This window comes from Lethenteron reissneri, chromosome 33, assembly GCF_015708825.2.
Source record: "Lethenteron reissneri isolate LAM-NWPU_2019-01 chromosome 33, ASM1570882v1, whole genome shotgun sequence".
Taxonomy (NCBI): Eukaryota; Metazoa; Chordata; class Hyperoartia; order Petromyzontiformes; family Petromyzontidae; genus Lethenteron; species Lethenteron reissneri.
The window spans coordinates 3005089-3137128 of NC_083811.1; the positions used below are offsets into that span (position 1 = coordinate 3005089).

General features: G+C 49.7%; 2 protein-coding genes and 2 long non-coding RNA genes across 4 annotated transcripts; 2 read left to right on the top strand and 2 right to left on the bottom strand.

Moving 5' to 3' along the window:
• The first annotated feature begins 5917 nt into the window (after positions 1-5917).
• PTN (pleiotrophin) lies at positions 5918-93204 on the top strand. The gene is made up of 5 exons (XM_061564300.1): positions 5918-6081; positions 70784-70867; positions 83277-83459; positions 84473-84634; positions 92323-93204. The coding sequence occupies exons 2-5, from the start codon at positions 70789-70791 to the stop codon at positions 92370-92372; spliced, it is 474 nt and encodes a 157-aa protein (XP_061420284.1). The 5' UTR covers positions 5918-6081; positions 70784-70788; the 3' UTR covers positions 92373-93204.
• On the bottom strand, positions 24639-28705 carry LOC133350401 (uncharacterized). Its single transcript, XR_009756059.1, has 3 exons — positions 28581-28705; positions 27428-27509; positions 24639-24778 (listed from the first exon to the last, which is right to left on the bottom strand). It is a non-coding gene; the product is annotated as an uncharacterized LOC133350401 (long non-coding RNA).
• Positions 93205-105524: 12320 nt separating the features above from the next.
• On the top strand, positions 105525-107925 carry LOC133350203 (uncharacterized). The gene is made up of 3 exons (XR_009756028.1): positions 105525-105872; positions 105974-106088; positions 107711-107925. It is a non-coding gene; the product is annotated as an uncharacterized LOC133350203 (long non-coding RNA).
• Positions 107926-107929: 4 nt separating this feature from the next.
• LOC133350202 (muscarinic acetylcholine receptor M4-like) lies at positions 107930-121215 on the bottom strand. Its single transcript, XM_061564301.1, is given in 3 exon segments — positions 107930-117065; positions 117067-117422; positions 120526-121215. Coding segments are annotated over 2 exon segments (1683 nt in total). The 5' UTR covers positions 117355-117422; positions 120526-121215; the 3' UTR covers positions 107930-115670.
• Positions 121216-132040: the final 10825 nt, after the last annotated feature.

Genomic DNA, 132040 nt, shown 5'->3' on the forward strand with positions numbered 1-132040 from the left:
CCCTTGTACGAGTGGTGGGTTTTCGTCAGGTACGCCAGTGTCCTCCCATCTGAAGCCAAACACTCGTTGATGACACTGGACATGAATCCCAATAGATGTAACTACACACAAACGTCTGCTGTGTTGCTTGTAGATATTTATTTTTAAAAAGTGCTCAGCGTTATCCAGACCGGTAGATCAGTAGAGTAGAGTCATCAATGTTCCCTGCTACCGTATGCCTCTGGGAGGCAGGACCCTCCTGAAAAAAAAAGTCTTGAAACTCGGTGACTTTATCATGGATAAATGCCACGAGTGCCATACAATTAGCAAAGCCTCACTGAACACTTCTTTGTTTAAATTAAATTGGTTACAGATCACAAGGTAGAACTCGAAAACCAGTCTCAGTTCTCCGTGCAGCGTTCTCTGGTAAATTATTGGGAATATCAAATATATTTTGCCTGAAGTCCATTGAGTGTTCCATCAATCATCACGGCTTCTCTGCTTCGCATTAATAAACGAAACTATTTTATTTTACCAGGTAAGGCCCACTGAGCTATTTGACTCTTTTTTCAGAAGTCACCTGCCCACAAATGATAGCTCAACGAAGTGGCTTATCATCACGTGGACATTTATAGCAGGCGAATACTCAAAACGCACGTTGATTCTACACGTGGAGGGGGAAACCGGAGGAATCGGAGAAAATCCACGAAGAGAAGACATGCAAACTCCAAATATACAGCAGCAGGCGTATGTGCCATTCACACCTGAGGTCAGATTCTGCGATGCGCAATGCGCTCACGTTTCATTATATCACGAGGGCACAGCGGTGCACGGGGTGGAGAGAGGGGAGGGGGGGTCGGGTGATGGTGGCAGAGGAGTGGAGAACGGTCCGCCAGCCTTTTTGAGAAACGCCACCTCCAAGCATCCGCTTAGGGATAATCCTCTGGGCGAGGGAGCGCCAAGACCTGTCCTTGACTGCAGATTTGACGCAAAGCTTGTGCCTGTCTCACTTCAGGTGACGGCTACTCCCTGCTCGAACTCCTTCTGTCACAACGTGGAATGGGGGGACCCCTCTGAGACATTTTCAAAATAGCCACATTTGTGACGCCTGCCTACCCTGCCTGTCAATATCAACCACCGTTCACTTCATTGAACAGTCATTAGCACCAACCCTGCATACGTATGTTGAACTTATTTCGTATCCTACGTAGCCAACCGCGTTAATCGGAGGTGTGGGGGAAGGACAACAAACGAAGCACAAAAGGTAGTTCTGAAAAAAATATTTTAAAAATTTCGATTTAAAAGTGCATAGCTCCAGTGGCTTCGTAATATCGGAAGAAAGAACATTCCAGACAGCCACAGAAGTAGATCTGAAAGCGCGCGATGCAGTGGCCGTCTTTGTTCGATGGCTGAGCAAAAAGTCGCTGCGAGGATGACATTATCCCTCCAGCTGTCGCTAATCTCAACCAACGACCATCATCCTCTCTTCTATACGTCACGCGTCTTGCTCAAGCCAACTCACTTGGGTGTCACGGTGGCGAGACGTTAACTACCTCGACTGGTATGCAGGAGGACGTGGGTTCGACCCCGACCCTGACGCCTGCTGTATATTTCTAACCACCAATTGATGAAGGACTCCACCACGCTGTTTTGGTCATGGAAATTGTTTGACTATACTTCACCACGCTGGTCAGTGCATGCTGGTTCAGGGAAGGGACGTTTATGTATTACTCGCCACTGATGTTAGGGAATCGAACTCGGCTTACCGGGCTGAGAGCACGACGCGCCAAACCACCGCGCCACCGTTCTGCGTTCCGCTGTTGTAGCTTTGTTACAAATCGGGGAACGCATCACTCAATGAAATGTAAATGACATTCCCTCGAGAAATTGATGCCGGAGGAATTGACCGGCGATCGCTCGAACCGCGTTAGGAATCGATCCCTGGTGAAACTGAACTTGCCGTGGCTTTCACGGGTCACGGTGGAAGTGGACGGGGATCGATGTTATGCACTGGAGAGAGAAGGAGGGGGGGGGGGGAGTTTCCACTGGACTCGCGAATAGTCCATCTCCCTGACAAGCTAAAAATCCGTGGTGGTGGTGGTGGCGGCAGGGAGCGGTAGTGTAACGGTTAGCGCGCTGCGCTACGAACCTCGGCCACCCGAATTAGACTCCTGCTCACGGCACAACACCAGTGACGATTATTTGAACTGGTCGTGCCCCCCCCTAGGTCGACTCAGCCTCAAATGAGTACCTGTGTAAACATCGCCACTGGGGGAGGCAAAGGCGTCCGGGCGTGGTGTTGGCCACCCACTCCCTCGTGTACCGTGCCGGCCTTCATAGGTGCTCGCTAACAGCACTTGCCCCAACAGTCTGTTAAGGCTACACGGGGGATCTTTGTCTTTGGTGGCAGGGACGGTCCTGGGTTTATCGAGGTGAGGCTTTCTGGGGGCCGATTAGCGCGCCCGACTTACGCATTCCGCTGCCCTCTAATTGTGGAAACGAGATAGGGGGGCCAGGGACTCTTCATCAAAGCCGATGGACACGTCGCGACAATGAACTGCGGCCTCGTGGGGAGAGAGAGAGGTTGGAGGCGGCGTGCGGGATTGACAGACTTGAGGTGCAAATGTCTTCTTCATTTGGTACGAACTTGAATTTGAATGCACGTTAAGGGAGCCATTCATTGCCTTGCGTGTCGCCGTTGGAAGACGCAAAACAGTGTTTTCGCGAAGGCTCCGTAACATCTTGATTTAAAGCTTTCGTGACTGCAGGGATTCATATTCTTGGTTCTTTCGGTAAAGTCACGTGGAAGGGAAATAATAAAATAATATTAATATCAAACAATAAAAATTCTCACGACGTTTCGACTGCAACACAAGCAATCATCATCAGGTGTGAAATCCACAGAAAGAAAACACTTTTTTCAAATTTTCTTTCTGTGGATTTCACACCTGATGATGATTGCTTGTGTTGCAGTCGAAACGTCGTGAGAATTTTTATTGTTCTATATTAATATTATTTTATTATTTCCCTTCTACGTGGCTCCGTAACATGTGTGTGTCAAGTGTTGGAGATTTTGTTTGTTCTTACATTTATTAGACAACTCGCTGGGGTTTCTATTACGATGTAGGAGAGCCAAACTCGTATAATTAATATCTAATGTATTATTACAAATCGAGTAACTTACAGAATCGTTATTCTGTAATGGTCAATAAAGACGTTTGTGGTCTGTGATCTCTGCGTTGTTAAAACAATAGCAACCTTATTGTGATTGGGTGAAATCCATCACATTGAGCTGATTTATTTTTAAGATCTATCACCGATTTTATGAAATATGTCAGGTGTGGCGTATTTCAACTTAAGACTCATTAACGGCTTCCTAAATGCATTTAATCAAACTATCATCCTGTGTGCAAGTTGGATACTGTGTTTTTTTAAGAATGTACACATTTTTATCCGTCAACACAATTATTTGTAGGGCATTTGGCATTGAATACACGACACTTACTCGAAATAAAAATAAAAACGTGAGTTGGAAGCCCAGTAATCATTCTAGTCCATGGGCCTGATCAGCCACCTTGGGTAGGACAACTTTATCGTAGTGGCTATTGGTGTTTATTTTGCTGTCGTAACTTGCAACTTGCTATCCGCCCACATTTGACATCTGTGAAAAAGAGCTTCATAGCTCACAGGATTCCTCCTCCTGCAGTCTAAATAAAGATCCCGATTTACATGGCAAATCGGAGTCAATTATGTGATAACCCATTCGTAACACGCGGTTATCACAGTTCACTATTAGTGGCCACGTGCAGACATTGGAACGGCTTAAAAGCTCTGCCGAATTTTGGCTGGCACCGACGAGTGAAAAATCCGCTCTGCACGGGCTCATGGACTGCAGTCGAATGTGCCACAATGTGCCACAGTGTGTCCGTGTGCACATTGTGCCTTGACAAACCCCGGGGGTCCCCAAAGCCCGATTCGGAAATCGCGGCTTCATATTTGATGCCGCCAACTCGACGTTCACGACGTGTAAAGCAGATTGCGCTGCATGCCGCAGCCTCAGGCTCCCCCGGCTCGTGTCGCCTCTGAACTTGTGGAACACGGAGGCAGAGGAGGAGGAGCGGAAGAGGCGAGGCAGGCACGAGGGATTTGAGTGTGGATACTCAGCGGCGCAGATTAGCTGGGTAAATCTTCCGCTGACCCCACCCCCCCCACCACCACCAAATCCTCGCCCTCGTAAATACGCATTCTACGTCATCGAGACAAGTGACAACTGGCCACCGTTTTGGCAGTGGCGCACAATCACGTGGTATTTATGAGTGCGCAACCGTATCGTGTACTCGTATGTTTGTATGTATGTGGAACTTCTTTCGCACCGTACGCGGGAAACGAGTTAGGGCACAGCAGCCCTCCTTTATTGAACTCTCCTTGAGATGTTTTCACCTGATGCAAGGACATAATCTAAATCATAATGATTAGCAATCAAAAATGTCCCCACCATCACGGTGGACCAAGCGGCTGAGAGAGAAAATTAAAGTTTTCGACATCGCCTTCTTTGGGTCTTTCGGTAAAGTCACGTAAATACATTCAAAGAACATAACAAACAAAAAACTACGACGTTTCGATCGCAACACAAGCGGTAGTCTTCTTTGAACCTATCTACATGACTTTACCGAAAGGCCCAAATGATATGAATTATTGCAGTCACTAAAGCTTTAAGTCAAGATTATTAGACACCGTCGTCATAGTAACTGTGAAATGAAACTACTAAAACAACTATTTTTATTTCACGAGGTAAGGCCCACTAAGCTGTATAGATATTTTTCACAAGCGACCTGGCCCACGAATGATAGCTCAACGAAGTGTCCTATCGCGTGGAAATGTACAGCAGCCAAATACTCTAAACACGTGTTTCTAAATGTGGAGGGTAAACCCGGAGGACCCAGAGAAAAATCCACGCGACCACGGGGGAGAAATATACAGCAGCAGGCGTCAGGGTCGGGATCGAACCCACGTACTCCTGCATACCAGGCGAGGCAGTGAACATCTCCTAGCCACCGTGGCACCCAAGTGAGTGAGCTTGGGCCGGACGCGTGATGGATAGAATAGAGGATGATGGCCGGTGGATGAGATTAGCGATGAGGTGCCAGTCGTCACCTCGTCGATATTTAACCTCCCACGCCACAGTCCAGATCGCTCCTGCACATGGAGTTGATCTCATCGCTCCAAGTGCGTTCGTTCCCTTGACTCGCTGACTCACCAATATTGGACATATGTGGGCAAAAAGAGCTTCATTGCTCATCAGATTTCTCCAGTCTTCTGTATGGTGTCACCAGTCTCATGTCATCCTTTCCAGCGCAGTGGCGAAGTTCGATCAAACAACTTCCACGACCCGCACGGCGCGAGGAAGAGGTCTTCGTCATCATCCAGCAGTGGACAGAGCAAAGACCAACACATTTACAATATATTGCATATAGACACAAAGACAAAGATCATCCCATATAGCCTGTAACAGACTGTTGAGGAAAGTGCTATTAGCGAGTAGCACCTATGAAGTCCGGCACGGCACACGAGGGGGTGGGTGGGCCAGCACCACGCCCGGCCGCCTTTGTCTCCCAAGTGGCGATGTTTACGCACCGCACCAGGTAACTCGCGTGTGGCTGAGTCGAGTGCACACGCGCACACATTGAGCAGCACTATGAGCCGAAGCAGTGCGCTCGCGTCTTGCGGGATTAAGCGCGGCTTGGCACGGAGGAGGCGCGGAGCATCGAGCGAGGTATGGTGAGGAGAGGGTGAGGAGAGGAGGAGAGGGAGGGAGGGCACAGGGGGTAAACGGTGGAAGGGTGGGGGGTGCACAGAGAGAGAGAAAGGCTGGCTGGGGTAAGGGGGTAAGTGGTAGGCTGGCTGGTTGGGTGGGTGTGGGTGAGTGAGTGAGGGGGGGGTGTAGAGGCCTCGGTGACGCACCCACGAGCACACACACGCTCACACACTCACTCACTCTCGCACACTCACTCCGCTCTGCGCCGCACCCGAGGAGACGTCGAAAGAACGTGACACTCCCGCGTTGAGAGAGGGCTCATTCGACTCAATCACAAACATCAACAAGTGAGTGACCTTTGTTTAAAACCTCATGTTCGCTTCGCTCGGCGTCTTTCTCCTTCTGTTGCGTGTCCCTCCTTTGTTTGTATGTATGTATGTATGAGAACGACGGAGTTCGATGCCCCGGCCACGGCTCACATCAGTGGCTCGTGATATCTGAATTCTGAAGCAGTTCTGCACAAACTGTTTCCCTCCCACCCTCGCCACTTCTCCAACCCGCACTACTGACCAAAGTGGTGAAGTATGGTCGAGCAACTTCCCACAACCGACACGACGTGAGGTGGGGGGGCATCCATCCAGCAGTGGATTTAATAAAGGTCTGCTGTGATTTGTACGTGCCTCTCCCCCAGGCAGAGCAGAATGGGGGGGGGGGGAGTTTTCAGGTGACCACAAACTTTTTTTCTATGAGACAATGTGACTTTGGTTGTGTTCGTTATTTTTTTATGGGCACCCGCTTCCAATTTGGTGGGTAAAAAAAAACCAAAAAAACTTCGATAGCCATCTACCGTCGTGGATGCGTCCCCGCAAGGAGTACAAGGGTTTGAGGTGTCTTGAAGAAACGTCTCGCTCGGCACTTCAAAGTCGGAGAGAAAAGTCGACCCCTTCCTTTCACCGCAGGCGCAGCGCGTCGCGCGCAACAAGTTTCCCGACAACTTTCGTTGCTGGTCGCGTTGCTTCATTATCCGCGAGTTTCGCTGCTGGGATTCTTCTCGACTTTGCGCGCGCGCGTGCGTGCGTGTGTTTGTGTGTGCACACACCGAGTCGAGCACTAACAATGTCACGTGTACCGTTCGTATACTTTAGCAAAAAAATAGTTTTTGCTGTGACGAATTCTGTGGCCTCCTGATTTATAATTGTCGATTAAATGAGGGAGGCAGCGGGAAGCTATAGGTCACTGGTGTCTGGTGAGCTGGGAGTGTGCAAGATGACAATGGTGCTGCATTTGGGCGTGAGGTAATGCCGTCTTGAAAGTTTAGTTCAACTTTTTACGCATTTGCGTAAAGTGTATTGAGCGCGGCATGTCTTCTGGTTGTGCGTGCACGCGGCTTGCGAAGTTACTTCGACGATTGTGAAGATTATTGAGAGCGTATTTGTTGTTTTTTGTATCACTCCCCTTCATCGATCAGTGCTCGGCTCGTTGGACATAGGATCGGCGTGGTGAGGATCAATGATGCCCATCTATCATGCGAATCGATTCCTTTTATCGGCCGTGCGCTCCTGCTTGCCTATCTCAAGTTTCCTCTTCAGATAGTCCTCCCCGCTACCTCCCTCCCTCACTGAAACGGGGGAGCGGTTGGCGCAGTGGTTAGCGCAGCACTTGCGCTGTGATGTTCCAGCGCCCTGGGATCGATTTCCCAGCGTACGGTTAAGCATCGAAGGCGGTGATCGCCTCGATTTTTTTCCCCCCACTAAGACCCTGAGTTCGTTTTGTTTCGCGTGTTGTATAACTGTATAGTTTGTCCTCGATGTAACACGTGGGTGGTTCTACCGTGCCCTCCCCACCAACCCCGCATATAATAAGAGAGGGTATGTTGGGGTGAGGAGGGGCGGCGGGGGTAACCAAAATAAATTGCGAACTTCATTTAAATAAAAAAAGAAGATAACCGCGCATCGTGAACAGAAAAAATTCCGACCGCGTCTCCACGCCGCCCAGAAACGCCACGAGCCTGGCAGTGCCCCCCCCCCACCCCCGTCTCTTGCTGCCCTCCACCCCCCGTCTCTTGCTGCCCCCCCCCCCCCGTCTCTTGCTGCCCTCCCCCCCCCCGTCTCTTTCTGCCCTCCCCCCCCGTCTCTTTCTGCCCTCCCCCCCGTCTCTTGCTGCCCTCCACCCCCGTCTCTTTCTGCTTCCCCCCCCCCCGTCTCTTGCTGCCCTCCCCCCCGTCTCTTTCTGCCCTCCCCCCCCCGTCTCTTGCTGCCCTCCCCCCCGTCTCTTGCTGCCCTTCCCCCCCGTCTCCTTGCTGCCCTCCCACCCCCGTCCTCTTGCTGCCCTCCACCCCCGTCTCTTTTCTGCCCTCCCCCCCCATCTCTTGCTGCCCTCCCCCCGTCTCTTTCTGCCCCTCCCCCCCGTCTGCTTCTGCCCCCCCCCCACTTCCTTGCTGCCCTCCCCCCCCGTCTCTTTCTGCCCCTCGCCCCCCGTCTCTTGCTGCCCTCCCGCCCCGTCCTTGCTGTCGCCCTCCCACCCCCGTCTCTTGCTCTGCCCTCCCCCCCCTCTCTTGCTGCCCTCCCCCCCCGTCTCTTGCTGCCCTCCCCCCCCCCGTCTCTTGCTGCCCTCCCCCCCCCGTCTCTTGCTGCCCTCCCCCCCCCTCTCTTGCTGCCCTCCCCCCCCCCGTCTCTTGCTGCCCTCCCCCCCCGTCTCTTGCTGCCCTCCCCCCCCGTCTCTTGCTGCCCTCCCCCCCCCATCTCTTGCTGCCCTCCCCCCCCCCGTCTCTGTGCCCTCCCCCCCCGTCTCTTGCTGCCCTCCCCCCCCCTCTCTTGCTGCCCTCCACCCCCAGTGTCTTGCTGCCCTCCCCCCCGTCTCTTGCTGCCCTCCCCCCGTCTCTTGCTGCCCTCCCCCCCCCGTCTCTTGCTGCCCTCCACCCCCCCGTCTCTTGCTGCCCTCCACCCCCAGTGTCTTGCTGCCCTCCCCCCGTCTCTTGCTGCCCTCCCCCCGTCTCTTGCTGCCCTCCCCCCCCCCCCTCTTGCTGCCCTCCACCCCCCCGTCTCTTGCTGCCCTCCACCCCCAGTGTCTTGCTGCCCTCCCCCCCGTCTCTTGCTGCCCTCCCCCCCGTCTCTTGCTGCCCTCCCCCCCCCCCGTCTCTTGCTGCCCTCCACCCCCCCGTCTCTTGCTGCCCTCCACCCCCAGTGTCTTGCTGCCCTCCCCCCGTCTCTTGCTGCCCTCCACGGCGCCACCGCTCCCACGCGGACTCCGTTCCCTTTAGCGGTGCTTGCGTTCACGCCTCGCTGTGGTGTTCGCACTATTTGTGCCCCCGACGGGTTACTGATTGCCTGAGCGCACACAAAACAATGATAACGTAAGCTGTAGCGATTGGGCTTGACGCTCGGTCTTCATGGAGATGACGGGGTTTTGGGTACGAATACGACCATATATTGTGGGCACCCCCACCCACCACTCACCCACCCACCACTCCCCCCCTCCCCCCCACCACCCACCCCCCACCACTCACCCACCCCCCACCACTCACCCACCACTCACCCACCTTCACTGCACGAGCCCAGCCTGTCGAGGTCGCGATGTATAAATGTGTGACAGTCGGTAGATTTGCGCAGCTGGATTGACGATGTCATCTTGACTTGCAAAGCATGCTGGGGTGGGTGGTGGGGCGTTGCAATTACTTCAATAATTATATCTTGATTTGAAGCTTTCGTGACTGCAGGAATCCATACGCTTTGGTTATTTCGGTAAAGTCACGAAGGTAGAAAAATAATAGATCACGACGTTTCGATCGCAACACAACCACAGCAAGAAAAATACTTCTGAAGTAGCTACTTCAGCAGTTTTTTCTTGCTGTGGTTGTCCCACCTGGTGACGATTGCTTGTGTTGCGATCGAAACCTCGTGATCTATTATCTCATTAATTATAATCAACAGTTTCCAGCGTCTGCGCCGCGTGTTTACCGGAGGAACGATTTCCTCTTCAGCTGATGGGCGCGGGGGAGGGGGCGGTGCAAGTGTTTGAATTGTGTGCCCGTGTCTTGTTGTGGGTGGTCACTCGCGTCTCGCGATCCACCCGTCCGTGACCAAAACTCCCCCTTAATGAACGCGCAGGTGCCCCCCCCCCCCACAACCCCCCCCCCACAACCCCCCCCCCCCCGGCTGCCGAGGCAGTGGCGCGTTGGTTTACCAATTAACGTCCATTTTCAATTAACGTCTATTGTCAATTAACGTCTATTGTCAACGTCTATTGTCAACGTCCAATTACGTTGACCGACGATCTTCCCCGTGCGTGTGTGGGTGCCAAGCACGCCTGTTCGCTCTCCGCGACTTGTCACGAGGAATCTCTAAAGTGCTTCCCGAAGCCGGCGGGGAAGGGGGTGTAACAGCGAGGACGCGCCTGAGGTTACCGGTTCGGTTAATTGTTTACCGGTTCGGTTCATTCTACTCCCGGCACGCGGCGGCCAATTGGAACAATGACAATGGGGTACGTTTATCAACTCCCCGCTCCTCCCCCCAATTCTGCTCTCCCCCCCCCCCCCGCAACTCTCTCCACGGTGGCGAGATGTTAACTACGTCGCCCGGTATACAGGAAGTCGTGGGTTCCATCCTGACCCTGACGCCTGCTGTATATTTTGAGTTTGCATGTTCTCCCCGTGGTCGCGTGGATTTTTCTCTGGGTCCCTCCGGGTTTTCCCTCCCGCTATACATTTCCACACGGTAAGCCACTTCATTGAGCGATCATTTGTGGCCAGGTCGCTTCTGAAAAAGAGCTATATAGCTCAGTGGGACTTGCCTGATAAAAAAAATATATAAAAAAAAGATGGGTTCGGTAATATATATAAGCACACAACGGTAAGTGGATCGGCAGGTTGCGCGCGATGGGGTAAAGTGTGGGTACCCCCACCTCTTCCAAGAAGCGGCCCTCTAGGATGACTCTCTGGATTTTGCCCTCTCGCGGACGCCCTTCTGCCAGCAGTAACATGAGCAAGCAATTGCAGATCATCTACTTGTTGAGACTTTCGCCCATCAATAGGAATGTGGGATTTTCCCAAACCGGCTTAGTTAGGGCTGCGAACAGTCGATGAACGCCGCTAAGTTCTCTTGCCGTGAGACATCGGCTCCCCCGGTGGCAGGCCTTGGTCCCGCCATGAATTAATTCATTGATATTTGACGCTCGAGATTAATGGCAGATAACAAAGCCAAACGACTGCCTAATGCACAGGGGTCACAACAACAACAGGAGGAGCAGCGGCGGCGGCGGAGGCAGCAACGGCAGCGCTTGCCTGCGATGGGTTTCGCCCAGGGGGGGCCACTCAAGCCTCGCCCGCTCAAATTCGACCGTCGGCTCGTCTTTGCGATGATGCACCCTTCACAAAAATTCCCCCTTTTCAAAGCGGAGCTTTTGTTTTGCGGCATGCATCCTCGCCGCTGCTGCTGCTGCTGCAGTCGATTCACAAAGTGAAGTCCACAGTCACGTTAATAATGACTCCACTGCGAGGGGTTCCACCGCCGTGCTGGGAACAGCTTCAGCAGCTCAATGCACTGGGTCTCAAAACTATTTTTTGCATTCCGTTTCCTGCATTCAGAACGTTTGGCCAATTCTAATAATTAGCGATGGCCATATGGAAGGAAACTGCAGTTCCTGAAGAAGCTCCCAACACGTGGAGCAACAACGTCGGACAACATGCCGAACAATACGAGGTAGAAACCTAAAACACATTGGAAGGATAGTAATTGTTTTGTTGTTGATTTAGGCACGAAAGCATTGTTGAGTCTCAAGACTATTATTCTGGTGGTCCCTGCACTGGGATATTTGGGCAGTTGCAGTGATTTGCACGTGGTAGGAAACAGGAGTTCCCGGATAATCCCAATGCATAAGAGAGGTGTAAGACGTATAGCTCCACGCAGGTAGATACGATTCTACGGATGACGCATTCCTCTAAATCATCTGCGCATTAAAATGGATAACTACAGAGAATTCGATCTATCTAGGGATTTAGTCTGTACAATCATTATCCATATGCAGTGTATTTCACGGAGCAGTACAATGACATGAAGAATAGCCACGAAGTGATGCCAATTTTTTCTATGAAAAACATAATCCGGTGCACTTTTAAAATGACTAAATGCATTCAACAGTTACAATACGAGAGAATCTTATTTTTTTGGCAGTGCTGAATACGATTAATATATTTATCATCGTACGAGCATTTCCAGCTCAGCTGCAGCTTACCGATGAAAACGCGGACAGCACCACTCCATGTTTTGGCTATTTGCTCAACAAACATACAACGGGCAGAGCACATATGTTTCGTATCTTTCGACCCGCTGTAAGCCAAAATAATTTGTTTGGAGAACAAGCGAGACGCTTATTTTCTTGTTTTGTCAAGGAACCCAAACCACCCCCACCCACACATAACGTGGGTTTCGCCATCTGGCAAGAGATCTGTTCGGAGAATACGGATAAATATTCCGAACTGTTCCTCCACGCACTTACTAAGCAAAGAAAACATTTGCTTGCGAGGTAAGAAAGTTGTGTTGGGCGTGGGTGGGGGGGTGAGATTGCAAGCCGTGTGCTTGGGTGCCCACTCGCTCCCCACCAAGAGATGTGGCTCTTCTGAAAATTGTTTTGGAGTGCAGGCTTTCCCTAAGTGCATTTGCGACCATGGGCTATGCAACATGTGAACCGGGGGGCGGGACGATGACTGGTGCTGAGTGAGAGAGGTCGTTCCAGCCCGCCGAAATGAGGGGGGTGGGGTGCATACAATGTCTTGGTCTCGTCTGTCGAGAGATTAGAAAATTCGCGAAAATTGGTGACGTGCTTGTTCGCTCGCTACATCCCTGGCCAAAGCAGAACAGTGTGGGTCTCTGACATTGTCTCGGCCTGTGGAGCGATTGAGAATAAACTCGTAGCCTCCTGTTGCTGCTGCTGCTGCATTGCTGTGACGAACGCTGTGGCCTCTTGATTTATAATTGTCGATTAAATGAGGGAGGCACGGAGAGCTATAGGTCACTGGTGTCTGGTGAGCTGGGAGTGTGCAAGATGACAACGGTGCTGCATTTGGGCGAGAGGAAATGCCGTTTAAAGCATCTTATTTCATCTTCTTGGTTCTTTAGGTAAAGTCACGTAGAAGGGAAATAAGAAATTAATAATAAATATTTTTTATTCTTTTAATAATAAATATTTATTTTTATTATTTCCCTTCTACGTGACTTTACCGAAAGAACCAAGAAGATGAATCCCTGCAGTCACGAAAAGCTTTACATCGAAATCTTATTTCGTTTCAAGGACAACTGCGATATCTCTTTTAACACAACATTTTGCACATGCTCACAGGGACCCAACTCCAGCCTTTAGGTGCGAGTGATCGCAGCGACATCAGCGTCACTTGTGAAACATCTTATGCCGCACTCACTCTCCTCCGCGTTCGTTGCTTGTTCACCACGTGGAGTGTTTTTCTTTCTTGCCGGGTGCAAGAGATTCGTGCACCACGCGACTAACGCCATCGACCTGAGTTTGATCTCCAGCCGTGGCAAGTGGTATCCGAATCGGCCTTGGAAGCCCCCACATTCTCGAGCCCACGCCGACCAGCGTGTGGCAGAGGTCGCAAACGGGTTTTGATTCCTTACCCGTACCCGGCCGCACCAGGGTCGCAAACGGGTACCCGGGTACCTGTACGCTACCCGTACCCTACCCGAAATGAGTGACAAACGGTTACTCACCGGTGACTCACGGCCTACCCGTACCCGGCCGCACCAGGGTCGCAAACGGGTACCCGTACCCGGCCGGGTACGGGTAGCCGGGTATCGTGTAGGGTACGGGTATCGGGTACCCGGTTGCGACCTCTGGCGTGTGGTGAAGTATGGTAGGACAACGCCCATGACTGACGCGGTGTTGAGAGGCCTTCATCCGGCAGTGTATTGTCAAAGAGCTGTCCTGTCAATGTTTATTTGTATAATAATTAGGATTATTTTACTTGCGGAGGATTCAAATGTTTCGACATGGGGGCCGGATGTTAGGGCATCTCGAACGGAACAAAGCAAGCCTGGTGTCATGTCGTGTTATTCTGACTTGAGATTGGTCCATTATAGTGCAAGACCACAGGCCATTACAATGTAACGTAACTTATAATGATCATATAACTATACGTGTGATCAATAGCAGCCCATATGTAAATCTACTGCTCGATTAGGGGCTACTCAATGCCTCCGTCAGTCAGTAATGGGGGTTGTTTGAACATATTTCACGCGGGCAGTATCGTATCGCTCTGTTGCTACGTAGCTCCGTGATCTGTTTTAATAGACATACCGCGCGACTGCAAAAACCAATGCAGCCAATATGTCAATGTATTCTGCTGCTAAATTTAAGATAAGTAAATAACCGTTGCTTTACTGAAAAAAAGAAATCATTAAAATAATCTCTTTGAAAAAGACCTATACTGCAAAATAAATAAATTAAAAAGCAAAAATTGGAGGCTAAAACGCATCTTATTTTATCACCATATTTGGCCCTCGCTGTGAGAAAACTGCATTTTTAGAGACAAAAAAAATGCTGGTCTCCGTGCACGTGTCTGGCAGCAATCACTCTCCACAGACACAGCGAGCCCCAGCAGCCTACCTTGGGACAATTATGGCTGTGTTTTATTTTAGAAGCCAAGATTGAGGTCTCCTTTTTCAGAGATTATAGTTCGGGTCAATCGTCGCTGCACTGCAGACACACAGATTCCAGCCAGTTCTGTGGTAACCAATCGCAAACGCCCTTCGCGGGCGTGCGCGGAGCCCAGCGTGGCAGGGCCCAAACGGTTCCCTGTGTGATCGGCCTTCCGTGACCAAGACGTGATCGCAAATCAGTGGCTTCGCATGGGAATGATAACAAAGTGGTGAGTTTTTATCGAGATTATAGTTTAGAAATGTGCACCGTGTGATTTTCCGGCCAAGTGATTCCTCGCCCCATCTGAAATTCCAGATCCGTATCTGCGTTGCGAAATTCAAATTTCGAGCTGAAGTTTAAAAACACATTAAAGTTTATTATTTTGTTTTATATATATCTGCACAATTCCTATCGGAAGTGTGCCCACTCAATCATGTTGCTGCCAAATCTTGCAACTGTGGTGGAGTTGTTGGATACACCGTCTCCAAGTCATTCGATTTGGGTTTTTTCACCCTGAATTTATAAAAAGTGGATAAGTTATTGAGAGGCCGAAGTAAATCACCAATTTGGTTTCAATGGAATGGTTATCGTATTTTTGTGACGCATGTAACGATGCATTCCTCATCCACCCATCAAATAAAACTGATAGTCTGTAAGTGTCGATCATTTTCAAGCTGTGCATGTCTTGTGTAATTATTTCACCTTAACCCTGCAGCCATTGGAGGGGCTTCGTTTACTTTTCAACAGCAATAGGACAATAATGTTTTCATACAATCGTGACTGAATTGAAACAATTTATCAAATCGTGCAGCGAAGTCACGAATTACGGAGCTTCTATTTTTCTCTCTGCAATTTCTTTCCCATCTAGAATTTCTGTGACGTCTGAACCAATTCCCCCCACACCCCTCACTAACTCCCACTGACCAGCAAAAATATCATCGAACAACCCGTATGACTCGCTCGTTACGGCAAGACGTTCATCCAGCAGTGGATTGACAAAGGGGCTTTCCAAATCTGTCCTTTGCACACATCCTTTATTTGGGGGACGGCCTGAGCAAATCACGCATGACCGTGGGCAGCGGTGCTGTAAATGCGAAAAACCTTCACATCTTGTCAGATTACGATCTTCAAGGCTGCCCGGCGCGCACAGAAATATCCGTCGCGCGTCTTTCAGCCACTTTGTTATAATCTGCCCATTGCTATGAAATGGCTGTGACGGCGCTACGTGTCCGAGGAAATTCTTTCGCCGGGTTGCCGTGCAGGCCGCCCATCGTCCGCTATTAAAATAAGCCCCCCCGCCCCTACACCCTCTGGCCAGGAGATGGTCTCGAAGCACAGCCAGGACTGACATCGTTCATGTTCGGGCGCGGATTACAAGGCTGACGTTTACATAAAGGTGGAATCGGGCAGAATATAAACTGACAAATGATTGTTGCAGTGAAGTGCACGTTTGCAGACGTTGTGATAAAAAGGGCATTTCCGATTTAAATGTGTTTTTTTTTTAAGGTCTAAAATTTAGACTGAAAAGTTGATCATCTCTGTTGCCCATCGTGAGGCACTTGCAAATTCCACATTCCCATGGAAGGTACTAGTCTTTCTATATGACAGCCTCTGGTAACTTCATACCAAGTGATCCTCCTTATACTGACCCCGGGAGATGATGAGACCTGAGTTGACCTTGGCCGAGATGTGAACTCATGACTGATGATCGGGGGGGGGGGGGGTCCTGAGGCAAGTCCCGATGTATCGATTCATCGATTGTACGTGAAAGAATCGATCTTCACACAAATAATGAGAAAGAATACAATCGAGGAAATGGTAAAAAAAAATTATCATGGCCATCAATCGTCACAATTAATCCATTTACCAGAGAAGGATGAATTTAGAAATACCCAAGTATTTTGTATTTTACTCTGAGCTGTTCCAGGCTGGAGTCACACGCGGGGGCGCGTGCATTGACCTGCGCGTCATCGTCTGCCACGACGCTTTGGGATTCTAAAGGTGGGCCCGTGCTGTGCGCCGTTGGCTCGCTTTCTGGACAATGTCTGCGCCGTGAGCATTCAGCTACGGGCGGGGGCCACCCAGGGAAGTCGCCTCGGTGCCTTGTGGGACACAAGAATGGGGCGTCCAAGCGTATTAGGAGATGGGAGGGAGGGTGCCGGTGCTAATAGGTTCGTAGCTGCATCGTCCGCATTCTGTCCAATAGCCCAGTAGTAAAGTGCTTTATGCCGGCCCGCAGTAAAGAGCTGTTAAGAAGCCCTAATTAACCCTGTGGTTAACTTTGCCTTTTCACCCCAAACTCTGCTTATAATTGAGGTCATTACAGCAATAGAGTGGGGGGGGGGGGTTAGAATTCTATGTATAAGTCCAAACCTCCATTCCTTTTGTTGTTGCAAAGACTAAGGGATGCTGTCGCAGCGGTTGTAATGGTTAACACACCGGAGTGGCAATCCGGAGGTTTGCCGATTCCATTATTTCTCACGACGTGACACTTAAAAAAATGGGTTGCAAGTTTCTGAAATCCTTCCCGGCCACCCACCCGCCCGCTCCTCCACCGCCACCCCCACGCATCTGTCCACCCAGAAACATAAATGCGTAAACGGTCAATCGTCAGGTTCCCACGTGTGGCCCTGGCGTGGGAGAGTCGGTCAAGTACCCTCCGGAGCCGCCCTCGAGTGGCGGCCCTTCCACCCAAAGTGGTGCGGTGCAGAAGAAATTCCAGGGCTGCACCCTTTCCCCCTCGCCTTTTGGCAAACATCGGCAAGGGACGCGGCAAACTGCAGTCGCTTGAGACAACGGCGTTGCCGCAGTTCTTGCTCTCTCGTCGCAGCGACGACATCGGCAACGGGGCCCTCGGCTTTGTGCGCGGTCGCTTGTCCGTGTCGAGGAGACGGATCGTGCGTGGGTGTGGATGGCCCGATGGGAGCGGTGGTAATCTTGCGCGCTGAGATACGGTTACTCGGACGCATATGATCGTGGTGTTGTTTCAACGACAACTCGTGCATCGAGAGTAAAGGGTTGTTGTTTTTTGGGTTAGATCGCGTAAACATAAATGTGTCGGTAAACCCTCCACCACCCGCCACAGCCACGTAGGAAGATTTGTCACGTAAACAGAACGTGCCAATCGGTCGTTACTTCAGCACACCGGTGCTTTGGAGAGTAAACACACAGCATTACCAAGTCGAGTTCGACGTTTCGCTGGTAATTACACAATCAGCTTCATAGGGCGATGAGCCAAAATTGGCTTATAACTCGTGCATCTTGCACATTTCACGTTTATTATGATGGTTCCTGTCTGAAGCCTCTTCACGCAGTTGCTATGAATGTTTTATTACTGTGTTGCCCATAACGAACTCAAATCCTCTGTTGTGAACTTGAGAAAATATATATTTAGATTTTAAATCCAGCGTCTCGCTAAGTTAATCCTCATTTCCTGCTTAACGTCGTGCAGTAGTTCGGAAATGCCGGCTGATACAAGGGAATAGAATGGTGGTGCAGTGGTTAGCATGCCATGCTACAAACCCAACGACCCGAGCTTGCTTCCTGGCCACGGTTGCCACCAGTGGCAAGTGACATATGAACCGGTCCTGGGCTAACCCTCTCTCCCCCCACCCCCCCCGATCACTAACCCCGCATTGACCAGCATGGTGAAGTATGGTCAAACAGCCTTCATTCAGCAGTGGATTAGCTGTGCATTTTTTTTAATTACTCGTTATAGGTGGGCATTTTACATTTTGAGCAGAGAAAAAACGTTCAATTCATTCGCGTGCACATGTTGCGTCTGGATGTCATCGAGACCCACCCTGGAGCCTTCGCCCGTATGAGATATTATCAGTCTGGGTCACATTTATGCTGGCCAGTGTGACCCAAAGTATTATTTTTCAGGCCCTCGGATCAGCGATGACTTTTCCATCTGAGCGGTGTTCTCTACATTTAGAGGCAGCTGTGACCAGATCGCAGGGGATGCGCTCGCTGTCGTCAGATCTCTGACGCTAAGCAGGGTTAGAGTCTCCTTGACACTTGGGAAAGGAGATTTCACTGCGAATACACCAGATGTTGTGGGGCGTGTGCGATGGCCAGTATCTGGCAGGGCAACAATTGGTGTGGGGCAAGGGGCAAGACTGGTTTCCTTTGCGATATCACACGGCGCTAATGTTAGCCGTAAGCCACGGCTGATAATCAAACTTTGGCCGGCAGGTTCACAGTGTAAATAAACGACACATCATTACACCGCTTCATCCCTATTATGTCTTGCATGTTTTTTTTTTTAATTCTGGGTGCTCCAGCTTCCTCCCACACGAAACCAAGCACCAATTAACCGGAACTAACCAAACGTCCCAATGACGCAGGACCCTCCAGAGTGGTCCTGATAATCGGCAGGCCCTCCTGGATATCAAGGACGATTATGATTATTATGATATGAGTCACGACTTAGCTTCAGGGACCCGCGCCGTCGTTGTATGCACGCACACCGGACGTGTGGTCAAACGGGGAGGGGGACGACGACGGGGGATCATGGGGGATGTCCACCTCTTGATGTTAAGTGGGGGCGATGCACCTGGATGGCACGGAGGCAGACGTATAAACGGTTGGCGGCCGACGAGCTTCGGGAAACCGAAGTTGTCAAATCCGCTGGCAGCGGGGGGCAGTTGCGGGGGGGGGGGAGCAAGCCCGGCCGCCGTTCCGCTTTGCTGCAAGGGCCAAAAGTCCCCGGGGGGGGGGGGTGCCGGCGCTCGAGATTAATGCCAGGATGTGTGGGCATAATGGGGGGGGGGTTATACTTTACGTTTGGCAGCAGGAGATGGGATTTTGCCAACAAAGATGTCCTTTCTGTCTGCGTGTTGAGTAAAAGAAGAGCCTCGGGGAACGCTGGCATGCTGGCCAAAGCCACACATGGCCACAACAGTGGCACCTTTCAAGACGTGGGAAAACATTGATGCGCGCGCATGTGTGTGTGTATGTATCTATGAACATATATACTGTGTATATATATGACTGGCAGGCCAAAGCTGCTCTTGGAATTATTTAATTATTAATGGCTCACAAATAGTAAAATTAAATATTAATTGATACCATAATGGCTTCATGTACAATGTTGTATTATTCGTGCGGCCTTGCGAGCAGCGGTGTCTGCTAATATGCCGTCTCTCATGGATACGGCTCACGTGGACCGAAGGAGACCTTTGTTGTGTCGTTGTAATATATTGACATTATCCGTCTTTTGCGCAGAGTACACGATGCATTATTTATCGCGCGTTCTTTTAATGCCCACCAAAAAAAACCCATCTGGGAATTAAGCGGAGCGAATAAAAAGGGGGTGGATGGGTGGTTGGGGGGGGCAGCGATCCCGTATTTGGGGCCTTTTTTGCGTTGGGAAATCAGCAGCGTTCGTAAAGACGATGCAGTCTTCACGAACGCTGCCCTCTTTGTCCTGAGTGGTCACGCAACTTGATCAAATTCTGCAAGAGGCCTGAACTCGCGGCTGCCGCTTTTTCAAGTAGCAACACATACGGAAACGGGGAGACAAAGGCAAAGTCGACCCCCCCCCCCATAGCTTTGACGGACTGTTGGGAAAAGTTATGTTTGCGAGCACCTACTAAGCTTGGACGGGCACACGGGAGGATGGGTGGTTCGCTCCACGGCCGGCTGCCTTTATCTCCCCAATTCTGATGTTATCCGCACTGCGCCATGTATACATTTAAGGCTGAGTCGACCCACGGGAGGCCCAAGACTGATTCAGAGATTCATCACTGATGTCGGCCGTGCAAGGGAATCGAACTCGGGTCACCGGTTTCGTGGCGTAGTAGACTCACCAACTACGCCACAACCGCTCCCCAAAAATAGGATGTGGGAAGCCACGCAAACACACGCACGCGTGGACACGCAGGGACACGCACGCGTGGACACGCAGGGGGCACGTACGCGTGAACATGCACGCACGCACACGCGTGGACACAAAATGAGAGTAACAAACGGGAAAGAGGGGCGAGGCAGGAGATCTCTTTTAAGCCGACGGGGGGAATGGATCTGCGCTTTGTTGGGCTCGGAAATTCTCGGGGCCGACCTCCGGCTGTCAGACGAGGCGCTGCGCTCGGCGGCGGCGGCGGCGGAGGAGGAAGAGCCAGCGTGAGGCTCCCTTGGAGAAGCCTGACAAGCGTGATGGATTAAAGGGCCGAGCCAACAGCGCCCCCCCCCCCTCCTCCTCTCAGCGTAGATCCGCACTACCCCCCCTCCCCTCCTCTCCTCCTCACGCCCCATCAAAACCCCACGGCCACCACCTCGCCAACCCCACCACCTCACACGGCGATTCCCTTGCACAATGCAAACAAGGGATAAGAAAAGACAGCGGAGGGGGTCAGGAGAATGTGGGGGGGGGGAGGCGGGGTGGGGGGGGGGGCGGTGGTGACGGCAGGGACGGTGGGGCAAGTTGCGGAGGGGAAGAGCGGAGCGGATTTCAAGGGAGCTGTTTATTTCAGCCTCAGTGCATCACAATCGCGGAGGATCAAATGAAGAAAGAGGAGAGAGAGAGAGAGAGGGGATAAAAAAAACAGCTTCATTGAACTATGCTTGAATTTCAAATGCTCTCTGGTAAACTGTCAATGGATCAGGCTCAACCCTGATGGGTGCACAGTCGTGGCGAGATAATTGCAGTACATTTTTCTCTGCCTGAATTGGCACACCGCCGCACGAAACAAACTGTCATTGTCCCCTCTTGATTTCACAGTTATCACTTTCGGATCCGGGGTTGAGGGGGGGGGGCGGCTAGGTGTGACCTTGTATGCCACGGGGTCGGGCTGCGATCGCCGCACATCTTCAAAACTGAAGGCACATGGGTGACTCGCAGAGGGAGCACCACTGCCCCCCCCCCCCCCCCACGATGAAAGCGCTGCCCTCGACATTAACTGTGTAGCGATCGCCTCGCTTCGAGTTGGGATCTGCCCAGACCAGTGTTCTACACTCATTTCCAGAGGTGGGGAAGGGGGGGGGGAGGCACTTTTGCCGAAACGACATCATCGGTTTGAGGGTCCGCCACACCATTTGAAACTATTTTTTTTTGACAGCACGATGGTGATGGGGGTATTTTCACATGTTGTGTATTGTCGGGGGTCTGCAGGTCAGAGGTCGCACTCAAGGCCACCAGGGCCCGCCAGTGACACGTGGGGCTTGCAATGAAGAGCACTGGCCCAGATCATCATCCTTACAGATCGATCAAATGAGACGTGCTTACCCAGTGAGCATGGAACGTTGGGCCAACGTTCGTCCAATGGTTCCAACCACATGTCAACGATGGAGAAACGTTGCCTGTGGGCTGCCATCGGTAGTCGTCATACGAATCGACTGGCCTCTGTCACATGATTTGGAATTTCCACCACTGACAAAGGCCCTCCAGTCAAAGTGAGTGGCTCCTGCTGCATTACAAGTGTTGCGCACACTTTCACTTGAACATTCGAATAATTTAGCTTTTCATTCATTCAACTATTGACATTTACGTGTCAGCCAACATGGCAGTGCAGGAGGAGGTGGAGCAGTGATGCAACGGTTAGCACACTGTGCTGAAAACCTGGCAAAACCCAAGTTCGACGCCCCCTGCCACAGTTAACGACAACGGCGAGCGACATCTAAAACCCGCCCTGCCCACGGAACGCACATTGTCCAGCACGGCGAAGTATGACCCAACAAACCTCTTGACCGACGCGACGTGGGGAGGCCTTCATCCAGTAGCGGATTGACACTGCGAGCTGTAACTGATTTTCATCATCATTGTAACAGTGCAGTGGCGTATTGCAGCGTTGTTCAAGAGAGGGAGGCGAGAGTGGTTGGTCGTCAATGTGACAACAATGGTTTCCTGTCCCGTCCCCCCTTTTATTTTGTGCGAGTGCCCTTCCGTGACAACTTTGGCAGCGACCCTGGGAGCCATTTTTATCCAGAGCGTGCGCAATAAGGTACACCATTAGGCAACCACCGTCAATAATACCCAGTCCGCTCGCGCGAACAGCCAGGCTTCTTTATGAGTGTAAAACTCAACCAAGTCAATCCAATTTATTTTTCCTTAACACGTGGCACCCTTCTGGCACAAATCTGCCACCAAAAAGCTTTTTTCCCCCCATTGCACTCCTAGATGTTAAATTTCGATTTAAAGCGTTCGTGACTGCAGGGATTCATCTTCTTGGTTCTTTCGGTAAAGTCACGTAGAAGGGAAGTAATAAAATAATAAAAATAAAACATAATAAAATAATTCTCACGACATTTCGGCCACAACGCAAGCAGCCGTCCGTCTTCACCCGAGGACGGCTGCTTGCGTTGTGGCCGAAACGTCGTGAGAATTATTTTATTATGTTTTATTTTTATTATTTTATTACTTCCCTTCCACGTGACTTTACCGAAAGAACCAAGAAGATGAACTCCTAGATGTTATCATCCGCTCTTTTCTTAGCTTGGGGAGCTGCATGTATGCAAGCCAGTGTGGGTGCAAGCTCACGGTGATTTTTCTATTTCGTCGTTTTTTTTTTGTATAATATCACGCTTGTTTCGCTACTTCTCGGTAGTGGGGCAAAGTTGACGTGAACGGCTGATATTCTTAGTGACATGCCTGCCAGGATGGAAATGGAGATTATGATGGAAACCGCTTCTGTGTTTTTTTATGGGGATTTAAAATGTAAACAAGCCCCACACACAATACTAGGAAACCGACTTTCCCTGTGCCCCTTCAGTCTGAACTCGCGAAAACGCGGTCCTTGAATAACTTCTGTTCTAAACTCATCCAACTGCCAGGGAGTAAGTAATTGACCTTTCTCTTAATGGGTTTCTCTCATCCCGCGAAGCAATTTATGATCTGTTGCAAGTTTGCAGACCTTTGCGGCATGCAGATCAATTTAAATGTAGCCGCAGACAATGAGTTATGTCATTGCCCCGCTATAAACGGTCTTATTCCACTGCGCTTTGGTGATATCTCTTGACCATGATGTACGTCCGTTTAACTATCAGAAACGGAAGCGTGTGTTAGGCTCAATGAAAAATGTGAACGCTGCAATAAATACTACTTTTATTAGGAAGCCACTCTTACACCCAGATTGAAAACCCATTTCTTTTAGCGCTGCTTTTTGTGTTTAGTTTATTGTCCTTCTCCCGCACCTCCTGATGTGCACGGTTGTCTGCGTACGGTGCGAAAGAAGTTCAACGTAAGAAAACAAAACTTTACAGTCGAAACAAACGTAGGGGCAAGAAACCCGCAATCGGTGGCAAGACTTCAACCCAATTCTGCGCAGCCCTAAGCACAAAAAGGCAACCCAATTGGTCGTTGTTTACTCTTCAGCTTAATCTGCAAGTAATCTGTCACGAAACAACCCCAATGATGGGATTTATCAGGCGCCAAAGCTCTTGCAGAACCGCCTCCCGTGGAATCTCCACATCGGCCAGTCTCCTCGCACGCCCCTGTTCGCCGATGATGATCATGCCGCAGACGGTTCCGATTAAACTCGCAGATACATCTCTTGGGGCGGGCCTTGTTCATCGAGGACGATGCCTATTACGGCGTCGCAAGCTGTGCTGGATCTGCTGCGGAGGGCCGCACGACCGACGGTGTTCGTGCGCCAGCGGCGTCGGCCGCTCTGCCGGCCGGCCGGCTCCCTCTCTCTGGCCGCTCGTTCGATCACGTGCCTTTGGCGTGCCACAAACTTGACCTCTGAACCATTTCCCACGTTGAATATGTATTGTCTTCTTCTCCCCCCCCCACCAAATTCATCCTCCCCGCCCCCCACCAAATTCATCCCGATTGTGCTTTACGCCACGTGACTGACGAAGAAGCATCCAATCCCATGTCTGGCACCAATCTCTTATGTCGTCGTCGTCGTCATCGTCAAGCCATTGTCTCTTAAAGCCTTCCTACCTTTCCGGTTCATTCCATCGTTCCAAACAACGTACTCTTACTGTCCTTGTTCTTGTCCATCCTACTACATATGTGACCAAAATAGTTGGCAGTTTCCATACACGCGCACAGGTGTACAAAAGCACACACACACGTGCACAGCGGGGAGTAGCTTCGGATGGATTGACGTACGGACGTACGGACAAACGCACTGCAGATAGATACATATATATATCATTATTATACATACACACTCGTGTGTTCGGTCATCTCAACCGCACACTCGACTGAATCGCACTTCTGTCTGGACGAGGAACAGCTGCACCCGGGCCACCTCCAACAGGCAAGAAGCGTGAATGGGACAGTAATAGCATCTCACGTTTATTGATTGCGTCTGGATTTGACGGCTGGGGAAAGGGAAGGGACTCGGGCAGTGTTGGCGGTGGCAGAGGGAGGACGTGGAATCGGAAGCTGTGGGGAGTGCAGAGGGAAGTTCGCGTCCTCGTCTGCGTCCGACCCTGTCGTTCATCACCCTGCCGTGTGGAATTCACACGAACGGTTGATAATTCACGAACCATTGTTAGCAAAAAAAAAGAAAAACGAAACCGTCGTCTCAGCCACTCCTCCTCTCGCTCGTTCAGCTTTCATCCTGCCGTGTGTACAACAGGTGACATTAAAGTGCGAGTCTGGGATTCATTGTGCATGCATTACGCCTACATGTTCATGTCCTAGGTATGCATGTTGAACTTATTTCGCGCCGTACGCAGCCAACCGTGCTAATCGGAGGTGCGGGGAGAGGACAACGAACCTAAACACAAAAAAAACCAGTGCAAAATAAATTAGTTTCCCCGTCTAGATGGCAACGTGCAATGCTCGAGTGGCTTCCCAATTGGCTTAAACGAAGCCCCATGCCTCCGTCGCGCTGCCATCGGGTGGCGAGGAGCCAGCGGCGATCCTCGCTCGGGGGGGGGGGGGTTTTGTGAAATATTTCGATGCGCCTCCTTGCCACGAGCGGCGACGCCGACAAGCTGAAGTCGGAGGCAAAGGAAGTCACAATGAAGAGGGCCCCGAATGCCTGGGCGGGGGGGGGGGGTGTGGGGGGTTAAGGACATTAGGCTCCCTCGCCGTGCCGGCTCGCCCCGTGGATCATTGCCGGCCACCGCCGCCACCTGCAGGCGTTCGTTACGAGCTTGCAGGCTTCTGCACCGGCACAGATGATGAGCCGTGCGGAGGAACTCTAATCAATTAGTGCAGCAGCAGCAGCAGGAGCGATGCCTCTCGGTTCACCGCTGGTGGAAAAATCCTGGCGCCGACGTCCGGCTCTGGTCCATTTCCTTCCTTCGCCAAATAAAATGTTGGCCGCACTCAATCGGCCGCGTGGGCTCTGTGCGCGCGCGAGGGCCACGGGCATTGCGCGCTGCTCGCTGATCCCCCGCAATGCGTGCAGAGTGAACGTTAGCCACGCACCCGCACCGCCGTTCCTCGTCCTCTCCGCACCAGTGCCGTTCATGGTTCTGTCCTGAGGTGAATCTAAGCGCCGTGTGCTGTTGTTAGGAACTTGCCATCGGCGTGGTGCCTTGCTCTGCATTTCCTTTTGTTTCGTTTCGAAAGGCTGAAACGATTTGAAGAGCGACAACGTTTCGAATGGCTCGCCTGGTATGTACACTGAAAAAATTAAATTCTGCGTAATTTTTTTCGTTACGTGTAGAAAATCAAGAATTGCAAACACCCTGCATGTGGTCACTCCATCTCCATGGTAATGGATTCACAGCGCGGGGGACAACCTGATAATCACAGAATTCAGCACGAGCGTCACATGGGATTTTTTTTATAATTTCTAAATGGCCTTGCATAGCAGGCCACTGCGATACATAAAAGAGCCCATTTTGTCTCCGTATCCATTAGGAGCCTGTGTTGGTCTTATAATTCCATTACCGACGAATGGCACGATATTAATGTAAGGGGAGCTAAGTTAAATAATTAAATAGTCCCGCCTATGGCATGTAGCTGAAAAAGCTCCCATCACGTGGAGTGAAACGTCAGACATCACGCCGAGCAACGCGCCACGTGGCCTGATAATACACCGAGGGGCTCTTACGAAATGTAAGAGTGGTTGTTTGTTTGTTAGATGACTTCTCAACGACCCCCCTTTGCCGGGCTTGACTTTCCACAAATTAGAAGACGTAACACGGCGAGCCCCGGGCATCACTGCGACGTGCCACACGTGCGCCACATCAGGCAGCGCATTCTGTACACCTGACTCCACGGCGCCCTGCCTTGGGATGAAGCCAGCGCTTCGCCGCAGAAACGCCATCGAATATTGCCGTAGGTCACCCACTATTCCTATGGCCAACCCCCCCCCCCCCCCCCCCCACATTATCCCCCAATAACCAAGGCACCGCGTACCAGAGGTGTGGACTCGAGTCATGTGACTTGGACTCGAGTCAGACTCGAGTCATGAATTTGATGACTTCAGACTCGACTTGGACTTGCATAACAATGACTTTGTCCCACCTCTGAGGTGTGGACTCGAGTCATGTGACTTGGACTCGAGTCAGACTCGAGTCATGAATTTGATGACTTCAGACTCGACTTGGACTTGCATAACAATGACTTTGTCCCACCTCTGAGGTGTGGACTCGAGTCATGTGACTTGGACTTGAGTCAGACTCGAGTCATGAATTTGATGACTTCAGACTCGACTTGGACTTGCATAACAATGACTTTGTCCCACCTCTGAGGTGTGGACTCGAGTCATGTGACTTGGACTCGAGTCAGACTCGAGTCATGAATTTGATGACTTCAGACTCGACTTGGACTTGCATAACAATGACTTTGTCCCACCTCTGCCGCGTACTCACTGGGTATCGATTCTGCCCCCCAACGTCAATATCTGGCCATAATGAAACCCAGCACCGCCACCTCTGCAGCGTTAGGCCTCTCACTCTCTTTATGAACTTTTTCACGCCATTGATTTTTCTGCCACGGCTAAAACGCCAAAGCCATTTCCAGGGCCGTGTTATTAATACAGACTCTCGCGCAAAGAGGGGGGCGGGGGTGAGGCTGCATTGGCCGCACTGCGTTTAAAAACAAATGCGCAGCGAGGGGACACTCGGCGTTTCCGTGACACGCACTTGCGAGACTCGAACGCATCCCGTTTAAGTGAAAGGGTAAAATGGCACCTGAAAGAATCGCGCTGGCGCGGGAAGAGTGGCCCACGCGTGGCTCGTTGCTGTGATGTCTGAATCGACCGCGGCGATCGAGCTGCGGATAACGGGGAATCCCGAAGGTATTTACCAAACGCCAGCAACGGACGGGAGCAGTTCGCGAGGTCACGAGAATTGCCTCGGTTACTTCACGGATATTCGTTACGTTTGAGAATTCGGTTGAAATTGGCAACCTTCCTTGAAAGGGAGATATGTTCAGTTTACCGATGCTATGTAGCACACGTGAGATTTGAATAATCACAAACACTGTTTACTGGCCAGGGAAATCCTCAATGAGGCTCGTGATTCTATTTCTGCGTGTATAGCCCTCTGTCAACCCACTGCTGGATAATGGCCTTCCTAAGCCATGTTAGCCATGGCAGATGTTTGGCCATGCTTTACTGCGCTGCTCGGTGCAGGATGGTAAAGGGGGCTTCCTATGATTGGTTCAGATATCGCTCGCTGCTGATGTTAGCCGTGGCAGGCAATCAAACTCATGTCGCCCGTTCAGAGTGCAACGTGCTATTCTTTTTTATTTTGAAGAATTAATTAAATTCAAGATTTTCACTGCCATTTCACATGTCTACAATCTACCCACTCCACTATGAAGTACAGAATTATAGTCTAGTTCGTGGTGTGCCCACTGCACTATGAACCCGGTGACCTCGCGACCTCGGTTCAATTCCCAGCTATGGCGAATAATGCAGCGGGCCCCCGTCACCAAACTAAACTGCTCAGCACAGTGAAGTTTGGTCAAACAACTCCCACGACCCACGCAGATGAAGCGAGGCCTTCATCTGACAGTGGGTTGACAAAGAGCTGTGAATATTTTTATTTTTTGTAAATGTGTTTGTGCTTATACTGGCCCTGAGTTGAGATGATTTAAACAGAGCAGAGCCAAACGGCTTTGTGAACATTTCTCTGTGGCCCGTGGCACGAGCAGATACGGCCATCATCACATCCCTGTACAAGCCAAATCCACTGCTTAAAGCCACTAGGGACCTCAATAAGCTGTGAAGCCAATTTTGACCACAACAACAAAATCTACCAACGATCATGAACGACAACTTAAAGCGTAGGTTTTATACACTGTAGCGTAACGATAACGATGCATATATTTAACACGTACGGTTTCTCTGTCGCTTGTAATCCACGTGCGGTTTTCGAGTTGGGCTTCGTGTAGATGCCCGCAGGAGTGCGTGGTGGTAACAGCTTGAGAGAAGAAACGGCCACTCAAAATGGCAGTTAAAAACCTGGAGAACCGCACTGGAATATCGCAACGAATCCAAATCAAAATGAGAATCTGTATTTATACTGGAGGAATCCGATGAGCTATGATGCTCTTTTTCACAGATGTTTAGTGGGGGTATACGGTAAAAACGTTACAACAACAAACAGTACAAAAACACGACAGTAGTGTAAAGTACAAGAAAGGTAAACATATCACCCACACGCAAATAAACTTCAACCAGCCCCATCCTACCAGGCAAACTCCGCTGAGGTATTAACGTAGTTTTCCAAAGCGACCTGGCCACAATTGATAACTCAACAGAGTAGCCCATCATTTGGACATTTATAGCAGCAAAATAATTAAATGGTACTGCTGCTGCTACGTTGGCAGCGGTGCACGAGCACAATTAACACGAACAACTACTCAACGCCGTTCGTCCAATAACAAACTGTCTGCACAATGGTGTTGCAGTGCATGAAAAAGGGCCAATGCCACAAAATGTCGCCGATCTTATCTCTTTTTCTTAGCTTGTAGGGCCAGTGTTGTTGACGAACGGTGGTCGCGGTTTTATTTGTGGGACGATGCAAAAGTAGATTTGTAAGGAGTGCACTGCGGCAATGCTTTGAGGTAATGTGGTTGTATTTTTGCATGGCAAAATGATGACGAAGCCACAATAGCTGTTGGAAGAAACAGTTTGGCTGTGGAGATATGTATTTGTAAAATGATACACTGTGGATGGCAAAGAAAAAAAGGCAATCATTGACGATCGTTTTCATACAATTTATGGGGTCGTTAGAAAAATAAAACACGTTTTCATTAATGTCACGATTATTGGCCACTCTATGGCTTTTTCTGGCCCTGCACAAGACTTGGTTTGCATCGATCAACAGTGACCCCCAGATTGGGCTGAGCTAACCTAATCGAGACATTTAACATTCATCTCGTAATTCAGGGTGACCATCGATAAAAGTGAACGAAAAACTATGACAGCCAAAAAAGGGTTGTCAGCTATTATATCAAATGTGCCGGAGAATTAGTTGCGTTTAATAAAGCCCTAATCTCAAAGGTGATGTTACGATGAATAATATCAGATATAACAATGTCAATTACTGCCACGTGCTCGCCAGTGTTATCGCTGACAATCTCCGACGTCCGGAGATTGTGACCGATTTCGGATCTGCCGTGACAATTTGAAACTCGACCTCAGCTGACCGTTCGTGGAACCAAGGCGCCGGCGTGTTTTGGGCCCCATCTCCGATGCGTGGCTCCTGCGGGGAGCTTGGCACCTCTCCCACTTGCCATCATTCCCACCTCCTCCCCCCGCCACCCCGTCCAATGCCAGAGAGAAGCGAGATCACCATTTTGTGTTAAGTTGAACCAGGTTTTCTTGACGTTTTGCGTTAGCTTGTTAAAGCCCAAGTTTATATTTGCTGTCGTTATTCCATATTGTGTGTGGTTATATATAGTTGTGTGTGTACATATGTATGGGGAGCGGTAGTGCCGTGGTTAGTGCACTTCACTACGAACTCGAAGACCCGAGTTCGATTCCCGCTCACGGTCAACACCAGTGACAATTATCTGAACCAGTCCTGGGCCTCTCCTGGGTCGACTCAGCCTCAAATGAGGAGCTAGTGCGGTGTGTAAACGTCGCTACTAAGGAGAAAAAGGACGGTCGGGCATGTTGTTGGCCACCCACCCCCATCGTGTACCGTGCCGGCCATAAATATGTTGCTCGCTAACTGCACTTGCCCCATCAGTCTGTAAAGGCTATATGGGGGATCTTTGTCTTTTAATATATATGTAATCACGGCACTGAATGACCTCTGCGAGAGATGCCATCGACAGCGTGCATCACTTCTGCGTTGACCCCTGTGACATCAAATCTGTTAACGAGGACAGTTCGGCTGAGAGAGGGGATGAGCGTCTCTCTGGGAGCCCCCAGTAAAGAGTTGAGCCATGCAGGCCCCGGTAGCAAGCAGCTCGAAGACTGCTGTGGGTAACCAGCCTTGCCCAGTCGACGTACCGGGCAAGCGGTCGCTGGAAGGCAGCGTTAGATCGGAGCCGAGCGGTGGGGCTGTGGCCGACAAGACGGTTTGACCAGGGCCCGATTAAGATTGTGTAGGCCCCTGAGCTACAGGTACTGTGATGCCCCCAGTGATATTTTCAAAAGGAAAAAAAAGTTAAAGAAAAATAAAATGTTCTTTTTACAAGGGCAACAACAAATATAATGCAGCACTCACAAATAAAATAACTTTTCACTTAGTCTCTGGAGGCCTTCCAGCTGGCGGAGGCCCTTGGCCTGCAGCCCCTAAAGCCCCCGTGCCTCAATCCGGCCCTGCGTTTGACGCCTCTGCTCAAGGCGAGGCCCGGGCAGCCGGTGAAATTAATTCACGGCGGCGCACGTGCATCTGCACTCTTCCATCTCCAGGACTTAATTGCTGGGTGCTTAAGTGCTGTGTCACGATCAAAGAGCGGACCTTTGTAAACCACACAAATAGACGGCTTTCATTTTCTTGTTGTCAGTTAGGCTTGGTCGTGTTTGTACATTTTGCAGCTGTGTTCAATGTCGTTTGAATTGTTTTTAGTGTTGCCTTATTTGGGTCGTGTTTGAGATAAATAATAAACTTTTAAAATGTATGTCCTGTGATGGCTGGGAAATGTATTTGAGGCACCATCAGCATTGGTATTTTAAAAAATCTATGCGTATATGGATTGTCTTTGAAACAATGTGGCAAAACGTTTAGATCACATGAACAGACCTTTATTTTTAGGTCTCTTGCAAATAAGATCTTTTAGGGGCCACGTACCTGTAGCTTTACAAGTGGAAATTTTCAACCATTTGTACCAAGAAAACATACTTTTTTGGACGCGTAAAACTAATCGCGAATGTGAAATGTTACATATTTCACCGTAATCATGAGCGTGGGAATGTTACTTCTTTGATAGAACCATTCACTTTGCAGCAGCAGCAACAGCAGGATTAACGTCCAACGCGGCGTTTCCAGAGTGAATAGACGGATACTGTTCTTATTTTTGGACAACACCGCTGCTGCATATTTTATAGGATATATTACAGGGGATGACAGCGTGTTGGCAACCGTAGAAAACATTGTATTCACCGCGAGCAATTTTATCTTGAAACACGATCCAGTCGTCCTGCCACCATGCACCGACCTCTCCCAGCCACCCACCCACCCACCCCCATCTTTACTTCACCAGTACGAGCCCTGCAGGCCGAATCACCGGAGGCCAGGCGCCGTGTCCGTGGCCGTGCACACAGGGGCTGATTGTGCGCTTTGGGGAGAAAGACTCTACTCTCGCCGAGCGCGCGCATTCCAGGTGCGCGCGTTTAACGGCGGGGGGGGGGGGGCAGGGAGGGGGGCTGGTAAACGTATCCGCCGCCAGGTGACTCGCCGGAGCGCACACCGCGGATAGGTGGGAACGGCCGCGGTGGCCGCCACGGTGGTGGCTGTGATGACGACGACGGTGGCGAGAGAGGATGGGCCGTCAGGAATGCCCCCCCCCCCCCTCGGGCTGGACGCGGCGGTGCGCACGGCACGCCGGGCGCGGCGTGAGCACGCAGAGCAAAGAGCCGACGGGCACCAAAGCGTCCCGAGGTGCCCCTTTCTGGCTTCATGAAAACAATGGGAGCAATGGACATCAAGATAATTATCCTTGAAAAAAAAGATGAATTCTCTCTCATCCCTATCTCGTCTGGTCTCTCTTCTCTCATCTCACGACATCTGTCCTTTGTCTACATTTTCTCTCATCTCACTACACCTTTATCTCTCGTCTATATCTCTTCTGTCATCTCACTAGGCTTCTATAAATTGAAAGGGGTCCCCAATCAATTGTTTTTTTGCCGAGCGCCCCAATCGGCCAGCACCACCACTGCGCACGCACGTCCAAGTCACTCACGCCGGCGCTAACCAATCACTCCCAATTGCTTAATGATGCTTTCCACATTGCCCTTAAGTCTGAGATTTCTACATCAAGTTTTAATCGGCCACGAGATTGATTCATGGCGATGTGTCTGGATGTGTTTTTTTTTTTAACACGGTCTCTTTGATCGTGCTCCGCTGCCTATCCTCATCGCAGAGCGCGCTGGCTTGATGGAGCCACGATGGCCACGTGTGCAGGAAAACATGGTGGCGAGAGCGGGGGGGGGGGGACATTTTATTCTGCCAAACATGATGTCTTGATTGGCTTTGTGTAATGTTACAATGTTATGGCTATTGGGTGAGCAGAGACAACGGCTGATAATTCTTTAGCTCACGGGTTTTAACCCCCACCCCCAGTTTAGCCTTAGTAAAGAACTCTTAAACCTCTGAAATAAGGGCTTCGTTTATCGTGGAATATTTTTCTCGGGGCCCCCCACAACGGCCCGGACCGGTGGGAGAAATGTGGGTTGTGGAGGGGCAGGGTCAGGAGAAGGGCCAGCTCCAGGCAAGGCAGCTCCACGGCTCAAATTCATCCCCGCTCTCAACGGCAGCTTAGGGGTTGGTTTGCATTAACACTCTGACACACCTCGTGGTAGGCCGAAACTTGGTAACGAAAAGCCTCCGACGGTTTCCCCCCGAACAATTGTACCCGTCGCGAGGTAAGTCGACTCGACCCTACGACCTGGCAACTATTGCAGGGATTAGAAATGTATGGCCCTTTGGGTATCGTTCAGGTGAAAACTCCGCAAAGCTCAGAGACCTCGGCCAGAATATTTTCGGTGATCGTTAGAGGGCACCACCATGTAAGTCCGAGACTAACCATCGCGGTTGTGCTGTACAACGGCACTCTGGCGTGTGTTATGGTTGTAGCACCTCCGATTAGCGAACGGAATTGAACGTGCATGCGTGCATGATGTCCGACGTTTCACTTTCTGAATTCAGTTCCCGAAGAAAATCTCCCGGCACGTGGAGCGAGACGGCAGGACATCGTTCGGAACAACGCGGCAAATCCAGCCAGACAACGAATCTGAGAGCAATGAAGCGATGCAGGATCTCTCTGTCTCTTTAAATACAATATCGTCAACTGTAACTTAATTGGAAGCGATTGAGCGGTTTGACCACTTGGAACATATTTGTGCTTTTGTTTCTCAGCCCCGATGGCTTTGTTCGCTTGCGACCAGGGGAGATTTGCCATAAGAAGTTATTCGAGCTTTCCTTCGAGATGAACAGATGCCCAATTAAAGGAGCAGTCAATTCATCCATCCATCACTTCGCAATCCGAGTGGCTCAGCCACACTGGGCCCTGATTAATGTGGCCGGCGACAGCAGCGGCGGCAGCAGCAGCAGCAGCAGCAGCAGCGCCTTGCCCGTGGCTCTGCCCGTCGTACTGTCGGCACTTTCTCATTATTCTCTTGAGCATCGGTTATTTTGGACATCCTAAAATATCGCCATGGAAACGAGCCTACGGCCATGAGCATATTTAAGTGTGGGGAGGGGGGGGGTTATGGCGAGAATAAGTGCGGCATATTGCACGCCCCACCAATGCGTTTCAAATATGAGATGTGCAATGCATCTGGACAAAACTACCCTTTGTCATATGCTTGAAATTAAGAGGTGGCTTGAGTTGGGTTTCCATCATCATCATCAGCCATGGTTAATCCACTCCTGCGGGATGTAGGCCTCCCCCAAATTCGTCACCACTGCCTCTCACGATATCGCGATGTAATAGCCCTTGCACCTGCGCGTGAACTTATTTAATCGCTCCATCTCCTTAGTAACGGGCCTCTCACACGTGTCCCATTCTTTGGCTGGCTTCCCATAGTATTTGAATAGATAATAATATTATAGTTTTAATAATATTAACAAATTATAATTTACAGCCGTCCGTCAGTCCAGGGAGACACCCATGTCCAGTCCAGGTATCACTCGCCACTAATGTCAGCCATGGCCAGGAATTGAGCTAAGGTCAGCAGGTTTGGAGCACAGTGCCCTAACTGTTGCAACACCACCCCAGTACCAGGACTATCATACGAAGCATACATCTCAAGAATGAAACTGGAAAGAAACAAATAGTTCAACTTATAACTTTTGAAATGAACCCACAATATGCAAAGTCATAGTCATAGGATATTGACTAAAATCCCCGCTTTAGACCTGGTCAAGATATCATTTGGATGAGTAAAACAGAAAAAAATTAAGTGAAAAGACGCTGTTTGCTATTTCATGTATTAGCCAGGTTGTTCCGTGTGAGTTTATCACACAAAACCAATTACGTTGTCTCTGACCTTCTCCGGTGACGATGAGATTCGGTGAAGTTGTGGCATCTGTTGAAAAATTCTATTACAAAAAACCCACGAAAGGTCATCTTATCTATCAATTACATACGAGCACGACAAAAAAACATCCCATCTGTTACAAAATACTCACCATTGAAATGTCTACAAATGCGCAATTAGCAAAACAAACTCAACACACTCACCAACGACATTGCTTTAAAATAATAAACATATATAATTTATTATATCATGGGCAGTGTTGTTGACGAGTTTTCAAGTTTTTAGTTTTTTGTGCTTGTGCACCACCGCTAGCAGCTGATATAATTATTTCAGGAGAGAAATGTGACCCAAATCACACTGACGAATGCACCACCCAAGCTGGTCAAAACTTGGAAGCTCAGCAGGATTTTGAGCCTGGATATAAGGCTGCCTGGTGACACCAGATCGTTATAGGCCAGAGGAGTAGCAAGAGATTACATCCATACATGTGTGTGGAATTTAGAGTATTATCCGCTCGTACGTATGAGCTTTTTCCAGGCACTCTGGTTTCAATCCACGTCCCAATCCTCATGAAGAAGAGTTTTTTGATTCGGTGAGGCTTTTCTGGATAGATGAATGGCATTATTCGTATTTTTCTTGTAAGATATCAGGGTGTAACGGTCATCACACTGGATTTGCAATCTAGAGGTAGTCGATTCTAACTCCTGCTGGGGCAGTTGAAACAATGGGTAGGTTACTTTAACACGCGACAAACATGATCAATAATAGATGTGTTTTTAGTTAGATCACGTCAATATAAATGTGTCATTAAACCCACCACCGCCTGACTCGGACAATTAGTAAGGTTTGTCACGTAAATTTAACATACCAATCCGTTACTAGTTCAGCACACCGGTGTGTTGGAGAGTAAACCCACAACATTTACAATCTAAGTACGACGTTTCACCAGTAATTGCAACCAGCCTCATCATGCGACAGCCAGAATTCTGGAGAAATCCTCCTCCTGTTTCGGTCTTAAATAGAGGAGGGGGTGGGTTAATGTATTCGTATTTGTTCCATTACTTTGATGTGAGCGTGTTGTTTATAAGCATGACATTGGTCAAAACCTGTGTCGCATATTGACCATTGATGCACTGTATTCTGGGGGTGATAAGAGAAGAAGCTGCAACTAAAATGTTAAGAAGGTTACCTTGCTGGGTTTCTCTAAATTCATTATGCATGCTCCGTGATCCCCGCACATTCTAACGGGATTAGAGATACGCCTAGGTTATGCGACCCTTCTAATGCGCTTACGCTCTATGTTTAGACTGCCAAATTTTTGAGAATGAGATTATACATTTTTTGGCAAGTGTTTTTTTTCCCCCGCCCATTTTCAATTATTTTGTTGCGACCGGAGATGGGGGGGAGGGTGGAGCTCATGATGTTATTTTGCAGTTGCCTGGAACTTTGGCCGGATTGTTTGGTTGTTGCCCAAAGCAGTGAAAGGGCCTTGCGTGTCCTGCACTGAAGCAGGTGGCGCCTGCTTACCTTGGAGGTCCGATGCCTCACCACCACAAGTGGTGGCTCCAGGCTGGTGCACAGCGCACACTCGCAAAGGACCCACCACATTTATGGATCCTATAAATGTCGAGCAATTGTTGTTTTGAAAAAGTAACAACTATTGTTATTATTCTTGGTTCTTTCGGTAAAGTCACCTAGAAGGGGAATAATAAAATAATATTCATATAAAACAATTGTTTTACTGTTTTATATTAACAATTGTTTATTGTTTTATATTCATATTATTTTATTATTTCCCTTCTACGTGACTTTACCGAAAGAATCATGAATATGAATCCCTGCAGTCACGAAAGCTTTAAATCAAAATTTAACTATTGTTATTATTTATCTTTTTTTTATTTTAGTAAACAAGAGTCCCCGTACAGAGCGCGGGCGACTGATATTCCGCGAACGACCGGATGCCCTCAAGGCAGGCCAAAGGGAAGGTGTTTGGGGTCACTGCCCTACTCACGTAGGGGGAAACGATCGGGTATATGATATTTTATAGGGGACGGGGTGGGTTGTAACAATTATGATTAATTTTGAATATGGATATATTACAGAACCATCGCCAACATCATCGTCACACTGTCGTCGACTTTTTTAACGTATGTTTATTTGTTTGTCATTCTGCTCATAACTCAAGTACAAGGGTGAGCAAATATACTGAGAAGCTGCCAAAAAACAGCATGCCCCCCCACCCATCCAAAATGCTAATTTGTATTTTTTGAGAAGCCACGTGACCTGACCTGGAGAACTGTGACGAAAAAAACATTTCAGTGGAGAGCACTCGCATCTGAGTTACCACGCCACTGTCACCACTGCCACCACCGCCACCACTGCCACCGTCGCCACTGCCACTACTGCCACCACCACCGAAGCAACAGCCGCATCGCGTGGACAAGGCGAGGCAGAGAGAGAGAGAGTGTAGAGGCTTGCGCCGTCATTCACCACCCCATCCGTTGCGGCAAATGGACGGCAACTTAGCGGGACAAGGCGATTGTAGAGAAATGGCACCAAAGTCACCGCTTAAGTTAATAATATCTGATATTAATAAAATATATATCTTGAAAGATGGATGAATAATAGCCTCCGAAAAATTCCCACCGCCACCTGCTCGCAAAGACGCGGAGAAAGCTCTAGGGGCCCTCTGCATAACTCGAGGCTCACTTTGCACGACGGCAACGTCCATTCACTTTGTTGCAGTCTTTCACCTCCTTCCCTGCTCCCACGTCCACTTCAGCCGACCCCTCGCCGTTGAAAGGAAGCCCTTTAAAAACACACACAAACACACAATTACAATGCACTTTTCAACGTAACGGTGCCGCGGGTCCTCGTGACCCAAGACGCGGCCTGGACCTCTCTCCCGGCAGCGTCGCTGGGCGAAGTGGGGAATGGCGTGGCGGAGTGCTTTCCTTTAGTGCGTGCTTGCTTATTTATTCATCGTTTGGGGAAGCTGTGTAATATGTGTTTTTTTATCTCGGCAAAGATTGTTGTCCGGTTCATCCAGCGTCACGTGCACACATGTTGGTGTTGTTGAGAGACTCGAATTTCCCGTTGCTTGGCTTCAAAGTCCTTGTCTATTTTCTCGAATTACTTCCGTTGCTCAGTTTTCTCTCCTGTCCAGTCGCGGGCCTCTTGAGCACCGTTATTTAGTCTTTCTGCTGCCATCTCTCCCACCCTCTCGCTCCGCTTCCCTTGGTACCCACTGGCGGAGTTCATGTTGTCCTGCCGTCAATTGTTGTCATTGTTGTTTCCTGTCCATTTCCACTCGATTTCTATCACCCTCTGCACACATGACCTGTATGCACACATTCTCTCTAAAAGTAAGCAAATGGTTGAGCCTCGTTAGTATGCGTGGCGGGTTTTCTTCTCCCATATGAAGCCAAGCACTCGCTATTATGATATTGACCAAACATTCCCCATTGCAGAACCCTCCTGTAAAAAAAAAGAATAACATCTGGAGGCTCAGTAAGGCCGTTCTCGTGGCAAATAATTTCCACTATCATCAGAACACGGTGATAACAGTTGTTAAGGCATTTCCGTGGCTTGAATGACAGAATGTTTGCATTCGGGACATTTAAAGTTCGCTGGAATTTCAACATATGCTTGGGTGCTGTCGCTTTGTGTCTGACACGGGTTAATCGCGAGGCCGCTTATTCCACGTCATCAGCTGTGATTCACTTTGCAGACGTGCGTGCACAACAGGTCAATTTAAAACTTCCGTTTAGCCGGTCCCCACATGCTTTGTATTATTTTTGGGTGAAAGGTGAAGGATGATGCATCATAGAGACCATTCTACAAATGAGGCACACTCGCGGTCGAGATGTCAAAACCCCTCCGGAAAATACGCATCGGGTGTCAGTTTGAAGTTGATTTCCTTCGATTTGAGAAAATACGGCTTAATTATGAAATACATCCATGGTATGACGTGTACACGAGACAGAATGCAACATCATCATCATCGTCGTCATCCCAGCGTGGATGAGATAGTTCGTCCGAGTGCATGCGACACCATCTCGACTCATGCGAATTTCTCCCTTGTGAAGGAAGGGTGGGCGTTATTTCCTGAGTTGCAGTCCTAAGCGGTTGACGTGCTGTATATGCTTAGACTGGCTGGAGAGAAAGTGGACGTCGACGACTCGCAGTTGTTGTAAGAAGCGATTAAAACCGCAGCGTCGAGGAGAAAAGGTGACGGCCGAGGGATCGCCAGGGCCAAGAGATCGATCGATAGGCGGGCCCGCGAGAAATGCGAACGAGAACGAGAAGGCTCTGTGGAGTGGACGTGGAAGATGATGGCCCAAGGCAAGCCAGGAGTGAGTGAGTGAGTGAGGAGAAACAGGAGCAGAGTGGCAGTAGACCCCGTGAGTGAGATGCCAGGGGAACGGGGATAAGATCACACTGATGATTACACACGTCTTTAAAGTGTCCGAAATGTACGTCCGAAATTGTGCAACTTCTGTACCGTATTTCGGCTTTTTTTTTTTCTTTTTAGACCGTGGCCTTTTGCCTGGTCAGATGTGTGCATAGACAAGGGGGAGGCACGAGCCGTGCCAGCGATACGCACACTCATCAGCCACTAGGAGGCAGCACGTACAGGATTAACGACAACTTGCTAACAACAACAGCAGCAACAACAACAACAACATTCCACCACAGCGAGCTCTCTCGCGGAACAACCATTGCACTCAGTCTGCACTTGTAGCTCGCCTCTACTAACTATAGATCTCACCACAACCGATCTGAGAGAAGCAAACGCGTCGGTTAAATGCGATCAATGGTCGCGAAAGCCGACGTGTTACACGAAGCAAACGCTTGTTTTGGCTTGCAACTGGCCGCGTGGCTAATGCACACTGTGGCTGAAATTGCTTTTCGTCTTATTTTGCGTGTGTGTTTTGTTGTTGTTATTGTTAACTCAGTTCATGTCGACTGTCCAATCGGCATCGTGCCATGCACGAGACGAGGAGAGCATTCCTCCAAGTGGCCGATATTTGCACGATTTACCCAGTCAGTAAGCTGTTGGAGTAGTGACCCAACCATGTCGATTTGATGAATTGTCACGATTCCTGGTTGTGATTCGAATAAGACATCGTTCATTTGTCTCGTGCTTTTTTACGTCTCGTTTGTATTGTTTGTCGTTTTCTCTATCTCGGTTGCTTTCTCACTCGTTCCGTTAGCGTCAAGGGTTTATTCGTGAATACAATCATTATGGAACTGACGCGTTTGTTTTTGTTAACGTACAAATAAACACGTCTATTTTTTTGTCATCGAATGGTCACGTTCGTTCTGGCTTATCATAACCACATTGAGCCTGAGCCGCCCCCAACATTAAAGCGAAACGAAAACAAACACGTGTGTGATATTGCCTCGGCAGTTCGTGCTCGGGAACAAATAACAACACTCAAAACATTAAACAACAACACTGCCGATCGGGGCTATACACGTGGCCTGTATACTTCACACTGTGGAGGTAGCGAGGGTTGGCAGATCACAAACATGGTGTGAAACAATCCCTTCCCGTGGACATCGCTATACCACCAGGTAACGGCGGTATAAGCGAATGTGGACTCCATCTGTTCCATCTGCATGGAATAGTCTTTTGACCCCCCCCCCCCTCGCATGCGAGGGGTTTTCTCCGGCTCCTGCGGGTTCCTTACACGTCTGAACACCCGTTGGCCGACGACACGTTCAATACATAGGGGACCGCAGATCTTGGACAACTGTTGGCGCTGGCTGCCTTGTCCGTGGCTCTTCCTTGCACCTCTGAATCGTCTCTATCGTCGAAAGTGATGGAATACTGCGTGGCGCGTTACGAGTTGAAATTATTGTAAACGAGATGGGGAGCGGGGGAGTATAAAAAGGCAACTTTTCCAGCAACTGCCCCTCTTTGCAGCAAAAGCATTGCCCCGGGAAACATCGCCTAGAATTAGTTTTCTTTCACGGAAACATTATGGACGAACATGCGATGTTGTTAAAACCAAGATTTAAAGCAGGCGTCCTGTGCGGTGGGGAAATACTTGAACCGCATCGCAAAAGTCTCTTGCGGCAAAACCAATCGTGCGCAGGCGTTCATTCATCAGCCTCCAGGTTTTTCGGTTTGGCCCACTTGCGTTTGCAGGTTTGGGACTGCAGGTGATGAGTTAAAGAGAACGATAAAACACATATATATGATAAATACCTTTAAAATCCGCGTCGCTTAAATGCGATCAATGTATCTTATTTTACACGTTCCGACAGCTGTGTGAGAGAGAGCGAGAAAAAATACAATTTCGTAAGTAAATTGAGTAAGTTATTTTGAGTAAATTGAGCGGGTACGTTATTTGAGGTGGAAAGGAGCACCGGGCAATTGATTTAAAAAATATATATTGTGCGTTATGCCAGCAGAACGGCGTTTGCGCTCTGTGTTGTTGTGTTTCTATATTGTGAAAGCTTCGGGCATTAGCGATATCTTAACTGGAAATCTCGTGACATGGATACTGCTCGTGTATTGGCAAGGGCAGCCGTGTGTAGATATATATGGAGCGCCCTCTCTGGGGTTCAGTTGAATATTCGGTATCTCTCTCTCTAATTGTTTTGCCAGTGCGCGTGCGCGTTTGCACTGGCAGTAAATTACTGTAGCTACTACATAAGCGACAGCGGCCGATGATGAACATGTCCAATTGTATATATCTATTTTTTTAAAGCGTGCATCAGTGTTTTTTTTTACTTTAAGAGCTCCGTTGTCGAGTTGATCGTTGTTTAAAACAACATTACGGAACACATAAGAGTTTTTTTTTTGTATTAGATCGCGTAAATATAACTGCGTCGTTAAACCCGCCACCACTCGACACAGCCAATTAGTAAGGTTCGTCACGTAAACAAAACGTGCCAATTCGTTACTAGTTCAGCACACCGGTGTGTTGGAGATGAAACCCACAATATGTGTGATTCGAGTACGACGTTTCGCCAGTATTTACAACCACCCGACTTATTACGTAGCCCAGCTCTCTCCTCACATTTCTGATTCTTTATTTTTGTCTGGCGAGCTCCGTACGCGCGTGCGTCCGCGCGCACTCACCATAGACGGGCGCGCTCCTCGTGCAAGAGGAGAGACATCCTTGAGGAAGAGAGGGAGGATCGCCAGCGCCCGGGGGAGGGGGGCGGGGTGTGCACCCAGCTGCGACTAATGGAGCGCTCTCCTCCTCCCTCCTCCGCCCCCCCCCCTCCTCCTCCTCTGCCCCCCCCCTCCTCCTCTGCCCCTCCACCGCCCTCCTCCTCCCTCCTCTGCCCCCCTCCTCCTCCTGCCCCCTCCTCCTCTGCCCCTCCACCGCCCCCCCCCCCTCATCATCCGCCCCTCCTCCTCCTCCCCCCCTCCTCCTCCTCTGCCCCTCCACCGCCCCCCCCCTCCTCATCCTTTGCCCCCCCCTCCTCCGCTTCCCATCCGCCCGCGCCCCCTCCTCCGCCCCCTCCTCACCCCCCCCCCCTCTCCTCCTCCGTCCTCGATGGGCCTCTGCCACTCGAAGCAAGCGCGCGAGGCCACTCACCTCTCCGAAAGACCCGAGGGGGACGCTGCCTCGGAGCGCATTGGGGATGGTGTGGGGGGGGGGACCCCGCCAAATGCCTGGGGTGCAAATGGCCGCGTTGCGTCTTGCAGGAGGGAAATGCTTTGCCGTACCGGTATCACGCAGCAGCAATACGACGCGATCAATTACAATTCGGTTCGGATTTATGGAGCGTCTGTATGCAACCGCCATTCCCCAGACACTGGGGAATGGCGAGAGTTGGAAGGAATGTGCATCACTGGGAAAATAAAGAGTAGATACACTATTGGGGTGGGTGGGGGTGGGGTTCTTTTAAGATAAAGAAGAAACCGGTCAATCATAGGCAGAGGAGAGAGATGCATGTTCTTGAACCTGGACTGGAATCCTCTCCCTTTGCCTCCAGGCTGCAAATTCAGCTTGACGTCAGACGGCACAATTTCAATTGCTCAGAATCTACGGCGCGTTCGTGAGGGAAGACTGATCATGGCCCCGCGATCATGTGTTTAATCTTGTTGCTCCATAAAATGTAACTTTTCAAGCGTATTATTGCATCACGTTGGCTCCAAGGGGCAGCGGTGAGTGATGTCTGAACTGATCCTGCCTCTTACCTCCGCCAATGCGCGCTGAATAGCGTGGCGAGGTACGGTCAACATTTTATTTTGACTGACACTTCATCTGGCAGGGGATTGACATAAGAGTTCTGTGTTTTGTGTTGATTGCAATTTGCCTCGCAAGTGGACTCTGCTGTCAAACAGACTGTTGCTCCCGTTATTCCATCTGCAGATGCCCCCACAGCCCCCACCCTCGTCTCAGGGAATACGCCGCCTTGAGAATGTGTGCACCTCAGCCGGGTCACCGCGCGCGTTGGTTCATCACGACTGATGCAGCCGCTGCGCTGCACCCTGCGATGTCTTTTCGTGTCGCCCCAGCGCTCCTGTTTCGGCCTCCACGTGGTTAGGGGGGGGGGGTGAGGATCCACTTCTTCAGGTCCGACGTTTCCGCTTCACGTCGCCGAGGGCTATGCTTTATTTTGTTTTATTCCTTCACGGACAAGCAACTGAGCGGGCTCACTTTGGTTTCGCCTCGGTGCAGACGGCCGCTCTGGTTTGTTACGCCTCTTCGGGGTTCCCCTCCCCGCGGTGGTCGACGGCGTCGTGGCACCATTCGGCTGTTGGCAACGCCGCGCCACTGCGAGGAGACGCAGGAGAGGGAGAGCGGGAGAGAGAGAGCGAGAGAGAGGGAGAGAGGGCCCCGCAATTGTTCTTAACAATTCCTCTGTGCAGGACACACCGAGAGGATATTGCCACGTACGCGGCGGATGTGTTTTAATTGGCAAAGCTGCTAACTACATAATCACGTTAGAAAAATACTTGAATACCCGGCGGGTGCCTTTTGTAGTCTCTGCAGTCTGCATACTCGCAACACTGAGCCAGATTTGACAGTGGACACTTTGATTTCTGAAATTAATGTGCTCTGGGCCCAGCGTTATCCGAGTTAGATTCCTAGCCACGTCTGAATACAGAAGAGAGTGATACCTGAACCCAGTACAGGAACTACCCATTCATCAACTGCACTGACCAGCAGCTAGCATGGTGAAGTATGGCCAAACCAACCCGCAGGATGGACACTGCATGAGAAGGCCTTCATCCAGCAGTTGATTCACAAATGACTTGACGTTACTCGGTTTACGTGACGCCAATTATTTATCCATTAAATCATCTCTGAGTCTCAAGATTTGTGCAGTGGGTCCTGCTGCATTGGGATGCTTGATCAATACCAAGAGTTAAGTGTTTGGCTTCACGCGAGAGAAAGCCGGGGTTCTTAGAGAACCCCCCACCGATACGAGGTGGGCGTTCTTAGCTTCCAACATCCGGCGAGATCCGGGTGCATGCGCTGGGGTGATTGCGCTGGGGCAGTTAACGTTTGTGATAAATTGCATGGTGGAATGCGCGCGGGCGTTGGCGATTCAAACATCTCTTTCCATCACAGGCCTTGGGTTTCAATATCATCATCGGCACGATGCATTCAGGCGAATGCCGTTTCTCGCGTTTTGCCGCACGGTAAATCGAAGGGGGCGCGAGGAGGGAGCAGCGGATTTTGTTTGTTGAGTTACTTCGGAAGCGCGCGGCGAAGGAATGCGTCTGCGCACACAACCAGAGCACGGCGAGCTGCACGTGATGCGATTTAAGCACCGGGACGCTGGCTGTAGCGGCACATCCTCCACTATAGAGATGTCGTGGTGTGGCTTGAATAATTAAAGCGGCAGGAGGCGGCGTGTTTTATTATTCCGACACTCGTCTTTCTGTGTGCATCGTTGTCTATGTTTGTTCTCCGCTTGCAGTGAAGCAAGACGAAGCTCTGCTTTTCTCAAGTCAACAAACACTCTGTGGCTTAATAATACAGCTTACATATAACAGGGTCATTGCCTGAAACGTCGCCTGATATATTTTTTTGTTCCTTGTTCAGGCCACCGTGTTAGTCACTTGATACAGTAAATCTGGCTGTGACGGTCCCACCTGATGACAGAGACTTGTGTTGCCTCCGAAACGTCGTGATTTTAATTTCAATTTTTACCTACGTGACTTTACCGAAAAAACTAAGAGTATATAGTACTAAGATGAGTCACGAAGGTGTTGAGTTATTTTTTTTGTTATATGCACTTTGCGGCTTCGCTGCCAACGGAGCAACATTAAATAATGTTGCTGTCTCTTGGAGCAGTTCACCCTGTGAGTTACACAAAAACTAGGACCTGTCACGGGGAAAAAGAACATCTCGCAGAAGGGGGGGGGGGAACTTTGTCTTGAGTCGTGTATCATCATTATTATTATTACGCAACTGACAAAACTTTACCGAAAGAACCAAAGAGTATGGATCCCTGCAGTCACGAAAACTTCAAATCTAGATTTAAACTTCAGATCTAGATTTAAACTTCAAATCTAGATGAAAACTCAGCACTTTACATGTGCCAAGAGGACTTATGGACTTTCTCAGCACAAATGTTTATTTAAAAACAGGGCGATGATCCTGAGGAAACCAGGACAGGTGGCAACCCTCGCTTATGTTTCCAAGTCGGAGCCTTCGAAATAAAATTTCAAAGTTCGCGAAAAAGTCGGACACGAAGACGAACTCACGCACGGTAACACGATGCGACGAGACTGGTTCAGTTGAGACTAATACTACGCGCAAAAAAATAGATGATCTCTGGACAATTAAAAGAATCCACAATCCCTGCTGAAGTCCATCTTCGGTCCGTGTGTTCATTGTTGGAAAGTCTACCGTGCGTTGGACAACGTGGATAAAAAAAAACAAGTTATATTTTTAGACGGCAAAACACGCGATTTTGACCATAGGACCCGTCCTTCCAGCATGCATTGCATGTCACACGCCATTGGGACCGTACTTTATCATGCACGCAGCCTTCTCTTACTCCACCAAGATTCACAATGCTGGCCACATAATTTACGAGTTTCTCATCGTTTTACACCAAGCGCTGGAATCGACGCCCGGTCCACTTGTGCCGCAGCGTTAACGAGGGCAGCCCAACACCGATGTGTTTTGCGCGGACGAGTTTGTCATGATCGCGAATGGGTGGGTTGTGCCCTGTTGCAATGCAGAGGTCTGCGTTCAGTGTGAAGGGATAGATAAGTCTGAGTCGTGTACAAACCGACAAGGTTAGACTGGACCGTAACCTTCCACGTGCGGGCTGAGAACGAATTGCATGCAATATTCATGTATGCAGTGGAGCGGTGGTGCAGTGGCTAGCGTGCTGCACTCCGAACCCATTCACCTGAGTTTGAGCGAAAACAATGGTGCCAAGCGATATTTGAAACGGTCTTGGGGCCTTTCCCCCACTTCGCCAACCTGCAATCACCAGCGTGGTGAAGTATGGTCAAACAACCCCTTCAAGACTGATGCAGTGTGGGGGAGGGGGGGGGCTTCATCCAGCAGTAGATTGACTAAGCGCTCTAAATGAACATTTGTTATTTATTACTTATACATACATCAGCTTTTCGCAATCTCCTGCCTAAACCACTTTCTGAATGTGGTAGCAGTACAGCCACCAATATAGTGATTGAAATATTATTCTAAATATAACTGAATATATTTATTAGAACGTAATCTATTCCACTTATGTATAAACCACGTAACAAAGAAGAGGATGCGTCATATTCTATGGGTTTTTCGGTAAAGCCACGTAGATAGAAAAATAGTATAAATATCACGACGTTTCGATCGCAACACAAGCAATCGTCTTCAGGTGAGAGACGACTTTTGCTTGTGTTGCGATCGAAACGTCGTGCTATTGTTATTATTTTTCTATCTACGTGGCTTTTCCAGAAAGACCCATAGAATATGTATTCGCGCAGTCACGAAAGCTTTAAGTCGGTATGCGTCATGTTATCTTCTTTCCATTTAATTATTTCTCTCGCATCTCTTCAACGACGCTCGAACGGGGACAAATTTGAATTCCCCCGGGGCAGCCACCTTCCCACCGGCGTGCCAGCGCTCCGTCTCTCGCCCCCCCGAGGGATGGAAGCGATTTAAAAGGGCTGCGGGGACGGTGTCTGGGAGACGTGGGAGGAGGGAAGGAAGGGGGGGGGGCGTTTACGTGTCTCTGACAGCTGTGAAATATGACTCGGCGGGCGTGATCTCGGCGGAGATGGAAACGGGGTCGGAGACGTGCGCGGACGGTCCTATCGGGTGGACGTGGTGAGGATAAAAAACAAAAATTAGACGCCCCCCTCCTCCTCCCCCTCCTCCTCCCCCCCGCCGTTAACTCGCCGCGTGGCGTCCTCGCGATTTAGGAACGCTGAGGACGCCACGGAGGGAAGCGCATGGGCGATGGAGCTCGCGGCGGCGGTGGCGGCGGGCGTTGCGTGCCGAGGCGTGTGGGGTTCACTGCCATCCGCCGGATGGAGGGGGCACGAGTGGGGGAGACGGTCAAACAGCCGTGGGAACTTGTTGCCTCGAGCCGGTTTCTTGTTTAGTTTTTGTTCGACGCGGCCGCGGGGATGTCCAGAGTTTGTCGCTGCGCGGGCAGACGTAGCGACATTCCCACTTATTTAGGGTTTACGAATAATGTTCGTAGCTGGGGGTGGGGGGGAAGGAGGGGGGGGGGGAAATAAATAAGTAATGTTCCCCTAATTTGATTTTCCATTTCTTGTTATTTCTAAATTGAGCTATTTCTAGTAACATGACGATCTATGCTTTTAATTTGCCCAAAAAGGGTCTGATTAATAATACATATTTAAAAGTAAATTAATCATGTTTTTCTATATGTCTGCATTTGATTAATTGCATTAATTATGACTTGAACCGGGCCATCAGCAGGCATTAGTGTAGATTCATCAGGGTCGACCACGCCGCCGCACGCCGCCCCATGCCACCCACGCCCACGCCCACACCGTACCACGCCGCCAACGCCACACTACGATGCACCATGACCCCCCACGCCGGACCTCACGCCACGCCACCACGATTATTCCAAGAAACTCACGCTCCGCACATTTGTTCCCTTTTTTTAAGGTCCAAAATTAATTTTCTGACAGCGACAGCATACAAGTACAGTGTTCCCTGCGGCCCCGTGCACTGTAGTGTAGTTGCAAACAATTTACTGTACCCTTTCAACAGAAATGTACAATTCTCAATAGCATACAGAGATAGAGAGCTGCACCTGCCCCCACTGTCAACTGTGGGACAATCGCGAGTCTTTTGTGTGTGTGTTTTCTTTGGCAATGTCATTACCGCCACCGAAAGATTTTTTGCGTTATTAAATGACAAAAATAAATTGTTATTCCTCTTCTTCTTATTATTATTATTATCATAGCCCCCTATTGCTTCTACAGTGATGCTGCCATGGTCAGCACACCGGAGCGGCGATTCGGAGCTCGCCTTGCTCGATCTCCCGGCACGGCATTTGACATAATGTGAGCAGGTTTCTTAAATCGCGCCGGCCGCTCCGCGCAGCATTTAGCCGCTCGGGAGGCGACGTGCGGTCGGGTGAAGTGTGGGCACTCTCACCTCCATCCAAGACGTCTGACCGTCGTGAAAGAATAATCCAACACATACCCCCCCTCCCCCCCCCGGTGTTGTGTTCTTCATTGCAAGGCCCGCGGCTACTGGTGGCCACCGGTGGCCCAGACGTGGATGCCCATTTTGCCAGCAGTGGCAAGAGCCAGCAATTTTGCAGGGTTGCACCTTTAGCGCGCTGTGCCTTCTCGAAGCTGCCGGCAAAGTGTTGCTGTAGATGGCTTGTCCCTCAGCACCCAGCCCGTGGGAGGTGTGTATGGTTGATGGGCTGTTTCGCTTGCCATTATCACCCCTGATTGATAATACCACAGCTGTGAGAGCATAAAACATAAAACAGGGCCCTCTTTTTTTAAGGTGACATCGGTTCGGTATGGGGGCGGGGGTGGGAGGAAAAAAATGGATACAAATTTGAGGTTTTTTTCGCATAAGCTATAGGACCGCTGTCGTTTTTGGTGTACGTATAATTTAGTGTACTTGATTATAAACTCTTGCAGGCCTCACTCCGGCAAGGCTGCATTGAAGAAAAACCCCGCGATTGGTCTTGTCACCTTCCGCCATGAGCCGTATATCTCCCGCATCGCCGAAATCGTTCCACAGGCCGCCACAGTGAGTGAGGGAGCAAAATATGAACCGCCGTATAATTTGCAGCTCAAAGCCCTCCCCGCCCCCCCTGATAATACGTTACCAGGAACGTTGTTGACAGTCGGGCATCTGCTTGCAGATGTTAAACATCTCATTACACCTGTGCAAAAATAGACCTCTCCGTGCCACTTAAATCGGTCTAAATTTCGTCTTTGTATGTATGCATGTAAGAATCGCGATTTTGGTTAAATATTGAAACAAGGTGCAAAGGAACGGCGGTTCGTACGCTGCACTCCAAAGCCTGAGTTTGATTCCTGGTCGTGGCTACCGTCGGCGAGTGGTGATATCTCAATTGGTCTTGGGTGGGGTCCCCCTTTCACCACAGCCTGCCCTCATCACCACGGTAAAGCGTGGTCAGTGAATCCCATGACCAGCAGCGCCATGTAATAAGCGTGCATATGTAATAAATACATTAACATTTTATTAAATTCCCAGTAATTCTGTAACGATCACTGACATATCACAATTCAATTGAAGGGAGGACCATTGTACAAACCCTGCTGTGTGTGTATGTATGTTGGATTTCTTTTGCACCGTACATAGCCAACCGTGCTAATCGGAGGTGCGGGGGAAGAACAACAAACTATGGGTTTCTGTGTAAGTCTGTGTATGTATGTTGCACTTCTTTCGCGCCGTACGTAGCCAACCGTGCGAATCGGAGGTATGGGAATAACACTGTCAATATAATAATCGCAGTGTCATGCACAGCTCAAAATAACCCTTATAATTTGACGTTTTGGGCAACGACTCTTCTTCATGTGCTGTGTAAAAGAAGAAGAGCCATTGCCTGCCACACGTCACCTATTTTACGTATTTTTTTTTTAATGCCACGCAGTGCCACTGACGATTATGTCGAGTAGCTCGTTCTGTTCGCTGTGCTCGCATACCACCGCCATCGCAGCGGCAGCATCACCAGATAATTGACGCACATCACTTGGCTCACTGAAGGGGACACTTTCTTGACGTCAGCCCCCTCCGCACCCCCCCGACGTTTCGTGGTGAGACAAAAATATCCTGCTTTGTAAATTAATTCGAAAGCAAAAACATCGAGATGTCAATTTGGGCAGCGGCACGATGTTGCAACGCATCACCATACTCCGTGCACGGAGATTTCGGCATCACCCAAATGCCTGTGAATCCACACACAGGGTGATCCAGAACCTCACCGCGCAGAGGTAATGCCACAGTGGGAGGCTAAGAGAGAGCGGTTGAGGGCTGTTGCCCCCCATTTGGCGGAATGGGGGGGGATGACAATAGACTTGGGCTCAGAGTAAAAAAATAAATCCCGTTTACGTGGAAACTATGAAATTACTTTCAACATAAAAAAAGTGTAATTATACCACACTTTTAACTCGTACAATGTGTGCGTTTAACATATAAATTGTAATGTAGCAAAATTAAGTGCAATGAGTACTTGAGTTATGTATATGGTGTGGTGCTCAGTAGAGAGATGCTGCAGCCGAGGGGGTAGTTAAAAAAAAAGATTCAATGCAACCGGAGCTCGGGATTTGAACTTCTGTGTCCGTTGCATGTTTCAGTTCAATCCCCTTTGACTAAGGCTCTTCCGCACAGGAGGTGCCGATTTTAGTTTAGTTCCTACTTACCATCACTGAGTGATGCACAGCAATGCTTTTGCCCCCCCACCACCCCTCCCCCGACCCGCTCCCCTCCCATTCTTGTCATTTATCCCTGACACTCGTAAAATCGAAGGGCCACCCGTGCCACCAAAGTGCCACTCGAGAAATCACAAAGAAACGGGCGCCTTCTTCACGATCGTTTTTCGTCACGCCGCAAAGCAATTGTGACGTGACATCTGCTGGCGGCGGAGATGGGACCCGAATCGGTTTCTTTTTTCATTTCTGTTTGGGGTGAGAGGAAGGGTGGGAACGAAGGTCGGGATGGGAGTGGGACCCGAGGGGTGGGGGGGGGGCAGAGGGGGGCATCTTGGGAAACCGGCTAAGAACAGGAGGGGGGTCCACGTTGCTTGATGTGCACGTGTTTTTGATTTCTTCCGTACAATGCAATGGCGCAAAAAATTAGGTCGCCCCAAAAATAGCTGCAGATTGAATTAATTGGGGGTGGGGGGGGGGGGTCTTGTGGGTGTTTGGCAATCAATGTCTTTACGATAAATGTGTACGAGTTGTATTTTGTGTAGCGTCTAAATGCGAACGCATCTCGAGATGCTGCGCAGAAACCAGTCGGCATTTATATTTTATAGAGAGAGAAAAAAAGTTCAGCCTAGAGCCTGGATTTGAACAGGGCCAGGGAGTCCACAGCACCGGATGTTTGGGGGAAGGGGGTTACATACTACAGGGGCAGTAGAGGAGAATGTGTATGTCCATCATCCTGTACAGCTCCCATTATGTGCATTCACTGAGACACAAACCAAGTAATAAATGTCTCTGTGCTCATAAGCCGGTGGTGGTAATCATAATTGAGTGCCAGACTAGAATGAAATGAGAAGAAAACACTTCACTTCAATTAACAGCAATTGGCGAGGTAAAGATGTAAAAATACACAAAAAATGAAATCGATAAAGGTAAACAAAAAGAAACAAATCTGAAATAAAAAATAAAATAAAACTAAATAATTAAATATAAATTAAATAACTAGTAAAATAGAAAATCAAAACATCTGAAATACGAAGGGGAAAGAGTCCTGCTGCTCACTGTTGATGAGGCGGGATCCAGTTACACAGGTTACCTTTTTACGCGTCGTTATTTTGGAGCTGCCGGTGACCCAGAGATGAAAATGAAGAAATGTTTTTTCATTTAGCAACGGCACCTTGCACGGCGATGTCACTTTAAAATAAAAAAAACGATACCACAGCAAAGCCCGGCGCCGTTAATCCTCTCCATTTCCTCCTTTCTGCTTTTAATATTTTCTCTTTTTTTGTAGTTGTTGGCTAACAAACTTTCGTGTCGTTAATGCGTAATTCATGCACAACTCCTCTCGTGTACAGTTTGGAGAGAATTTGAAAGTGGCCGAAGCTGGGTTTCGTCTGTGCGTTATCGCGGTCACCCCAGGCATTTGCGAGCCCGTTTAATTTCCCCCGTGCCCGACGAATCGAGCCCGTAGCCCCCCACGGGAGCCCCCCCCCCCTCTCCCCACGTCCGCCCTGCTCCTCGGTGAAGAAACCGTGAATCCTCATCAGTCACCATTCAGGCCAAGAGGGGCGAATATTTTCTAAGCAATTTTGGAGCCCGTCCCACCGGTTTTTCTTTTTTTTTTTACAATGAACCAACAACAACAAAATCCGGAAGAGAACAAACAGGGCAAAATAAATAAATATGATGATGGTTTGGTGGACGGGGGTTGAGGCGGGGGGAGGGACGAGTGGCGCGTGTTGCAACAAGATAAATGCCACGTGATTTCGAACAAAAAAAATAATTAAAATGTCAAGGTCGGATCATTTGCATAATGTGGCGGTTATCAAAAATGTAGCTGAAAGAAAAAAAATGCCCCCCCCCCCTTCTATACAATGTTCTTTTACCGCCAAATGTTTCCCTTTATCTTGTTTAATTAAATGTACTCATTATTTATATATTTACGCGCCCGCCCCGTTTGTTTACGTCGTTATTGTGTGACGATGCCTACCGCCCCCTTCCCCCTCCACAGCTGCATCATTGCCTCGCTGCCACGCCACCATTGCAGACAATGAGCGATGGCTGGCGCCTGTAATGTACTCAACAACAAAGCGTTTGATAACAACGACCAACATTTTCGGCGGGAAATGTATTAAGGCGAGACGTTGATTCGGTGTGCTCTCCTCCTCCCCACCCCACATCCTTCAACTGGATATTTCTAATTCACCCGTCTCTTGGAATTATGAGACATCTCTGGCCGCCCCCAAACACTCTAGAGTCACCACGCCGAGCCAGCACTTATGGGTTCACGCAATCATTGGCCCCTGATTAATGAAAAAGCTCCCATTAATAAAAGGTGATTTCTCTTTTTCTGCCTTTGATTTCCGCTGAAGTTCTCCTACCAAAGGGGTAGGTAGCTCCATTGTTCAAGCTCCATCCCATCTCGCTCCCTCCCCCTCGGCCACTCCTCACTTCCCGACACCCACACTCCACAGGAAGGATATCTGCGGAAAAGAGCTTCATAGCTCATCGGATTTCCCCAGTCTAAATAAAGATTCGATTCTGATAGTTGAGGTGGGTTTCCCTTGCCTTCCGCAACAGCGTTCTTTTTTCATCGGTGGGGGTAGTTCTTGGATGGGTGACGACCACCAGGTCTTGCCGGTTGTTGTCGGTGTGGGGCTGAGATTCCAGTGATCCTAGTTGCACTCATTGTGGGTTTTTCCGGGGTTCTCCAGTTTCCTCCCACGTCGTTCATGGGTTGACCCTCGCGAATAATGATTCTTGATGGGGTTTTTTTGTTATTTTTAGATCGTGGCGATGAAGGTCTTAATTGCACACCCTCAGCTCGATCGAAGGTAGAAATTGGGGGAAGATTTGCAATCGGGGAAAATGAAAATGGTTCACGGTGATTTGAACATTTGTATGCCGCTGCCACCGCTTTTGTGAACCGTGAGGTGGCCGCAGCAAACATCGCAATGTAGGGGGACTGTTTCTGGGCAAATAGTTGACACATCCTGGAATAAACAATTCGCAAAACAAAATGCATGAAAATAAGCGAATCATTCAAATATTATGCAATGGAAATTAACCACTGGCTCAGAGCTCGCAGCAGCTTTCCACGCACGACCCTCTGCTAGCAAATCCACCCTCGTCACCACCCTCGTCACGATCCTAGTCACGATCCTAGTCACCACCCTCGTCACGATCCTCGTCACCACCCTCGTCACGACCCTAGTCACCACCCTCGTCACGATCCTAGTCACCACCCTCGTCACGACCCTAGTCACCACCCGAGTCACGACCCTAGTCACCACCCTCGTCACCACCCGAGTCACGACCCTAGTCACCACCCTCGTCACCACCCGAGTCACCACCCTCGTCACCACCCGAGTCACCACCCTAGTCACGACCCGAGTCACGACCCGAGTCACCACCCTCGTCACCACCCGAGTCACGACCCTAGTCACCACCCGAGTCACGACCCTAGTCACCACCCTCGTCACCACCCGAGTCACGACCCTAGTCACCACCCTCGTCACCACCCGAGTCACCACCCTCGTCACCACCCGAGTCACCACCCTAGTCACGACCCGAGTCACGACCCGAGTCACCACCCTCGTCACCACCCGAGTCACGACCCGGCATTCAGGCGCCCAAAACAAAGAACGCGTTTTGCAAAACGTTGCCGGAACAACGTTTACGTAACGCGCAGAAAGTGCAGCAAAAGCGACACATTTCACGCTGGGACGCGTCTCCTTGAATTATAATTTACGAGCGATTGAATTGAAGAGACGTGCCAGCCCGGGCAGGGACTGGGCCACGTAGCCGGTCCCGCTCGCGAGCCACGTTGGAAGCACGGGGGGGGGGGGGGGGGGGGGGCGCTAACGAGCAGCCGTTTGAGTTGGGCCCTGCTTCATTGCAGAGTCGGCCAGCGACGGGGTCGTAGGGGGGACGTCATTCGTTTAGGTGGGGTTGGGGAAACTCGCAGCCCCTCGACGTAATTTTTGTGTGGCCCACCACTTCGACAACGGGCCTGCAAACGATATTTATACACCGCCGCTGGCGCATTGTCTGCGCTAATCGGGCAGCAGTAGGTAGGAGTCGCGAAGCCGTCACGTGTCACGGCCCATCACCCTTATCCAGACCTCCTGGATAGTCGTGGTCCGCATCCTGATCGAGACAATTGGGTTACTCGAGGGGAATGTGATATAGGCTGGATATATACTCTGGCGAAGGGAAGGACACTGAAGCACTTCTGATACAAGCACGCTACTTTGAATATAAGCACAGCCGGGGTGCGCTTACATTCACTTTTGGTCGTATTTTCGACTCGGCAAAAACTTTGTCGTTCAAGCCTCGGGAACAGCACGGTCCCTCGAACGGTAATAGAAGCGACTCGATCTGTGCGCGGGGCGTCAATGTGTGATCGCCCGGCCGATGGCAGTTGAACATCCAAACCCGGTGCTCGGTAAGGACAAGCAAGGTGCCGTGGCCCCCCGGGCTGAAGGTGACAACTTTGTGAGCGTTGGTTCGGTTGACAGGTGCAGGACGTTCTTACGGAGAAAGGGGTTCCGTGGGCGGGGTGGTGGGGGGGGGGTACTCCCTTGGGGTGACTTTACCATTAATCTCGCACTCCTCCAAACCGTGCAACTTCTATAAAACGCAAGCCTTTTCCTTTTCACTTGGAAGCGTGCTGTGAGACACTGAGGTCCTTGTGTGCACCCTGGTTCTTCAGTGATCGAGATGTGTGGTCACGATTGGAGAGGGAGATACGTAAGGGCTCTGGCCAAGAGGGATCAGAAGTCTTAAATGTTGGGATTGGTGTAGTTTCTCGTGCGCTTACCGCTAGTATTAATGCTCGCTGCCAGAATTGGGATTTTCACAACTGCTTGGATTCGTGCCCCCCCCCCCCCTCCCGCTAGCAGTGGGGGCGATTGCATCAATCCATTGATCGATATCGTCCCTTACGCTACACTTGCGTCAAATTGTGTGTCGTAAGAAGTTAGCTCTTTAGATTCCCAGATGTTTTTGTTGTTGTAATGGGTTCGAGTGACCCCTGCAGTCAGCAGTGGCTGCTACCTCTTCTGGATTGCAGAACAAAACAAATAATCCATTAATGAAATTTAATCAACGACCCTGAAGCACAACAATTCGTCATTTTCAATGCGACGGTGTACCGCTCACCCTCTCGTTCTCTGAGTCAAGACAGGTTCTTGGCTCGTTCCGTCCATGTGGACACCCTCTGCAACTCACGAGCAGTGCCTTCTCTCCTTCTGCCCTCTTCCTGACCCCTTTCCCCCGGCATCCTTCGTGCGCGAGGGGTTGGCAATCCCGCCTCTTCAAGGACCGCTTCGTGACGTTGTTTATCGAGGAGCAACGTCTCGATATTCACCACGTGCATTGCGGCTCTTTCAATATTGAGGGAATGTTTTGTTATATATATATATTCTTTGTTTTTTTCGGTAAAGTCATGCAGAATGAAAGTGAAAATTATAAAAATAAAAAAGAAATAATGAAATTAAAATAAAAAAATAACCACGACGTTTCGATCTCAACACAAGCGGCCGTCATCAGGAAAAGGGGGTTAGCCTCTAAAGGCAAACTGTTTACAAAGGTGTAAAATTGGCGTAGCCCAAGTGTCAGCAGCATGGGCGGGGGGCAGCTAATGTTAATGTGAGTGATGGGCGATGGCCGGCGTTAAAAAGAAATCCCTCCTCTTGATATTCTCGTTTGCCCACCCACGGTTCTAAATCTTCCTTCGGCTGAGCGTTCACCCCCTCTTGACAATTTACCCGGACTGCGACGCTGTGCCCTCTCTGCGATGTTCCAACTTGAGTTTGCTCCTCCCAAAAGCCTGCTCCATCACACCCTCCTCCACGTTCCTCTTTCTCTTCGTCCGGATGAATTTCTCCTCGTGACACCGCACCATCAGACAATGTCTTCATGCGCTTGCAGAGGATGTTCCAGGTGTACCTAGCGTGATTGCGTCAATGATGTATTGTAACACACATATATATTACTCGCAACGTCGTACATGTTGTACTCATTGAATGGATACATACGTACTAGACGCATTGCGTAACAACGCACTTCGTATCACAAACCCAGCCTTGCAGCTTACAATCTGAAGGTTGTGAGTTCAATTCCCGGTCAGTGGTTAACATGACCCTTTATCCCCCAGAATCAATTAAACATGTGTGTCGTGTGACAAAAAAAACATTTCCCTTGCCATAGAAATGTGGAATTTACACCACGCGCTCAGGATTGTAATAAAATCCCATGCCCACGTGACCTGGAATCTAATCTGACTATTTTAACATGAGTACGACACAAGTGTGTCACGCGACAAGCGTGTTTGCGTTTGTTGTGGCAGTGCCTGTATTGCAGTCGACGTCTTGCGGATGTATGAACATCCACTTCGGATTCGGATGCTTTGCGAGGAAATTACAAGAGCAGGTGGCCGAGTACGCGCCCTGCAGGGAACAACACTGCTGTAAGGCACGCGAGAGCAACTGACGGGCAGGTGTGGAGACATTTCAAATATCGTGGCAGGAGTTTGGTGAAATCCCAAGCAAGTTTGAAGCTTAATGTGGCGAAACTTGGGAGTCAATTCTAATTGTTCAAGAAAGGGCAACGTGTTGGGGGGGATAATGCATATCGTGAGATAAACATTCACAGGCAGTGTTTTGTACGGCACAAAGCAGATGTGTAAAATGGGTTTTACGAGGAGCGGGGGGACAGCTTGGCTTCAATATTCCATATTGTCGGTGGAAATGAGATGCTTAATGGGATCTCGCTCTGGCCGAGGAGCGCTGATATTTGTGCAAGATGTGTACGCGTGTGCCCTGAATTTGCGCATTAGATTATGAGCTCTTCCATATTCAGTGTGGTACACATGTATAATTATAGTCCACTTTAGTATGGCAATCTAATGAGTTTTGTTTAATTCACTCGGTAATGCCTTTCCCTATGTACCATACATTAGATCCCATGCCCCACAAGCCTAATGAAATTTTTTTAAGGTGTTGCATTAAGGATTTTTAATTAAGTCACTTTAATATATCACTCAGTGAACCTTCAAATCTATTTATTTCGTCGCGGGAATCTGCGTAAACGACTTAAGCGAGAACTCAGCCAGTCTCTCGTGAAAAGAATCGCCGACTGTGAACCGTGACTTTTAACCCTTTAAGTTCCTTGTGGTGCCAAACTGCCTCGCCAATCTCTCCTCCCCTGGGCAATTCTCTTGCGCGATTCCCTCGCTGTGCGCACCAGCTCCTGTCGCTGCCCTGCAGAGCTGGCGAGTCTGCGGGAGTTATATAGCCCGCGCCACGTCGCGCAACAGCCGGAGACCGTGGAGATGCGCGGAGGAAAACAAGTGCATGTCACCAATGGCTTTGGTTCGTCCGCGCATTCAGTGGCTTGTGGGTACAATGGATAAGCTCTCTTTGAATGGGATTGACGGCCGTCACAAAAACTATGTCGCGTCATCCGTGAAGGTAATCAGGCTTAACAGGCTCCCGGAGTAGGAGACGATGTGAAACTTAGCAGTGAGAATTAACGATATATATTTTTTATATTTCAAATCAATCTCAACCAGTGGCGGCTGGTGGAGAGATGTTAACTACCTCGTCTGGTATGCAGCAAGTCGTCGGTTCGATCCCTACCCTGACGTCTGTCGCCTGTCCATTTGGAGTTTGCGTGTTTCTCTCCCTGCGGTCGCGTGGATTTTTCTCCGGGAACTCCGGTCCCTTCACAGTTAGAATCAACATCACGCATTTATATAATTTGGCGGCAATCAATTCCACGTGATAATAAGCCACCAAGTTGAGCTATCATTTGTAGCCAGGTCGCTTTCTGAAAAAGTAATAGAGCTCAGTGGGCCTTATTGTGTATAAAAAAAGTTTATAAATAGTATACCCATAATAGTTTTTTGGGTTAGATCGCGCAAATATAAAAATGTGTCATTAAAACCCGCCACCACCCGACACAGCCAACTAGTAAGGGTTGTCACTTAAACAGAACGTGGCCAATTCGTCACTAGTACAGCACACCGGTGTGTGGGAGAGCCAAGCCACAACATTTACAATCTGAGTACGACGATTCTCCAGTAATTACAACTAGCTTCATTAGGCGACAGCCAGATAGTTTTAGTTTAGTCTATATTGGTCGGGCATGAGAGTTTGTGGAGCAAAGCAGAGAGGTGTGTGGGGGAAGGAGAGCCACGGAGAGAGGGACACCTGTCTACACTTTATTATCTCTATAATGAGCAGGTAAGGATTCCTGGATTTGTTTTCTCTCTCTCTTGTTTCGCTCGTGGGGCCCGGTCCCACCAGCCCCGAACGCCGAGCCACCACTGGCCACAACCGCACGCTGCTGCCGCCACTGCCACTCGGCCCCGTGGACGTTTCTCACGTTCGTCGGGTCAGCATCGCTATTTATTCGCTCACATGGCCTCTCTGTCCGGCGCGATGCCAAACCGTGCCACTCGGACGAATTGGAAGTCGACGGGAGCGTGAGCGCAGGGTAAACAGGAAGCGTGCCAAGTGTGAGCAGGGCAAGCAGAGCGGCACTAATAGTCACCACCTCTGGGCTTCTGCTGCCGCTGCTGCCACTCGCAATTTGTGACGGGGCCGCGGACGCAATTATAATCCCAACTCTCCCGCACCGCCGTGCCTCCTCGCGCACGCGGATTTGCCATCAGAGCCGACGCGGTCCCGCGATCGCTCGCGTCGAAACGGTTCATCCCTCTCGTCGAGACACCGTTGTGAATGGGACAGGTGTCAAGTGTTATCCGGGTAAAGCCTTTCGGGGGATGATGAGGGATTTTTCGAGAGCTCTCCTTTAGCCACACGCGAGGTGCTAGTGGCCGATCGGGCGCATTAATTGAAGTGCGCGCGCGGGCGCGTGTTAATTCTGAACGATGCACACTGTCGTGAAGGTCGGGCGTGGTCGTCATTAGCACACTAAAGCAAAGGCTTTCGAGCCCCAATTAGCTCACGGGGCCTCGGATTCCGATCACCAATATAATGTCGTAATTCTAAAAACACAACGATAAAAAATAAAATCGCAATCGTTTACATTACCCCGATGTATTCACGCAACCCGTGATATAGTTAAATGATGTGGCTTATCCATCGCGTAGTGTTCGCAAGTCAGGTGACACACCCAAAAGTAGGGCCCCGAGGTGGGCTGGCACCACCGCCGGCCAAGGTAGTGCCATCAATCACGATCCGTAGTTGCAGGCGCAACCAGCAAACCTGCACTGCGGCCTTGCAAAAGTTAACGAGGTCAGAGCAATTGCCTGCTGCTCACGTGAGCATCGAGGTGGTTCTCGCCCCCTCTTCACAGCCCTGCAGAGGCAGTGGTGGAATCCCACGTCCCTGTGACAGGAGCGAGCCTGTCGCCGAGGACAATCACCGTGAACGTCTCCACAAAGTAGTCCTCAATTTTTCAACCCCTGAAGGGATGATGGGGCCGAGTCAACTCCCAAGCAGGATATTAACTCGCATCCCCTCCTCCTGCGAGCCGCTCTCTCTCTGCCACTGAGCTACCAGGCCTTGCCAAACGAATATATAATGATATAAGTATATGTCTGTTATAAATATCCCTCTGAATAAATTTAGCGGTTTCGGTGTCTCTAGAGTCCATGAAGAAGGGCTGAATAAATGACTGCCCTGTATTTTGCCTTCATCCCCAACATACACAATTCCCCAGTGTCTATGCTAATATTATTTAATGTGATTTGCCGGGATGGCAATGAGTTGATTTAGCTAAAGTAATTATTATTGTGGAATAAGGTGGGGGGAGGGGGGGGCATAGAGCAGCAGCGAGATTGACGATCTGAGTTCCATTCCTGCCCGTGGTGAGTGATAATTGAGCCAGACTTGTCCACCCCACTGTCACCGACCCACACTCACCAGTGTGGTGAAATTTCGATTTAAAGCTTTTGTGACTGCAGGGATTCATCTTCTTGGTTCTTTCGGTAAAGTCACGTAGAATGGAAATAATAAAATAATAAAAATATAACATAAGATGATGAATCCCTAAAAGAATAAAAATAAAACATAAAATAATTTATTTTATTATGGTTTATTTTAATTATTTTATTATTTCCATTCTACGTGACTTTACCGAAAGAACCAAGAGACAGTGTGGTGAAGTATGGTCAAACAACGCCCGCAACTGACACAGCAGTGTGGGGAGGGTTTCGGCCTGCAATGGATTTTCAAAGACTGTACATTATTATCATTAATCTTATTAAATGAAGTTGCTGGCAATCAATTCAGATTGTAACTCGGCCACACAATGGCCTGCTCTTGAAATATATGTCACGGGCTCTTTAAAGTCCACCGTCTATCACATGGAGCGGTTTCGTGTTATAGCTGCGCTTAATGATGATATAATTGTTGCATCGTGAGAATTGTAAACAGCTTGGGGGGGGGGGGGGGTGGGGGGGGAGAAAGCCTTCATCCAGCAATAGAAAGATCATGGCCGATGATGGTGACAATGAAATTACAAAAACTAGACAACATCAAAAACCGCCTACTCCATGGCACGTGAGTTGCTGGCTTTGTCTGGAACTCCACACACCCATCGGGTAAACAATCTACACGCTTACGACTCTGCGTAAGGTTGTCGCAGTGTCGCCGCGTGACTCCTCCGATTTATTTTACCGGTAAAAGCAAAGTGGTACAAGCCCCCCGGAAAAGCACATCGAATAATCTGCCTGAATGTCCTCCGATCTTTCCCAGTGAAAAACTATATATATATTTGAGAGAGAAATTGCGGTGGCGTTTAATATTGATTGAATTGATGACATTCTAAATGAACCAGACCACTTATGTTGCTTATAGAGAAACGTTAACCTTTGGCTTCAGAAGAAGCCCGGATTGCTTGCTCTCCGCGTGGTCCCTGTTTAAAAACTGCAACAAAAACGGCCGAGCGAGGCCACGTGAAAAGCCAAACGGGAATTATTGAAGCAAGCACAAACAAGTCAAAGAGCTAATTTCACCCCCCCCACCTCCCCTCCATTAATCGAGCGGAATAATCATAGTGCCCGTTGACACTCGACGAAACTTACACGGTTTAGATTCCATTTCCCGTCGCATAACCCGCCACATCTCTTAAAAAGGGGCACAAGTTGGCTAATAATGTCTCCGAAATAGGCAGGCCAATGCACACGCAGCTTGGCTTCACGCGGCTGCCTGTGTGGGCATGTGCTTCCGCGGTGAGCTAAAGCGAAATGCCTTACCGAGTGCTTACCATTCTGCCTGACGAGGCAGATAGAATGGTAAGAATTGTCTGAGAAGTGTCTGGACTTTGCAGTTATGTGTCTGAATTACTGGAGGCCACACACGCTCTCTGAGCCGTACCCATTGTGTGGTTAAGCCGAGGGTAGAACTAGCGCTTCCACCTGTCCTGTTTTCCCAGAATTGTCTCCACAAACGAGGGAGTGGCAGCTGCTATTCTGGGAAATCTGTCGGTTTTCCCCGGGACATTTAGATTCCAAGTTTCCGACAGACTTGGCGGAATAAGGATAATAATTCTACAGCAATGCGTGTTTACGTGTGGGTTTCCTCCTCTCTTCTGGTTTTCTTGCGAGATATCCTTCTCCGTCTCGTGACACGTCCTGGTTTTTTTTTTATAAAAACAGGGTGCTTTAAAAAAAAAAGTTAACACTTCTGAGAATTCGCAACAATACCATAAGAAGTGTGCCCCCGGGCTTTGGAGACCACCTTGGAGAAGATTCCAGGCACGCGTTGACAATGATGGCGAACAAGTGGAGACTCTTTAACATTTTGAAGCTATTAACAAACATTTGTTATCATGTTCGTGTATCATCCATTATTTTTCCATTAAAGACGATAGTCCCATATAAGTGTACAAAAAAGTAAGCACCCTATATATATACCTGTGAGGTGGCAACCTTTAGATAAGTTGCTGATTTCAGCTGAGCAAATGTTTTCATAAACGCGGCATTTTCCGCAGTCGAGGCTTCGTGAGTAGGCGTGCACCCATCTATTTGTGCGTACCTGCTATTTACACAGCCATCGCCACTTGATCTCGCCAAGGCGATTTCAGGCCCTGTACATTGTGCTTGTGTGTGTCTCTGTGTGTGTGTGTGGGGAGCGGTGGTACAACGGTTGGCGCGCCGCGCTACGAACTCGACGAGCCGAGTTCGATTCCTGCTCACGGCCAACGCCGGTGACGATTATCTGAACCGGCCCTAGGCCTCCCCTAGGTCGACTCAGCCTCAAATGAGTACCTGGTGCGGTGTGTAAACATCGCCACTATGGAGACAAAGGCGGCCGGGCGTGGTTGCTGGCCACCCACCCCCCTCTCGTGTGCCGTTCTGGCCTTCATAGGTGCTCGCAAACAGCACTTACCCCAACAGTCTGTTAAGGCTATACGGGGGATCTTTGTCTTTGTTTTTTGTATGGGGAGTGGCAGTACAACGGTTTGCATGCTGCCTTACGAACCCGACGACCTGAGCTCGATTCCACTCACGGTCACCAACACCAGTGACGATTATGTGAACCGGTGTTGGGTCTCCCCTAGGTCGACACAGCCTCAAATGAGTACCTGGTGTGATGTGTAATCATCGCCACAGGGGAGACAAAGGCGGTCGGGCGCTGTGCTGGCCACCCACCCCGTTGTGCACCGTGCCGGCCTTCATAGGTGCTACTCACTAACAGCACTTTCCCCAACATGTTAAGGCTACACGGATGATCTTTGTATTCCGTGTGTGGGTGCTTGCCTGCAGTCATCTCAGACCGATAACACCTGGATCTGTCCCGTGACTTCCTACCAGAGAGCATTGAACACTTCACGTGGCCTCAAAGTGCACCTAGCCTGGCACAAGCGCTTTGGTGATGTCGCCGTTGCTTAGGAGGCTAAGCGGAAGGTGGCAGTTGTTGTCCCTCCACTCCACAGCCACTGCGTTGCACATTGGCATGACCAGAGAGACGAGGGGGTCGGGTCACAATTCGAAATGAACCACCTCCAAGATTCTCCAAAGGCCATTGCGAACACTCTTCCACTGCCTCTCAGTATCGGCTTCTGAATACACAGCAGTGAGCATTGATGGCTTTCAAGCCACACACACACACAAGTGTGTAAAGAGCACTCCAGCCTCTTGTGCATTATGCAACGAACCCCATCAGCATTTCCTAAAGAGGGGCATTGTGGTCATCCTGTCTTCGAGTCGCCATCAAAATTCATTTGGGTTTATTTGACCGGCTGGCAGCAGAAGTAATAATACAGAGACACAAACTGTCGACCACTTTCAACGGCTTTTGGATGGCCATGGAACAAAGATGTTTACCACATCGCGCATTTTCGGATGCACTTCTGTGGCCGTCTGGAACGCTCTTCTTTCCGATATTAGGAAGCCACTGGAGCTATGCACTTTTAAATCATCGAGATTGAAAGCTCGTTTCTTTAGATATGCTTTTCAGACGCTGTCTCCCCGACAGACCTGGTCTTCACCTGAGTACGGCTGCCTGCGTTGTGGCCGAAACGTCGTGAGAATTATTTGATTGTTTTATTTTTTATTATTTTATTACTTCCCTTCTACGTGACTTTACCGAAAGAACCAAGAAGAAAAATATGCTTTTGTGTTTAGTTTGTTGTCCTTCCACCCCCGATGAGCACGCTTGGCTACGTACGGTGGTGCGAACCAAGTTCTACAAACATGCGTACATTACTAGAACCCTTCAGTACAGCGGAGTCACCAGTGGCGATTGCCTAGCACTGTCGCCTCTCCATCCTCTCTTCCCTCCGCTCCCTCTGCACGCTCCGTGCCACCAGCGCTGTTGAAGCCCGCGGAGAAAGCGGTGGCCGGGGCTGTCCGCGACCGCCCGCTGTTGCCGTTCGCGATCGCTCAACGGCACGCAGATAATTAAAGGCGCCGTCTCACACGAGTGGTGGGGGTGGTGGCGAGGGGGGGGGGGGACGTGACGGCGATGGCAGCAGGTGACCGCGCGTCGATAGCGGAATAACGTAATTAATGCTGTCGGTCATTGCCTCAGCGCGCACTTAAACTTGGGTAAACACGTCAATCCCGGGGTGCAGATGTTTTCCGTCTCCGTTGGGCAACGTGCGCCCAGGCTGCTGTGGGGAGATCGCGAGGTGCAGCTCTGCGGAGCGCTGCTCTGGTCGTGCCGCGTTTCCCTCCACGTGCTGGATGGTAACCTGTTCAGAAGGGGAACAAGCGAATCGTTCCAACGCAGTTCGGGATGAGAACTCGGCTGGTGAAGCAACAAAAAAACGAGACATCATGCGGAACAACACGTGGTGTAGCCCGGCTAAAAACCGCAGAGAAATTGGCCACTTACGATGTGGTCGCTCTCCCATGTGCTTTCACCTCGTTCTGCGTGAGGCCCGACGATTCGCTCCACGCACCTCTTCAATCAAAACTCAATTGGAACGAATCGCTCGGACGCGGTGCCGCACAACTCGAAAGCACTTGGGAGAGCCGTGCGGCGCATCCTCGAAAAGCGCCCTGCACTCGAAGATCGCGATGAGTCCGTGGACGCGTGTGCGTTTGTCATACTCCTCCACTGCGCGGCAACACCAAGGAGCGATGCGCACAACAAAAAAATAAAAACGTCCCCAACATTTCACCCCACGCCGCGCCGTGCCGTGCCGCGCCGCGCGTATCAATCTCCGGCCAGGTCGCGCTGCGGACGCGGAGCTGTTCCTTCGCAGCGACCCGCGGCGAGACCTCCGTCACGCGTGCACGCGGGGGGAGACCCCAGCGCCGTGAGAGATTTGTGTCGAGAGTTTTGAATTGCAAAGCGTTACCGTCGATCAGCGCCGGCGCTGCAGCCCCCCCCCCCCCCCCACCGAACGCGTTATTATCGAGAGCGTTCCCACGATTCGCCACCGCCGCAAATCCATCGGTGGCGTGGCACTCGTCCCTCGTCCTGCAAGGGGAGGTCCCGGGGCAGGTCAAGGAGTGGACGTGTAGCAGAGTTGACGTGGCAGAGGGGTGGGATCAGTACCGGATTATCCTCGTAGCAAAAGTAGCTGCTACATAAGTAGCTACGGGCCCTGCACTTTCAAGGGCCCCGCGCTAAATGTTTTCAAGCTATCAATCCCGTATTCTTGGGTCTTTCGGTAAAGTCACGTAGATAGGTTCAAATGAAATAACAAAAAATAACAAAAAACTACGACGGGTTTTTTTTCCTGTTGACGATTGCTTGTGTTGCGATCGAAACGTCGTAGTTTTTTGTAATGTTTTGTTATTTTCTTTGAACCTATCTACGTCACTTTACCGAAAGACCCAAGAATATGAATTCCTGCAGTCACGAAAGCTTTAAGTCAAGATCTATCAATTCCGGTTCAGTGATTCTGCACTTGCTCTAGTACTATACTGCCTTCAACTTTTACGAACGGCTGGGTGTTTAAGGTTAGCGATTTGTCGTATCATCTGGCTGTATGGCAAATGAAAAAATACAATTTCTTTACTTTGCAAGTGAAAAAAATTGTGTTTAAATATTTGTGTTTATTTATTTATTTATGGCCCCTTTAAAACATCACACGCTACAGGCCCCGCACTAGCTTATTCCGGCACTGGGGGGATAAGTGGGCCGAGCAGGTACCGAGAGCTTTCTCGCTCGGCTCCAGCGGGCCACTCGCCCTCGTCGTCTCCTGCCCCACCGCGCCTCTTGTGAGCAGACGGGGTGAGGTCGTGGTTGGGCGGCCAACGGGGGGGCGGGGGGGGCGTGGAAAGGGGGGCTCGGAGGTGCGTGGCGACGCTGACAGGACCGGGGTGGACAGCTCTTCGTGTTGCTTGGTCGCCACCACTGATCCTGCTCCATAGCAGGAACGAAATACCCATTAAGGCGTTATCGGTGCCGGCCGTTAATTGCAAATCAATATAAAGCAGGCAATAGGCTAATCCCTTTGTTTTTATCTGAAGCGCCTTTCTACGGGGATTAAACGTGGAATGTGCTCCCCCCCCCCCCCTCCTGCTTCGCGACACGCCGATATTGGACGTAAGCCACGGCGCTGTCACTCGGCGAGCCAATTTCCTTTGTATGACATTCACGTTGATGGAATCGGGGGGGGGGGGGGGCACGAAGGAGCCGTTGGGGTTTATCGAAATACCACGCAGCCGAATGCCACACTCCGGCACAGTGGCACGCAGCCGCGGAGAGAGGCAACAACAAGAAACCTCTCCCATTTATTTTGACATTAGCCGTGTACGCTTATCTCCCCCCCCCCCCCCACACTTTGCGCAAGAGCACAGAAGTGTGGTCACCACATCTACGCCTCTATCTATATACGGAACGAAACAGGTGGACTTCTCCACAAATCTGGCTGTCGCCTGATGAAGCTAGTTGTAATTACTGGCGAAACGTCGTACTCAGATTGTAAATGTTGTGGCTTGGCTCTCCAACACACCGGTGTGCTGTACTAGTGACGAATTGGCCACGTTCTGTTTACGTGACAACCCTTACTAGTTGGCTGTGTCGGGTGGTGGTGGGTTTAACGACACATTTATATATTTACGCGATCTAACCCAAAAAAAACCTCTTATGGATGATATTGGTCGCGAAAGCCGACGTGTTAAACCTCCTCCAATAAGCTTTATTACTGTCCGCGATGTTTTTAATTATTCATCAAATGTGACTCGTTTGTCATGCGAAGCTGATTATTGGTTTCATCTCCTGACCACCCCCCCTGCCCCCCCCCCCACCCCGGCGTCTCTCCTCTCGAACTGCCGCGTGAACGTCGCCATCGTTCAGAGGCGCTTGTCCTGCTCTGCGTGAATATCTCGAAGGTCTCCGCCGTGCCCTTTGAAAAGGAGGGGGGGCCGGGGTTGGGGGCGAAGTGAGGGGGGGGGGGCGTGAGGTGCGGTTGCGTAATCCTCCACCGCAGTGGGGATGATTTATACTTGGAACCAAGAACTCGTGTCGCGAGTCTATGTTGCCCAACGTCTCGGTCTGCGATGAGTGAAATCGCTGCAATGACTTTGTCGAACCACGTTAACCTTCACAGCGGTTAATGGAGAAATTATTTCCCGAGGCCTGCCGATGCGCTGGGACGACACTGTCCGTCGCTGCCCTTGCTAGCCCGAATGAAATCCGAATGTTTTTTTTATTTCTCGTTGCTTTTTTATGCAATACAACACACGTTATCTGGTCTGGTCAACACACGCAAGTAACGTTGCGCAGCTCAACAACAAGGGAAGCCGCACCGTGGCTGGGTGGATGAGTGGCTGGGAGGGTGGGTGAGTGGCTGGCAGGGTGAGTGAGTGGCTCGGTGGGTGGGTGAGTGGCTGGTTGGATGAGTGGCTGGTTGGATGAGTGACTGGAAGGGTGGGTGAGTGGCTGGCAGGGTGGGTGAGTGGCTGGGTGGGTGAGTGGCTGGCAGGCTGGGTGAGTGGCTGGTTGGATGAGTGACTGGAAGGGTGGGTGAGTGGCTGGCAGGGTGGGTGAGTGGCTGGCAGGCTGGGTGAGTGGCTGGTTGGATGAGTGACTGAAAGGGTGGGTGAGTGGCTGGCAGGCTGGGTGAGTGGCTGGCAGGGTGGGTGAGTGGCTGAGAGGGTGGATGAGTGGCTGGGAAGGTGGATGAGTGACTGAGAGGGTGGGTGAGTGGCTGGGAGGGTAAGTGAGTGGCTGAGAGGGTGGATGAGTGGCTGGGAAGGTGGATGAGTGACTGAGAGGGTGGGTGAGTGGCTGGGAGGGTGGGTGAGTGGCTGGGTGGATGAGTGGCTGGGAGGGTGGGTGGGTGGCTGGGTGGATTAGTGGCTGGGATGGTGGGTGTGTGGCTGGGAGGGTGGATGAGTGGCTGGGAGGGTGAACCAGTTTCTCGTCGAGTGGGTGGGGGGCTGTTTGGGTGGGTGGGTGGCTGGGTAGGTAGGTAGCTGGGTGGCTAAAATCCACAATTCAAACATGGGTTCCATCCGCCCTTTGATTAAGTCAGGTCCCCAAGTGTGGCGAAACGAGGGTCTCAGCCTAGTACCCAATGGCTGCACAAAAAAGACAATTGTATTTCACGTGTTTTCACTTAATTTGTCCGATTGCAGCTTGGTTTTACTGACAGGCGATGAACACATTTTTGCGCAGGGCGTGTAACCGGTGTACTCATCGTGTATATAAGCAGGCAGAAGTAATGTCACATCGTGGGACCTTTTTGCCAGTACCAAAGTATTAAAAACAAGAAGTAATGTTGTGACATCACCTTCTGGGACCGTTCTCCGGAACAAGGCAATGCAAGAGATTCAAATAGAAATGTCATCTCATAACATGACACAAATAATGCACTTGAAATGTGGTTGACAGGAGAGAGAAAAAAACGAGAGAAGCCAGAGACGCACATTCCTCTTTCTGCCTCAATGAGCATAATGCAGATACACATTCAGTCGATGTGTATTCCTTACATTATTCTTCTTCTTAACAATTGGAAGTGGAATCAATGCATCTCTTAAGGCATGCATGTCAGTTTTTTTTTAAAGCACGTAATATAAGCGTGGAATCCCACGCGGATAAGAAACAATTTCTCAAGAGCTACGCGCTGCGTGCAACATGTCCACCTCACCCAACGATTAAAAATAATCCATTCTTTGAACGAATCACGATTCTGGATGGATACCATTCATAGATTCGCTCCTGGAGGGGGGGGGGGTGGGTTGAATCCTTGAGCCCCGGACAGACGGAATCTCACACGCACATTGCCTGCGTTGCTTTCCGTGTTTTCTGATTTTCTGGGATTGCACCATGGCATTTGGCACGACGTCCGTCCGGTGTTCAAGACGATGCAAGTTTCAGAGCATTCATAGCTCCTGGTTGAGCAGTTAGTTATATCTAGTTTAACACGTAGGCTTTCGCGACCAATATCATCCATAGTACAGGTTTTTTTGGGGTTAGATTGCGTAAATACAGGGTGTTTCCGAGATTTTGTAACAATAAACACAAGAGATGTCGTGCCTCCGGGCTCTGGAGACCATCTGGAGAAGATTCCAAGCACGCTTTGACAATGATGGCGAACAAGTGGAGACTCTTTAACATTTTGAAGATATTAACATGACATTTGTTATCATGTTATAGTGTTTTATCCTTTCTTTTTCCATTAAAAACGATAGTCCCATATAAGTGTTAAAATCATTTGAAGCACCCTGTGTATAAATGTGTCGTTAAAACCGCCACCACCCGACACAGCCAATTAGTAAGGTTTGTCACGTAAACAGAACGTGACAATTCGTTAATTGTACAACACACCGGTGTATTGGAGAGCAACGCCACAACATTTACGATGTTTCGCCAGTAATTACAACTAGCATCATCAGGCGACAGCCAGATTTGTGGAGAAGTCTTCCTCCTGTTTCGTTCTTTAAATAGAGGAGTAGATTTGATGGCATCACTTGTGAGCACTTCTTGAGTGATGTTACATCCACTCATCACACCTTGGCGTTGTTCTCTAGCGGTGGAGACAAGGCCATGAAGAAGGTTGTCTCTGGTGTAGGCCAATCAGTTTCAGAGACAATGCGTCGATTTTGATTTAAAGCTTTCGTGACTGCAGGGATTCATATTCTTGGTTCTTTCGGTAAAGTCACGTAGAAGGGAAATAATAAAATAATATAAATATAAAACAATAAAAATTCTCACGACGTTTCGACTGCAACACAAGCAATCAAGAAAATTTGCTGTGGATTTCACACCTGATGATGATTGCTTGTGTTGCAGTCGAAACGTCGTGAGAATTTTGATTGTTTTATATTTTTATTATATTATTTTCCCATCTACGTGACTTTACCGAAAGAACCAAGAACATAATGCATAGATTATCGGAGTATGTTTGTATGCATGTTTTACACAAGTATTTGTGGTTAATGTACATTTGATGCCTTGCAAAAAAATCTATTTAGTGTTTGGTGTTTGAACATCTGAACACCTTCTGTTTTTTTTTGCCAGAAAGGTTCAAGCCTATCCTGTTTTTTTGTTTCATCACTGTCTACATTGTTGGCTTTGGGGCTTCAAATTGCGTCGATCGTTTTGTCTTTGAACTCTCGTCGTCGTCGTCCTCATCTCTCGTCGTCGTTATTGTCGTGCATTGCAGGAAGGATGCAGACGCGCTGGGCCGTCGCCTTGCTGTTGGTCCTCCTGGCCGTAGCCGCCGCGGCTGGGAAGAAGGACAAGCGTGGTGAGTGCTCGGCTCCCCGCGGTGCTCGCCGGCTCGGCGTTGGAGCGGACGAAGGAGGCGGTCAATCGTTGAAGGGAATCTCTCGGAAGCAGTTCTGTGACGTCCCCTTCAGCGGACCGTTCTCTAACTCGGGGTTGCTCGTACTGGGGGGGGGGGGAGGGGGGGTGGATAGTATCGCACCACGATGCGGACGGCACAAATTCAAATAAGATTTAGTATAATGATGACACGCTCGTCTAGGACGACGCCATGGGTGCCGTTCAGCCTCGAATTAATTCGCGTGTGCATTAATATTAGTCTGCACGTTATCTTATTTGGTTTCATTTGTGTGTCTTCTTAAAGAGGATTGCCGCACACAATGTCCATCCGGTGTAATGGAGCTTGGTCATAAAAAAAAAATTACGAGAGTACGCTGAGCCCAACATATTGCTGTGAATTATTTTGTCAAACCGTTCAAAATTAGGCACGCGTGGTAGATGTCTTTTGATGTGAATATTCCACAAAAATTGTCAGCAGAAAAAATACCCCATGGCGTAAAAATTCCTTGACGGGCATTTCTCTATTCGTATTTACACTTGTTAGAAAACCATTTCGCCCAACAAAGTTACGCTCATTTTGCACTTAAAACCCCAAAAAACTTTTACAATATAATTCGTTTCATAAGCTTGCTTTTCGAGACGCTCAAGCTCTCCTCTTAAGCCAAATGTCGACTGCTCCGCTTTAATCCATTCTCGCGTGTGCGCAATTATTCGCAAAATCTGCGAGGCTCGTGAAATGCATTCACAGCTGTCTCGCCCACGTGGCTGCTGTAATCGTGGAATGACGGCCCCGTCATATTCGCCTTCTTTTGTGCTGTCTGCTCTGCATTTCTTTAATTTCTCCCTGCAGGGAAATATGGAATGCAATCCCTGTGTGGCTTGAGTGGATGTATATATATGTGTGTGTGCGTGTGTGTTTACTGTTAACAGCCTGCCAGGTAACTCAGCATTACAGCGAGAGGCTTACAATCAAAAGGTTGCCTGGTCCAATACCGGTTGGGGGGTTCACTCATCATCATCTCTCCAGGGTTGATAAAATAGGTACCACTCTGTAGGGAGGTCAACAGTCAGAATCAGACTCTTTGCTTATACGAGAGGAATCCGATGAGCTATGAAGCTCTTTCTCGCAGATGTCCAGTAAAGAGTGGGTCAGCAAGCTACCCACAGTGGTTGTCCTATTGATAGATCCACCCCCAACATTGGATTGTGGCATTTCCACCACTGACTCAGTGCTGGGGGAAAGGTGGCGTAGTGGTTAGCGCGTTGCGCTATGAACCCGGTGACCCAAGTTCGATTCCCGCTCGCGGCGCACATGATTGTGCGTCCGCCTCTCTGTCCCCCAATCCACACACGCCGCACGCACGACACGCCGTCATCGTGAATCGTCAGCCACGATCTATCCACTGATGGATGAAGGCCTCCCCAAGCGGTTGCCGCCTCTAACGGTTCCTGCGATGCAAAAATGCATTGAGCACCTACAGACTCGCCGATTTGGTTGCTCTGACCTTCCTCGGAGGCGTCCGCTCTAGACCATGTGCCCTCCTTTGGCCGCCACTCCACCCTTAGTCTCGGCCACGGGCCATCAACCCTTCCAGTGACATTCGCTCCCAAAGCCCTGCTCGTTCACTCACTCACTTTACCTTTTCTTGCTGTGATGTTTTTTAATTGAACGCGAAACTGCGATCGCGACAGACGGCATAGGATCGTGCTTGCTTGGTTTGCATGTCGTGGAGTCGTGCCCTCTGGGTATTTCTTTCACCCCAAAAAGGGGTAATTGAAGGTATGTATGTATATATAACTTTTTTCGCACCGTACGTAGCCAACCTCCATACGTGTTCAACTATATGTGGCATTCGGCAATACCGAATGCCACACATAGTTGAACACGTATGGAGGCCAAATATACGTACGAGGACATCACGTCCATCCCGGCTGCAAACCATCCCGTGTATAAACGGCTAATGCCACCACTATCTGAAGATGCAGAGAGCTTCTGGAAGAGTGGTGGCATTTGGTCCCCCTCCCTCCCCTCGTGTACCCCATAGCACCCCCAGCCTCTGGCAGCTAGGCAAGTGTCTAAGACCATAACGCGTTTAATTAGCGAGGGCCCCCGGCAAGAGCACTGCGTACTCTCCGCTGCACCGGGTGCCAGGCCCAATGAGAGCATCCGTCCGTCGAAGCACAAGCGACACGCCGGCGGCGCCTTTCCGAGGGGCGCTCTGGCGGAGGAGAGAGCGAGAGGATGGCAGCCGTACTTCGCTTCGCGTCTGCGCTGCTCCGCGGCGAGCGATGCCTCAGGATGACGTGAAGGGACCGGTGCAAATGAATCGTGGTTCCGCGAGGAAGATTTGTGTCTCCGCAAAGGGGCGTTCAGCGACTGTTTGTACCTCCCCCCCGCCGCCGCCCCACCCCCAGGTTAGGGCAGTGGCGCGCAGCGTGGTTGAGCGTGGGTCCTGGTGCAAGACTGTGGCCTCCAATCCCCCCCCTCCCTCTCGTTCAACCTCTCCCCCCCTCTCACCCTGCCCCCCACCCTTCCCCCCACCCTCCCTCGTCTTATTCGTAGCCAGGCGCCGGGGCCCCTACAGCAGCTGCACCGACTGCACACTGGATAGCGACGTCTCAGGGTTGAGGGTTCGCAAGTGCTTCGCGACGAAAACTAAATAAAGAGAGACAAATGTTCCGCGTAACTTTTAGGCACGAGACGTCGACATGTCGGAAATTGTCGCCGTGCTCAAACAAGCGATGGGCAGCCCTCCAAACTGGTGACAGTCCCCGAGCCTCGTAGCTAATGACTGTTGACCGCAGGGCAAGCGTGGAAATGCAACGCAGCGCACCAGTTGTGTGTGTGTGTGTGCAGAATAAAGTGTTCCGTCGGCTATCTCGCGGATCGTAAGAACACGAATGCTGCCAAACAAAACGGACCGAAAGATGAACAGAGGACAAAGAAAGGCGCTGAGAGGGAGAGATGCGGCGCTCTTAAATTGTGCCGAGAGACAGAGAGCGTCATGCGCGGCTAGGAAGCAGACGCTCATCGGGGACTGACTGTTAGGTAGAATAACGGGGGGGGCGGGAGGGGGTGGTTGGCCCTGATGCATCGCCGGCAGGGACGATGATGTCCGACGGACGAGACTGGTGGCAGAATTGCAGCCAGTGGAGGGAACGCAGCCAAGAGGACGACCACTGGGATGAGATCAGCTTCGACGCAGAGCAGCATTGAGATGGATTGCTGCATCGCAGACGGCGTGGCACGCCTGGCGGCTTGCGGGGAGAGGGGAGCGCTTCATTCAGCAGCGGATAAACCATGGCCCACTCGTGTCCTTGGTGGGAGCTGAATGAGTTGCTGATGTTTTTGTTTTTTTTAAACCCTGACCGGGATTTGAACCCACGCTCTTCTAACTGCGCCTCGGGTGTTCTAACCACCGCACCGCTGGGCGCAATGCCGTTAATAAGGCGACTCAATTGTGTTTCAGATCAGCCGCCGGTTACGCCAAATGACGCGGGTATTTTACTTTCAGAAGCCACGCTAATGCAGTCGTAATGCAATAAAACCGGTACGCAAATGCACTTATGGGCAATAAACGGAAAGGGAGAAATGCCGAGCAAGAAAACAAAAAGACCCGCCTCTGCCCGAGCCCAAATTGGCGACAACTAATTTTGAAAGAGAGCTGCTCATGCCCCTCCAGCGCGGCTAAATGCCAAGAATTGCCATTTTCAGCGAGTGCTGAAATAAGTCCGACGAAGGGGGTGGCTGGGGTGAGGTGAGGGGTGCGTGAGGGAGGCTGGGGGGGGGGGGCAGGAGGTCGGGGCGTGGGGAGCTCACCCGAACGTGACGCCTTATCACCTTGTGTATTATGCATGGGGTGTGTGTGTGTGCGCGCGCGGCATTAATGAAGGCAGCGCGGTAACAAAAGTTCACAGAATGGATGCGCATACTTTGACATGTTTAATTCTCGAGTTGATTTTCATGCCGACCGAGCCATCCATTCTGCAACTAATAATAACCTCATTACAGCGCAGCTTTGATTACTCCATGCAAAGGGTAATAAACTATCCCCGCTCACGCAAAAGCCTGCACTTCCAATGAAAAGGAAATGCAAAACATAATTAAAATTTTGCGGGATATATTTTAATGCAGATTTTTTTTTCAGAACCCCTCCCAAACAAAAGCAAAAAAAAAGGGTTTTTATTATGATGCAAAATTTTATATTAAATAAAGTCACCGGGCCGCTACTGTTTGACCTCCATTCTATGTGGGTTAGCTAAGCTTGTTGCGAGCAATGTCCCCATACAGCTTCAGAGAGAGAGAGACCGAGCGAGGGAGGGAGGGAGAGAAAAAAACACCCACAGCCTTTCTGCAGATGTTAACATCACGACGGTGGCCGGGCAGACATGCACACTGAAATGTCACCGTGGGATTTTATACAGCCAGAGCCAAACCCGTAAACTTCGCTTGCCGACTCCTCCAGACCGTTGTTAATTACTCAGCCTACCAGACTGACTGTTCCGTCTCATCCTCACTGTGTCCAGCCACCCATACTTTCCAGTCATATCGCTTCTCGTGTTTGCTACTTCCCTCGACCCTGGAATTCCCTCCCCACGTGCCTATTTACATTTTTCCGAGTGTTCTTATGACATTGCTCAGTTCAAGAGACGCCCTTGACTCTATTGCCGACAATTTGTTTTTCATCCGTTGCCTACTTTGACGACGTTGATTGTCGCTGGCGTTTTGGGCCTTTTGCTCAACGATTGTGTAGTAAAAACACAACCACACGCACACACCAATCACTTCTAACGGGATGGAGGGACGTAACGCTTACAGTTAATCGGATCACAGAGATCTCCGCATCGCCATTGCCAGAGTGCCCGGCAGTACTGGCGCACGATCGGGTTGTGTGTTCACACGTGTTCGTTCGTGTCTCTGAGCGAGTGGTTCAAATTTGCCCATTTCTCTATAAAAGAGGTCAGGCAACCCCGTGGCACGACTGCTATTGACTTGCACTCGATTTAATGGCTCCAGAAAAATAATTGTCAGCTTTAATACGTAGGCTTTCGCGACCAATATCATCCATAATAGAGGTTTTTGGGTTAGATCGCGTGAATATATAAATGTGTCGTTAAAACCCGCCACCACCCGACACAGCCAACTAGTAAGGGTTGTCACGTAAACAGAACGTGGCCAATTCGTCACTAGTACAGCACACCGGTGTGTTGGATAATTGTCAGGATTTGAATTCGCAACCTAATGGCTATTTTTTTTTTCAGTCTATATTCCGATCGCCCTCGTGACATCATATAAAAAAGGTGCATCATCTCGTGCTGGGCAATGACCTCAAGAAGACAACATCACAGAACTGCATGTGAAATACCCTTCGATGGTCCTCTCTGCTCCAGTAGTAACCTGCAAAGGGTGTTCATTGCATGAAAATCACAGCACACAATTTAATTCAAATTTCAATGAAAGATAAAATATAATCTGATGTTTTTTACATGTTCATTGGTGACCGGGTGAAAAACTATCAAATCACTACACCCCATAGAACGCGGTTTGCTGACACCTGAATTGGAGCCTGAGATCTCTCAGCCATGGCGGTTCCGCGTTTTGACCTCTGACCCACCCGGCCACCTCGTGAAGGTTCATTTTTTTTTACGCACAAAAGACACCGCACTGACTTCTTCATATCGTTGTGATCATTGTGATTTAATCAGAGGTGGATGACACCTGCATTGAAATCCAGGGCTTCAGTGGCTCCTTCTCAGTCATTGCATTGACGCAGAATTATCCCCATGAGCAAAAGGCCACTTCGATGCTCAATGCTTTGAGGTGGCCGTGGGGTCTCGGACCTTTATCCTTTCACAATGACACTAACAGCTGCAGCATTTGATGAATTGCTTATGAAGTGGACCGGCACATCTGGAAATGCTATTCAACGAGGCCGTGATGTGGGCGAAATTAAAGGAATGGAATAAATAGGTAATTTAGCATAAAGCAAATTGGGTGTCCGTGTAAACAAGAGGCATGCCCCCACTAATGGGACTTTCCCACTGAGAAAGGCATTTTTCCCCCTTTCAGCTTGAACAACAGATAAATAAATAATGCTTGACAAATCTTCCCTTCTCTTTACAAGATTAGATTGGATTTTATGGAATATGTCGGTGGAAGGATGTGGAAATTGGAAAAAAAAACAGATGGGGTTATTTAAAATGTAATCGCACAGCGAGTTATTTATGCAGATCAGTCGGAGCCACGGTGTTTGCGCTCCTCGGCTGAGATGTATTTTTACATACTCGCAAAATAAAAAAAACCTTCCTCCATTAAGCCCACCAGAAGGAAAGTTTGACATGACCATATTTTCGGTCCGACGGCACAGCCATCCCTTTAGTGCCTGTCAAAATAGAGCGAATAAATAAATATCCCGATCACTAAATAAGGGAATTAAAGACGAGAACGCGTGCGCTCGCGAAGCCGCTCCCCTCCGACGTTCCATCGTCGAGACCGCGGTGACGTGCGGCGCTTAAGCGAGACAGCGGCTTATTTAGCCTCATCCCCCCCCCCCCTCCCCAATAAACGCCCGTCATGCGCCTTGACGTGGCACCGTTCGCAAATTATTCTGGCGCTCGGCGCAAGGTTGATTTGACAGGCAATGGCGGGTGGCGCGTGCGAGCGCGATATTCCGCGCCTAAAGTTGCGGCGGGGACGCCCTGTGAGTGACGCGGGGAAACGGAGACCGCCGCGGCTGGAAGGGGTGGTGGTGGTGGTGGTGGCGGTGGTGGTGGTGGTGGCGGTGGCGGTGGTGGTGGCGGTAGTGGTGGTGGCGGGTGGTGGAACGCCATTCTGTATCGCTGGTTCCCAGGCGCTGATGCCGCTCAAATTTATTGAAAGTGAAACGTATTCAACCGTGCAATCAATGGGCCTAAATGGCAACAAGCAGGCTTGGCATGGGGGTCACAGACTTGCGGTCGTGACGTGCCAGCTGTATATTTACTCGTGTTCCTTGCAGGTGCGACGACACTGAAAGCCGAAACTGCCGCCAGACTTTGCCACTGAGGCAACTGCTGCGGAGAAACTTGGATCCCGAAAGACGCTCCGCCCGTCAAATGAAACATTCATCTGTGTTTTTGTTTTGCGTACAAACACAACTTTTGTCCGTTGATTAATTTTACACGAACTATTTATTTTATGCGAATCCGACGACCATAGTTCGATTCCCGACCACGATGGGAAGAAGTGGCGAGGGACACCAGCCCCCCCCCCCTCCTCCTCCCCCCCCCCCCGTCTCCCATCCCACTCAATTCACACGCACTGACGTCGTGCGATATCGTAAAAAAGAAACGCGTCCATAACCGACGAGGAATGGGAGGCCTTCATTCAGCAGTGGATTGACTCAGAGCTGTAATGCATGTGTATGTGTGTGTGTCTTTATTATTGCGCAAGTACCACGTGTCTTCATATATTCGCAGTGCAGCCACAGAGTCCAGTTCTGGAAAAGCCATAAAAATGATATAAGTTTGCCTCGAGTATTATATATATATTTTTAAATTTTCTTCCGGTTACTTTTGAAATCAAATTAACACGTGGGCTTTGGCAATTTGACAAATCCACAACAGCCCAGGGAACAATTTCTATCCTCAACGCGGGAAGCAGCGCAGGGAATGAAAGAGAAACAAATACTGTGTATTTATAACCCTGCAATCCTTGTGTTTATCTGTGTATTTTTTTTTCTAAAGTTCTTGTGTTGTATATATTTGGTCAATTCCAAATGGGACAACGTATGTTGCTGGGATTGCAGCCACACTGTGGCTGAGACGCATCTTGCCATTAATTTGCATTAATCATCATCATCATCATCTGTCCCTTCAGCTCATTAGCAACGATGGAGCCGAAGTAATATCCAACCTGGTACTCTTGATTTAGCCAGCGAGCGCTACTGCCTCCTTCAGTCTCAATCCTCTTACTCTCTAGATCTTGTACTGCTGCATCTGCCCTCCGCATTTCCGATTCTTCCCATCCTCCCCATTCCGATCCATTGTTGCGTCCCAACACAACACCTCGGATTAGCACGGTTGGCTATGTGCGGTGCGAAAGAAGTTCTACATACAGCCATGGCCGGAAATGAAGCCTCAGGTCGCCAGGTTCATAGCGCAGTGGCAGAGAACCACTGGCATCACTGCTCGCTCAGCATTGGAAACGGGACGGTACAAATATTTACGATGCCTGCAATTTCTCCCCGGGATATATTCCATTTTATTGGCTCGCAAAGCCGACGCTTGGTGTACATTGTAGAAACGTATTGCTCGTGGGGTTGTTTTGCACCGCACAAATTTCTAAACTAAAAAAAAAGAAGACATCACGAAAGTTTTATCGCAGCTGGGAGGGGGGCGGCCGAGGGGGGGGGGGTCTCGCGTTTCCAAGTTTTATTGTGCCTTGAAAATTTGAAAGAACATCGAGTTATAACCAGAAATAAATTAACGAGGGTCGTTGGGTAAATCTTTATTTTCCCGCTCTAAGTTTACAGTGCATCCGCGTCGTAAATACTGCGTTATAATCTGCGTTTTTTTATTATTCTACGTCGTCTCCCCTTCATGTTTTGTTGCACAGTGGGGGGAATATTGCGCTCATTACCGCTTATTTCACAAGTGGCTGAATATTTTCACTCACGGGAAGCGGCGTATTTAGTGCCCGGCTGCCCAGTGAGAGGATGATGGTAGTCAGTTAGCGTGGAACAGCAGGCCGTACACTATTTGCATGCTTTAATGTCCGATTATCCCTTGCCTCGCGTTCGCAAAGCTTGGCTCCACCGTGATTGGTAGGCGATCAGAGATGGCTTTGAATTCTCATTTCTATATTTATATTTTTCATTATAAACCCTTAAAGAAGGAATTATTGTCGATAGACTTTTGCGTGTCTGTGTTAAGCAAGTCATCGTCGTCATCAGCCATGATCAATCCACTGCTGGATGAAGCCCTCCCAAGTCGTCGCCATCTCTCATGGCTCTGCGTTGCGACGATCCACGAGCTGATTTCAATGCTCCGTCTCCTCTGTGGACACCCTCTTTCATTCCTTGGCCGCTACTCCATGACTCATCTTGACCATTGTCCATCATCCCATTTAGTGATGCGTCCTGCCCAAGGCCCGCTTATTTTTTGAACGGCTTGAATTAAGTCTCGATTTAAAGCTTTCGTGACTGCAGGGATTCATCTTCTTGGTTCTTTCGGTAAAGTCACGTAGAAGGGAAATAATAAAATAATAAAAATAAAACATAATAAAAAAATTCTCGCGACGTTTCGGCCACAACGCTAGCAGCCGTCCTCAGGTGAAGAACATGTCTGTCAGAAAGACAGCGTCTTTTTATTATGTTATTATTTCCCTTCTACGTGACTTTACCGAAAGAACCAAGAAGTTGAATTAAGTCTTTCATCCCGCGAGTGAGTCACTCACAAGAGCTCGTCTTTGCCACCTCTCGAGACGCGGTACATGTCATGTGCCATTCCTATAATTCTATACATTATTTTATTATCGGAGGAGAAGCGGTAAAAACCCGTATGGCTTGCACACTTGGCCTATGATTCTAACGGCCTCCGTTCAATTGCCGTTAAAGGAGCTCCTTCAAGAGTGGAGGAATAGAAAAAACTACACGAATTCCCTCTCTCCCGAAGCCCTCTCGTGGCCAGCAGACCTCGATATTGGCATTTGGCTTCTGAATATATTTCCACGTGCAAGAAGAGTACAATGAAATTCCCAGCCACGGTTAACATCAGTTTGCCCTTCCTGCACCCGACCACAAGTGATCAAGCACGGTTAAAGTTTGATCAAACAATATGGGAGGTGCGGGGAAAGGGCATGGGGTGGGGAGCATCATTCCAGCAGAGAGGCTCGATAATAAAGGGGCTGAAAACTGTAGGTGGAACAAATGTTTTTAATTCAACATTTCATTTCATTTTTTTTTTTACAAATCTTGACAGCCGGCTCTTTGGAAACTTGAGATCTGTCATTCAGTGACATCAGCGAGGACAAATGTAAGCCGTAGGAGCCTTGCAAAGATAAGACGCCCGAGCACTTTTGTGGCACGTAAGCCCGGGAGCTCTGAGCACCTCCGAATTCGAGTTGCGAATTCTCTCGTGTGAGCTCCCATGCACAAACCCGATTACACGGCAACACATCCTCTGCACAAACCACCCCACGCTGGACTGTGGGCCGGATGCTGTCCCGTTGCATCTATAGCTCTTCCCGGGAAGTTATGAGCCCCAGTTTCTTCAAGATGCATAACTATAATAATTATCTTCTTGGTTCTTCCGGTAAAGTCACGTAGAAGGGAAATAATAAAATAATAAAAATAAAACATAATAAAATAATTCTCACGACGTTTCGGCCACAACGCAAGCAGCCGTCCTCTGCTGTCTTTCCGACAGACCTGTTCTTCACCTGAGGACGGCTGCTTGCGTTGTGGCCGAAACGTCGTGAGAATTATTTTATTATGTTTTATTTTTATTATTTTATTACTTCCCTTCTACGTGACTTTACCGAAAGAACCAAGAAGATGAATCCCTGCAGTCACGAAAGCTTTAAATCGAAATGTAATAATTAGTATCATTATTAATCATAATATTCCACTGAAGACGATGTATTTGGGTGTAGTTCTCCCCACTTCCGGTACTGCAAGATATTCTTCTTCCCGTGATGTGTGTCCCCATTTGTTGTAGCTTAGAGGTCGAAGCTCTAAGCCTCTCGCGTGCCCCAACGCCTCTCGCGTGCCTTTCCCTTCTTCTGCTGGATCTAAGAGTTTGGCTAAAATCTCCACAATCCCCTCGAGTCTCGCCCGCTTCGAGGTGCGAAGGCGAAAATAGCCTCGACTCCGCCGACTGCCGCGTTTTTGCAACAAAATTTTAATGAACTCCACAGAAGGGAAAGACAGCTGCTCGTTTGATCATTTGCGTCAGCGACCGGTGCGTCGGTGCTAACGTTTAGCATCGTAGTTTTGTCGTCTGGCGTAGCGCGCGAGTCTTCTTTAATCTCCGTTGGCACGACGCAGCAAGGCCTCGTTCATCGTGCGCTTGATAGCCGTGTTGGCTTATTGGTTGAGATGTGGCTAAGCGCCGGAGCAGTCGAGAACACAGGGCACCCGAGCGGTTTTTATGAAAAAATGGGAATGGGCCGCGTTATTTAGCAAACAACTATTGCCCTTTTGCCTATTTAATATTTTGTTGATATTTTCAAAAGTGCCAACGTAGAAATACCTCTGAGCTTCACTGTGGCACGCACACACAACCGTAACGGTAGTTTTAATCAAAGGCATAAAATAACAACAAAAAATCTACGCATTCGTCAATAACACGGTGGCCTTAAAATATCAAACAAATATCGAATGGGTGACATTTCTTGCAATGGGCCCTTATTTCATAGCACCCCATGAATGTACATTTTTTTATGCTATTTGTGCTCGTGCACCACTGCCAATGCAGTATTGCCGAATAATTTGTTTAATTTTGTGGCAGGGAAATAATCTTGCGTGGCTGTAACACGTCCCGTCGTCTTTGGGGACTCTTCTCGCTGTGCATGCACTATGGCTCGATGTCTTTTTGATGAGAGGAAACCGAGGCACTGGAATTACATATAAAAGCACGCGGCGTCATTTATATACACATATATGCACTATATAGATGTTGTATATAGTATACTCATTTTAATAAATTAAATATGTTTTATTTGGCTTGGTGAGAACGTACCATTTTCATACATAATGAGATGTCAAGCTTAGGGCTTCAATCCTATCCTGACCATGTTATTTTCTTGCACACAGGCTGAATACATTATTCTGTTAATAACGGAATTCTTTACACAAAAGATATCCCCGTCGCATTCACGCACAAGCCATGAGCCAATATTTTGTACATCGGTCTGTCACAACATATCATTAATCTAACTTACAGCCTTTTGTCAATCCAAACCGATTTGATGGCCTCCTCATGCCATGCGGGTCATGCAGGACATGCGGGTTGTTTGACTATACTTCGCCACGCTGGTCAGGCGGTGAGGTTGGTGGAGTGGGGTAAGGGCAAGCTCGGGCCGTCTTTAGATATCGCTCGCGCCTCGTGTTGGCCACGGTGCAGGAATCCGACTTCAGGTCGCCGGGGTTCATCGCGCCGGAAACGGCAGAACCCCGAATTAATAAACCGACGCATACCGGGGGGGGGGGGGGGGGGGGGGGGGGGGGAGAACGCACAAACTCGGCCGAAGCGGGAATCGAACCCCAGGAGGGAACTTGCTTTTGCCACGAGGCGCGCGAGCGTCACCAGCAGGGCCGCCTCCGGCGCGCTGATAAAAAATAAAAAAAACAACATTAACACGGTTCGTGAATTGGTTTTGCGTCGCGCAGGGGAGAAGAAGGCGAAGAAGTTGGACTCGGACTGCGAGAAGTGGAAGTGGGGCGCCTGCGTGCCCAACCAGCTGGACTGCGGGCCCGGCACGCGAGGCGGCACCCGCGGCGGTGCCGAGTGCAAGCAGACCAGCAAGACCCTGCAGTGCAAGATCCCGTGCAACTGGAAGAAGCCGTTCGGAGGTGAGCGCCGCTCTCGGTTCACGCTCCTCTGTATGACCGTTCGGAACGGCCGATGCTTCAAAAGTAAAATTGTATATTTTTACGAGGCAATTTACTCCTATGTGCGTGTTTTTGTTATTTTACCAGGTAAGGCCCACTGAGCTGTATAGCTGTTTTTTTTCAGAAGCGATCTGGCCACAAATGATAGCTCAACGAATTGGCTTCTCATGAGGATATGTATAGCAGCCAAATACTCTAAACGTGTGACGTTGATTCTAAATGTGGAGGGGAAAACCGGAGGACCCGGAAAAAAATCCACACAACCACGGAGAGAGAGACACACAAACTCCAAATATACAGCAGGCGTCAGGGTCGGGACAAACCCACGACCTCCTGCATACCAGGCGAAGGAGTCAACGTCTCGCCACCGCGGCACCCTTCGATATTTTAATCAATTCACTGCTGGATGATGGCCTCCCAATGCAGTGTCAGTCCCGGGGGTTGTTTGACCGTACTTCACCACGCCGGTCAGTGTGGACCTGGTGTCGGAGGCACCATCATTTTTTGGCTAAAGCTGTTTGGGCGTGTGGTGGCTGAGCATGTGGGCTACGTGACCGAGCCAATGTAGCCTCGCCTGCCGGTTGGGACAAGTGCTGTCAGCAAGAACCTATGATGGCCGGCACGGCATGCGATGGGGGTGGGTGACCAACACCACTCCTGGTCACCTTTGTCGCCGCAGGGCTGAAAATTAAACATCGTACCAGATGTATTAACGTGTGGTGGCTGAGTCTACCTTGGGGAATCATCACTGGTGTTGACCGTGAGCGGAAATTGAACCGGGTTTCCAGGATTGTAGCTGAGCGTGCTAACCACTACACTGTCGCTCCCCACAGACACACACACATTCACACATTGACACATTCACACACACACACATTCACACACATTGACACACACTCCCCGGGGGATGAGACATTGAGCCGCCGTCTCAGGCCGGACTGATCGGCTCTCACTATTTTGACGTTCTCCCGCAGCCGACTGCAAGTACCGCTGGCAGAACTGGGGCGAGTGTGACGCCACCACCAAGATGAAGACTCGCCAGGGCGCCCTGAAGAAGGCCATCTTCAACGCCGAGTGCCAGCAGGAGGTGACCGTGTCAAAGCCATGCGGCAAGAGGGGCAAGTCCAAGGCTAAAGGTGAGGGTCGCGGTCACCGCTGGTGAAATGCCGTCGGCCACTCAACCAACGGCTCATGCGTCTCGTCATTTGAAATATGGAGGGTTCAGTGATGCACTGCGATGTGATCCAGAAACTGAACTAAACACCTTTTTTAATTTTCCACGTAAGGCCCACTGAGCTATATAGCTCTTTTTAAGAAGCGACCTGGCTGTTACAAAATGACAGCTCAACGAAGTGGCTCATCACGTCGAAATTTATAGCAGCCAAATACTCTAAATTTTCATTCTAAATGTGGAGGAGAGAAACCAGAGAAGCCGGATAAAAATCCACCCGACCACGGGGAGAACATGCAAACTCCAAATATACAAGCGTCAGGGTTGGAATCGAACCCACGACCTCCTGCATTCTAGGCGAGGGAGTCAACATCTCGCCACCGTGGCGCTTTGGAAGCAGGGGTTGATGGATCACGTAGAGATGTGTGACACTCAGGAGGTGGACGGGTGGCTAGGAAGTCAGAGCGCTGACTTGGAACTGCCACGGTCGTGAGTTTGAATCCGACAAACGGTGAGAGTTTGATTTGGATTCTCCAGCGCAGTGAGTTGATGGTCTCAGCCCAGTCACCGAGAATTGCACAGGAAATACATCGCGCTTAGATTTGCTTTCGTGCTTCGTTTCCTAAATTCTAGCTCTGACAAATCTAAAATATCGCGTGGACTCTCATTGACAAACATCACTCGCTGCAGAAGGGTGGGTGGGAATGTGCTGCCCCCTCCTGTGGATAAGAGGTCACCTGAATGGATCTCAGAAGTCGTTCTGCGATATCTGCTTCTGCAGACCATTTTCTAACACGGTGTGCTGCACTGCTCTACGAGACGTGCTCGTGGATTCTTCATCTTGTCACATGATGCAGGTGTCACAATTGGAAGGCATAATAAAAAGGAACAGATTTGTGGAACTCCAAAATCCTCCGGGCTACAGGTAAGGCCCGGAGATGGGAGTTCAGTCAAGTGGATGTGTGAAGCCTACTGGGTTTTCTGCCAAAGTTATCCAAATATTCATCCACCATAATTTGCCAAACATCCAAATGCAAGATTCTCACGAAAATGTTGTGTGCGGTGGTGTATAGTGTGGGTACTCTCACCTCTAACCAAGATGTCTCGCCAGCGTGGAAGAGTAGGCCAAAACAAATCCTCTTTAAGGGCCATCTAGAGCTCCCTCTAGTGGAGGCCCCCTTCCGCCAGCAGTGGTACGAGCGAGCAATTGCAGAGCTGCGCTTTTACCTTTCCATTTCACGTACCGTAAAAGTGTATGCTTTCTCATGCTTCTCAGGTGTTTTCCCTCGGCATTTAGAAACATGCGTTTATAGTATTTGGCGCCCATAAATTTACATGCGATGATAAGCCACTTCGTTGGGGTATCATGTGGCCAGGTCGCTTCTGAAAAAGAGCTATGTAGTAGCTCAGTGAGCCTTACCTGGTAATATAAGAAAAAGTGTTTAAAATTGTTTAAATATATGCATTCTTTATGTATTTGCTTGTAAAAAAAGTAATTATTATGCATATCAAAAGTATTGCAATAGCTGACGGAGCTGAGGCCACAAGAATGACTTTTATTTTGGAGGACAGCAGGTTTTTGAAAGTACTCTCGTGCCCTCGCCATTATTAATTTATATTTCAAAATAATAACAGCTGGGATCAGGGCACTCATTCTATTATGTTATGTTATTAATACATGACAGGGCTTTAAAATGAAGCTCATGCTAGGTTGATTTGACATTTTAATTCACACTGTCCAAACTTTGCAAGCGCTGCGCCGAGTGTGCTGTCTGAGATGAAGACGTCACTTGCCCTACCTTCAAAGTGGAAAGTGACTTTCCAGCATCTTCGAGGTTTTTTGCACATTTAAACCACTTTAAGTCAATCTAGATCTGAAGTTTTCGTGACTGCAATGATCCATACTCTTTGGTTCTTTCGGTAAAGTCACGTAGGTATAAACCTCCCAGATTGCCATCGGATGTTTACGCTCTTTGGATTTTTTCACTTTCAGTGACTAAAACAACTATGGTGCCACTTGGGCAGGGATTGACTTTACCTGCTATGATCAGATCCCCTCAGTATGCCCGATCTTGTCAGATTTCAGAAGCAAAGCTCGGGGTTGAACCTGGTTCGTACTTGGATGGGTGACTACCTCCAGGGCTTGCCAGGTACTGCAGGTTGGACCTGCGAGGTGGCTAGGACATGGCAAGGCTGAGTGTCACCCACTCGTATGCACCTCTGATTAGCACAAAACGGTGAAAAAGAATTTCAACATACGTATGAGTGCTGCGTGTTGTCCGATTTCCTCCCAGTTGAACAAAAATTCATATTCATGGAATTGTCCAAAAATCTGACAGCAGGACCCACCTGAAAAAAGTATTGGGACTCAGAGAGGCTTTTTTGGGTGAATAATTATTCAGACATTTTAGTTCCGATTACAATCGTAACTAATATTACTGTTATAGGCAGTCACTACATTTCTAGCTATGATATTAGCTTAAGCGCTCGGTGGATTGTTAAATTGGAAGACTGTGAAAGATGGAGTTGGCTTGGGGTGACCTTATTGATCATGGCTGATGATGATAGCGACGAATCCCATTTGTATGCATTCAGCCTTTAACTGCTCGTAGAAAGGACACCTTTCAATAGAGGTGACTTTTAAAGGACGCTATACATTGTATGGAAGGATAGGGTAAGATATTTTCGCAGTTCATGAAAGAATGTGGCAGGAAAGCATCGTGGATGCATTCAGGAAGAGGTGGTTGTCATTGATAAGACACGTGTGCAAGGTGGAGGAGTGCAGATGGCCGAGGAAAGTATTTGGAGTGGTTACCAGAGGCTGGTGACCAAGCAGAAGAGAAGACCTAAATCCTGATAAGATGAGATGAGATTGTGAGAGCGGTTGTTGAGCTGAAGATGTCGACTTAACAACTACGGGATCTGACAGAAGAAAGCCAAGGCGAGGAGTGGTGGCATCAATGGCATTGGCCCTCATGACCTCTTCACCTCGACTTGGCCTTTATACGTATTATTTTATACGTGAGTTTAAATATGCACACAACAACAACCGCCATTCGACACTAAGTGGCAGTGATGTTACCACGTGCTTGTGCCAGACTATGTGCACTTGAAGGCCATGTGAAGTGTCGAACGCCGGCTCACAGGAGGTCATGGGACAGACCCAGATGCCATTGGTTGACTGACTAAGATGACTGGCCGATGCCACCACCTACCCCCCCTACTATGCCAACTCCCTGGTTATTCAGATATGCATATGTACATACATACATGCACTTATTGCACGTGTCCTTTCTTCACATTTTTGTTTGCACATCCCACGAATGCAATCAGCATCGTGGCACAGAGTAACCGTGGGTCACGTGACTTCTGGCACACAGGAAGAGTGGCCATTGATTGCCCCTGAAGAAGCACCGTCTCCTCTGTCGACAATCGCAACACACGAACTCTCCCATTTTTGCTCGATGATCAATTCACTCTGGGCCCGTCCACCTCGTGTCCGCCACGATGCTGGGCCGAATTTAATTGCAACCACATTTGTTTTACGTAATTGCTCATTGCTGTTCTTCCGCCCATCATGAATAGGCTCGATTGATGCCACCATTCTCAGTGAACACAAGAACACGTTTTGGACAGGGCTTGAACCCGGGTTTTGGTGGTTGCTGGTTTTGGTGCTCGGCTCCATGAGCGCACCCCGGCCACGTTCATAATAAAAACCCCCCAGTGATTACTCGAGGTTTGCCACAACAATCCTATCTCAACGCGCAGTTGTCTGCAAGCCAGCGGCAATTTTTTCTGAGCTAATAAGACTGCTCAGGATTTCATTCAGCCTCGCAAATAGAATACAAAAAAACACACACACGCGCACCTAGGGGCACCGATACAACTTAAAATTACCCACTGATTAGACTGCGAGAGCGAGCTGCAGGTGGTAGCGTGACAATTCTGGGATGAAAGATTCTGTGGTCCCTCGATACGGAGGCCTTACGCAAATCACGCTTTTTACTCGTTTTTTTAAATGTTGTTTTTTTTTGCCCCTGCTAGGATTTCGGGGGGGGGGCTCATTATCATTTGGTAAATAGCAGTCGCTGGAGGTTTTTGTTTAATTCCATTTCAGTTTTATTTCCTTTCACTGAGCGTGGTTAATGTGTCGGATGGTGATATTTCGTTTGTGTCTAAATACTTGGGGGAATTGCCGTTATGTCTAATGCGCCGCCGAAAATCAATCCTTGACGTAACGATGTGTTGTGCGAAATCCATGCACGTATTGATTGACATATTAACCTTATCAGTGGGAATACCTTTTTAAACAACTGATAATCACAAGAACAACATTAATAATCTCTGCTTGTCCAGGAAATTATGGTTGTGATCGTGATCATTGTTGAATAATAGATACTTTGTAAGATGTAACAAATAATCCCACACCTGAGCTCACACAATTTCCTTTTTTTTCACAAAATGCAAGCGCACGTTTTAATTAAATTTTACTTATTTATGGGGGAAAAATAAACTTAATTAATATATCACATTTCCGTGTAAGTTGTCATCGTTAATGGAACGTGATTTGAAAAATGGCTTAAATTTCCATCCGGCGGTGGGCGCTATACGTTGCTGAACTGACGACTTCACCGAGAGATGCTTGAGATGATTCATTACCTTCACGAGCATGTTCATCACTCGTGATGCCTTGCTTACACAAGCAGATGTCTAAACAACAACAACAACAACATCACCACCAGACCGCAAAATCGAAGGGTGGCTCTGTGATTCTAGAATATCTTGGCATCATACCCACGTGCGATCAATGCCAGGGGAGCGGTGGTGCAGCGGTTTTAGCGCGCTGCCTGCACTACAAACCCAGCGATCCGAGTTCGATTCCCTTGCCAAGGTTTATGTCAAGTGAAATCTGAATTTGTCTTGTCCCTTCATCAACTTGCACTGACCAGGATGGTGAAAGTACGGTCAAAGAACAAGGCCTCAATCGAGCAGTGGCATAACAATGGGCTGTAATATATTCTTATTATTGTCCAGACTTAAACAAATACCAGGCAAACACTGGTAGACTGGAATAGGTGGCATGTCACTAATAGCAACCACGGCCGCGGCGAGAGCTATACTTGATGTGGTGTGCTGGGTAGGGAAATATCTTTTGGGTCGCCAAACGAGACAGACCCAGCTGAAATGAAGTGCGTGGGTCTCTTAAGCGGCTGCCTGAGCATCATAATGATTATAACCCCAGCTCCCTGCTTGCTGCGGTTTTTCGTCAGCACACGGGAACGCATTGTTCTTTTCCCTGCCACGTACATAAATCGTCGCCCGCAAATATATAAATATATGCCAGTCCCACGCTAAAAGATGAACCTTAAACAATGGCGCCTCTTAATCTTTTTTTTTTACGCGCGCGCGCGTGCGTGTCGCCTCCGCCACTTATCTTGCGCGTTACATTTATGCCGTAAAAAAAAATCTCTAATAAAAATCCGCTCGTATTTTTTGTCCCGCCCAGTGGCAATTTTAAGTAATCATGTCCGTCTTTTAAGAGAAAAAAATCTTCAGGTGGATGTAAATAGCGCGCTCAAAGCATTCGTCGTGAAACTACGCGACCGTAAATCTTTGCTTGCAACAAAATGCAGATTCCGCGCGCGCATGTGGGCGGCGCGGTAAACACCACGACATTCTAACTGCTTTGCATGCATCTGTTTATCCAGCGTAAATGACCTTTGAACGCCCGTGGCCTCGAGTCAATCTGGAACGTTCCTGTTACGTGTCCAGGGAAGACGGAGAGAATGAATCACGAGCTCCACGGAGTCTCACAGCGGCTCAGAGATTTGTCCGACGTGCCCCCCCCCCCCCCCCCCCCCCCCCCCCCCCCCCACTGTGAGCACAAATTCGAAAAACCGCCACCTTATTTGCAATCTGACCCCTCACCAGTGACCCCTCTCTCGATCGCTCCAAAGTCTGCCCCCGTGTTCACGAGAGGAACATTTTTTTTTTGCCCAAAGCGAACGTAGCCAGGCGGACGTAGCCCGAGAGGGGAGGGACCGCCGCGCCAAACGTACATACGTTGAACTTCTTTTGCGCCATACGTGGCCGACCGTGCTGGCCACTGTTGGGGCCGCTCCCAGCGTGAATTCTCCTGCGCTTACAGCTCGGGCAGTACGAACCACGCAGCGTCCACTGCGGTGAGATGGTTTCGTCGGATTGTTCTTTGCGGTGTGCAAGAGGGGGAATCTGAGCCATGGGTCGAGATGAGCGTTCGCTGTCATTTAATTGATGGAATTAAAGATTTAATTCAATTCACTAAATGGGGTTCATAGCATTGATAGATATTGTTTTGCGTTATAGTGAATGTGTCATGGGACGTTTTTGCCAGTTTCAAAGTATGAAAAATAATAATAATAGGTTTTACGTTCTCTGGCAATAAAACGGGTGTTAAGATGTTCAAACACAAACTAGATACCTTTTTCAAGGTATCAAGTCTGCATAATACATGCATATATTATGAGAGAATGTTTTGTTTGCATGTTCATCACACGCACGTCTGGTTAATGCAGATATAATTCCTTCTGGTGTTTGAACATCTTGTCGCCTGTTTTATTGGCAGAGAGGCTAAAACCCCATTCTTAGTTTTTCACATATTCAACGTGTTTGTTCGTTTATTCAGAGAGAGATATATTACCAGTGGACTGGTTGTGCAGTAGTTCACCGCCAACGACCGCAGTGACCTGGGCCTTGTTCCCAATCTTCACCAACCGCAAGTAGCTTGCACGCCCCCACGAGGAATTGCGGCAAACGCCGGTGGCAAAAACGACATCTGAACAAGTTTACTGGGGGACTGTGTGTTACGAAGCGTCATTATCAACGTTAGCGTGTGGGAAGCAGGAGACCATTGACGGACATCGTCTTCGGCCGTGCAGTGGCGTCAGGGCGTGCCGGGTGAGCTGGTTGCACTGGCGGAGCCAGTGGGGGGTTAGGTGGCACGTGCCCCCTCCGAATGATCCGATCAAATCCCTAATTTCGATCAAATCATTGGGGTTTATTAGTAATAAATCGGCATTTTGCGAACCCCACTGCCACTGTGCAGCATATTATTATGTGCCAAGGACTCTATTAGATGATATGACAATAGTCTGAGTTCATAATTGGCAATAAGTAACGGCAAAGCGGTTATAAGTGACTCAGAATTGTGCGCAGTTACGCATACAGTACACGACTTCCCTGAAGGCAAACACCTTCAGCGAGCGCAATGCCGATCACATCGCCGCACACGCGTCGAATAAAAAGCAAGGGACAAGTCCTTACTTACTAACAACTCCTCTATCATTTTTCATTGCTGGAGGGGTTGCCCCCCCCCCCTACCTGAAAACCCTGGCTCCGCCATTGGCTGGTTGCCCTGCAAGTGCTGGCGGAGGAGACTTCGAAGGGGTTCTGTGGCAATGCGGGCAGACGTCCACTCGGAGAACATTTATGTATTTATCTGTATATATTTGTATTATATATCTGGTGTTTTGACCTGTGGGAAGTCGCGTGAATTAACGTTCGCTGAACAAAAAATTATATTTTCCGACAAAGAATTGACCGTAACCCCCAACATACATAGGTCGTCTAATCGTGAGCGCTCCTGCCGTTTGTGTCTCCCCGTCGTTCACGCAGCGTCAAAAAAGAAGGGCAAGGAGGGCAAGAGCAAGGGAGGATCGAACTGAACGCCCCCCCCCCCCCCCCCTGCGCCGTGCCCGGCCACGGAACGTCTTCACGGGGGTCAGGCCAACAAGTCCGTCCGCAAAATGTCTGGCCGACACTGGGAGAACAACCACACTAAAGGGGGCCCACGAGCTCGTCGGCAGCATTCGGTGATTAACGCTAGCACATTACACACACACACTGACATGCACGCGCACGCGCGTACGCACGCGCACATACATACGACGATATTTTATTTCGATTTTGTGTTTTTTCCCCCCGTCACGATCAGATCTTTCTCGTTGGTTTTTTTTTCTCGTCCCGAATAATCAACTGTGTAGATTTGCTTTAGTGCGCATGAAGCTGTGTGCATCCGAATGTTACCCCTGATTAAACCTCCTTTCCGTACCGCTAGGAAGTTCGTGATTTAGTTACGAACATTTTATATTTTAAAGGTTTCCCCCCCCCCCTCCTCCCTCGCCCCTATGTTTTTTGCTGCAGTATACGAAAATGTTCTAATTTGATTCATTCGCTAATTGATATTATTACCCAAGTGTATCTCCTGTATTGGGGTTTTTTGTACTCTTTAAATAAAATAAGAATAAAAACATTTAATACACTTTTTAAAATCTTGCTAGAAAACTAAATGTAAAAAAAAAATCAATGTTCAGTTTGTAGCTGAAGATAGAAACACACGGTATCCTTTTGAAGGCATACTTGAAAAGTGCTTTTCTTTAATAGCTGTTGAATACATACGATCTGTTTGCAACTATAATATGCTTCGGCCTCTGTGTATTGCCATTTAATCGACATTAAAATGGTGAAATGTTATAGTCCCCCAAAAAACAAACCCCACCCACTGTTGGTCAGTTTCTCTTTTTTGTTCTTTCACCGAGGTTTCACTGAATTCAGAGTTTCCGCGGTTTTTGTTCTTCCACGAATGCGGATACCCGATGCGCAAACGTAAAACATTTAAAACTCTCCAGGAGTCGTGTGCAACTGTGGTCGTCCAGAACACACCGTACAACGCATAACGATGCAATGCAAAAGGAGACATCACAGCGATACCATCCGCTGCTCCTGACTCGGTTGTCTGCCGGCTTGACCCACCTCAATGTGAACTCGGACTCGTTGCTCTGCACCTACATCAGCAGCAGCCGTACCACGACAAGAATGGGACTGCAATCGCTGTGCCTCACTCAAATGCAGGCTCTCCGCTCTCCAGCTCTATCTCTCTCTCCGATGCATTCTCGAGTCGTGCCGCGCGTTGTTCAGCACGATGTCCGACGTTTTTGCGCGACGTGCTGGGAGCTCCTTCAGAACGACGCGCGCGGTACAACTTGGAAGCCGCGCCTGGCAGCGATACAGCACGGCCGCGAAAACCGACTCGGTGCTATCCGGCCTCCGCTCTCCGTGACTCCCGCCGTCCGTCAGCTACGGCGTCCCGTCAACGCCGCCTATGGATGCACCTGGGCCCGTTTTCCTCTTTAGGCGGCACGGTTCTGCGTGTCGCACACGGGCGGACGAGGACAAAAAAAATCTCACCACCAAACCCCGACTCCCACCCTACCCCCCCCCCATTCTCCCCCACCACAACAGCTGGCATGCCTGCAAGAAAATTAAGAGCCTGGCGTGCATATGTTGTTGTGGTTTTTTTTTAAGATTGTCACATTATTTATTTATAAATGTTCTGCAGCGGTTTTATATAGGTAGTCCCCGAGTTACGACGGTCCTACTTACGATGGGGTCGTCGTAACGCATCTCCGTCGTAAGTAGAGGACTACCTGTGTATATAAAGGGAAGCACACAGCACAGCGGCCCTGGGCCTGGGCACGACGCATCCACAGAACGGGGGGCGAGGACCGCAAACGACGCAGCGGTGCAGCGCCGCAGCGCCGCAGCGTTCGCGTCTCGCGTCGCGCCGGCCACCCTCGTCTTTGTTTATTTGGCAGAGGCGACAATTGCAGGTACACAAAGACAAAGAACCCATCCCCCCCCCCCCCCCGACGTATAGCCTTAACAGACTGTTGGGGCAAGTGCTATTAGCTAGCAGCGCCGATGAAGACCGGCACGGCACACGAGGGGGTGGGTGGCCAGCACCGCGCCCGACCGCCTTTGTCTCCCCAGTGAGCGATGTTTACACACCACACCAGGTACTCATTTCAGACTGAGTCGGCGAGGCCCAGGACCAGTTCAGAAAATCGTCACTGGTGGTTGGCCGTGAGCGGGAATCGAACTTTGGGTCGCCAGGTTCGTAGTAGTGCAGCTCGCTAACCGCTACACTGCCGCTCGGTATATTTGGCAGAGGCGACAATTGCACGCGCACACTCACAGTCTACACCTTTCCCGGAGAGGCAACTTTGAAGTCTAATAGCGTCTAACTAGTGTGTGTGTGTGTGTGTAATATATTTTCACCGTGCGAGCTTTTGTTTATTTCCCAGTGCGAGGATCGAAGCCCCTTGGGGTTCCGCGTGTGAATCGGAGCGCACCAACACAAGCGTCTGTCGTTTTCGGAGCCAGAGAGCCGGGGGCGGGGGGGCAGGGGGGGGGGCGGGGGGGGGCGGGGGGGGGGCGGGGGGGGGCGCGGGGGGGGGATGCAACAACGTTCTTACGGGCGCAATGAAATGTTTATAGGAAAGTCTGAAAATGGATGCGGAGAAGCGTGGTGAAAGGTGCGCGCCTGGAATTACGCTGAGAGAACAGGAGGAGGAAACGGCACAAGGCTCGGAGACCAACAACAAATGGGAGACACGGCATTGAAAATCAAGAAAAGCGAATCGGCTTGGGCAGGACAACATTGCCGGGTGGGGATGATGGTCAATGGACGAGGCTGATGATGGAATGGCAGCCGAAGGAGAGAACGCGTCCAAGCAGATGGTCACCGCGGAGATGGAGCGTGAAATCGCTTCACGCGCAGGTGCAGGAGCGAGACGGATGGTGGCAGGCAATTATGTTTGAAGGTCTTCATCCAGCAGCGGATACAACCTAGCTGATGATGATGACGACGATGCATCTAAATGTGACTGCAAAACCCAAAATGGTGCACGGAAGCAGTGGGAAGGAGCCACTGCTGTCCACAGACGCACGGTGGTCACGTTCACGTTAACGGAGCTTCCCCGAGGCTCGCCGAGAAAAATCAAAATAAATCCGCAAGCCCAGGAGCCCTGGCCGCTGTGTCGGGGGTATTCCTCCTCTCGAGACTTGCCACCCATCCAACTTTGACCCCGGGCAGTCCAGGAATTGGCATTTGTGTCCGGGTGGCAGGAATTGTTTTTTATTATTATTATTAAAATAGTTTAGCTTCAATAATTTTCAGTTTAGGTTTGTACCGAGATCTGGTACCGATATTGTGTTGAATTTTGAACTAAATCGAAATTTATCGGAGAATATTGCACGGTTTTTGATAACAGACCTCGTGCTGACTTTTAAATATGTCCCAGGTTTGGTTTGCAGTGTAGAAGGTGGCAAGCCGACGTTATGACCTGCCCTTATTGGACATCTGTGAAAAAGTGCTTTATAGGTCATCGGATTCCTCCAGTATAAAGACATCGTATGATTCTAACTGCTTCAATGGTTTGGAAACCGCATCACAGCCCAGCGATCTAGGGTCAACAGTCGGTCGTCGATGGAAGGCATCGGTGGAAAGTGATATCTGAAATTGTCCTCCATTGACTCAGGCTTAAATGAGTATCCGGTTCCGTGTGTTGACATCATCACTAGGAAATAAAGTGGTGTCCAATGGATTGTATAAATGAATCGATTTAGATCGATTCTTAAGCTCACAGTACATGCATCAAATTAATCCGATAAGAATTGACTTTTTTCATTTGTATATGGTGCATGTGATGAGGTTCACGTGACCTCCTGCAACTACCAGAATGTAAACAAACCAAAAATCATAATTCTTCACGCGAATCTCAACAATTCATTGAATTGTGAGAGGGGGAAAATTACAACACGTGGTGATGTCGTCACCACCTCGTGTACCATGGCAGCCCCAACAGTGCAGTCTGCAAAGCTCAATGTTATATTTGTGTTTTTTTGCCTCTATTATATTTTTTCAGCAACGGTTGGAGTATTCTCTATCGCAGGGCAAGCTCTCGGTGTGATTGCATATCGCATTCGTAAAAGCTTACACAATCAGGCGGCCGCTCAACGGCAGGTCGCTCTTTATCCTCCACTGACCCTGTAGTCTGTCTGGCTCTCCCTTCCCCCCAGCCAGCCATCAGCGCTGACGACTCCCTTGCCCTAGGTTAATTCTAGATTTGAAGCTTTCGTGACTGCAAGGATTCGCACTCTTAGGTTTGTTCGGTAAAGTCACGTAGGTAACAAATAAATAATAAAAATAATAGAAATAATAATAGAAATAAAATAAATGCTGAAGAGGGCCACTTCAACATTTGTTTCGTGCCGTGGTTGTCCCACCTGATGACGGACGCTTGTGTTGCGCCCGAAAAGTCGTGATTTATTATTTTATTTCTATTATATTTCTGTTATTTTTATTATTATTTAATTTTATTTATTTTTACCTACGTGACTTTACCGAAAAAACCTAAGAATAAGAATAGGTTGTACCCTTTCTGGCGATTAAACAGTTGTGTTCAGATGTTTAAAGACCAAACTGAAACCTTTTGCGAGGAATGATGTCTGCATTAACCACATATGCTTGTGGTGAACATGCAACAACAACAAAACATGCTCTGGTAGTATATGCATTGTTTTTGAAACTGATTGGTCCACACCAGAGACGGCTTTCTTTAGAGCCTAGTCTCAAACAGTGTTAGACCAGAGGACGCCACAAGGAGAACAGCACAAGGACAATGCCACTATCAGGACATTGAGAGCGCGGTGATGAGCAGCAACATCATGGCACCTCTAATCTTATATTTTGATACTGGCAAGAGAGGTCCCATGATCACATGCCCTTTGTTTGAAATCCAGGCTTAAGGACGTCCCTCCTCCTCTTCTAAGACCCACGTCTCTTTCCCTCTTAAACGGCTCCACACAACGTTGCCTCAGGGCGCGGACCCACGTGCCGTCGTCACGTGCCACGTATCGATTTGGCGGTTGCATCTCGACGCCGTGCGAATCCCGATCGCGGTTGTATATTGGTGCCGACGGATTTTGGCTACTCGCGTATTTTTTTGTTTTTATGCGCGTTTATCGCCGCCGCTTGCATCGCGCGAAAGGGGTCGCGCGATGGGGCAATTTGCGATGCGTTCAGCTTCGTGAACCGGTATGGGAACAAAACCCCAAATAACTTCACGAGTCCCCGCTCCCTTCATTGCGGGCAGGAAGGGAGGGGGTGTGTCGATTAACAAGATAATGATTTGTCTTCGAAGCAGCGAACGCAGCAGAAACGAACGCATCCGCTGCCTTTGTAGCGCTCGATAATGAGCTTTAATTATGGGGTTAGAACTGAAATTTATAACATTAAAAAAAACGTTCCCCCAAAAATAACCCTTTGTTGTCGACGATCAAGCAAAGCGTTGGCCTTGATCTGTGTCGGTAACCATCCTTCCTTTCCCAGGAGAGGGAGAGAGAAAAAAAACCCGCCGCATTTTTAATATTTTCTGTTGTGCATCTGTGGGTTTATATATACACACACACACAAATACAAACGCATTCATCCTAAAATCTTTCAAAGGTACTGAAGCATGAAACGAAGCTAATTTTACAGGCAGCAGGCGCTCCGTCGCGAGGTGATGGCTTTCAAACGACAGCGTCGCCCGACGCGCCAGCGCACGAACGGGGGAAGGAACCTGGACCGCGAGCCTCTCCCCGCTCCGCCTCGCCTGGGCCACCGCCCTCATTGTCAGTCCGGGGCGGTGCCACCAGACAAGAGACACGGGTGCACACACGGACGGCGGTGGCGACCAGCACGAGGATGACGGCCCGCGGATGGCGTCTGAAGCTCACACTTCTCTCCTCCGCCGGCGACTTTACGCGAAAAGGGTTATTCATGCCGCGTGCACGACCCCTGTCGTGGCCACTTCAACAGGCGTGGCCGGCCTGTGTTGTTGTTGTTGTTGGGAGTTGTTGATTTTTTTTTAATTATTATTCAGGTATTAGAAATAACATGGGGGGGGGAGCGGTGGCGCAGCGGTTAGCCACGGGCAACATGAGAATGGCGAGTGATATCGGAACCAGTCCTGCCAACCCGCTCTGGCCGGGTTGGTGAAGTATGGTAACAGCAACAACAACAACAACAAAAAACATTGACACATTGTGAGATGGAGGCATTCATCCAAAAGTGCATAGAGAATCAATGGCGTTCACGCTTATTGCAAACCAAAAAAAATAGCAGGTGCTGTAAAATAACGGAATAAGAGCTCAGATCCAGACAGCCACGTTGAATTTAAGGCTTTGCGTGTTGCGGAGCTGCAAATGCAGTTGCCGTGCTGCAAATGCAATGTCCCGAGTTGGATTCCGGGCCACGGCAACCATCAGTGACATATGGAATCAGAGTTCTTCCTGGGCCTCCTCTAATTTAGCTCTGCTTCAAATGATGCATTGTGCAGTGTAAAACATTTAGCACGGGGATACTAGAGGTGGCTGGGCACGGTGTTTACTATGGCCACCCCTGCGTTAATAGGTGCTTGCTGACAGCACTCACCCTACAATATTCTGTGTGCCTATATGGACAGATCCTCGTATGTCCGTGGGTAAATGTTTATGTTTAAATTATTCCCGGTACGTTTCTGTCACGGCCATTTTAATTGGAGAGTGCCTTGATTTTTTTAGGTTTGAAAATACATAACAGTACCAGTCAAATTTTATTCATGGTCACCTAGCAGCGAGGCTGGCCATGAAACACGATCATTATAAGGCTGTGATTGCATGTCTGGATCCGACTGGATTTTTCAACTGGTTCCAGGAGTATCAAGATCAGCTTCTGTGGAGGAGGCTCGTGGGGGACATATTGGGCAGTTGGAGGCAGTCGCCCTTCAACAACAATGGGGGGCAGAGGAGCGACGCTCACAACAATCATAAGAGTGCCAAGCTGATAAACTTCAATTAAGCCAATCTCACTGCACATTTCAATAACACCACATTATATTTACGCATTTAATAGGCGACGTTTTCGGCAACGGCCTTTGTTGTTTTGACCCTCGTTTTTTTATCCACCTAGTTTTTTATAAAACCATTCATAGGATTATAGGAATATTGGGTACAGTAATAATGATTTTTATGGATAGGCAATTCCTTGTACTCTAGTGGTAGTGCCTAACCGCGAAAATCCCGACGGCAAATCATCATCCATGATCAATCCACTGCTGGATGAAGGCCTCCCCAAGCCGCCACCTTTCACGATTCTGCGATGCAAAAAAAAAGAATCGCCACCTGCCCATGTACTGATTTCATAGCCCCATCCCCCCGCGGACAACAGAGTAACCAACTTCCAGAAATGTTCAGGCAGTCGAGTGGGATTAAAAATAAATGTATAAATGGAAATAGATTTTCATTTTTTTAGTTTAGCCAATGCACCTCCGCACAATATATCACGCACATCACTCCGGCAAACCCCGCCACCTGTACCTGTGCAGCTGCTCTCCGTGAAACGAGACCCCTTCTTCTTCCTTCATAAGCGGTCTGCCCATTCCGATAAGCGAGGGGTAATCTTGACAAACATTTGGTCCCGATGTGCCTATTGAATAATTCGCCGACGTGGAAGCCTCTCTCTTCTCGACTTGCATCGAGGAAAGGTCATCAAATGTCGCGGCGTTAGTCAAACAAAGTCCATCGGAGCGCCAATTTTGCAGCCCCCGTGGCATCGAAGAGTGACGGCAAACCGGACGGCTCATCGCGCAACTGCTGCCGGCGGAGGTACCGCCAACAGGATGCGGCTATAGACAGCCTCTCCACGGAATTTTGGCCTACTCTTCCGCGCTGCCGAGTGGAATCGAGCAGGGGGTTTGGAAACCGGCGGCTCTTCAAGGAACTGCCTCGCGACTTTAATTGACGTGACTTGCGGGTCTTCAACTATTGAGTTGGTTGCCGAATTCGCAACAGCAAAAAACTGTCCCCTCTTGTTATTTTAGTTGACGGCTCCTGGACGAGAGCGATGATCGAGGTTGGGCGAGGGGGTCTTTTAGCAAACTGAATATTTGGTGAGGGGGGATGGCGCAAAATGATTTAACGTTATTCCGTCGGCGTAGAATCTCCTCCACCCAGCGCCCCCCACAATCGTCTTCATAAAATGACAATCGCTTTTGATCACGACAAACCCTCCCAACAACTTCCCCCACCCCCCCCCCCCCCCCCCCCCGATGAATCTATACATCTAAACTATTTGGTTCACGCGGTTAACATCAGTGGCGAGCGATACCCGAACCCACCGTGCGTCGGTGAGGCCCCCCGGTCTTCAGCCAGTCTCTTCGCCCTCCTAACGGGGGCATTACCGCCGCTAACTATTTAACGTAAAAAAAACAATATTTCGTAGCCAGCGTTGAGAACAAAAGAACCCGTGCTTGCGGCTTTAAATTATGAAAAAAAAATAAGATGAGGGTTTTACCCTTTCGGCCAATAAAACAGGAGGTCATCTTCTTGGTTCTTTCGGTAAAGTCACGTAGAAGAGAAGTAATAAAATAATTCTCACGACGTTTCGGCCACAACGCAAGCAGCCGTCCTCAGGTGAAGACCAGGTCTGTCGGGGAGACGGCGTCTGGTCTTCACCTGAGGACGGCTGCTTGCGTTGTGGCCGAAACGTTGTGAGAATTATTTTATTATGTTTTATTTTTTATTATTTTATTATTTCCCTTCTACATGACTTTACCGAAAGAACCAAGAAGATGAATCCCTGCAGTCACGAAAGCTTTAAATCGAAAACAGGAGGTGTTAAGATGTCCAAACACCAAATAGAAACATTTTGCAAGGAATTAAGCACTGCGTTAACCACATGTAGTACCTGTGGCGAACACACAAACAAAATATGCTTCGATACTAGCAAAAATGTCCCATTTTGGGGCTTTCAATTGTTCGTTATCCGCGACTCGATGAAGTCACCGACAGGTGACACGTGACAGCCACCGACACACGGCACCCCCGGGGTGTGAGTGATGTTCATTTCGGTTCTTTATAGGAGACGTAAAATATTTCCAATTACGCCAGCACCTTTTTCCACTATCCGGCCATGAACATTTTTAATTGTTGGTGGTTCACGTAGGCAGGGAGGGATGGAGGGGGGGGGGGTCAGCGAGGGAGGGTTGCTGTGTGCCGGGTGGCTGAGTGGTGGCGGAGCGAGAGGCACACACACAACTTTACCGGGAGACGGAAACACGCGAGCACCGTTTCGTTTTTCTTTTTCGCGTGGAGGGGCAGGGGGAGGTGGCGATTAAAATGCGCACGTGTGGCCAGCCGACTTCATTGCCATTGCACAAAGCCCCGCGGCGTCGTAAATCCGGGCAGAACAAACACACGTAAAAAAAAACACACACACAAGTGGGAGTGAATTGATGCACCTTCTGTCGCGTCTCTCGCAAATTTAGTGGGCCTCGGTCGGTCTCGTTCGCCGGGCTCGATATTGTCCACAGACCTGAGCTAACACAGTAACGCGCGTTATAGTCACACCATGACACGAGAGGCGAATGACTTCATTCGCCGATGATGAGTATCATATTTTTTTCCAATATAAAAGCACAGCAATTAGAGCAATTTGGAACTTTATATATTGACCGTGCCATCTATGAATAAATTATATCAATAAACCTCGTTGCAGTAATTATTGGTGCTGAAAATTAATGAAAAAGTAATGTTTTGAGAACCCCCCCCCCCCCAGTTCAGATTTGCATGACATATTGTATCTACAAATATTCAGAGGCACATCCTGCAGCGACTCGTTGCTTGCAGCTGATGATTGAAGTTTATTAAACTCACCCAGCGCCCCCCCCCCCCCCCCACCACAACACCCTTGTCCACACAGCGGTAGAAATGGGTAAGTCCACAGTCGATCGGCAGGTCTCGTAAAGTGTGGGTACTCCCCCCGCCTTCCGGCCTTGAAGAGAAGGCAAAATCACCAGCAGTGGCACGAGCAGGGCTGGAAGATGCTCGCTTCGCTGCGTGCCGTCGCGTGTTGTGCTCAGGACAAAATGTGGCCCACAATCGTTACGTGGCCAAAACCCCCAAAATGTTGTCACGAATTGTGTGCACGTGCAATTTCAACTCGTACCTTCTTCTCTCGGCAGAAGTCGTCGTGGTCGTCGTCTGTGCACCTCCAATGTTGGAGCGAACGGTCATAACCCTGTGGCGTCGTTCGCAAGCGCAGCGGCTCTCATTGTGTGCTTACTCTGCCACAGCGGTCTGCCAAACTCCAGTTCCTCCACGACCAAACCGAGTTGACCATTTTGTCGTTTGCTCCAATACCAAATCTAGTGCCTCCCAGCCAACGCGTCCACGGTGATTGCGAAACACATTCTCCGGGTGTACTTATGTATTCAATCATCGAAGAAAGCCACGCCGAGTCGTGTAACAATTGTTTCAGTAGAGTCCTGCATTGGGTTTTTATTTAAAGATGTTTTCAACCGCTTCACATTGTGGGGAGGAAACTGGATCACTCCGAGAAGACCCATGCCTTGTGCGAGTGGGAAACACTCCGCCACCGTACAGATGGAAACTGATGGCAATTAGACCGCTCGCTGTACCATTGTCTGCGGGCGAGCCATGGTTCGGCGCCTCCTCGACGCGCACGGGAAGGGATTTTCACAACCATCTGTGTGTGATCCACTAACCCTTGATGCTTCCACAGCGCTGGGTTACAGGTGTGCGACACTGCTGTCCGGCCAATTAGAATCGGCCTGTCTATGTCACGTGGGACACATGAACATATATGCAGGAGATGTCGAAATTTGAATGGCCAATATCTTTTCCAGATGCGGATATCGTTTGGCAAGAGAGAAGTGCTTTCAGGGTGTAACAACAACGTGATTGGTATTTGAACAGAGAAGATTGGTAAGGGCGCCACGGTGGCGAGATGTTGATTCCCTCGCCTGGTATACAGGAGGTAGTGGTTTCGATCCCGACCCTGACGCCTGTATATTTGGAGTTTGCATGTTCTCTCGGTGGTCGCGTGGATTTTTATCCGAGTCATCCGGTTTTTCCCTCCACATTTAGGATCAACATGCATTTAAAGTATTTGGCTGCTATAAATTTCCACGCGATAAGCCACTTTGCTAAGCTATAATTTGTGGCCAGGTCGCTTCTGCAAAAGAGATGTATAGCTCAGCGGGGCCTTACCTGGTGGGTCGCGAGGACTGAAGTTTAAGAAACCCGCCACTGACCTGGAGCAGCGGTCGTTAACGAGAAGTTAATTAACTACCGGTGAAGGCACATTCACGTGTTGTGTTATGGATACCAGGCAGATGCCGCACCGCCGCCCCATGGGATATTTTGTGCCACAATCCAGCCTTCATTTGACTCGAAATCCTCCTTCAGGGGGGCTTTTTGTTGTCTTTGTTTTTCCAACGTTAAAGTTGTGCTAAACGGGCCTTGTGTTCATGAGACGATACGTCAGTTCAGAATCCTCACCACATGACCTGCTACAAATAAATGTCACTCGCATGACAGTCAACCCCATTCTTGTTTCATTCTCAGAGCTGAGATTTTGTCAAATAAAATAATGGAAAGTCCCGACATTTAATAAAATGCCATTATTTTTATGCAGCCATGGATAACCAGCCTGAGATGATCAACTCACAATATTTGAGAACCCAGTTTAATCGGCCACCTCTATTGAGATAATAACTTTGAACAGAGTCAGCAGTATTGGGATATTCAATCCAGATCAGTTGTCTTTAATAACCAGCTGAGAGGTAATTGAAACTGCGAGTACTTTTTGCAAACAAGACCTGGGTCAAACGAATGCTGGCCAGCACTGAACTCTGCCAGGGACCATTATATATTCCATAGCACAACCGCTGTTGATAATAATTAATATTCAATCATACTGATACTCGTAAAAACACATTGGAGCGTGAATTTATACGACGATACTGATTTTATTCATTGACTCCATTGGAGGGGAATTTACCGAGTGGACAGACCAGCCCAGGGAGTTGAATCCTCAACCGCCACGATTGCCAGCCAGGCACCCAATCCACAGAGCCACTCGGCCAATGTGACTATCCCACACTGCCCTCTGTCAATGTACTCGAGCGTGAGGGCCTTCCCACGCCATGTTATTGACGGGGTTTGGTTGAAGTTTCGGGTTGTTTTTGTTAAAACCAGGTGAGCTCTCAAGTGGCCAGGGGCAGTCTCCGTTACACGAGCGACTTGGGTCACCGAAATGCCACCTCCTGAGGTGCAGCGAAAACTTGGACATATCATGGGGAAAAATTCCGCACAAAACCAGAAGTGGGGAGAACCGCATGGTAAATGCATCGGTGTTGAGCGGTGTCGCAATATGATATTAATATTGACACAATCGGAATAAAATCTGGCTGTCTTCTGGGAAAACCGGGACGGGTGGCAACCCTAATTTGTTGACCACACCTCACCATTGTGGCGAGTGCGGGTTGGTGAAGGGGGCTCCCACCCGGCGCTGCTTGAGGATATTGCTCGCCCACCCCCCCCCCCCCCCGTGTTAGCCGTGGCCCTGCACTCACACTCGTGCCCGCCGCTGTTCGAAGCACCGTGCATTCGCCCCCCTCCCCTCCCCTCCCGCACCGCCCCAATGACAATGAAATACGATCATGATAGGCGAACGAAGAAGGTCTGAAACGTGATCAAATTACCAAAAACGTGAGATAGGCAGTGGGAATTGGAGGAGCAGGTGGGTGTACCTTCTAATACGACACGGGGGGGGGGGGGGGACACCCACGTGTATCTGTAATCAGCGCAATGGAGAGCGTGGCTGCTCACAGTTGGCTCTGCCCATTGCGTCGAGACGTGTGATCGTAAGTGGCGCAGCGTGGCGCACGATACTTTGCAAAGGACGGATTTATGTATTTGAACATCGCTCTGTGCTCAATGTCATCATCATCATCGTCGTCGTCGGCGTCGTCGCCAGCCATGATCTATCCCCTTGCTGCATGAAGGTCTCCCCAAACCGTTGGCATTCCTCGCGATCTTGTGGCGTAAACGATCTAGTTCCTGCATCATCTCATCATCATCAACCGTGACGACGCGTGTTGCCCTGTGGCATTGCAAAGGAATAAAACAAATGTGGAAATACAGGAAAGCTTGAGCCTCGGAAAAACAGCTGGGAGAAGCCCTTTTGGTGCGCAGAGCTTATTTAATTCCAATCAACAAAATAGCTGTGGTCTAAAGTGGTCTTTAAGCAATGTAATTAATCCTATTGCAAGTCCGTGCAGAGGCAATCTTGAGGCTACTCGCCACCGGTAAATGAATGCGGGATTGCGCACAACAGGTGCCTATAAAGTCAGGATCCCAACTGAAGAGTGGAAGCCAGAAACCGCGGCTGAGAAAACGCGGTTCGTGTGTATCGACGAATGTTGGACTTTCTAGATTTGAAGCTTTCGTGACTGCAAGGATATATATTCTTAGGTTTTTTCGGTAAAGTCACGTAGGTAAAAAAATTATTAATTTTAATTTTACATTTTTTACCTACGTGACTTTACCGAAAAAACCTAAGAATATTAATGTTGGACTTCTTTCGCACCCTACGTAGCTAGCCGCCTCAATTCGGAGGTGCGGGGGGAGGACAAGGCCGGCCTGCAAATCTGCCTCGATCCCATGAAGCTTGAACACACTCCGCGATCATTGACGATGTCGAGATTCCGCAGGTGAGTTGAGCCTGTGGTCCAGTGCTTCCCAGGTCAGGATTTGTGCATCACGTCATGATTTGTGAGGTGTCCAAGCCCAACGGGATCCCAACGGTTGCAGTCCACGAAGTATGGGGGCATGAACACGTGTGTGTGTGTGTGGAACTTGTTTGATTGCTTTTGTCTCGTACACGTGGGATGTCCACGAGTTGCACCGGTTTGCTCCCACGTTACAAATTCTCCCTTACGATAGAATTGCCCAAACATTGGCATTTTTGTCCAAACAACCCAATGCAAATCCCCTAGATGCCAACATGTCGTCTTTAGACGCATTGGGAGGGCTAATTCGATACAAATACAATTTGTCATTTTTAATGCCTGCGACCAAATCATCTGTCATATCTCGGAAGCTAAGGAGGCTTTATCCTGGATAATGCTTTGATGGGTGATCGCCACGCACATAGCAGCCAGTGCGGGGCTACGTTGTTAGCAGTAGTGCAGCAGAATCCATTGTTGCTCTGTACTATGCTCCCGCTTCTATGCCCCCCCCCCCCCCGCCACCTTCAACCAGACCAGCACCGTGGGGTTTGGACCGATGACCCCCCCCCCACTGCCGCACAGCGTGGGGAAGGGCCCTCACCCAGCAGTGGATTGACGAAAGGGCTGTAGATGTAGATCTATTGTTGTTATTATTGATGTTTTGGTAAATTCGGCTGTGAGGGCTCTTGCGGTTTGAAACAAACCGATCGGTCCTGTTTGATTTGTGTGTTTTGTTTAAGAAGCCGTTTCTCTCGCTGTGGAAAAACAAAACCGAATCCATCTCGAGCCCAACTGTCTGCTCATTTGCGTCTTTCAGTGGTTCTTAGCTTGTGGTGACCGCAACCCCTCCGAGTGCAAAATGCCATTTCTGGGAATGCGAGATATGGCCAGATTTTATTTTTGAAGGTAAATCGTCGAAACGCATTAAGCACGGGCACGCAAGTACAACTACGCTGTTTCATCAAACCCTTTTGTACTTATTTACATTATACATGTTCTAACGATTGAAAACCAAAGGGCTGCAAGGCTGCAGTGAAGGTTAAGAACCACTGCTCTGTACGAATTAATAAGGCAAAAACGGTACACAAACTGCAATTGGTTTAGACGTGATCTGTGCCGTTTTCGCAAACGCGGTTCTCTATGGAAGATGTTGGTGAATGGGCCTGGAGAAGATAATTTTCCGTATTCTTTCGGATTATACGACGATGGGGTGCATCTTGGTACAATCCGATACACGTGTGTGTGTGTGCTCACAGGTAATACCAGCGACGATTATCTGAACCGGTCCTGCACTTCCCTAAGGTCGGTTCAGCCTCAAATGAGTACCTGGGTGCGATGTGTAAACATCGTCACGAGGGAGACAAAGGCCGCCGGGCGTGGTGCTGGCCACCCATCTTCTCGTGTGCCGGACTTTGATAGGTGCTCGTTAAGAGCACTTGACGCAACAGTCTGTTAAAGGCTATACGGGGGATCTTTGTCTGTGTGCGAGACCAAGATTTGTATAACTTTTTTGACGCTGGGCTTGCGTTTGGGGTGCGTCTTGCTTTCCGGAGAATACAAGAACTTGAAATGTTATCTGGTCGGCTGCCTCTCCGTACGAACAGGACTCGAAGCACAACGGCCGACCGGAGGTGCCCCATCGGCAGCAGCCATGGTCAATCCACTGCTGGATGAATGTCCTCGAGCCGCGGCGGAGATGTTACCTTGACTGTATTCATGAACTTATAGGACAATGGGAGTGAGTTTGCAACGAACAGTGCAGGTGAAGGAGAGAGACTTGTCATTTTTTCATGAGAAAAAAAATTGCTACTAAACTCGTGCACTTTCAGTTTCAAATTTTAATTTGAAGTCTTCCTTGCAGTGCAACAGAGACGGGGTTGTCTCCTGTACTCTCATTAATATTATCATCTCTTAACCATGATTAACCCATCGCTGTATGAAGGCCTCCTCAAGCCATGGATATGAATCACCCCATCATCATCAAAGATGGTCAAATCTACTGCTGGATGAAAGCCTCAAAGCCCTGACTAAATTAATCATCAGCCATGGTCGATCAACTGCTGAATGAAGACCCTCCCCATCTCAAATGTCTTGGCTAACCTGGTTATATTATAAATAAACCTTGTGCATGCATATATTCATGAGAGGTAGACTGGTACACCCGAACCACATTATTCTTTATTCATTTGTCTAATTAAAAACTGAAGATTAATAGTTCCGGCACTTAATTTAAAGACATTCCTATCACATAACCGCCCTCCCGTGCCCGCCTAGACTCCCCATCTGGGACGTGTTTTGTCGTTCTATGATAAAACCTCGCCAAGCGTCGACGTGGATTATATTTTTTTAGCGCTAGTGACCGCAGCATTTGGTCACTCGTGCGAAACTCTCTCGAGAAGTTTCGCTCTCCTGGGGCTCGTCAGCACGAGTCGGATTTGCGTTACAAAAAAAATGCTCTCGTTTTCCAGTTTTTTATTTATTCGTGAAGTCGTCGACCCCTCTCTACTTCGTGGGAATTTGCTCATAAAAGCTAACAAACATTTTGGATGTATTTTGATACGGCAAGGAGTCGCGGAATAAAAACAAATTCGCATGACGGTATTGGAGGAGTTTGCTTTTCGTCATGCGGCGTCTTGAGACTCATTGAGGCTTTTCTCAACGCATACATTCCCAACAATGTCAATGATGCGGGGCAGAGTGCTGGCAGCAATGGCTATAGGGTCATAATCGCAGCAGCAGCGGCTTTTAACTTCCCATCGAGCAAAAAAGGTCAACTGCATCGCGTGCTTTTGGATGCGCCTCTGCGGCCGTCTGGAACGCTCTTCCAATATCAGCCGCTGCAGCCATATGCACTTTATAAATCGAGATTGAAAACTTATTTCTTTAGAACTGCGTTTTGTGTTTAGTTTATTGTCCTTCTCCCTGTACCTCTGATTAGCACGGTTGGCTATGTACGGTGCGAAAGAAGTTCAACATAGTTATCCCTACGCTATGAATCGGGCACATGCGAGTTTCATTCACTGTTGACATCATTGGCGAGTGATATCTGAACCAGTCCTGGGCACTGCCTTCCAAAATAATCCGCTCTGAACAGCGTGGTGAAGTATGGACAACCCCACATGATCAACACAGCGTTCAGAAGCCTTAATTCAGCAGTGGATTTGCAAAGGCCGGTACATTTTAAATGGTGATTTAAAAGAACATTACACCACTGTATATTCGGTCGCAATGAGCTTCACACGATGCAGGGTCTCAATTTGTTTTTCTTGCGACCTGTATATTCAACCTCGTAATAGATTTTCAACAGTCTACAAATATAGCATGTAATGTTTAATACCGGATTTGGCGAGGCGTGGATCAGGTGAGCGCACACGTGCGCGCGCGCGTGTGTGTGTGTTTTATCAGCGGAATTATCTGGAACATTTCCAAATACTAGTGTGTGTATGTATACATCTCGACGGTGTGTAGACAATTTCAATTCGTCTACATTGCTCGAGAAGGTCCGCAAATGCATTCGTATGTTCAGCCTTAATCGTTTCGGTGTATACATAAGAATGGGTCAGGAGCGCAGTATGTAATGCATCGCATGGGAGAAAGATGCCTTTATCCAGAAATGATTTGACAATGAGTGATTATGTAGGGACTCGCAAGAACAACTCAACGTTGGGTGATGGTTTTGTGTGCGGGGGGGGGGGGGGTTGAGGTCACTGCAGTGAATCTCGTGCTGCTGTATTAACCCATTTATATCTGAGTTCAATTCCCAGTCACGGCTAACGTGACTGCCGAGTGATACTTGAACCGGTTTTAGCCCCCCTCTACCCCCCACCTTTCGCCGTCACGCTTAACCAACCCGCACGCACCAGCGTGGGGAAGTATGGTTCAAACTAAACATCATTGATCTTCAAGGTGTGTGTGGTAGAGGCCTTCAGTCCAACAATAGATTAACACAATTTACGTAAATGATGATTATAGTTTTTTTAAAGGATTGACGCCTCGCCATTCATCATCATCATCAGGCGCGGTAAAATGCTCTAACCTAAGGGGGAGGAGATGACTTGTTGCCAGCCTCAACGTCTACAACACACCCTTACAGGTTCGAGTGCGAGCGGTAAACAGTGGCGCGGATTTCACGGGCAAGGAATTGTTGCAAGGAATTAATTGGGTGGGGGGGCTGGGTCCCCCTCTTCAACCCCCCCCCCCATCTCCCGCACATCTTCATTGGCCATCGCCTTTAAACCAGTGTGTAGGTGAACCCGCCTGCACTCTCTTAAATTCCACTCGATGACAATGCGGTTCAGTGTGTGTGTGTGTATTAATGTGTGTATATATAATACAGTTGTATCGTTTTATTAACTCTTTATATATATAACATTGTACTATTGCAAAATATTTCACATGGCATAATACACACAACTCGGACGAGCTATAGTCTCGTGGTCACGGAAAACGTGTGCAAATCCACAGGTCAAAGGTATGGGGGGGATACAAGTCCCTTGCAAAAGCCTTTTTTTTTAATCCACGATATTCAAGGTGGGGGGTTAAATCAAAGTTTTGTAGTCGGCCTCCTCCTCCTCCTGCGTCGTCTTCTCTCCCCCCCCCCGCTCCTCCTTGAAGTCCATTGCCCAGCGGGACAAACGCCGCTGCCGCCTCCTCCTCCGCTGTGTAACGCGCGCGTGGCCAAAACACTCGAAGAAAGCCTCCGATAGCGATTGTGATACAGGAAATTATAGACGATCCCAATGTTAAGGGGGCTCGTGACGAGATTACTGTATTGCGAGCTCTTTGATGGTAAATACTGTGGGGTGGAGGTAATATAAAGGTGGGTTCACGACCATAGTGTTACGATACATTCAAGGTGAGCGCCCAAAACTTTCCTTGCGGTCAGCATCGAATGAACATCCCCTTTTAAAAGTTTTACTCACCAAATAGGTCAGAATCTACGTGCATTACAAATACCGTGTGTGTTGTGGATCGGTTTCGTCTTGCACGTATTACGCTACTTTTGTATTGTATACTGGCAGAGCTAGATGTCCGTCATCTGTGTAGGAGTTTGTGTGTGTGTGTCTGCATGGGGAGTGCTAGTGTAGCGGTTAGCAAGATGCGTTACGAACCCAGAGACCCGAGTTTGATTCCCGCTCACTATCAACACCGGTGACGATTATCTGAACCGGTCCTGGGCCTCCTCTAGGTCGACTCGGCGTCAAACGAGTATCTGGTGCGGTGTGTAAACACCAGCAAAGGAAAGACATATGACCGGGCGTGGTGCTGGTCACCCACCCACTTCGTGTGCCGTGCCGCCCTTCATAGGAATTCTCATACAGCACTTGCCCCAACAGACTGCTAAAGGCTATACGGGGGATCTTTGTCTTTGCATTTATATCACTCTATACGCCTTGTTAAATAGTGCCTATTTTTCTGTGTGTGTGTGTCTGCGCGATAACCCTTTTCTCATACAATGCAAAAGAAAGTGTGCTGGGTGAAGAGTGAGTGACTGGTGGTTTCAATGCGTCTGGTTTGAGAAACGACTGCATTCTTCTAAGAATAAATACATACACCAGGGAGCTGAGACGGAACGTACCTCCAGTTCAGCTACAACTGTAATGGACAGATTTCTGAAAAAGTCGGCCGAGGAAAACTCAATTATAGAATTAATCAACACCAGGGCTACGAGGAATGTGCCACAGCTATGGCAGAGGTAGGAACGACACGAAGCTACGTGTATTGTGGTTGGGTAGGCTATATGCTGTGGTTGGGGTTAAGTCGCAAGGCTTTTGAGGGGGGAAATATATATCTAAAAATAAATCGAGGCTCATGAATATCGATTGATTTCCAAGCGGTAACCCCTAAAGATAATAATGTGGTTACTGTAGTATCTGATTTGCAAGTCGAGATAGAATCCATTCCTTTCCCCACGTTTTATATCGTGAAAAAGTCTGTTTTGTCTAGAAACCGAGTGTCTATTTTATTTTTGATAGCATCTAATGTAAGCGGGCTTCTGCCGGACGCACCGCTAGAACTGTTAACTCGAACTCAACTTTTTATTTTACCAGGTAAGGTCCACTGAGTTATATAGCTGGTTTTCAGAAGCGACATAGACACAAATCAGAGCTCAACGAAGGGGGCTTATAATGACGTGGAAATTTATATCAGCCAAATACACTAAACGCGTGTTTCAAAAATTTGGAGGGGAAAACCCAGAGGACCCGGAGAATAATCCACGCGACCACGGGGAGAACATGCAAACTTCAAATATGCAGGCGTCGGGGTAGGGTTCGAACCCACGACCTCCTGTAATTCCAGACGAGGTAGTTATCTCGCTGCCGCAGCACACTGATGATCGATGGAAGGGATGATGATCGATGGGTCCAAGAATATCGACGGAGTGTCGGCCACGGAAGGGTGCGGGTGCGGTCTAGAGGAGATGGAGTGATGAAGTCGGCTCGTGCAGAGGTGGGATTGTTGCAACACGCGATGTGCAAACATAGGGGACGGCTTGGGGGAGGGCGGAGGCTTCATCTAGCAGTGGATTGATCATTGCTGGTGATGACGTCATGATTCATCAGGATGATCTCGGTCACAAATTCTCACACCACCATCATGATTTTTCACATTCCTTCCCACGATTTTCTCTCTCGCTCTCTCCCGCTCTCCTTCCACCTCCGAATTAGCACGCTTGGCGACGTACGGTGCGAAAGACGGTCAACATCCAAATAATATGCACCGAGATGCAGATTGTAGGTGCGGTAATTCTGCGTCTGATCGACAAAGGAAGACTGAAGCGTGGGGGGGGGAGGCGGGAGGCATTGAGAGCTGAGGAATGAGGGGACCACTCAGGTGGCAGGGAGAAACTCTGAACACCCACAGCCCCCCCCCCCCCCCCCCCCCCCCCCCCCCCCCCCCCGAGTCCGCTTAGGATGGCGCCTTTTTGGAGACGAGAACATTTTGGAGACTCCGAAACCCCCGTAATTCTATGCGAAGCGACCACGCGGCATGTCCCACTGTAATACCTGTAACGCGCCAAAGTTGTGTTTGCTGCTGCTGCTGCTGCCACGATAGCCACTGGATTAACCCGCGGCGCGACATCGATCGCAATGACCACGCGTCCTTTGGAATAAACCGCAAACTTTGGTAAGCGCAAGCGTGATGTGCTATGACGTCATGGCCCCGATGACCCCCCCCCACCCGCGTCCCTCGCTCTGTGCGAGTCGTCTACTTCCTACGATAATTGCGTCGGGAGGGATTACAACAACATTTTGTTTCCTGGTCGAAAAGAAACAATGCCCATGTCTTTTTTTTCGTTTTTCTCCCGACTGCGGGACACGTAGAGATGACATTGGTTTCAATCTCGGGCCAGATTCAGAACACGCAGGCCCCCCCCCCCACCCGCCCCGGGGTCTGCGCAACAATTTGAGTTTTACACATTTTCGATTCTTCACTTTCAGCACGCCCCGTGAGTGTTTTGTGGCCAACGGGGGACTTGCCACGTGGACCCTTTCCGGCTGCAGCGGTTTGACAGCCAACTATCGAGAGCTTTCATGCGGGAATCGAGAGTCTCTCTCTCTCTCTCTTTGGGGGTATTGTGCCGTGAGCGATCTCCTACGGATTTGCGTTGAGATGAGGTTTGTTGATGGTGGATGCTGGCAAAGTTGCTGGACTGCCTCGGTGTTTTGATTTCGCAATTGATTTCGGAAGCAAGCGCGCGCACTGCCTCGCATCGCTGGCCAGTGTCGAGGAGGAGTGTAGGTGTACCCTGATTTGGAGCGGCGTATACGCAGCATCCGTGTGCGTGTGTTTTATCTGAGGAGCCGTAGTGCAGCGGCTAGCACGCTGCGTGACAAATCAGGGGACCTAAGTTTGATTCCCGCTCACGGCCAACACTAGTGACGATTATCTGAACCGGTCCTGGGCCTCCCCTAGGTCGACTCGGCCTCAAATGAGTACCTGGTGCGGTGCGTAAACATCGCCACCTGGGGAGACGAAGACGGCCGGGCGTGGTTGCTGACCACCCACCCCCTCGTGCAACTCGGTAACTGCGCTTGCCCCCCCCCACAGTCTGTTCAGGCTATACGGGGGATCTTTGTCTTCGTGACTGGATAGACCTCCTCTTACACTGATTGAGGTGACCGTATCGTGGGTGGGGGGGGGGTATTGTCTGAGCAATGCCTGCACGGGGCGCCAGCGGCTAGACCTTGGACCACAAAGACGACGTCGCCTGCCGCTATCCGTCCACCCCGGCTCGCCCCCCGCTGGGAGTGTGTGGAGGCCGCTTCAGCTCCGTGTCAATGAGGCCCCGTGCAATTTGCCGGAGGCCGGGGGCTGGGGGGGGGGGAATTCTTCCGAAGTAATTGTGGCAATTTTCGGCCTAAAAATTCAGTTGCGTGACGCAGTCGCAAGGTAATGACCTCCTTTGACGCAACCATCACTGGGGGGAGGGGAGGGAGGGGGTGGCGAGGGGGGAGGGGGGGTGGCCTTGATATTACGCGCTATGCATCGAGACGCTGGAACGCCGTCTCTTCAAAGATGCAACGACGCAAGGCCAATCTCGGGCTTGGGTTGTTTAATGGCGATGCTCCTCGTCGCGACAGCCTCGTGGGAGCGTTGCGGTGGCCCCACAAAACCTTGGACTGGGAGACGAGAGAGCTAATGAGCCTTGCCACTCGCAAAAAAAAAATAAACACTGAACCTCTGTTGGGCTAATTTGTGTTCGTGAGCGTTTGCCTAATAAATCTCGAAGGCGGTGTGACGGTTGCTATTCCTCCCGAAGTAACAGATCAGACGCGCGCACGTTGTGTGTATTGGTGTGTGTCTTGGTCACCCACCCCCTCGTGTACCGTGCCGGCCTTCATAGGTGCTCGCTAGCCAAATGCGTCTCGTAAGATTGTCACGGGAGATCTATGCTTTTTTTGTCTCGTCTTCGCGAGCACGTAATGCATGGTGGACTATCATCAGTTGATGTAGTTGAGAGTTAATTTTCTGTTTACGTTTTGTAAGGATGCACGTGAAGGTGGAGCATGGTGATGATGATGCACTCGAACTGAAACGAGCAATCGTGTCTGACCGTTTTAACGAATAGCCATCCCTGCCCATCCACGTCAACAGTTCCTTGTTGAAATATATAACGTAAGCACTCTATAGATATTTAAATATATAAACGCCTTGTAATTAAACACATCACCAAGTGTGATACACTTAATTGCACGTTCAGCTGAGGAATCTTTTGATATGAACAAAAATAGATAGTTTTTTCTCCTGCCGCGCGCACACACTTCGCGTGATATATATTGCACGTCAATTATTTTTTTTTCTCTCCGACCTACCCTACGTAGAAAAAAATCTGCCTTTTTTTTCTTTTTTTTAGTACCGGTAACACCACCCACACACACGAGATACTGAAGCGCTCTTGATATGTTTTCGAATATGAGCAACACTTGCGGCATGATACGAAAGGGGAGAGGGGGGGATTGGGCAAGAAGAGAAAGAGAGAAGGAGAGAGATGGGGGGTCGGGGGGGGGGCGCCTCGCTCCAGATTGAATCTCTCGCCAGCGACCTCGCGTCCCCCCCTCCTCATCTGGCCTGCCCGATGTTTTTGTACTGACACAGCAACAGGTGCTTGAACGTCTTCTTGAAAGTGGCGTTGCAGAGCGCGTAGCACGCCGGGTTGATGGTGCTGTTGATGTAGCACAACCAGTAGCCGATTATCCAGACGGTGTTGGGCACGCACGAGCCGCAGAACGTGTTGATGAGCACCATCACGTTGTAGGGCGTCCACGTGATGATGAAGGCCAGCAGGATGGCGAAGATGGTCCGCGTCACCTTCTTCTCGCGCGCCGCCGCCTGCCGCCGCTTGCGCACCTGGCTCCTGGCGATGTTGGCGAACTTCCTCGCCACGGGCGGCGCCGCCGCAGCTGCCGCCGCCGCTGCGGCCGCCACCGTCACCTTCTGTTTGCTCTCGGCGGACTTGGCGGCCTCCTCGGTCGCCTTCGAATCGCCGTCTCCTGCGCTGCCACTGCCGCCTCCTTCTCCTCCAACGCCGTCGGCTTGTACCAGCTGCACCTGCGTGGAGCAGCCGTCGGCACCATCTGCTTTCGTGACGACTTTTACTTTGGTCGCCTTCGACGGAGATGGCTTTCTGAGCGGCTTTGCGCCGCTGCAGTTGGGCTGCTGCTGCTGCTGCTGCTGCACATCGTTCCCCAGCTCGTCCTTGTGGTGAGAGGGCACGACGCTCAGGGACGTCGACTCGTTGGAGAGGTCTTTCTCCTCCAACTCCGCGCCCTTGTCTCCCTCGTTGTTGCACTCGACCGTCCCGTTCTTGAACTTCCCCTGCTCGGCACGGACGCTGCTGGCGTTGTTCATCGCGGCTGCGGTGGCGGCGGCTGCGGCTGCTGCGGCGGCGACGTTGGCGACGTTGGCGACGTTGGCGACGTTAGCGGCGTTCGCGGCGTTGGCAGTGGCGGTGGGCTCGCCGTTGTTTTTGCGGAACAACCTGCACTTGCTGAAGATGGCGAACCTGGGCTGCCGCTCTTTCTTGTTCTCCCTCTTGTGCTCCCTCCTCACGCGGCTCTTGCTCGCGTACGAGATGTGGATGTACAGCACTGTCATGATGACCACGGGCAGGTAGAAGGCCGCGATGGCCGTGCCGAAGGTCACCACGGGGTTCGAGAGGAACTGAATGGAGCACTCCTTCTCCGGCACCGTCCTCTTGCCCACGATGAACTGCCAGAACAGAATAGCCGGCGCCCACAGGATGAACGAGAGGATCCACGCTGCGGCGATCATGAGCCCGGCCATTTTTGTCGTCCTCCGGGCCGGGTATGACAATGGTTTGGTCACGCAGAAGTAGCGGTCGAAGCTGATGATGAGCAGGTTCATGACGGACGCGTTGCTCACCACGTAATCCAGAGCGAGCCACAGATCGCACACGACCGCGCCGAGCGGCCACTCGCCCACGATGATGTACATAGGTGTAGAGGTTCATGGAAAACGCGCCGATGAAAAAGTCCGCGCATGCCAGGCTGAAGAGGAAGTAATTGTTGACCGTCTTGAGCTGCCTGTTCACCTTTATGGAGAGCATCACCAGGATGTTGCCCACCACCGTGACGAGGCTCAGCGAGCCGGCCACGATGGCGATGAGCACCTCCTCCACTGTCTTGTTGAAGTTGCTGCTGCTGCTGTAGGCGGCGTCCCCGCTCGGCGAGGTCGCGTTGGTCGAATTCGCGTCCGATGCGTTGTTGAGCGCGTCGCTGTCCATGGTGCTGGCAGAGCTCCTTTGAGCCCCGGGCAAGCGCCGTGGGTTGAGTACAACGGACTCCGATGACCCTAGGCAAGCCAGTACAAATGACAGCAAGGACAAAGATCTCCCGGTTTGGCCTTTAACCGAACGCCGGGGCAAGTGATGTTAGCGAGCACACACGTGGACGCGCGCGCGCGCGCGCACGAGCACATTCAGATATACAAATACACACCCAAAACAAAGACGAACATCCCCACGATAGCTTGAACAGACTGTTGGGGCACGTGCTGTTCGCGAACACTAATTTTGTCCAGAACAGCCCACGAGGGGATGGTGTGGCTAAATACTACACCTTGCCGCCTTTGTCTTCCCAGTGCTGGCGCTTACAAACCACACCACGTAGTCATTTCGGGCTGAGTTAATCTAGGGGAGGCCCAGCTCCGGTTCAGATATGCGGCACTGATGTTGACTGAGCGGACATCGAACCCGGGTCGCCGAGTTAGTAGCGCAGTGCGCTAACCACTACGCTACCGCTCCCCAGACAAACATACGCACGCACGCACGCGCACACGTACAGATACGCAGACCGATAGAGCGACACATGCACACAATTCAAAGATGCACATTCACACAGCCACAGTGACACGCACATTTCCAGATTTATTTTGATTCTCACAGGCGCATACGCACACACGAGATGCCGTGTTTAAGCGTATACAGTAGACTGCCGTTTGCAAAACACACTCGTTAAACAAACGCCATCACTCCGCGCGAAAAGGTGGTGTGGCTGGTGCAACGGTCGGCGGCTGCTTTTGTGATGTTCACACGCGCGCACCAAGTACTCGTATTAGCGCCGAAACGACCTGGGGGGGAGAAGGTTGGGTGGGTGAGTGAGTGGTGATTGGGAGAGTGGAGGGTGCTGGGGGTGGGGGGCAGTGGGAGGTGGTGGGGGGGGGCAGTGGGAGGTGGTGGGGGGGTCCCACAATGGGGAGGGTCCCAGAAAAAAACTTCTTAAGATGCCCCTTGCAACTGATGCCGTTCCCGGGAACGTGAATGCCACTGTGCACAAACTACGTCCCTAATCCATAGCACGACAGCCCTAACTGAAATCTTGTCTTTTTTTATATACTGACAGGAAACTTCAAGAATGCTCGGGTATCACGGATTTTTTTAATTACCCGTATAGATGTTGTAACTAATCATACGCTCGCCTAATTCCCCAAAGTCTCGCAAATGTTATAAATAGGTGACATTATCTATTAATAAAATTGATCCGAGCCTGCATATTAAACGGGGGGGGGGGGAGGTGGTAATGCGCCCAATGAAGCCGGTCACGCGCGAGTTCGATTCGCGACCACGGCTATCATCAAGTCTCCAGCGATATCTAAACACGTCTTGTTGTGGGTCACCCCCCCCCCCCCTTTCTCAACCACGCACTGACCACCGTGGTGAAGTATGATCGAACCATCTCCTACGCTCCCACCACACACCACTCCACGACTAGCATGGTGTGGGGAGGGCATTCGCCCAGCAGATTGACTTAAGGGAGCTGCACATCACCATCATCATATCAGCAATTACCACTTTAGACAGCGATGTCCCGTTACCATTTACGACGGTTTCCGCCTAAACAATGAGCAAACAACTACAGAACGGTACTTTATATTTCCATGAAACGCCTCCTCCGATAATTTACACGTTCTCTCCAGTTGCTTACATTTGATGAATGCGCAATAGTATCGATCTCGTGCTCCCGTTAGATCGACGCTGTTTACAGCAAATCGGTTTCTCCTCGTGGCGAGGCATTAACGAGCTGGGGGGGGAGGGGAGGGGGGAAGTCGTTAATCACCCTAATGTACAGACCCGCACACACTTTGCAAGTCACCATCGATCAATAGCCAATGGGATCCACCCACCCATCCCACCTATCCCACCTACCCCCCCCCCCCCCCCCCCCCCGCAGAGAGAGGTCCCACCCAGATCTCCATGCGGGGGTCTACCCAGGTCCGGCTCGACCTTGGTGGCTGCTGCTCCGAGTCTCCCGCCACACAAAACAAAAATCCCCTCCCCCGTATAGCCTCACAGACGTTGCTTATTTTGTGCAAGCGCTGTTAGCGAGTAGCACCTAGTGAAGGCCGGCACGGCACACGAAGAGGCGGCGAGTGGCCGGCCCCACGCCCGGCCGCCTTCGTCTCCCTCGTTGCGATGTTTACACTACCGCACCAGGGACTCATTCGAGGCCGATTCGATATAGGGGGAAGCCCAGGATCGGATCGGATAATCGTCACCTGGTGTTTGCTGGCCGTGAGCGGGAATCGAACTCGGGTCGCTGGGTTCATAGCGCAGATGCGATCACCGCTACACGACCGCTCCACACGCACGTAAACGCGCGCGTCCCATGCGCCAAGGACATCAGTGGTAGACGGAACATTGCTTGTCGGTTGCGAGGATTGTGCGCTTCTGTGAACGCATTAACGTCTCCGATCCTATAAAGCCGGTGTATTAATGTGCAGCGTGGTGGTTGATTAATCGTTATTCGTGGCTCGATGGTCGGAGAGAGAAAGAGAGCGCGCGCGATGGATGCTGCGTAATGAACCCGGTTCGCAGAGTTCAATTTCCGGCCACGCGTAATTTTCGTGGCGGGCGGTCCACAACCGGTTCGGAGTGATATCTAAAACGGTTCTGGTTCTGGTTACTTATCACCTTTCACTACCCACCCGCACTGACCAGAGTGGTGAAGTATGGTTATACAGCACCCATGACCCACACAGCGTTGTGGGTAGGTGAGCTTCGTTCAGGTCCCAGTAGTGGATGAACAAAGGGCAGTGATTTACGCGCGGTCGTAGACGCTTACGAGCTACGCTCTTCTCGAGCTCGTACCCACGGCATTTTCGCGTTTTTAATGTATTTGCGTTCGACGAGAAATATCGGTGCGTAGATAAACTGCGATTCAACTCTGTCCGAAATTTGAAATCGCCCTCGATTTGTCGGAACGCGTAGTGCAGAGAGAGAGAGAGAGCGATCGATCGAGGAGCACGCTCACGACGCTCACGACAACAGGTGTTACCGGTGCAGTAAGCGCGATCCGCGGCGTTGCGAAGTTGCTCACCTCGGATCGACGAAGTAATTAATTTATTAATTAGATCACCGGTGCCCGGCAAATTCCGACCTTGAATACGATGGACTCACCTCGCTGCGCTTCGTCCGACGCGACAGGTGGCGATGATGGGACGAACGCGATGTCGGATGGCGCTCCCCCTGTGCCCTCCCTCCTCCTCCTCCTCCTCCCCTCCGTGTCTCTACGATGCTTTTTTGTCTCTCTTCGTGCTCGCTCTTATGTAGAGCTCCCTCCAACGCGCAGCCACGACGATGGGACGCAGAGCGATGCCGCCGCCGCCGCCGCGGTCTTTAACGTCGCTATTTGACCCAAGCGCAGCCCATCCCGTGCGCCGCCTCGCGTCACCGCCGCCGCGGCTCTTGGCATCTGGGTGGCACGTGGGCAGCGCGCGAGTCCTCCACGTGGCATCGGGGAAAACCGTCTTATTAATTATCCCTTTCCTTCAAGGCTTGACGCGACAGCATCTGGCAGCCAGGGCTTGCGCATCGCGGTGGCTGGAGAGGACGGCTATGAAGGGAAGGTCGTGCGCAAATCTATTCAGAAGCGGCAGTGGCATGTGTGTGTGTGTGAGCGCGTCTGGTTATAAGCGAGAGAGGGCTCGGTGATGCGTGCTGCCCGTGAAGCTTCGTTAGCGGCGGAGTTGTGTCTGCGGCGAGGGGAGAGCCCTCGACGGCTACCCGAGCATGTGCGCGTGTGTGGTGTGGAAATGCACAAGCGGTGCTCTCTGGATAAAAAGAAGAGCCACGCTGTCGCGTCACGGAGCCACCGAGCCAATGGAGTGGTAGCTACGAGCCAGAGGAACGAGAAAACTACCACCACGCGTCACCCTCTCTCCTCTCCCTCGCGAGCTCCCCACCCCGTCCACCACCACCATCACGACACCTCGACAAGACCCCCCCCCCCACCATCAACCCCTCTCCCAACTTCCCACCCACTCGTCTCTCCCTCCCTCTGTCCGTTATCCCCCCCTCCCCCCCTCCCATCCAGTCAACAGTCTGCTGCATGACCCCCCCCCCCCCCCGCCTCTATTACCAACGTTATCACAGCGACACGGTCCACCATTTCAATTGAGCTGCTCTCCGTGGGGTTATCCTTGATCTTCCCCGTTCACCCGTCTCTTCTAACCTCCCGGTCTCATTTTGCCCGTCTCTCTTCACCCGTGTTTCCCTCCCTCCGTCTCTCCTCCTCCTCCTCCTCATCTCTCCTCGTCCTCGTCTCTGCTGCACCACGATTTCTTTCAACCCCCCCTCCCCGCCCGCTTCGTCTCTCTGATCACCCATCTCCGTTCCGTCGCCAAATTCTGCACACCTTCATATCGCTCCTCCACGCTCGTCTCTCGTCACCCGTCTCTGCTAACCCTCGCATCCTTTCCCGGTCTCTCTACCTCATCCTCCCTCATCCTCATCCTTGCCTCTCATCATCATCTTCCTCGTCTCTCTGATCACACATCTCCGTTCCCTCGCCTCTCCTTGCCCACATCGCCACACGCCGTATCGCTCCTCCACGCTGGTCTCGCCACACTCGCCTCTGCTCGCCCGTCGTCCCACAGCGGGGGTCGCTGACCCCCCCCCCCCCCTCCACACGCCGTGGCGATGCAACAACCGTTCTGAATGGTCACGAAGGATCTGGCTGAGCAGGGATTGCGTCTCATCCACCAGAGATCTCGGCACATGTAAACACACACACATATATATATAGCGCCGACTCGATAATTGCCTCATGTGGACTATCGTGTCTTTGTTCCGAGATAATTGTAGAATAGTTTGAACATTCGGAGTGATTTTTGGATGCATTGGGCTGTATGCCGATACCATTTGAGGCGGGGGGGGATCTAGTAGCTAACGATTCTCAATCACACCACCACGATTCGATTAATTGTATCGTCACGAATCTTGATTTGAAGCTTTCGTGACTGCAGGAATCCATACTCTTTGGTTCTTTCGGTAAAGTCGCGTAGGTAGAAAAAAATAGATCACGACGTTTCGATCGCAACACAAGCGGTTGTCCTCGGCAATGGACCTGATGGATTATTTTTTCCGCCTGAGGACGACCTCTTGAAATTGCGATCGAAACGTCGTGATGTATTATAATTTGTTGTATTGTCACGATCTAATTAATAGATTGTTTTTGACTAACTCGCACGCTTTCGTTTTGTATCGTTTCCTCTTGTTCAATTCATGTCGTTCCCGTTATCCCCTCGGGGGCGGGGTGGGGGGTTATAGCGATGCCCATGGAGTCATTGTTAACGCAAGCCGAGTCATCGATCTGTGCGGCCCCGGGTTGACTGCGCAGCTCGCGTGTGAGGGTAACAATCGACTCGTCGATGGATGATAGTTGGAGGTGAGCGGGAGCAGACCTCGCCGACCTACTTTGACGTATCGACGAGGAGCTTGAACCATTACGCCAACTCGGATCATCCTCTCAGCAGCCGCGGTGGCTGTTGGCTGACCATCGCACGGCGCTTTCGGATGACACCTTCTCTGGACGTCTGGAACGCTCTTCCTTCCGATATTAGGAAGCCACCGGAGCTGTACACTTTAAAATCATCGTCTAGATTGACAAACGCATTTCTTTAGAACAGCTTTTTGCGTTTAGTTGGCACCCCCCCCCCCCCCGCACCTCCGATTAACACGGTTGGACTCGTGCGGTGCGAAAGAAGTTCAACATACACCTATTTTGGCCGACTCCTTCACGATGGCCAGTACTTCTTGGACGGGGTGGGAGTTACCCGCATTTTACCCCCACCGGACGTGACCTGCCGATGTAATTACCTGTCACGAGGTACCTATGTACACTGCTGTGGGTGGATACGAGCCGGCGTTGGCAGGATTTAAGAATCCTGCCAACGCCATTGATTCAACCACTGCCATCGGTCGATGGGGGGGATCGAACCGCGCCACCGATGGCTTCATGAACCCTATAAATACCACGACGTTATCGTCATTGTTATTTACTACAGGGATCATGAGTGTCGCTCTGCATTCAATTCCGCTCCGTGCTCCGGCCATCAGAGCCCCCCCACACACACACACACCCCCTCCCCTCCTTCACCGTATGGCAAAAAATCTGCGGGGCTCGCCCCGAAACGTCAGCTCCACCTCGCGAGACGCACCCCGCGGGGACACGCGCGTGCCAGATAATTGCCTCGCAGCACGAGAAGATGACATTTCGGAAAAGATTGCGCCACTAAATTGCTCGCTGTCCGCGGCAGAATTCCGTTATGCAACGTGCAGGAGAGAGGGGGCATTTTGGTTTATTGGCACGCTGTGTAAATTTAGCCCGGTGGAGTGGTGAGGCAGAGTGTGGGGGTTTGAGGACTGCGCTATGAACCCGGCGACATAGAGTTTGCTTCCAAAGCCACGGCTCTCATCAGTGGCGACTGGCGAGTAATATCTGTAACGGACCTAGCGCGCCCCCCCTCTTCCCCCCCCCCAAATCTCTTCCACCATCATCCCAACCTTTTCCCCCTTAACCAACCCGACATGACCAGCGTGGTGAAGTAGACTCAAACAATCCGTTTGACCAAAAACGTTGCGGCTAGGCCGCTCTCTTGGAATAGATTGACCAGTGGATGTTGTAATTGTTGTTGTGTTCACGACTGTATTATTGCTGTGCGCTGTTAGATGAGTTGCACGCTGTGAGCACGCCGACTAGAGGAGTTCGATTCCGGGGCCACGGCTGACATCAGCGGTGCGAGTGCATTATTTGAATACGCGCTGGGATCCCGTGCCCACTTCAACCCGCACGCGCCAAACGTGGTGAAGTATGGTCTTAATAATCCAGCAGTGGGTCGAGCAAGAAGTGTGCACGTGGTTTTGTTGTTACGAAGTACCGAATTTTCCTGATTTTTTTATACGACGGTGCAGAAAGTAAGGACGTACCCCTACCCCCAAACAAAAAAGTTGCGCCCGGTGTCAATAAAATTCTAATGACCTGGTCACAGGATTATGAGACTCACCGTCCAATGTCGCTTTTTATAGGAACAAAGAAGGTGTCCTTCATAAGCCGGAGAATATGCTAATGTCCTTTAACTGCCCCATTTCGGCCTTGTGGCTTGGTTGGAACGGCTTCATTGCGCACAAACGCTTGCCACGAACGCATCATTGGCAACGATATTAGTAGTAGGAGTATTGATTGTTTTCGCCTCGATTTTGCGTACGATTAATTCTCACGAAGTTGCTGCCAAAAGGCGAGGAGGAGGAGGAGGCATCGCCGTGCGTAGCGAGTCGCGGCGACTTTGTCAAACAAAGTTATTGGCTCCTGAGCTCTTGCCAGGAAGCCCTCGGGAAACATTAAACTTTCACAATTGACAGATGTTGCTATGAAAACAAACACTGGTGCAGTCATTCAGCCGTGAAACAGTATCCAGTCGCGGGGAATACTAACAGGTCCTACCTGTTTCACAATCATTGACATCTTGGCGCAATCTATTCAAACAAGCTCGATAATTCGGGGTCGTGTATAATGGAATTTGTAGACTTGCTGGTGGTGTTCGCGGGGCGCTCGTGCAGCGGTTTAGCGCGCTGCGCTACGAACCAGGCGACCACGTATTCGATTCCTGCTCACGGCCAACACCAGCGATGAATATCTAAGCCAGTCCTGGGTCTCCTCAAGGTCGACTCCGTCTCAAATGAGCACCTGGTGCAGTGCGTAATCATTGCTGCTAGGTCGACAAAGACGGCCGGGTTTGGTGCTGGCCACCCCAAACCACCTTTTGTGCCTTCGTGGGTGCTCGCTCTAACAGCACGTGCTTCTGAAGTCTGTTGAGGCTATACGGGGAATCTTTGTCTCTTTTTATTGGGCGGCAGGGTGGCTGGTACTGCAGGCCACGAGGTGGACAGGACATCGCAGCGCAGCACCGAGTTCAATCCACATGAATATAGATTGTATTTGGCCTGCCTTCTGGAGTGACTCTGTAGGGACCTCCTCTCAGTGTCATCATGTCACATGCGTCCGTTTTATCTGCGCACTCCAGTTTCGTCTCGCGTGCCAGCGACTCGCGAGGTGTAATTGGCCAAACGTCATCCCGGTTTGCAGGAGCTCCCCGTCAAAAATACATTTTGAGGCTCAAATCTCCCAGGGGTTAAAAACTTAAAGTGAAAACGCAAACAACAAGTGGGTAAAGGAGGCCTGCCATTGGCGATACCGAGGGGCAAGCTAGGGTCAGAGGTCGGGTTTGTGTGCTCGGGGGGGCCTGAGCCAGCTGGTTTGGGTGGCTCGTTTTGTTAAAGTTCGTTGAATAATTTGTATTAATGCTAAAGCATCTCTGGCGAGGACAAGCACGGTATAATACCTCCCTGGATCGAAGCTTCGCAAATGTATACCGTATTCTTAGGGTTTTTTCGGTAAAGTCACTTAGGTAAAACATTCAAATTAATAAAAGTTAAATAAAATAAAAATCACGACGTTTCGGAGGCAACACAAGCTTCCGTCTTCAGGTGGAACCGTCACAGCCACGACAGCTGTATCAATACTTTTATTAATTTTAATGTTTTACCTACATGACTTTACCGAAAAAACCCTAAGAATATGAATCCTTGCAGTCACGAAAGCTTCAAATCTAGAATGTTTACCGTGGCGGCCATTTTGTTCCTCCGAATTTACCGTTCACATTCATTCCGCTTCAATCGGTAATTGCGGATAGATCAATGCGATACATGCAATGCGTCATAATTGATGCTTCTGGAATTATCTTTTGTTCGTTCGCCCGAAATTACGTCTCGCGTGCACGCTTCTTACTCTGCCAAGGCGCGGATGGCTTCCGTCATTGCCCGCTAAATTATTAACCTCTTCGCCACCAAAGAAAAATAGAAATCTAATGGGGGGAAAAAAGTGGTCACACCTGTTTTTGAAGGTCCTTCAAGTGTAAATCTCCGCGTGGAGTCGCATCAAAAGGAAACCACCCCCTGAACGGATCAACTCTCTTTCGCAATTAATGACTTACCCCTTCCTCTGCCACTGAGACATCTTCCAGGGATATACAAAAGAGTGAAAAGGAAGCGTGGTGAAGAGCCAGATGCATGAATTGGTTTCGGTGTAGGGTCAGTGAGCACAGTTGGTGTAACATAATGATCGTCAAGATGGTTAGGGTTAACAGTTAACCTATTTATCTTCTTGGTTCTTTCGGTAAAGTCACGTAGAAGGGAAGTAATAAAATAATAAAAATAAAACATAATAAAATAATTCTCACGACGTTTCGGCCACAACGCAAGCAGCCGTCCTCAGGTGAAGAACATGTCTGTCGATAAGACAGTCAGTCTTAAAATTATTCTATTATGTTTTATTTTTATTATTTTATTACTTCCCTTCTACGTGACTTTACCGAAAGAACCAAGAAGATGAATCCCTGCAGTCACGAAAGCTTTAAATCAAAGTTTACCTATTTTTTTATTGTTTGGGGTAGGTTAGTGATATTGTTTCGATCCAGGGCAAGACTATAGTGTTAGACAGGCTAGTTTGTTATGGGTAGGAGGTAGGATTAGTAGTGCTGGTGGCCTGTTGACTAGATTAGTATGGTTAAAAGGTAGGGCCAGTGCTCGGGACCAATTGACTACTTTGTTTTAGGGTTAGGGATAATTGAAGTGTCTAGTTTGTTAGAGTTGGTGATAGATCATGAGCTAGGGAGGTGATTGGATGGTTTGAGTTGGTGTGTCACCTCCTGGGGGGGCCTTTCCACGTGATTGGCGAATGATTTCTTTCCGTCCGATTTTCTTTTTGGAAATCGCCATCCCGCGTTTAAAATCGCCTATCCTCGTGTCGTCGAATGCTGTCCTGATGTTGAAGTAAGAATGTCTTTATGCGCCGTTGCGATGGTTAATGTGTGATGGGCAATTTCTCGGATGGAAAAGGTTCTTCACCATGATTACATACAATGAATATTTGTAGCATCGTTTGTTTTCTGAGCAGGCAAACAATGCACTGGCGTCAACTTCGCCTGCTCATCAGCAAGGTGCGTCCTGTTAAACACATTGTGGTGTTACAGGTACGATCTTGCAGTATCGTGTCGTATGTTTACTTTCCAGTCGGCTTATAGGGTGCTGATGGACTTTCAATTCTATTCCTTTTGTTTATTTTATTTTTTACGCGGCATTGAATAAACCTCATTGATGTCTTCAGAGTCGTTTGCATCAAACAAGAGTCTCGTATCGGTTGAATGTTTGTAGAATATCTGCATTCAAGAGGTGTGTGCGAAATCGTACGAAGTGACCGACGAATGTTTAAGCGCGCCCCTGGTACTGCCAGGCAGACATTGAGGACGAGCTGTTCTCGAGACGAGTGTTATGTACAAAGGGAGGAGGAGATGACACATACATTCGAATACAATTTTTAAACTGAGATTTTTAAGGCCCACTAAGCTATAGAGCTGGGTTTTTTTCAGAAACGACCTGGCCACAAATGATAGCTCAACGGAAGTGGTTTATCATTTGGAAAATTATATAGCAGCCAAATACTGAAAAATGCATGTTTCTAAACCGGAGGACCCGGAGAAAAATCCACGTTACCACGGGGAGAGAGAACATGCAAACTCAAAATGTCCAGCAGGCGTCAGGGGTCGGGTTCGAACCCACGACCTCTTGCAAACCAGGCAAGGTAGTTAACATCTCACCACCGCGGCGGCCTCATAAATAACGTCCGCGAGAGCTATTTTTTTATTTTCTTTCCGTGTAGGGTCACTCGACTACCGCGTGTGCGCAAGCTATGCGGGTTACACGAGGCGAAAGGGGTTAGAGGCACACGCACATTGGTTTTCTATCGTCCTGGGGGGGCGGTGGCTGTGATTGTCTCTAATCGCCGGAACCCGATACAACAGAGGAATCCTCGTCCATTGGCCAGGCGCGGATGACGCGCGCCCACGGCCACTCTCTCGCGGTTATTGAGCTGCCCGATCCTCGATTGAAAGACAAAGACTCCGAAATGAGCGCTTTTATCTGGCGCCCTCCTGGGATGACGGGGGGCGGGAGGGGGGAAGCGGACGTGGTTATCATCGGTTGTTGTTGCGTACAATTTAATGCGCTATCATTTAGATGCATTTGTTTATTTCCATCGGCAGACAATAATGCGCTCTCCACACGGTACGCGCGATTGATTTTTGTCACGCGGGGGTTGATTGGGGAGGGGGGAGGGGGGAAGGGGCATGACCTCTCGGCCTAGCCATTCCTTCCTTCAACTTAAGAAGCAGCCCAGTAACATCGGCTCTTATTTTGTAGCTATATGCACATGGCAGCGCTGGTTGAATAAATGCGCAACCCAAAATATATTTTTAATATTGCAGATATCCCGGGCTGTGCGACAACGGTTTGTAACTTTCAACTCGTGAGAATTTAACGCTTTAACCTTGTGGGGCAAGCACGTTTTAAAACGAACGCTTGTTTTGTTTAACCACGACGGTTTAAGAAGCAAGACACCAGGATAGTCTCGCTTGCGATGGTGACCTGGAGTCACCAATAAATAAGAAAAAACCCTAAATAAAAACAAACGGAGACAATCGGAACATAAACAACCGCGTCGCGTGAGGAATTGAAGACACTGAATGGCATTGACCCATTGACGTATGTCTTCGTGTTACTATAATGCTGACCCACTGACGTCACCAGCGATGTGACCGTGGCTTTTAACTGTTTGTTTTCATTTACCGAAACGCCAAATAGTGCCGGACGGCTCAGAAACCCACTCACTCCAAGTTAAGCCACCGTTCGAGGAATCATAGACACGAGCCGGCCGGTGGTGGCTACGCACTTGGCCTGTAATTCTGCACGGGCGGAGGCTAGGATTGGTGGATCACGCACGCATGTCCTTGTGAAACTCCCATTCCCAGGGGCATCGAAGTACCATATCCTGGCTCGCCAGCAGAATGCAGTACAGCAAGTGGACTAATTTACATCTGTACGGGGATAGTGCGTTGCCCCCCTCGCAATAGTGTCTTTGATCTGGGTGCTCTGTTTTTTTCTCCCATGTGTACACACTCAAATTAGCTGAAAACATCTTATCATATTAAGGACCGCAGAGCTTGAGAGAGGCAAGAGGGGAGGGATGGATTTAGCGCCGGCTATTACCTCCCCCATTCGTCTGTGGTTCCTCTCCTCGCGCCTTTGAGTCGTCTACTCTCTCTCTCTGCGTGTTCCAGAGTGGACAGCGCTGCTGATACCATGGACAGCTCTCCCAGACGCAGTCTCGTGTCACTTCGCATTAGGGGCGCCCTGCTGCCCAGACCCCTTGGACGCGTCCGTGCTAATTCGGTTGAACATCAAAGCTGGGGCAGCTCGCGTTATAAACAAAAGTGCGGCGCTTTCGACTAAATGCTCCCGGGGGTAGCGCGCGTGGATGTTTCGCGTTCCGTCTGCAGGCGAGCGGACAAGATCTTTGCCTGTAACACATCCGATGTATGTATATAATTGTTTTACCGGTTCGTTTATTCATCTGCATACGAACATGTGCCCACTTCGCTGGCTGATGGTCATGTCTCGGATTGTTAACATTCGGACTTATTTGAATTACTTAAAAAATATACAGTTATCGGTTTTTCTACACAAATATCGACCAACAACGTGTACCATCTTTTGTTTTAAAACCTGAGAAACGAATGCAGATGTCCCATTGATGTAATGATTAGCAGCACACTGGACTTGCAACCTCGAGGTCGCCTGTTAGATTCCATCTACAGGCACGGCGGTTAAAACAATGGGACAAGTAAATTGTTTCATCCTTCTCCCGCTTCTCTCCGCCCAACAGGAAAAAATAGCAAATCACAGTCAATCGGACAGTCTCGTGTCAGAATCAGAATATATACTTTTTTATACTGGAGGAATCCGATGAGCTATGAAGCTCTTTCACAGATGTCCAGTAGCTGGGGAAAAGTGTGGGTATGCCCACCTCTTTAAAAAAACACGTCTGCTCCATGCGGAAGAGTAGACCAAATACCCTCGAGAAGCGGTTATTAACCTTTACTGCAGCCTTGCACCCCTTGGGTTCTCAATCGTAAAACATTTTTTTAATTTTAATACATAGTCAATCTTGATTTGAAGCTTTCGTGACTGCAGAAATCCATACTCTTTGGTTCTTTTGGTAAAGTCGCGTAGGTATGAATACACAGGTTTGGTGAAAAGAAGTAGTTGTACTTACGTGCCCGTGTTAAATTTTAGTTTCGATGATTTACCTTCTAAAAAAAATCTGGCCACGTCTCGCACCCCCAGGGGGTGCAGCGTGCACCCCAGGTTAATAAAAAGGACAATTGCTCGAAAGGGGGGGGGGGGAGAGGCCCTTTGGCCAACAGTGGAGTTTGTAAGCAATCGCCGGGCTGTGTGTGTACCTTTTACGCTTCAATCGATAAACGAGGGCAACTGTACCACGCGGTGGCTAGTTCGACCGGGGCCGTTTGTACGTTGGCACGTGCCGACCCGTGCATTCCCCGAACTAAAAACGTCACTGGAAGTTATCGCCTTCTCCTGCCTCCTGACGGAACCGGCCGTCGATTCTGAAAACGGTTACCGGTTCAGACTCGGTTACTGTACCGTTCTCCGGCCCTGTGCCTGGCGTCGGTTTTTTGTATTGCCTGGCAACAGCGAGAACCCTTCTCGTGGCGAAGTTGCCCTGTCGAGGCGCACGTGTTGACAACTTTGATGGGTCGGCGGCAGCAGCAGACAAACACGGCGAGGTTGGGCCCCGTAATTCAGACGGTTGGTGGCTTAAACTTGGTTTGACGCTTTCGTGACTGCAGGAATTACTCTTTGGTTCTTTCGGAAAAGTCACGTGGAAAGAAAATGAGTTAAATAATAGAATGCGACGTTTCGATTGCAACACAAGCAACCGTCATCAGGTAGAACTACAATTGAGAGAGAGACAAAACACATACACTGATGGTTGGTGGCTTGTCTATTGTAAAATGGGTTCGTGTGGGAGCCGCAATGCATCCTAGCATTGCAAGGGGCAGGAGGAGGGGGGTGGGGGGGGTTATCGAGTACATAAAGCGAAGCAAGTCCCATTTGATATCAAATAATATTACGGGGAGCAATTTCACTGCCGTTCGCCTTACCTTGATTACGTGCGTGCGTGGTCAGTGATGCGTGGTACAAGCCGTGGTAACCCACGCATGCCGACGCAGTACAGACATTAGACATTCATTGCGATGAGTTTTCTCGTAGTAACTAACAACTCCTTTTGCAGGATCATGCGAGCACCGAGATCATGGTGGGCCGTCTGACATACAAACAAACAAACACAAAACACGCCAACAACAACGACTGCTTATCCCGGCTCACCTGCGTGGCTCACCCGTACGATGTCGTGCGCTCACGGGCGCCGGGGAGACGACGAGGAGGGAGGAGGAGAAGGATGTGGCAGGGATCGGGTCGGGGATGTCTGCAGGCGGGGGGGGGGGGGGGGGGGGGGACTTCTCGCCTCTCTCGCGCGCGCGCTCCGTCTCTTCTCGCACGCGCTCGCCCACCCCGCTTGTCGCAGAAGACACTTTGTGGGCTAATCATCCGCCGAGGCAGTGACGCAAAGTGTCCTCGGCGGGGGGCTTGTCGGGGGGGAGGGGGGTGAGGGAGGGAGGGAGGGAGAGAGGGGGAGATGACAATGATCCCAAGGATG

Coding starts and splice junctions, on each gene's coding strand:
- PTN (XM_061564300.1), top strand. CDS start 70,789: ATGCAGACGCGCTGGGCCGTCGCCTTGCTGTTGGTCCTCCTGGCCGTA. Junction 70,868..83,276: donor TGGGAAGAAGGACAAGCGTG/GTGAGTGCTCGG, acceptor TGCGTCGCGCAG/GGGAGAAGAAGGCGAAGAAG. Junction 83,460..84,472: donor CTGGAAGAAGCCGTTCGGAG/GTGAGCGCCGCT, acceptor GTTCTCCCGCAG/CCGACTGCAAGTACCGCTGG.